The 120,881-nt window shown below is 41.1% G+C and overlaps 3 protein-coding genes across 9 annotated transcripts; 1 reads left to right on the forward strand and 2 right to left on the reverse strand.

Moving 5' to 3' along the window:
* Positions 1-47,843: 47,843 nt before the first annotated feature.
* Positions 47,844-64,948, forward strand: LOC103822960 (uncharacterized). 7 transcript variants are annotated; one of them, XM_018921085.3, is made up of 24 exons: positions 47,844-48,205; positions 48,306-48,376; positions 48,478-48,536; positions 48,673-48,765; positions 50,391-50,518; positions 51,864-52,010; positions 53,005-53,076; positions 54,427-54,594; positions 54,687-54,783; positions 55,628-55,845; positions 56,879-57,032; positions 57,862-58,070; positions 59,285-59,402; positions 60,261-60,466; positions 61,105-61,222; positions 61,301-61,467; positions 61,592-61,692; positions 61,784-61,905; positions 62,023-62,073; positions 62,174-62,357; positions 62,440-62,563; positions 63,634-63,730; positions 63,914-64,015; positions 64,524-64,948. In XM_018921085.3, the coding sequence occupies exons 1-23, from the start codon at positions 47,912-47,914 to the stop codon at positions 63,994-63,996; spliced, it is 3,081 nt and encodes a 1,026-aa protein (XP_018776630.1). In that variant the 5' UTR covers positions 47,844-47,911; the 3' UTR covers positions 63,997-64,015; positions 64,524-64,948. The 7 variants fall into 7 exon arrangements, with proteins under 7 accessions (XP_018776630.1, XP_018776623.1, XP_018776651.1 ...); XM_018921078.3 differs by having other exon boundaries at positions 47,845-48,205; positions 64,544-64,948; XM_018921106.3 differs by having other exon boundaries at positions 48,108-48,205; positions 48,458-48,536; positions 64,544-64,948.
* A 5,051-nt stretch (positions 64,949-69,999) lies between these two features.
* TTC32 (tetratricopeptide repeat domain 32) lies at positions 70,000-72,465 on the reverse strand. Its single transcript, XM_050972485.1, has 3 exons — positions 71,463-72,465; positions 71,228-71,388; positions 70,000-70,436 (listed from the first exon to the last, which is right to left on the reverse strand). The coding sequence occupies exons 1-3, from the start codon at positions 71,573-71,575 to the stop codon at positions 70,309-70,311; spliced, it is 402 nt and encodes a 133-aa protein (XP_050828442.1). The 5' UTR covers positions 71,576-72,465; the 3' UTR covers positions 70,000-70,308.
* A 150-nt stretch (positions 72,466-72,615) lies between these two features.
* WDR35 (WD repeat domain 35) lies at positions 72,616-115,258 on the reverse strand. Its single transcript, XM_009095537.4, has 27 exons — positions 115,148-115,258; positions 114,464-114,581; positions 113,538-113,609; positions 112,156-112,248; positions 110,932-111,060; positions 110,591-110,724; positions 108,821-108,986; positions 108,579-108,724; positions 106,465-106,590; positions 103,876-104,061; positions 101,186-101,246; positions 92,606-92,750; positions 91,261-91,330; positions 90,472-90,525; positions 88,570-88,679; positions 86,842-87,052; positions 86,200-86,280; positions 85,938-86,074; positions 83,510-83,713; positions 80,995-81,141; positions 79,725-79,857; positions 78,960-79,070; positions 77,350-77,514; positions 76,233-76,373; positions 75,304-75,460; positions 74,464-74,704; positions 72,616-73,509 (listed from the first exon to the last, which is right to left on the reverse strand). The coding sequence occupies exons 1-27, from the start codon at positions 115,169-115,171 to the stop codon at positions 73,359-73,361; spliced, it is 3,513 nt and encodes a 1,170-aa protein (XP_009093785.1). The 5' UTR covers positions 115,172-115,258; the 3' UTR covers positions 72,616-73,358.
* Positions 115,259-120,881: the final 5,623 nt, after the last annotated feature.

Raw genomic sequence — 120,881 nt, forward strand, 5'->3', positions numbered from 1 at the left:
ACTGAAAACACTCTTGATGCTAACTTCACTAACTCTTCACAAACATTAACATAAAGCTGATTTCTAAAATGGAACAAAACACTTTTTATAAAATTTCTTCAAATAAAAAAAAAAGTTTGACACAAAAGTTTCTGAAATCCAAAGCAGATAATGTGTGCATGTGTGTGTGTGAGAGAGAGAGAAGGAGACAGTCCATCTGCCTTATCAAAAATTATGCAAGAGATTCAAATCAGGCCCTGACATGTGAGGCAAAACCAGATGTTTCAGCCCACAGAAAGCTTTTCATAAAATGCTTGAGGTTTTGTTTTTGTTCCAATGCAAAAATGAAAATAAATAGTCATATTTTTTTAGGAGGTAAACAGAATCCACCAGAAAGGGTTTTTTTTAGCCTGAACTTTTCTGGTTCTTAGATATTGGAGGCATTTAAATACTCACAATCAAAGGGATGGGGAAAGGCAGAGACAACCAACCATCACTGGAACCAGTGCATTTAATGACATTTTTTGTCTAGGGTTATCCAAGACAAACGGTGAAAGGAGGAAGAGGAAGGGAAAACAGCCTGGCAGAGCCCCTGTCACTCACCCCAGTGAGAATGCAGAACAGCTCCCCTGCCCTCAGAAAAATTCCTCTGGATTTACACTGGAGTAAATTAGAGAAGAATTCACTGCAATAATATAAAACTGTTTACAGTTTTAATAGGAAAAAAGGTTAAAAATACAAAGGGAACAGTGAAGCATCTTTTTCATATTACCATTGTTTTTACAACTTTATCAGACTCAAATTTAGCTTTTAAATGTAGGTCAGAATCAGAACCAGGTTTCAAATTCACCATACTGCCCATGTTTTGTGCTTTCTGCTAAAAAAAGAGGGGTAGGTTTATTAAATCAAAGTTCATGGAACTGGAATCTATAAACCCAAATTTATATATCCTGCTCATTGTTCTGTGTTGATTTGTTTTGTGATGATTTAGAATCACCATAAGGCAAAACAGTGTCTGAAAAGAGAAACTATGGAAAAAAGGGTGAAAAAAAAAAGGAAAGAACTTCTTAGCACACCAAAATGCTTCAAGGAAGAAATGTGTAGAAATTTATCTAACTTAGAGTAAGTTTATTAGTCCTTTGAGAATGCAACACAAGTGCTATATTTCTGTAAAATTTGAAGGTGACTGAATAACCTCATGCTGGACCAAATACAAGCCCATTAAAATCCCTGGGAATCTCTCCATTGACTACAATAGGCTTTACATCAGGTCTCTTCTCCTTTTTTAGGCAAGGAAACACAAGATGGCGTGAAATTCTATCCCTAGTGAAGTCAATGGGAGTTTTGCCACTGACTTCATTTGGACCAGGATTACACTCCTCCTCTATTATCAGAATATGAAGTGTGTTTTCCGGATATAATCTGCTGGTTGTAAAAGAAAACAGGAACAAAAAAACTGCAACAACATCCAAAAGACAACAGATATTGTGAAATTACAATATTACCATGTTTCCAAGTGGCATGTGATAATCTAAAGTAAAAGGCTGATGGAATATGAAGGAGCACAATTGTATAGTAAAGGCTACATTACCCAAATTACTTGTCAATGCTTATTTATATTGCACACTGTAACACAGAAATTTTGTGACAAATAAGAAGTCAGGAGTCACATTTCAAGAAATCCTGCCCTGCTTACGCACCTCTGATGGCATTTCTGTGGTTGGTTATCTTGTCAAAGTTACACAAAAAAAAATCTCAGACACAAAATGTTTGCACCTGATTTTCCATTCTAGTTCTTCAGTCTCCATGCCCAAATGAAATTTTTAAAAATCCTTCAAACCCTTTTTCCTTTAGTTGTCTTAGGTGTGGATACATAAAGAAAAACATTGCATCTTTTTCTGGCCCATTGTACTTTTTAGGGGCAAGAGTGGGGTTGAGCTTCTCTCAGAGCAGCCCTTGCCCTGCTCATCACATGGTCACTGGTCAGGGACAAGGGATGCAGGGAGTGAGGGCACATCTCTCAGAGCTCGCCCCTGGCAGTGCCAAGCTCTGGTTCAAGCACAGCTCCAGGTGGGATGTAGGTGCAATTCCGGACAGATGAGGAGGTGCAGCAGGGCCTGCCCTGGTGGACGCCTCTCCCAGCCTCCCAAATGAGCTTGAGCCCGACCCGCTCACTCTCTCAGAGCCAACCTGGGAAACAAACCAGAAAGCAGAACAGGCACGTTGCAAAGTGAAACATCTGAGAGTTGTGTCGGCCCAGAGGCAGGCACACGAGGAAGCAGCAGAGAATGCTGCGTCTCTCGGCCCAGCCCGCGGATCAGAGCCTGCGGGCTGGGCCCCAGATGAACGCGGCAGGAGGCAGCTGGCGATGTCCTGACTCATGTATCCACTGACAAGTAGCAGTATTAAAACAGGGCCTAAAGATGCCACAACTCTGCGTGAGAGCTTTGTCAGCCAAGGCAGACACAAGCGAGAGCATCAGCAGAGCCAGCGGTTCCCAGCTGGAAAGGATGATCCCGGAGCAGATGCTCGGCTGTGCTCACACCAAGGCCCCATCCATACCAGCAAAATAAACGAGGGCTTTGGCTTCTCCCACCAAACTGAGCCTAGGGAGATGGTCAGCACATGCCAGCGATCCCACTGCCAGTTTCACAGAAGGAATATAGGGTGGTCTCAGCCTCACAAAGTCCTCCCAAATCCTTCCCAGGCCTACCATCCCCCTGCTGCTACTACCAAATGGAATGGCACCACCTGAGGCTAATGGCAAAAGAAACACAACCACAGACAGCAATCCAGGTCCCTGACTTTCTGGGCACAGAATCTCTCTGAAGGGAGAGATGGTGGCACCAAGTCTGGGAAACATGGAACAAAATCAGGAGAAAAGCAGAGCAGGGAGGCCAAAACAAAAGATGAGGCGAGAGAGAAGGAATGTGGAGTCCAAGAGTAGCTGGAGGTCAGGCTACAAGGTGTGCTGGAAACAGAGCCACACTGAAATTATTTTAGGATTCAAGAGCAAACCTGGAGCCATGAGGGCATGGTGGTGACTTCAGCTGGTTTTCTGTGACTAAATGGAATCTTCAGGGCTCACAGCAAAGCCAAACTGAAGAAATCCACAGGGGAAAAACATTAAATAAAGCAATCTGAGATGACAAATGGAAATGGGAAAAGGGAATCTATTTGTCAGAGTTACGTTTTCATAGAAAAATGGCTGTTGGTTTAAATACCAAAAACCAGCTGATAGTGGACACAGTGTTGCAAGTGCTTTTAACTGTTTTAAACTGGTATTTAGGTCTCCATTACTTTATTGTGGGGTCTGGCTGTTTGTCTCTGTCCCCACACACGCTTAGGATGGTTCTGGCAGGCTGTGTCTCAAAAGATGAGTCTGGACTCCAGGGTTTTTCGGTCTTCAGAATTGTTTATTATATCTTATCTTTAAAGTCCCTTCTCTGCCCGACTGGGATCTGACCAGCACGGCAGCCAAAGGCACTCTGGCCACCCCCAAGGCGGGCACATCTTTTATAACAAAAACTACGTATATCACATTTACTTTTTATCCCCAATACCCATCACCCTCGTCACCAGATACACTCTCACCCCAGACCAATCCCCAAGTGCCAACACCACACCAGAAGATGGATGACAAGAAGAAGAAAGAAGAGTCTTGGGACCTGCCTTGTTTCCTCCATCTTGTCTCCATAACCCCCCTGTACCAAACCCCCAAAATCTGTAATTTACCCTATAACTACGTTTTTCCCTTCACCATTCACACCCGGGTAGTTCCCACAGGTTCCATCTCCTCATACATCAGTGGCACATCCCTAGATGGATCAAAATCAAGCCACCAAGTGCTTTTGGCAACATTCCAAGACCCCCGAGCCCCCCCAAGGGTTCTCTCGGTAGCTCTGGACATCAGGAGTGATGTGCTGGGTTCCCACACTTTATTATGATGCCCTGCAGCATCTCAGCTAGGAAAGACCCCAGCTTAGAGCAGACCCCTCTGCAGGGCAGCACAGGGGCTGCTGAGAAAACTGCCAGCAGCTGATGCCTCCCTGCCAGGCAGTAGACACAGTGCAGAGCCCTGGGTTTGCTGTGTCCCTGGAGCAGGGTGAGCAGGACTGTGACACATTTCAGCAGCTCCAAAGCTGGACACAACACTGGCAGTGCAGTGACAGTGCTGGGCTGTGCCTCACACCAGGGCCATGTTCCAGGCTCCAACAGGGGAGATGCAGGTGGATGCAGGAGTATCTGAGGGACTCAGAGGGCAGCACTAGTCCATCTGAGGATGAACCAACATGCTCAGCAGTGTGCCTGTATCACTAATTGTAGATTGACAAATATGCAGGCCAGCTCAAAAGCTTTTTCCCTCCCCACACCTTTTTCCTGGATGTGACTTTGGCGGCTAGTTCCCTGGTAATCACATCTCTTAGTCACTGTCTGTCACTGTGAAGCCAGAGTTCTTTCACACTGTAATTGCATCCCATATGTAAAGTTACTCCTGAGAGCTGCCTTTGATAATTGCTTTTTCTTCTTCACACCGGGTGAACATTAAAGAGCCAGGCACGAGTGAAACAATAGACTGTCAGGATTCCTTTCTGACACACTCCATGGATGTGCTCCAGTTGGCCATTCACAGTATATTTACCCACCCAGCTCAGCTCCAAGGTAAGCACCTCTGCTCACTGCTAGAGTGGTGACAGGCTTTATTTACTTTTGCTGTAATGGAGTGAATTCTGCCACAAAAACGACCTTTGTTAACAGTGGGGGTATGCTTGGGACAAAGATTGACACTGCAGAGGTGGACTGTGGATCACAGGAATCTGCTACAAGAATCATGATACAGCAGTAAAAAGTAGGGAAAATCACTTTAATTGCATGCTAAAAACAGTACTGCCTCCACACAATTTGTTATGAACGTTATGCAATGTGTCCAGCTCTGGAATTTGCATTTTAAAGCAGACCAAAAGTTGGAAAGGTTCTAGAAAATACATCTTCCATCAAGAAATGTAAGGAGTTCAATCAGTTGAGGCCCTCAAAGAAACTGAATTTTGAAAGCTTCTGAAGTGGAGAGTCATATGAGCCACCCTTTAACTGTATCAGAGAAAGGCCCTGGAAGATCGATTGGCTGAAAGTGCAAAGCAGAGAAATGTAAACTGAAAATAGAACACAAATTCCTTACAGTGAGAGAGTAATTAATCACTGGAAAGTACTACCCAAGGAAGTGGTAAATTCATCATCACTTGGAGCCTTTAAATTCAGATTGGATGTTTAAGTGACATGTTCTAGTAGTCCAACAGCACGTTAACAACCACAGCATCATTCATTTGTCCAAGTGTAAAATAATTCCAGTTCCTTACACTGCAAAAATCTTGCCTTCAGTGGTGGCACTTGTCACAGAGAAGGTCAGATACACTGGACAGTGGTCCCTTTCAGCGTCAAATCTCATTAATCCATCAGCATTTAAATTGTTTTTTTGGTCAAACCCCTAACTTGGCTGTAACATATCATGCACTTTTAATATGTTACAGTTATGCAGAAATCAAAATTTGCAGGTAAAGAGAAACTAAAAAAAGGAAAAAGCATATGTACAACCAACAGAGTTAATTTGCAACAACAATGCGAGCTCTGGAATGTTTTACCTTCTCAGCTCCAGCTATTCAGTCTCAGCACTTGAGTAATTAATTATAGGAAGTTTTTGCTTATTTTATTTTTTAAACCTATGAATCATTTGTTGGTGAATTCATAAATCTCACTGCTTCAGAGAACAGAATATAAAGGTTTCTGTACTTTGTTAATCAGAGAGATCCAAAAGGCTTTACAGATTAAATTTAGCTTTCCCTGGTTGACTGAGTGCATTGCCATAAATGGATATTTTCAATCTGTGGAGCTGCAGCCCCTATTGACCACACCAGAAGAAAGTAATTTATAATGGAAGAGATGGTGGGTAGTATTATAAGGTAAATCAGTAATATTATAGGATGAATCAGATTAAGAAGTTAACTCAGATCTCTGACAGCCCATGACTGAGTTTTGGTATGTCAGAAATTCAGGAACCTGAACATCCATGGGTCAAAGCAATGAGCAAAGTCCAAAGGAAGTTTTTGAGGAGAGAGGGCAAAAGGTTGTGAGCCAGCACAAATGTCCAAGGAAAAAAGGGGATGATGAAGCAGCTGCCTATTAAAGAGAAACAAATCCATGAAGTGTTGGTAACCCTTTATATGGATAAAGGTGAATTGAATTCTGAACAATGAAAGAGTGCTGGACTAGGAACTGCAGGTCATGACCAGTTTCTATTTATTTCATGTAGGCAAACACAGTACAGGCCAAAGAGCAAAAATATTCGGGTATTTCCAAACAGTTATATTCTGACACTGGGAAAACACAAGAGAAATGTGGTAATAGGAAAAATGTGGACAAAAAAATTATGGAAGACAGTGGAGAGTTCTTCAAGAACTTATTAGATGGCCAGGCCACCCATAATCAATGGGAAAAGACAGCAGTACCTCAAAGCTTGCCTCAGTTCAGTGATGTACTGAATGCCTGGAATTTCAGAGGTTTTCTTCAAGAAATAAGGCATCAAACACAAACCAAACCATAGAGATTAACTTTTGTAAACAGCAGAAAGTGTGCAAAATGGGCAAAATATCCTAAAGGAAAACATTATGATTGGCAAAACAAGTTGAAATTAAAATAATTAAATATAATGAGATAAAAAAATGGATACAGATTTCTCAGTGACAAGGGCAAAAATCTAAAGAGAAATACTTTTTTAAAATAAAAATAAAATAAGTAAGTTTTCTACTTTACCATTATGTGTCTCAATTTCCCAAATAAGATTAGTCAATTTTTTATTTTAAAGAAGAAAAAAAGGTACAAAATAGGGAATTAGATAATGTTATATAAGGATGTACATTTAAAGCCATCAGCTTGATAACTTGAACTCAGGAGTCATAAAAGACTTGCCTAAAGAAATCACTGCTCACTTGTTGCTTATTTTTACTAAATCCCAGAATACCAAACAAGTCTGAAAGCACAAGATGAATGATCACCTTGTGCAAACATTTGAGAGCAGCAAACTACCTACCAGAGTTACATTACTGAATATCCTGACATCGACCTCAAACAAAAGAATAAAAAAAGCACATATGGAATTTTACTGATAAAGGAGAACAATATAATGAATACCAGACAACATGAAATGGGTTATGGAAAATAGTGTTACTTAAACAAACTTGAGTTCATTCTCTAAGAAGTTTTTTTTGGATAAATTTAACTGTGTAGATGTAATAAAATTTTATGGGGTGTTTAACTTGGTACCACACAATATTCTGATATAAAAATCAGCAGTATATAGTACTAAGGAACTGTATACAAAATATATTGAAAATTAGCTAACTGATATAAACCAAAGTGTTTGTAAATAATGTAGCAATAATGTAAATAATGTAGGGCTGTTTCTAGGAGGGTCACAAAATGCTGGTTATAAACATGAGATCTACACCATACTATCCTCAAGTATTATTTGAAAGGAAATTTAAAATTACAGCTGATATTTTTTATGGATGATTTAAAAACAGTGAATGGCAGACAAAAGTGAGGAGAGGGCAAGCAGAGTGAACTGTAGTGCCCAGTAACCTGGGTCTGCTAAGAAAAGGGCTTTCCAAAAATTCGTACGTGCAAGGAGAAAAAGAATGGGCTGTTCCTATAAAACAGGAAGGTTCTTTGGATAGCAGCAGTTCTGAGAGGGATTTTAAAGCTCTAATGGGCCAGGCTGAGGCCCTGGCATCAAGGAAAAAGTGCTGTTGCAGCCCTGAGAAACCTGCTAAGGTGCTGTTATCTTAGATTAAATTCCTCCTATATCTTTGGTGGGGCAAAAGCCACCACACTGAATAAAATTTTGACATTTTTAAAGAACATTGTTTTGCTCTTTTCCCCACTCCTCACACACCCAGCAGGCACAGGCAGAGACTGAAGAAGTCCACTGCATATAATACCAACACATTTTTAATGATTATTAAAATTTTGGTAATTTGATGGTCATGTACCACAATCTTATGAAAATAAAGTTATGGATTGCACAGAGGATCCTTAACCTATCTGAATACACACAGAAAATTATTGTCAATAGCCAAGAAGCAGATTTTCAGTTAAGTGTTTGAGCAATTTTAGATAGATCTAACAACAAAAGAAACAACACATAAAGAAGGTGAAGAAGGTGAACCACTCTTGAAAGGAAAGTGTAGGAGCTTTGCTCTTCCATCTGTGATTCAGCCAAATGTGACTTCTGAGCTCAGAAAGGGGTTAACTGAGTTACATGTAAGGAGGCCAAAGCAGATGATCTCACGGTCTCTACTGACTTTAAACACCATGGAAAAGGACTTTGTGATTGGAATGAGATGTTCTCAGATGGGCAATCCCAAATTGAGGCATTAAAAACACATCACTGCAGAGGTTCTATTAAGCACATGAAAAGCTGCTGAATTTAAACTTTTGTAACTTCAAAATTACTGATCCAAATTTCTTAGATTTTTGTCAGTTTCTTTTATATTCCCTTTGAGGCAGGATTATTCCTCGCCTATCTATAAAATACCTCATGCTGAAGCTACTTGGAATTTTCTTTTCTCACCGTGGAAAATTCTGACTTTTCACAGGAAAAAGGAAAAATAATAATAAAAAAATCTATTTTCAGCCAAAGTGCTATTTTTCAGGGGAAACTTTTTCCCAAGAGTGATCATTTCTTCACCAAAATAAATTACTCTGTCAAAAAGAAAACCTTAATCCAAAACCAATTTTTATGGAAAATTTTCAACCCACTATATCTACAATAGTGGTGATGCTATAAATAAACAGATCAAAAACACATTCATTCTTATCAGTTACATGCCAGATAAAATAAATGATTCCTTCACTTTACCCTGAAACTTATTAAATTTGACCTTTGTGGGATGGCTTTAAAAAAATAAAGATTATCTCTGGTTTGTATTCTCTAGCTATGAAACTGGACCACCTTTTTATTTCCTGCCTGTCCACAGGATGATCAACATTTGAATATTAGCTTAATTTATAAAAAAACTAAATGCGATTTGTTTTCCACAAGGGGAAAAGCTAAATAATCTAAATGTGCAGATGTCAGGGGTGGTGTCTCACCACTATTGATGGAGCAGTGTGTTTTCTGGGGAGCAGGAAGATTTGATGTGTCCAGTGCCGTGGGGATGACCACACAACTTGGTGCCAGCCATGGGCACTGACTGTAAATGCCTTCATTGGGTCAGGATGTTAAGAAATATACTGCTTGGTGAATGTATCTACAATCATCTGCAGTGTGAGAAAAACTGGACTAAATTCCTCCACACCAGCTTCCTACTTTGATTTCTAATTATCTTGCTTTGGCTAGTTTGTGTTAGAATTCATATTATTTCCTCTGTGGTCAGCCTTCCATTTCAGTCACTGCTAAGGAATAATATTTTTATTCTGCAGATTATCTGGTGACAGTACAGTACATTTCCAGATCAGAGTGTTTATAATAATAATTTTACTCCTGCTAAACAATACAGATTTCCTCACGACCTTTGTTTCTAAGTAACAAAAGCTTTTTTACTGATGAGTGGCAAGAATTTTCCAGGACAGGATCTCCTTAAATTCACATATTTTAGCTGTGCAAGTTAAAGAGAAAAGCACAGAGGTCACATGTAGCACAGTGCAGTGCACACAAGTGTCACCTGTTAGAACTCACTTGGCCATTATCCCTCTAACCCAGTCTGGATCCCACTGGTTTTGTTCCTACAGGACAAAAGTCTTTGCAGTCTAAGAGTCATTGTTCCAGTCTCTAAGACAAAAAGACAAGATAAAATAATGAAAAACACATGCAGACATCTCTAAGAGCACATGCAGGAAGATAAAGTGTGCTTTAAGATCTTCTTAGATAAGCCTATTGCAGCTGGCTGGCACCAAAAAAGAAGAAATTAGGTTTTGCCGCTCCTTTAAGTAAAAGTTACAAGGAGGCTGGTGGATACCCAGCTCTTTTCCAAGATTAATCATATCAGAGCATAATTTGTCTGGAGATTAAAAAGAAACCTCTAAATGTCCAGGAGGAAACAGATCTAGGCCAAGGATTTTTGGGGTCCAGTATGGAGAGGTGGAGGACTTATCTCCATAGGTGATTTCATTCTGCTGATGAAGGTCATGGCTCCTGTGATGGATGAGGGCACGCAAGCTCCAAGGGACTCTGGGACAACTGTGCTCTGTGAGGAGGCGGCCCTGAGCTCTGTCCTCTTCTTCCTTACCCTCCTGCTTTAGTTTTTCATACACTATTTTCACATCTTTCCTATCTTCTAGCTGTCCAGATTGCAGGGTTCCTTAAGCCTACAGATCACTGACATTCCAGACCAGGTTCTTGTTGGCAGCACTGGCTTTAAGCATTAGCTACCCATGGCTGCAGAGATGCATGCAGCATGCCCTGAAGGCACACCCCACATCCCATACACAAAACAATCCATCCCTGAAAGGGAAAAGAAAAAGTTTTGAAGAAGCAGCAGTGAAAAAATGGAGGGAAAAGTACAAGGGGTGAAACCTTGGTCCTCTCATAGTGGAAGCCTGGCTACTAGTTGTAGCTTTTCCTGAGCTAGGCTTTGTCCTTTTGAGGACATGGCTGCTCACAGACAAGTGCTGAAGACCGCAGAAAATCTGATCATATTGCTCATCCCAAATGATTTTCCGGGTGGCAATTCATGAACTTCATGAAGGATGAGATCCTGAGCACACAGACATCAGTATCCAAGAACTCCAAACAGTGCACAGGACAGTGACAAGTGACATGGGAGGGAAAGCAGTGTGGGGCAATAACTGAAGCATTTATGCCATGGAATGGCCAAAAAAGGAGCCACAGTGCAGCAATGCACCTGGCCAACCTCACTCCTTACATGCTGCCTATGGACCCAGCATAGACCCCTGAAATTCACACTGCCATCGTAAATTCAGGGAAGAAAGCAATCCCAACCACCAGCTATGAGTATTTGGCAGCTCGGACAAAAACCTCACTGGTACCACTGATGTCATTCTGAAGGCCTGGAGAGGTGCTTTCAAACCAACCCACATCTGTCCTTCACAAGCAGCTTTCACCAGCAGCCCAGCTCTCTGAAACAACACTTTTCTTGGCTTCTGTCAGAGACTTGTTTGCCTCAAGAAACCTCAAGGTTATCCTCAAGGATAAAGTCAAAATTTTCTCTGCAGTTACTCCCTGCCAGTTTATGCTCAGTACAAATTGCAGACCTCAAAATTCTGGATGAATCCAAAGAGGCAAAGTCAAAGAAAGGGGGGGGGGAGGGGAAATGTTCTGGCAACCATCCAGTCACCAAAGGAACTGGAGGAAACCCTATCATATGAATCATTTAAAAATAAGATCAGTCTGGACACAGCCCTGGAAAATGTACCGTGGGGAACAGGCTTGTATTGGCGGGGGAATGAAGAGGATGAGTAATCCTGCAGGTCTCTTCCATCCCTGGTTTCTGAGGGCCCAGTCCTCAAGGGACCTTGCAGGTTGGGCTCCCGCCATGCCCAATTGCTTCAAAGAGCACCAACAAGCACTAAGATAAAGCTAGGATCACATTATCATAGATTAGCAAGAACCTTTGCAAAGGTCTCCCAGGAAATAAGACCTGATCTAAAAAGTCAGAGTGGTTTCGAAAACATTTGATGAAGGGTAAATGAGAAAGCATCTCTTCTTTGACCAGACAGAGGCTGGAGGCTCAAAATCTCTATCTGATACTGTGCCTGTTTGGGGCTGGGATTTTAGTTCAATGTATCATTAGAGACAAGGCCCAGCTGTGAAGCTTGGAGCTAGACAGAGTCTACTATGGTATCTGTTTACATTCAGAAATTTGGGTTGAGACATTATCTAGTCAGAAAACACTGGCAACTTGCCTCATCCTATTCCAAATAAAAGCTCTGGATATTGCTAAGTCCAAACATCAATAAGACATTTTTTGGGAGGAGGTGATGGAATAGAAAAAGACCCTGAACCTTCTTCCCAGTCACCACTTCAATAAACTGAAGTGTCAAGGGATTGCTGTGATCAATATCAAAACCTTCTCTTGCCTGCTCATTTTCAACTCACTGTGTGTAAATTTGACTGGAGAGGTGAGAACAGGCTTTCATCTACCAAGGCCATGAAATGAGCTACAAGATGTGAGGTTTGTGTCTGGCTCTAGTCATTGCTCACTTTCTCTCCCACCTCCTAAACTTCTCTTTGCAGTGGCTCTACAGGAAGCACTAGTGCCTACTTTTTGCAAAACAGTTTTAAATTCTCAGCTAACTGGTGATTTCTCAGAGTGGAGTGTTAGCACTGCTAATGAGGAGGAAGGAGAGGAACTGTGGAGGGTGGTGCAAGTGGGTAATGAGACAAAACCAGTAAAGGAATATTTTAGGCTGGAAATCAGGAAAAAATTAACTTTGAAGCCCATTAGACTGTGGAATAGGTTCCCAGAGGGAAATGCTGGCAGCCCCACCACTTGAGTCATTTCAAATAAGACTGGACAAAGCTCTAGAAAATACACTGTAGGGAACAGCCCTGGGCTGACCTTCGGGGAGCAGGCGAGAAGGAAGGGGGGGAAGTGGACTGTGTGACCTAACAGGTCTTTTCCATCCCTAATTTCTATTAATCTGTTACTGGCTAGTGAGAAAATGTGATGTAAGGGCAGCCTACAGTGATTGGCAGACTAAATGAAGGTCAAGAGTAATTTTTTGGATGCCTTGAGCACAGTGCGTGTCCCAAGCACTGACCACACTCACTCGGCATGTTTAGCCACCTGGCAGCTCTGCTATAGCCAACCCAAATAGTTCATATAAAATTGAAGCGAAACAGCAAACAACCATCATTCTCAGAAATGTTCACTTTTCCTGGGATTTCTTTTTCTCTCATTTCCTTTTTTTTTTTTTCCAGACAAACCAAAAACAAGTGATTGAGTTGAGGTACTTGCTGAGTGAACTCAGCCTGGTCAAGGCTGACTGGTGTCTGGTAGAACCATTGTTGGAAACAAATGAGTGTTTAGAAGAGGAAAGTCCACCTGCTGTACTTGGATACCAGTTCAGGCCACTCCTGGGGCTGCAGACTGCTTCTCAAACTTGATAGGCCATCATAAACTTGGGCTAGAAACCCTGTTTGTCCCCCCACAGGCAGACGTGCTTCATCCTAGGCTATCCATGTTCCCTTCTCAGTGCCTTTTTTCAGAAATGGAAATAAAGCTGCACCTGGAAAGTCCTGACTAGATGCCATTCCCCTGCACTGCCAAAACCACTGTTTCCCATGATTACCAGTGCTCTCTTGTTCCTGTGCCCAAAGTGATATTCGCTGACCCATATGTGCCAGTTTTGTGTGTTTTGCTGGTGCGTTTGGATTGACATTCCTGGTCTTGCCTTGGCCTCTTCCAGGTTTGTCTGCTGGAAGGAGGCAGAATGAGCCTTGGGCTTAGCTAATGCAAGAGAGCACTCTAACTGGCAAAGGATCTTGGTAAAGCTCTGGAAAGGAAAGATGGGAAGAAAAAACCTGGGCAGGAGGAGGTGGGGAAAGTGGAATCAGCCAATAGAAGGAAAGAAAGCATGACTAACTGGGGTAAGCAGAGAGGAGAGAGGGGATAACTGCCGATGGAAGGAGGTTCTGATGAAGCGGTGAAAAGGTTTGGAGTTAACACACAAGTGGTTGCGCACAACTGAAATGCAGCTTTTCAGCTTGGGAGGATTTTCATGCCTTTCCTCTGGAAGGTTGCCCAATTTTTATGCCAGCTTTTGTTAAGGCACTTTTATGGCCTCCAAGCAGTAAAATCTCGCTGTACTGGAAGCACTCAGGGTGGGACTGAGGGACCTGCATGGTCGCTGTGTGCTGCCAGCCCGCTGGATCCTTGGCCAATGCTGGAGATGCTCCACGAGGAGTCAGATCTGAGGGGGAAGCAGCAGCCCCAAGCTCTTGCCGCTCCAAGGACAGCCAAGAGTTTGTTCTCTGCTCTATTCCCCATCAAAAGCAAACACCACAGCTGGCTCCACATAGTCCCAGGAAGCTGATATCCCTTTCCATGGTCCTCAAGTACAGACAGGGCAATGAAATTGCCCTTTTGACTGTATGCCATAGGATGCTTCCCTCTGCCAGTTTACTTTTCAATCACAAGAAAAGGAAAGCAGGGAACAGGGCAGCTTTACTTTCCTCCTTGCTCTACCTGGCAAAGAATCCACAGGTTTATTTTTCTTACCTGTGGTTTTATTTGTCAGTCCAAGTATATCAAATCAAACATAGGCTTTGGTCTGGATGGATCTTGAAGGCAAAATGATACTTTCTTTCAACATTTTGTAGATCAGAAGAAGTTAAGCAAGGGCTGTAATTACAGTGGTATAAGCAGCAAGTGATGTGGGAAGAGGGATCAGATGATGACCGTCAAAATTAATTATGTGCAACATGACCAATTGACCAGAGGCTGCCATAGGAAAAAATGAGCCAATATGCACTGCAACCTGCACAAAATAGAAAGCATACTCTGCAAATCTGGGGGGAAAAGAAACTGTATTACCTTATCATTGATGCATTCTTCAGAAGGGCACATAAAGGTACAGTATGTCAGAGTCTTGTCCACCCACCTGGTTTTCACTATTTTCTTGTCAGAGAGGAGCCAAAACAACTGACTTCCATATGAAGGCATGACCTAAAGTTCATTTAGTCATTGCTTAAAATTGAAAATGCCAAGTTGTATTCATGCTGCTAATCTGAAAAAAAAAAAAAAAGACCTTTCAGAATCCCTCAAAGGGACAGAGCATGAAGATTACTCTTTTGGTGTGACCTGTCTTTTACATTTATGCCTCTGCAGTACAAATGGAGAAGTCTACAACCACACTACCAGTTTTCATGTTTTTGTGACTAGGAGATCTTTTGCAGCAGAGATCCTGTGGAGCTCATCTAGGAAACACACATTTAATGTGTGACCTCTTGGAATCTGCAGAGAGCAGGCTGAAACCCACATGCTCCACAGTGGGGAAAACCAGGACCTGTCTCTTCATCGAACTACACTTTCAGGGTGACAACATTCCAGTATTTTGGTCAGGTTTTTTGCTATTCCCAAGCTTTATCTTCTTTTTGTCTGACAACATCAACATGTTTAGGCCATAACTCAGAAAGCAGCTAACACCTGCTTGCACATCCAAACTTGGGGCTCCAGGGAGCTCGTTTGGCACCAGCCTTGGCCCTGTTATTACCTTTCCATGTACTTTCAGACAGATCACATCAACTCAATATCCCCCTCCACAGAAGCAAGGATATGATTTCTCCTTTTGCTCATATCTCTGCCACCACAGCTGCTACCAGCACCTCTAATAAACCTCCCTTTACAGAGAGCCTTCCCCTGGACCAGGGCTTCTCAAACAAGGCTTTTACTGGAGAACACATCAGGTCTTCTCACACACCTGCTGTTTGCTGCTCTTGAGCTCAGTTCCCTGGCAAGAATCAAATTATGATTCTGTCAGGCCAAGAGCAGGATATAAGAGCAGACATGAATCTCTGTCTGCCCAAGATGTAACAAGTAATTCAGTTTTAAATTTATTGAATATCAAACAGGTAGAGAAAGAGGACACTGAGTTGTTTCCCGTGGTGTTCTCTCTCTGCCTGAAGACAAGGCTTATGGATATTTTGATAGCAAAACTCCCCTTTTTCCTTTTCAGTCAACAAAATGTGAGTCTCTTGCTCATCAGTGAGCTATGCTGGAGCAGACTGTTTTGCATTTGGTAATGAATTGCATACCATCTTTAGATAGGGATCTTTTGGACTCGTTTTTGGCATCTCTGAGGAAATATGCTCTCCACCTGCTCTCTGTCCAGTGCAAACACCATTCCCATAGCATGTTTCACTGCTGCAGACAGATCCTGCCACCTAGTGCATCCAGATGTGTACTAGCCTCACAGCACACCTGGAACAGCTGCCTAGACCCCCACTCCTCACCAGAAATGACCAGATTTCTCCATAATACCCCTTTCCTTCAGTCACTGAAATAAAAACACTGCCAACAGAAGCAGTTTTCTGAGAGATGGACCTAGGTAAATATTGTCCCAGGATCTGGATCAGTTCTCAAAAAAGCCATTTTGATTTTCATTTCCATTTAGAAAGTGGCATGTCTGTATTTCTCTGTTAGCAACAGGTAGGAGTAAATGAAGAGACCTAATCACAGTCTACATCTTCCTTAGGAGGAGGAGTGGAGGATTAGGCACTGGTCTCTTCTCTGTAGGGGCAGTGACAGGACCTTGGGGAGTGGCCTGAAGTTGTGTCAGGGGAGGTTTAGGTTGAATATTAGGATTAGATTCTTTAGCCAGAGGGTGGTTGGGCACTGGAACAGGGTCCCCATGAAGTGGGCACAGCACCAAGCCTGACAGAGCTCAAGAAGAATTTGGACAACCCTCTCAGGCAACCCTCTCAAGAACGTGGTAGTTCTTTAGGTTGTCCTGTAGAGGCCCAGGAGCTGGACTCAATGATTCTTGTGGGTCTTTTCCAACTCAGAATTTCCTATAATTCTATGATAATAAACTAGGTAAGCAGACTCAAGAGCATCCTATTCTGCCCTACTTCTTAGGTTATATCCCTTTTCTCTGGCTCACTCAGGCCAGCATCCAGTATTGTCTGGTTTTATGGTCTCTTTCTGCCCCCTTATTCTGTGGGGTTTCCTCTATGTCATGAAATGAACAGCCTTTCAGAAAGCCCTCAGTGCACTAACTTTGCTTTCAGCCATAAGTTAAGTAGTGTGACTACTGAAAAAGGAGAGAGTACACAGCCCAAGGCTGGATTAGAAGTTGTCAGGAAAACAAAATGGGACTTAGGCATCCATGTGTAGCCTGATTCCCTTCATAAAACTGAGCTACTCCCTTTGTGTGTGTGCTACACAAAACACACTGTCTCCCTCTGACAAATCAGATCTGGGCACTGTCAGAGAGTGAATACCAAACTGGACACAAAAGATACGGTATTTGACAAATTCTTTTTATTGAAGGAAAATTCTGCTTTCATTTTTCAGGAAGAGTTTATAAATCTTCAGTTCAGGTTTGGAAGTCTTAATTCTTCCACACTTTCCCCCTCACAGAGCCAATGATACTGTATTCTGACATGACAACCACTGGCTTTTTGCACTCTGCACTGAACAAATATCCACTTCTTTCCTCATCTCTCATCTCTGGGAAGAAGGTATTTGTTTTCCTCCACGGTAGCAATATAATGAATTGCTCCAATCCTTCATTAGCTGCCTAATCCAATTCATGTCAGCTTCTTCTCTTTCCTTCTGCCCTGTGTTTCTAACCTTGTTCCTAGAGAAAAGGTGTCTTTGCTATCCTTTTTTCTCAAACTGTTGACCAGCCTGGCAAAATTTGCATTTCTGCTCTGTTTCTTTTTCTCCCATGCTTCTGATGGTAAATAGATTCTAACCAGTAAAGAGGTGTATGGTTTTTGCATCACTCATTGAAATGGCTTATCAAGAGCCTTGGTAGACTCTCCAACACTTGTGTGGCTTTTATATAAGATCAGAGCCAAATCACCACACAGGTGAGAGGAGCTGAGCCCAGAGCAGTGGGAAGGGAGATCCACAAGCTGCCTTCTTGTGCAGTGCCAGGAAAGAGGTGGAGGACCTCTCTGAGCCACAGCACATCTGGATGCCCTCATCCTGCCCCAAGGGAAGGATTTGGAGTAATGGTGGGGCACAGGTGGAGTGGGAAGCAGCTTATGGTGCCTCTTGGTTCTCCTGGCAGGAAAGGACTGTTCCCCAGATGTCCCCCCTCAAGACCCTTGCCTGCATGTAGCCCTCTTCCCATCCATTTGTGTTAGTCCCCTGATGCATGGTAGGACAAATAGGAGCAGCACAAATAGGGGGGTGTTTCTTGCCTCAGGTGTCAGCTGGGGCTCAGGCTGTGGGGCTCACTCTCCTCTGAAGTATAGGAGCTGTAAATCCAGAGGGGAAAGGGTTTGATCAGATGAGAATCCCTTCTTCAAATGACAGTTCCCTCAAACTCCCCATGTCTCTCAAATCCCTCCCACCCTCCACTCATACCTCTCTCAACAGTTTCATCACTTCCATTCCCTTTCTGGAATCCATGGCTTTTCTTCTCCATCTCCAGCCTGTAAAGCTTCAATTTTAAACTGCCTGGCACTGTGACCTCCTCCTGAAGCATGCACCTTCCAAAAAATAAGCTTAATCTCTTCCATATCTTCTCTGCAGTTGTCTGTGATATTTCCTGAGCCTGTTTGACACTCATGGTCTCCGAAAGCTTGCTAATCTCCCACTTGCCTACTGGAGTCCTCCTGACTGATCCCAGCATTCTCATCCCCATCTCCTGAAATCCCCTGGCCCCTTCCAGCCCTTCTACTCTCACAACCCGTCCTGCTGCTGCCCTGAAAAGAAGTTTTTGCCTACACTGCCAAAAAGCCTTCAGCCATCTCTGATTACAATGGAAAACTTTCTTCAAGTACTCTCTCTCCCAGCTGCAGGAAGTCCTGAGGGGGCTATTCAGTGACCTCCATAATGAAATAGGTCAGATTAGATAACCACAATAAGCTTTCCTGGCCCTAAAGGCCTCCTGCAAAACAAATTGCATGATCTAGCATATAAGAACATGGATTAATAAGGACATTCAGGGAGGACAAACCACATGTTCCTAAAGCCTTTTAAACTCCAGATGCCATGAGCAGTCTAAACCTATAGATCTAAAGAAGGGGGAGAACAAGTGTAAGTGCAAAGGAACAATCTATATATCCACGATAATGCCAGCATTACACCGTATCATTTGTTTTGTATTATTAGAAAAGTTATTACACAGACATCCCAAGTTCCCCAGTTTGAACTAGCAAAATGCCAATGGACAAGGAAAAAAACCACAAAAGTTTGTTTTTGTAGGAATAATGTGATGACACATTTTAAGCAATATATACTATATTGTCAAGCCCTCATTAGACAAGCCAAATATTTTTGTGTAATTTCTGCAATAAAATATGAAAGCAGCAACATTCAGACAGAGAGGCTGGCTTTTGTTAGAGTGGGGCTCCAAGAATAACAGCTTGTGAATTACCAACACCATTGTTTGGGGGGAGAAAGTTGCTTGATATTAACAAATTCATTAAGCCCAAACTGACACGCCTGGTAAAGCAGCCATTAGTCTCAATCTTTATGGATTTGTGTCCCAAACATACCAAATAACACCAATCATGGGTACTGTGTTGGGGCACAAATATGTTTTCCAGCAGATGTTAAGGATGATTTATGACTCACATTTCTCCCGTGTACTATGGCACTCGTACAGCTCATTTGTGCTACATGCTCGCAAGAGTCATTTCACCCACCCACAATGCCAGGGAAAGGCAATTGCCTCTAAGGATCAAAGGGAGTGAGGCTTGGAGCAGTTACAGATGCAGCACACAGGTGTCTGGAGCAGAGTGTGAGGAACACACTCGTCTGCTAAGGCCCACCTCACCAAAAGGGCTCCAAGCCTCTCTGGAATTCATTCCCTGATCTCCCATCCTGAGTTATCATCTCAGTGGACAACTGACCTGCAGCACATGTCGGTGTTACCCCTTTCAGATAGGGACCATGCACAGGGACAGGGCATGAGCCCCAACCCAAGTGCGGTCCAGGGCCTCAGCACGTGGCAAACCCTTTTTCTTTCTCCAGTAGAAACTGCCAAAAGGATTTAGGAAGATGGATGACAACTCACTCAGGAGAAATTTGGCCACAACACTGGTGTAAACGTTCCAACCCCTCTGATAAACTTTATATGATATTACAGATTTAGGTGTGCAACAATAGTATCTGACTACACAAAGTTTATTTATTTGCTGCTTGATCTGTTTTTTTTTTCCAATCTGAAGGACAGTTTTTCCTCGTCTCCATCTCATATTTTTGAGAGATCTGATCCAGGATAACGGGAGGAAAAATTGGTTTCCACAGAATTATCAAGACAAATTACAGCAAGGCATGTGAGAATCTGTATTTGAAGTACCCACATTGCTGAACATCTATTTTCCTTGTTATCTCCTCCTTTTCCAAAGGAAATTGTTCCGTCTTCCACCTCAGCTGAAACTCCCATTTGCACAGCAACTTCTCTTTAATATTGTGTGAGGCTATCATGTTAGACATTCAGACTTGGATCTGGAAGGTCACAAACTTCGGCGAACATCAAAGTATGACACCATTGTGGTGGAAATTCTCTTTCCATTCCTTAAAAAAACTATAGGAACACTAACAGGTACAAAGACATTGAAAGATAAAAGTTTTTACAGAAGCAGCAAACCCTTTTAGATTCAGGCCAGCCTAGGTTTAGTCCAGTTCGCCAAGAAATTGTTCCTGAAGCTCACATAAATCAATTTTAGACAAGGATTATGCTAATTTTCAACTTCTTACCTGTCCACACATGTTTCATTTATCTCCAAAATGACACTTCATTGTCAAAAGAGATCTGGTGAGTACTCTAGAGATGTGTAACTCCCATCACAGTTAATTGACATCCTACAACACCATTTATGGAGCAGTATCATCTGGAAAACTTTTCTTCCCTGCAGTAGTTTACAGCCTATAGAGAAGAAAAATGTTAAATTTGGAGTGATGGAGACTTTCAAGCAAGAAAGAAACTCAAGGTTCACTTTAATCCCTAGGTCCCTAGGAAACTCAGCTGCCAAGTATCTGTCCTACCCAACAAAGAAAGCCAAAGTTCTACTCCTATGTGTCACTGTCTTTTACCAGTCAAACAGAGCTAAGCTTTAGCTGGATTAAAGCAAAACTGCACAAACCACCAGAGACGCATTATCAAACAAACCCTTAGACAGCATGGAGACTGCCATGGCAGGATCAGATAGGAAAGACAGATCAGTGTATTAGGCTTTTGTGTAACCAAAGAGTAGTATGAAGTAGCAGCAAATCATCCCTGTTATTCCTCCACCCTCCTCAGGGAATGCCCAGTGAATCCAAATCCACTTCTGCAGATCTTTCAAACAACACATAGAAAGTCTGCTTCCTCCTTACACTGTCACCAGTAACAAAACCTGACCCCAAAGCCCCCAAGCAGCCTATGGTAACCACAGTGGTAACCATAAAGGGCACAAATTTCTGTCATGTTCAGCCTGCCCTGTATCAATACTGATCAATAACCTATCTGATGTGCCTGTCACCTGCATACAGACCCTAGTGCCCACAAAAAGTCAGTGCTGTATTGACAACTTCTGCTGCCACTGTCAAAAGAATTACATGGGACCGAAAACCAAAACAGAGTAGCCACCAATTAAAACCCAATCTATTTTGTCAAGAAATGCTCTGTTTCCATTTAGAATGGAAAGACAAGAAGATAATAAGCCACAGGCCCTTTTTCTGTGAAACATTATGCTGGTAAACACAGGAAAATATTGTAGCTGGAAGGCAAGCACTGCCCCTCTATTGCACTTGTCTGTGTTCATTGGAGCTCGCAGCACACAGGATGCTCGCTCAAGCTCACCTCACCAGCATAAACTCCTGCAAAGTAACAGTTATATTCACAGCAGAAAATGAGCAATTTAGGTGACTTTGTTATTTGAGAGGACTGAAGACAATATTCTAGAACTTCTCAAGGGCATATAAGCTGTAAGCCTGAACTGAAACAGCCCCAAAAAAATGTGGTTATTTGGAAGTGTGGGTAGAGTTCGTGGTTTGTTTTCCACTTTGCTGAATCTCTCCATTTACTCACTTTCTCTTCTTGCAGTCCCATGTGTAGTGGCTGAGTTCTGGCACACTGTCCAAGTCTCCCCATCCTGGGAATACCGATCCCATTGGTTCTGGAATCAAAATGACCACACGGCACTTATAACATTTCCAGACAGACATAAATACACAGATTAGTCTTTTCTGCATTTTTCCTCATAAAAACAACAGCAGCTTCGAAGCTCATTGGCACAAGCACTGAGATTAAGTATTGCAACCTGCTATTGTTGGCAGGCTTGCTCTGGCTTCTTCTGCTTTCCCCACCTCCCTGTAATCCTCTCTCCTCTTGGAGAGTAGTTAAATGCTGTGTCCATTCATGTCACCACGGAGTAGTTTTGGCAGATGCACGCCCCAAGGCTGGGATGTTTTTACGAGAACCGTTTTCATATTTCACTGTTTGCCTGGCTGATCCTTTATCTGTTCTAACAGTTATACAACTAAACACACTGAACCTTCTGTCAGATGATTACATATTCCATGTTGAATTGCAGGATATGGAAATCCTGCCAAACACAGTCCTGATCTAACTCTGTCAACTTCAGTGCACGGCTAAGAATGAATTCAGACCTTAAACTCCTTTACACTGGTCTTTGAGAATAAATAGAAGCAAATCATCAGTAACATGTCTTCTGTTTGTGCATCTATGCCTTTCTAGGCCTAAAGGCTCCTGTGGATTCCCTTTAGCTGTGAGTGATGGGCCTGTATGCACTACCCCTCTGCTCAGAGGTGTGTATTGAGGGGGTCAGTCTTAAACTGAAAGCATTTTGGTCTAGAAGCAGTGGTTGCCAGGCTCCTAATGAAAAAGAAAAGATTGCAGCAGATGGAGCCCTTCCCTTCACTCCTCACTGTTGACCCAGCAGAGCCAGGAGGGAGGAGGAGGTGAGAGAGGAGGGAGCAGAGAGGAGCTCATTTCCCTTCTCTACGTGGCAGCATCTTCCCAGTGCCACCAGCTCTGTCTGCAGAGCTCCCACAGGCTCTGGCTGCACAAACTCTGCTGCTGCTGGTAGAAAAATTCAGGAGGTTTTCCAGGTTGCATTTAAATATCCCAAAGACCATGAGGTGTTTGAATTTTTTATGAGGAAGGCCTCATTCATTTTTGAACTCATGATTCCCTAGAGAATCATGCTTCAGGTGGAAAAAGCTGATCTTATCTATTCCCCTATCCTTCAGCTATTGCTGCTGAATTAAACCATTAATACAGCCTGAGGCTCTGGTGAGCACCTGCTCAGGAATGAAGCAGACCACAGATGATCATAGCAAGAGTTCTGGAAGGGATTTTGTCCACAGGAGAATCCTAAGAGAGAATGGGCACATGGAAAGAAGGAAAAGAAAATGTACTGTTCATGTTTTAAAAATAGTTATCAAAGTGTTCTGTAACTTAGATTTCAAGGTTCTTCAAATAGTCTCTGAGTCCCCCTATTATTATTGCCACCTGGACATCTCCTGGACATTTTAGCCAGCTTTTTCATGTGTTTATCTTATGTTTTCAGTGCTGTTACTCTGATCACAGCTGCCCACACAAAACCAGCATTCTTTTGTAATAAAAGCAGAGAAGTGTTGTTTATTTATTAGTTTTTTTTGTTTTTGTGTTTTGACAAGAGTGGCAACCTCATCCCCTACCAGTGTTAAAACAACATAAATGGGGTTAAAGCAAAGGAAAACTTAGTCATTAAAAGGTTAAAAGGGAAGTTTTCAGCAAAGAAGTTCTTCAAAAGTATCTCAGAGAGCAGCTGAATAATCATCCTCAACACTGAATTTCTGAAAAAAAGTCATGTCCTCTTAATATTAGCATTTCAGTTCCTCAGTCTCCAAAGTTGGGGGACCACAGAGCTGTTCCTCTCCTCAAATCATTTTTTATGCATAACTTCTGTCCAGCCTCTCACTATCCCAGCTTCTCTGGACCTTAACAGCAATTTCTGCTCACAGCAGATTTAATGAGGACTGCATGTTGCTGGCTATTTAGCTGGCTGTAGCTATAATTAGACAGCTGACAAAGACTGGCTGGTTGTGTGCTCTTTATTTCTGTGATTACATATCATAGTTGGTCTATGTGCAAGACAAAAGATGATTTTTCTTCCTTGTCACTCCCCAAACTCCTCAAGGGAGTTGATAAGAGTACTGGCTGCTTTCTGCCACTTACCTCACTACTAGCAAGAGGACACTGTCATCATTTCTAAGCCAGTAAGTGCGTTGAAGTGACATGTTGAGGAATTCAGTCAGTCTCCTGCTTATGCCAGCACTTTTCCCTCGTTTTACAGAAATCCTGGGGGCTTTTTGGTTTTTTTTAGCGGGGGGGGAGGCAGGGGGAAAATATAACCCGATATTTTAATCTTTAAATGCTATGCTTCTAGTTTCTTTAAAATAGTTGGTTGAACTGCATCTCCCAGTGCTCTGTGATGTCCCCACACAGCAAAGGGAAGCAGTGCAAGGTGGCAATTCTGTGACTACATCAGGACAGAGAGATGGGGTCTGTTCATATGAGATATTGTGGATATGAAGATGGTCTGACATAAAACTTTCTAATAATGTTTTTCAGCTGAAATATTTCTTGGTTTTACCCAAACCTTTCTATTTTTCATGCAGAAGACTCAAGCTTCCCATGAAATTAGAGCCTTTTAAGGAAGGATTCAATGAAAATGTTTTTAAAGATGATGTGCTGGTAGAACATTTGTTAGTTTGTTAAAATAAACACATTATCTTCAGTAATCACTCACAGTAAAAGCCTAGACTCAAAGTCAGGCCAGAACATATATTTTGAGTGAGAAGACAGCATTTCCAAGACAGTTACTTTTCTAATCATAGATCAGGACCCTACTAGCAACAATAAAACTATCTGTAAAAGTACATGGAGCCATTCTTCATTTCCAGTTCACTGAGATGAGCAAGCAAAGTATTATTACCAAGATAAATGGGTAAAAAAATTCCTGAAAAATAAAGATGGATCTAAAAAAAAAATCAAGGAAAGACTTTTGATCCCTAGTCTGTGAAATCTCTCAGTGAAGGCAATGGAAATTATACTTGTGTTAGGACAAGGTTTCTACCCTACCAAAAAAGGTCATAAACACAGAAAAGTCAGGTGACAGATACTGGCACTCCTCACAACCTGAATTTGCTGTGCTTAACTCCACTTCTCTCTACCAGAACCTGTCCAGAAAAAGATGGAAGGACTTTGTCTCCCAAGAGAAGCAGAAACTTCCTGTAAGCTTCTCACTCAAAGATATAAAATGGAAATGTAGCTCCTCTGTGGACACTGGCCAGCAATGGCACTGCTGACACTAGGTTTTATTTCTTGTTGTCAGAGGGGCAATGCAGGAGTGGAAGTAAAGCCTACGAGGCTGAAAGAAAAGTTTTATCATAACTATACTGTGACCAGCCCAACTCCAGCTGCTACACATTTTCTTTCAGGTTGCTTCTGGCAAGTGAACAGCAGAAAGCAACTTATTCATTTTAGCAGCTACCACCAATTTCTACCTTTCTTCCTCTGTCAAGAATGCTCTGGCTATTGCTTAGAGAGCACACCAACAGCTTTCCCACAGTCTCTCCTGCTTCCTTCCACTGTTCCATAATTCAGCACAGCACCTTGTAATGCTCAGAAGTTATACCCCAGGGTATCATTCCTAACACCTTCCCAGTCCCCCACAACAGCTGCCCCCACTTGCCTTTTAGGCAGACCCCCTCACAAGTCAAGAGGGTTGGTAAAAATAGTTCTCCCTGTCTGCCCCACTTCTGATTCATGGTCCACTTAGGTAACGTCTCTTTCAGCTCCATGGAATGGCTGGGGCCTCCTGGACCCCAGGGACATTACATCCTCATAAATAAGGAGATTTATTTACAGATATAAATCAAGACACAACGTTTAGAACATGCTACAGGGAAACAGTAAAATGCAAGGAGAAGGAAAGAAGAATAATCAAAAGTCGAGGATTCTGGCCAAATTCTTCTTAAAATAGCTCTTCCAAGACATAGTGAACATTGTATCAAACTCACACAGGATCTTTGCTTCTTCATGACTCATTTCACTTGAGCTGGAGAGTAACAATTTCCTCCCTAGCCACCAATTCACATGGCTAGGACTAGGCAGATAGGGCTCAACCTGCTGTGATTGATCAGGCTCCTCTTTGGGGTAAACGATGCCTCTCATCAAACGCTACCGTGCATCAAGATCAGTATCCAGAAACTCTCCTCTCTGACACACACTGACCCCTCTGCACACCCACACACAGCCCTGCACACCCAGCCCGGTGGTCAGGTCATCACCTGCTAGTGTTAACATGCAGACAAGCAATTACAGAGCAGACATCTGGTCAGGATGTTGCTCACAGGATCAGCATCTTCACACTGAGGTGGCTGCAAGCCTTTGAAGCATTCGTGTTCTGACTCTGTGCTGTCTACTAGTGCAGGATGGTCTGTCTGCAAACGTCCCTTGTGCTGGCACAGCATTCATTGGTGGGAAAGATCCTGGTTCTGGTTCAGAGCTAAAGCACTGATGCTGATGGGGAAAAGCCAGCCTTGTGCAGACAAGATGAAGCCCACTTCTTTCAGCTGTCGCTAGGTGGGAATTATGGAGTCCTGGCTGAAGGTTTTGCAGATTTTCCTATAAACAATAAGCAAGGTGTCAGTATCATTTGTCAGTGTCACTTCTGTTTGACATGATAGGCACCATCTCAAAGAAATCAAATAATGGTTTGGAAATTAAAAACAAAACATAAGTCCGTTACAGGGTCTCATCTCACTTATATTAAAGTTTTAAAGTGTTACTCAGAATGAATGCCAAAGCAAAGTTTGAGTTTTCACTGTGATTTCTGAATACAGACTGATGCAACTGCCTCTGAGGGCATTGGTAATATCTGGAGATTGTCCATGAAGGTAATTAAAAATTAAACTGGGCAGTGGTTGCCAAGAGGTGGTAAATGCCCTTGCCAAGTCCCTGGCCCTCTGTGCAGGCATGTCGGTAGCAGAGGAGAACAGCCCTGGCCACGACACTGCAGAGGTCATCATGCCCCAGCTTCTGTGGCTTTACACCATCACACAAGTGCCAATTCTTTCTGTGTCCAACAGGTATTTAAAAAAAACCAAAAATATATTTGAAATACATGTGAGCTAGACATTACTCTGGACTTCACCACACCTAACCTCAGGTGATCATGAATAACCCATGGGTATCCCAGCGTCTTCATCCATTCAGCTTAATGGCCCCTTCTTTTGTGGGCTGAGAGCCAGGCAGAGCAGTGGGATTTTCAGGATGGGCTAAGGCACATGTTGAACTTGGACCCCTTCTCTGTACCACTGCCCCCAAATGTTGCAAATGAAGGAAGAGAGTATGAGAGAGAGAGAGAGAGAGAGAAAGAGAGAGAACAAGAACTCTTATCTAATAGAGACAAAACAAATTTTAAGCCCGCAGAGTTGTCTAATATTGCCCACACCAGGAGCTGGAGCCCACACACTGGAGCTGGACACAGCAGTAGCTGCCTGTCTTTGCAGCACAGCCCCAGTGCCACAGCCACAGCACTTTAGTGTCAGGCAGGAGAGCAGCCCACACAGCACCCATGGGGGAACCCACTCATCCCCACCCCACCACAGGGACCAGGCTGATCCCAGGTTCTTGGAGGCATTGAGCCCACAATGGACAGTGCCATGAGACTTTTGTTTGCTCCATGCTGAGGTGAAGCGGGAAGCCAGTGCCAGGGCACCTGATCTGGCTGCCACAGGGCACCTGGGCTCTTGCTCACATTCAATGCCTGTGCTACACTCTTATCCTGAGCAGATATTCCATGCCTCCTCTCCCTGGACATGGTGCTATACTCTTATCCTGAGCAGGTATTCCATGCCTCCTCTCCCTGGACATGGTGCAGCAGTGGCTGAGCTCACTGGGCTGCCGTGGAGCTGGGAGCAGGGTGGGAGGAGGGAGGGATGGCCGACACTTCATTCAGTGATTGCAGCCCTCCTCCAAGGCTCAGACTTTGAAACAAGACATTGGCAGGACTGCTTAGAGAAATGATTTCATCCATGTATGAATTAAGCCAAAGAACACAGTACTTGTCCCTTTGGTGTTTATTTTAAAATAATTATTACATGTTCCCTTTTCTTTCAGGAACATTAAACACAATGCTGCACATGATTTTGTTCAGGAGGGCTGCAGATGGCTGCGATGGGGGAAAGTCAGTGGCAAGTACTGACATATGCGCTGTGGCAAGTACTCAAAAATGAACTCCTCATTCCCTTCAGCCTGAGGAATGCTGAATTCTGATACTATTTGGAGGGAAATGAAGATCAATAATAGCTAGCAGATTTATTTAGTTGTTGATTTTTCGATTGCTGGGCCACCAGTCCTGTTGTATTTCTACTCTTTAAATCGAGAGCAGACCTTTGCAACCAAGTGCCAGCATTTGGTAGCAAGAAAGGCTTTCCTCAAGCAGCTGTCCTCTGAAAAACATGCCGTGGTTTGAAATGTGGTTGCAAAATGTGGACAATGTGCACAGGAGTTATTAATGTTTGCAAGAAAATGTGCTGCTTCATCTCCATTATGGTCATTAACCACAGCTGTGGTTTTGCAAGCAAAGAATTCTGCACTCATTCTCAGAACTGAGATTTGGATTTCAGAAGCAGAGACACAGGTAGTTCCTATAATTCCTCTCCCAGCTACAACATAAACATATATGGACACTGGAAAAATACTTCCCTTTATCTTAATGAACCTAGTTCACAGATTGCAGAAGGAATTTAAAACAGAGGTTTAATGTCAGATGTTTCATATGGACCATATTTCTCAAAGTGAAAAGGGAATATATATTTTTTTTAAATTTTTTTTTAATAAAGGGAGACAATACGCTGTCCAGGAAAACAAAGCAAGCCAGCCAGCTGTATGACCATTTGACTGGGAGACAGCTCCAGAGTCATTCCAGTACTGGCAGTACAGCTAAGCCAGAGCTTTCCTATAAGCCAAATGACACACTTGGAAAAATATATTCCAGAGCTTGTTATCCATCCCCTGCACCTGCCAAATTTGCCCATATGGGACCACAGGGGTTGGCTCAACCCAAGGAGGAAATAGATGGGAAAAGGTAGAACAGTATCAATATCTCAAGCAGTGAGTATCATCAAGCCAGTGCTGAAGTTGTTACAAGTCAATTTCTCATGAAAGGACTGTGATCTTTAGAAAGTCCAGTCCAATGCATGAGCAGATATTTAAAAGCCCAACATACAAAATGTAAATCCAGCTTGGGATGCTCCATTTTCACACATATATGGGCACAATAGTTGCAAATACATGTGAGCACAGGTGCTGGAAAGCACAGCTTTGGTGGCACAGGGCCTCTTTTGGGCAATTGACCATTAAGAAGTGATTCCCCAAGCACTGCTAACATAACTCTCCTTACAATGGTGTGAACAGGCCAATGCATTCACCCCAGATTCCAAGCTGCTACTGTCTGGGAGTTGTATCTCTGTGCTAGTGTAGCAGGGTGCCCAAATGAGCAACCACACTGGAAAGCAGAGAGCCCTGCAATATTAGCAATATTAGCAATATTAGCAATATTAGCAATATTGGCATGGCTGTGTGGCTTCTGGAGCCAAGACCAAAGGGGCTGAGGGCTCTCAGAACCATGGAGATGTAACCAGGGAGGAATTTGCTTAGCACCTGCACAGGTCTGATCTTTCTTCCAGGAGAGTGAACTAAAGCAGAGTTGTCCTTGACTAAGTGCAACATACCTGAGTTTCAGTTCCAAACAGCCCCAGGCTGCTGGCTGCAGATGAGTCAAATCCTGAGCAGCATACAGATCAGCACTATATTTGTCATTGGGAAAAAGCATGGGAATTCCAGCATCAAAAGTACAAAAGGCCAGCACTTGAACAGGAACAGCATCTCTTACACTGCCAGCTCAAGCCATCCAAAAGTTGAAGATAGGTTCCCATACTCATGAACTTGTCTTTAGCTAAAAAATCACACCACAATATATGATTTTAATAACACATTAGGGGTTGATTGCATTTGCTGTCTAGGGTTTTTTTTTAACCACTGGGGTCTACTTCCAAACACTTCCACAACAGGAAGGCTCAGAATATGCTATTTTATGTTATTTTTCAAATGAAAGCTGAGGTTCTTATGTAGTCATCTTAACTCCAGGAGCTGTGTTTTTTAAGGCACACACCAAATGTCAAGGGACTCACAATAAAATCTCAAGAATTGGCAAGATTGCCTTTGCTGGCTTTGGGGAATGAGCAGGTTGTTGTTGGAGCCACACATTAGAGGGAGACACACTCACATGTTCTTAAGCAGTGAACTGTGCACCGAGGTATAATGGCAATTCGCCCAGCACTGACATACAGCAACAAGAACAGGATGCACAAAATTCCCAGGCCTCTTAAACTAATGGAGAAGCTTTGTTAGTTTCACTAACAAGGGAACCAATGACATAACCTGTCATAAACATGTTGGGACCATTACATGCACAGACATGAGATATATTTAAACTATAAAAACCCATTTAATAACCAAAAAGACAGCTGCGTAATCTGCACATTACACTCACAAAAAGGAAATAAAAATAAAATGAACTGGAACATGTGTGTCTGGAGAAAAAAGGTTGAGAAAGGCCTGAAGACCACTCAGAGGAATCTAGGACCTGTTTTAGCAGGAAAGCACTGCTATCCTCCATTGTCTCTTGCTTGTACAAACCCTATTTTTACAAGGGTTTCTGGTTGTTTTTTTAATAGAATTGCATATACACTAACAATGGGACAATTTTCACATACGGGGAGCTGAGAGGAGAACTTTGTCTACAGTGTAAAACTAATGTGTACTCATCTCAGGGCTCAAATTATCTGGGTACTAGCACTTGGGATCAAGACAAACAGTGAACTAGTCCTTAATTTTCTTAAGGAAAATTAAGGAGTAGTTCACTGTATTCCTTGCATTGAAGTGCAAACACTGAGGCACAACATGGCAGAAAAAAGGACCTACTCCTTCATCTATCTCTGCCTTGTTTCTTAAAGGCGTTGTAGATTTACGTGCAACAGGAAAACTGACTCAAACGTATTTAACTAGGACTATGCTCACAACCTATTTTGGGTATGGGGGTTTTTATAAATCATATTACTTATGTTTTGTCATCTCTATGAAGGACAGGTTTAGCTCTATAATAACTCACTGAGGTTTTGTCAAGATCAATTTACATTAGTCAGATGCTCTGCAGTCTTCAAACAAAAGCCATAAAAAACAGCACTGCAGCAGTATTTCATCTTTTTAAAGGTTATGATTTATGGCCCATGGAATGGGAAGAAGAGGCAGTGGAGGGGTGTATTTTTCTCCCAGCTGCAAACACTGATCTTCTCCAGAGAGGAACCAATGTACAAAACTCAGCAACATGTATCCCTGATACCAAAATAGAGATCGAAAAACCCCTCAGAGGTGCCTAAATGTCTGTATCTAATTTATGGGTAATTTACAATGGAAATAGATGTTTTAAAAATGTATACAAATTGTATCCTTGCACATCAAGGCAGATAAATAGCTTAACTACAAAATAATGAACATGAAGTGTCTCTTGTGAGCTGCCAGGTAGACAATTTGATTGCCCAGATTTCGTTAAACTCAAACCAGAAAGAGCTTGAAGTCTTCCAAACATTCTTTAACTCTATCAAGTGTGTCGGTGCTCTACAGCTGATGACAATATATTTCACCAGAGTTGCCAAAAAATTGTTTAATTTTAAGCGATGCCTGTATTGCATTACTTTCACAAGTTAAGCCAGTTTGTAGGGCACAATCAGCTCCACAGAAGAATAAAGCCATTACCAATGTTTTCTTTGCATCCATAAAACCAATTTCACACAGGCATTCCTTAACCAAGGAGAAAGACAACAAAAACAACAATAGAACCCCTGTCATGTCCTTGTCTCCTCCAGCCTTACAGTCAGCATTGCTTTTCCCAACTTTGCCAATCAGACTCAAGCGAGTGAAGAGTTACAGAGAATGTCTGTGCTGCCAAGAGCTATTTCCAGTGGACTTTGATCAAATGATGCTGTAATCCCTAATGGGAAGCATACTTCATTTATAAGGTATTCTTTGGTGTCATTCCCAAGGAGCAGGCACAGGGGTTTTGGACCAGCAGAGCTCTTTCCCTACAGAAAGTCTGTGCAAGGGCAGTACTGCCATGTCCAGACCTGCCCAGGCCAGTGGGATTCTGGTGTTAGCCATTGGTACAGTCTGAAAAGATTGAGGGGGTCAGAGGTAAGCCTAGCTCTGGAATTCCCTCAGCCACAGACCTTCACCCAGCAGCAACAACGAGCACACTGCAGCGCGCTCCGATTTTATCTCTCCCAGCAAGGAACACGACAGCAGGCTGCTCTAACATTTGCACTTTCAGGCAACTCTGTTGAACTTAAGAGACTCGAGTTATTCAGAACATTTTATTTTCCCTGAAGACCAAGGACAATTAGCTCACATTTTAACAAGGAAGCTATTAAAGAGCATGATGTTCATGAAAATGATTTATCGTGCTATTAAATTAGGATGAAAATCATCAAAGTTCATAATAGCCAAAGAAAACCAAATATAAATTATCTTCATACTCAGTTTGTACCCCGATGCTTATCAGTCTGAAACACTTGTATTTATTCTCCCGTGCTGCTGTGCAACTTTGTAATTGTATCTCACCGTTTGGAAAACATTCCATTTTCATTCTGTGCTGTGTTGCAGCCCTTTAAATTTTAAGCCCTTATGTGCTTAAAATTTCCTCAAAAAATAGATTAGGCTTACAGAGGTACTGGCACTTTGGACATCCCAGGCAACCCTGCTGGAGTCAGGTGTATCACTGGACACAAGGAGAGCCCCTTTCCACCCAAAGTCCACTCTTTCTTCTTCCATCTATCCATTTGTTCATACATTTACAAAAAAGTCTGCTTTCATAACCAATAAAAATATTATTTTTTATGTGCCTTCACTTTTTTGTTAGGTTTTTTTCACTGTTTTTACATTCAAAGCAAAAAAAATTGAGATGCTTTTACTGAAATGGCAGTTTCAAACCCATACATTTTGCTCCCATTTTCTTCCCTAGCATGTTTGGATATTGCATAGATATCTCTTTATTATGAGATATAAATATGTTAATAACTCCTCAAGAAAAGAAAAAGCAATGAGAATATGCCCCAGAGATAGCAATATAGAACCAGAGAGGAGTCTTTCTATTACTGGCTGCCTCTGTGATCCGAAGTTGTCTGTGCCTTTGTTTTGTTACTGAAATTACAACATATTAACTCTTTCATAGGACTTTCGTTTGAAAAAACATTTGGGCACTTCTATAAAGAAGTATTATGTTTTTTCAGGCAAGGTTTCCCAAGCAATCAGGGTTTCACTTCCATACCAATCTACAGAAGCCCCTTGTAGCAGCTTTCTGCTCTTCACAAGCATCTTTCATAAGACTCCTTTCCTGCACCTCATTGCCAGCCCCTCAGATTCTGACCAGGGAGCAGCTTCAAAATCTGGCAACATCTGCATCCCTGCAAAGATCTGTTTGCACAAAATTCGGGGATCCTGCTGTGCTCTCAGAGTTTGTGAGCCTGCTGGCCCTTCCTGGGGTTACAAGCTGGTGAGAAGACACACCTAAGAATTGCAAATAAGGCCTCCTGAGCAGTAAAATTAGCAGGAAAAGATCTATCCTGCAATAGGTAAGAACCAGTTCAGATAACCTGCTTTCCTACCCTAAATTTGAAGCATGTGGGGAAATTCAACACCTTACTCATTAATTGCTAGAAAGATTCCTGGTTTAGATGTCTAAACTTCACATCAACAAAAAAGTTCCTTACACATTTAATTTAAGGGAATTGTTCATCTACTAGCTACATGTTAAATTGATTTGCTGAATAGGGATCTGTGTTTTAAAGTAATAATTTTCTATTACTGTGGACACTGTATCCCTTACTATAACTTAGTGAACATTTATTTATTAAAACTTGGATTATACAATTTGCAAGTAATTTTTGTAGGTTAAGGCTCCTTCATGACTCGGAAAGCATCGTGCATTATCACATCAATGCAAAGAGAGCTAATAAGAGCTTAAGTACATCTGTTTTCCAGAAAAGTAATTTTTTTTTTTTTTAAGTGTTTCAATTCCCCATTTCCTTAGCAAATCATCCTTACTTTTTTGAAAAAGGGAAGCATTAAATGCTCTGTCTCCATGATGAGTTCTAAATAGATATTTTCAATGAATTATCCTGATTGAGCTGCCTCTCAAGATAATGGTATAAATTGCTCCTTCAATCTACATTTACAAACAGATTTGAACAGCCTCAGTAAAGACTCAGACAAAAGTTAAAGGAATCTGATGTAAATCAACAATGAGATTAGTGTTCAGATCTCCTCTCACAGGCAGGCTGTGCTGCAGCTGAACAGATTCGAGTTACAGTTTCTTTTTCTGTTTTCCTTTAGTTTCCTTATTTCATCTCTGTTTAAATTTTGAAAATATGAGTGGCAGGCTAGAAAGAGTGGTCTGAGATAGATAATGAAATATTTCCAGAACTTCAGGTACTGCATCTTAAAAACTTTCATTCACCATGAAGGACTGAATATTACGTGTAGGAGATACATTCATATGCTGAAGGACACACACAAAAAAAAGGATTTTAAAAACTAGAAGTGTCAGAGTACTTTACATGTGATATGGGCTGAAGAGGCAAAAGTATTGCAGGTCTTATTAATGAACCTCAATCTCATATAGAAAATGTTATTTTTAACTTTTCACTTCCCTGCTATAAAAAAAATACTTTTTTACTGTGTTTAGTTTAATTTAAATAACTTGATCATTACAGTGATTGCCATTTTATTTTGTTTGTAATTCGGAGAATTTAGGTGTTTTAGTAACTTTTAGCAGCATGTTCCAATACTGTCTTACCTTCTCAATTACTTTACAGCCATTTATAGAAGAAAAAGGAGAAATGATAATTGGATATAACTTTTCAGTATTCATGTTCTGAAAAATGATTAGAAGCCTTGAAAAATGTTGACATACCTCACTGTTCTGTTTTGCTCTGGTTTAAATATCAGTGTATTTATTAAAGCTGGTTGGAAAATTTAATCATATATAATATTTTCTTTTTCATCAGATGTGAATTCTTTCCAGGCTTTTCAAGACTCTCATTTTTCTACACATCTCAGAAAGTCTGTATTAAATGAGGTAGGATTTATTCCAAGTTATCCAGTGCATATCTTCAAAGAAGTATGTTATGCATATATCTTTTTAAATAACTTATTATATAAATAGTCATTAATACAGAATAGCTGGGGAAAGATTACTTAAAAAAATGTTGGTCTTTTAAAATTCTGTGTGAGAGAGATTTAGCAAACACAGTGAACATGCTGAGTTATAGTTCTATAGTTATAGTTTGTGCAGTATTTTATATTCATCAGATTTAACCCTTCATCATATTTAACCCTTGAGGTTATTTTCTACAGGATTTTGGGGTTTTTTTGTTTTTTGTTTTGTTTTTGGTTTTTTTGTCATGGATCCATGTTATCTGTTGTTTTCCTTAGCCAGAAAATAATTCCTGAAGGGCAAGATTTTTGTCTTTTTGAACTTGCTGCACGATACATGATTCTCCACTGCAAACAACTCGTCCGTGTAGTGGAGAGCCCTGCAGGTGTGGATGCTCCAACTCTGATCCCACAGGGCTCTGATCCCACAGATCCTGCTCTGGGCACAGAGGATGGGCAGCTGCTGCCACCCACAGCTCCAGCCACAGCAGCAGGACCAGCTCTGTCACCCTCCACAGCCTGCTCCAGGTCAGGGGAGCTCTGGGTACAAGGACTTGTACACTACTCACAGGTGGTTCTTAGACATTTAGAGCTGAGGATATGCCCTCCTTCCCCCAGCTTTAAGGATCTAACTGAGGCTAGTTTGGAGCCCAGTCACTGTAAATTCCCAGTAGGGTCCTGGAAGAAAGGCTGGCTCCATCTCCACTTCCAGAGCAGAGCTAAGGCTGGACACGGCGTCTGGAGAAGCTGACCTTTGTCTCTGGCTGCTGGGGGAGCACGACCTGGAGAGATGCTTACTTAGGCACTTCAAGAAATTTCCTACAGCTAGGCAAAATGGATCCAGGAATAGAAGTACTGCAAGAAAAGTGGCACAGCTGGGTCATGGATTTTGCCAAAGATGCTTATTATAGGAGTGTTTATATAATTTAAGCCTGGAATGAAATCCTGCTAGACATACACTCCATTATTTTTTTTAGCCTCTGAGCAGATTTCTCATCAATCTCTGTGGTGGTAACCCAAGGTAAAACCTTGGTTTGTAAACACACAGAAGTCAAAGTACACGAGCAGTCCTTCTGAAGTCAATGGACTTGGCTTTCTAAAGTGGCATTACTTGGCATGTGTGTAATCAGCAGGACTTCAAAATGGTGATGCCCAAGAAAAGGCCAAAGGCTTTTAAAACAGAGAGGCAGGAGGCAGCAGCAGCTCAGTTCCTCTAGGTGAGAGGAGAGAGAAATTGCAACTGCTTCTTGAAACTGCTCTTGCTACCCAGGAAGCTGCCAACTGCCTGCCATTGCCTGAAGGAGTCCAAACTCAAGGAACAGGGGAACATGGCCAGTCACTTCAGTGATTTCTCCCTTGTCAAGAGAACTACTGAACTAATACAGCTTCATGTGGGCTCACACCAGGAGAGACAATATTCTCAAGCTCCTCAAAAAATTGCTCTGAAATTTTGGGTTATGCTGGTTTTTGTTGGGGTTTGTTTTGTTTTGTTTAAAATTGTGCAAATAGAAAGGAAAACAACCTCAAAAAACAAAAGGTGAACTCCAGAGGTGCAAAGCAGAAAACAAGATTAGCAAGTTCTCAGACTGGCCAACACAGCTGAAAGAGTTTGGATGCAGATCTTAGATTCAGTATCATACTAGGTCCAAGTAAGGACAATCTTGTCTGAGCAAGTGTTAATTCCATATTTAGGCATGGCCGCTTCCACACATTTTTCCCAGGTTGTACCACATCACTGATTTCTAGGGCTCATTCCAGTAAAGCCTGCACCCTTTTTTCCCAGTGTTTACTGCTTAGGTTACAGAATACTAAATAGTCCCCTTAACCTCTATTTATTGGTCTTTTATTGTTCACATATGTCACTTTCAGCCTTTCAGCAGCACAACTGTCTGGGCCACAACAGCAACAAGAAGAGCACTGCTGGCAAATTGCTGCTTTCATCTGTGCTTTAACATCAGTCCTGCACAGGCTCTGGACTGTTCCACACAGCTCAGGAGGCCAATCCCACCTCACTCATCAGCAGGCATACTCCTTGCTCAAGGCAATGGGAGAACACACTTCAGCACACCAAGGGCTGGCTTGACAACACACCAAAGTGTTTCTCTCATTTGCAGCCCAAGGAAAACACCTTTACTGTAACTACATGGATCTGCCTACTAGTTTGGTCAGTCTGAAGTCAGTGGTAAAAATGAAGGCAAAATGAGCTCAGGGACCGGAGGAGCAATGAATAATGTCTACAGAATACAGGGAAAGCCCATAAGCCAAGAAGATAATTTAACCATATTCAAAAGACAGGATGGGGAAATGCCGGGGATGGGGGGCAGTGGGATCAATGCAGAACACACTGGGCAGGAACACGCTGTGGAAGGGGAGCAGACAAAGATCTGGTGAGACCCTGACAAGCTGCTGAGAAGGCACAGGTCAAGGAAGATGTGACCAAGACTAAGAATGAGGTCTAAGGTTCAGGAATGTGTAGCACTAGGAGGCAAGCACAGAAATACATTTACACCTGTAAACTTATACTTTTTCTGGTTGTATTAATCTCATCAAACACTCTTGTCTCTGACTGCCTGCCTGTGCTGACTCTCAGACTGAGCTGCACAAGTTTGCCCATGACAGAAGTGTACAGGTGACCTGTACCCATGCCCTGGATATCCAGATGGTTAAGGTACCAATGTAGATGTGCCCAAAGACTTCAGACAATTTGCAGTGTTACCTGACTGACCGAGCCTGGAGTCCATTTCCCACCTACACAGAAGCCCAGGTCCTCATTCACAGTAAGGAGAGGATAGAGTTACTGTTACATTAATTGGAGTTTCACTTTTCAAATGCAAAAGGTTTTATACCATCTAGAAATTACATTATCACTGCACTTTTCTGGCAGCATGAAGATGTGTTTGTCACTTCATTGCATCTCCTTCATTAAATATGAGTGGGACCACAGGGGTGGAAGGCCATCAAGGGACAGATCCCATCTCAAGGCTACCATCACCTTTTTGCAGTAACAAGAGCTTTTTAAACTCACCTTCCTCTAGCCTGGGGAAGGAAACTCAGCTTGACAAGTATGGTCCTCATCAGGCCATTAAATTGTTAAGTGACAAAACTAAGCAATACTGTTCCATGAGGGCTGTGCTGAAAAGTGGCTTTCCTTTAGAAACTGGGCCCGAGCCTCTCTCAGTCACGTTTGTTTTCTGTGTGTGATCACGGCAGGGGAGGGAGGGCAGGCAAAGTGATTCAGTGCTTGGAGCCTCATCCAAGACTCTGCACTGCTTGGATCACCATCATGTTGGGAGGCAGGAGCATGACAGGAGAATCTGCTAGCAGGATGCCTCAGATTGTTTGTCCTTGCACTTAATCCACTTTATACTTCCTCTCATGCCAACACTAGCAACAACCAGCAGCTTTGAGACACTGGAGGTTTTGTGTAGCTCTTGAACATTGTTTTGCTTCAATTTTTTCCTCTCAGTGTTGGACTTTTTTCTCTTTTGTGATATATGTGGTGGTTATGAAAGGTGTGCCTGTGAAAACAATACTGACAAAGGGTTCTATTCAGTTCACCCAGGAATACAACAGGAATTATACTAAAGGTATCCAGCTATTGTAAAGTCATGGAATAAATGAGGTTGAAAGAGACCTCTGGAGTCATCTGGTCAAAACTTGTACTCAGAACTTCAAAATTAGATCAGATTGCTCTGGGATTTGTTCAGTCATGTTTTGAAAATCTTCAGGGGTGGAGGTTGCACTGCCTCTCTGGGCAATCATGCCAGTGGTTAACCACTGATTGTGAATGTTTTTTCCTTATATTCAGTCAGGATTTCCCTTGCTGCAGATTGTGACTATTAACTTCTGTTCTTTTTCTATGAATATCTGAGAAAGTTCAGTTCTATCTTCTCTGAAACCCTCCTTCAGACAGCAGGACACAAGAGTGAGTAGATGCTCTTCATGCTGAGAGAGCCCAGATCTCTCGGCCTCTCCTCCTATTTCATCATCTGCTGCAGCCCCCAGCCAGCTCAGTGGCCTTGGTTGAACTCATTTGAGGATGTCCATGTCATGTTTGTACCAAGGGGCCCAACTGAGCCCAGAAGCCCAGCACAGTCAGGAAGGAATCATCATTTCCCTCAGCCTCTGGCTGTGCTTCGGCTGATACAGCCAGGGGACAGTAGCCTGCTGGCACAGGCGCCCACTGGGGACTTCTGTCCCATTTGGTGTCCACCAGGACCCCTACCTACATCCTTTGTTGCAAGCAAAGGATGTAGTGTTGCAGCACTCAATCACTCCCCAGCCAGCAGTGGTGCAGGGGTTTGCTCCATCCCAGGTCCAGGACCTTACATTCCTGTTTGTTGAGCTCTCTCAGGTTCCCATAGACCTGTTTCCCCAGCTTGTCAAGTCTCTCTGGATGGCAGTCAAAGCTCCAGCACACTCAGAGCTCCCCCCAGCTGGCATTATCCACAGAGGTGTCTGCCAGGCCATCACCCGGGGCAGTGGTGTTTGACACCATCCAGGCCAGTAACACAGCTGAGAGCTGCCACTCAGCACTGACCACCAGCCAGACTCCAGCTCATTAACCACTCACCTCCAAGCCCAGACAGATTTTCAGCCACCTTGAATTCCACATCTCCCAAGTCTGGCTACAGCACCTCTCTTGCCTGTGGACATTAGTGCTTTTCTGTGGCTGAGGAAGCATTGCAACCATTCGAGTGCAGAGATCAGAAGCAGGAGAGCTGGGCTGTTTCCCAGTCTCTGCTGTGTGACCTTCAGTAAGTGGCCCAAGCCACAGAGACCAGATGCTGCATGTTGTTTAAATAAGTCAGCCTATGCCACAGATTGTAGATGCAGCTGCATCTGGGGCAAAACTCACAAAGTTTGTGAGACAGCTGAACTAACATCACTGCCAACAACAGGAGCTCATGCCCAGAATTAATAAATAAATTAAAACAAAAATAAAATTTTTAAACATACTTCTGTAAAGACATTCCACTCTGGCATTTAAATCTTAGCATAATGTTTTAGGCTCAAGCTTAAGTCGTCCTCTCTACAAAATGGTGACAAGATGAGCTAAACTCATGTGCTGCAGCAGTGTCATTGATTGCATTTCAGTGTTGCATGTGAATAAAGAATAAAATATGCAATCAGCTATAAAACTTTTAGTGCCACAAAAATCCCCTTGCAAGGTGATTTCAGATGAGGAGAAGCCATGGCAGTGACTGGATGATCTCTGTGAAGGCTGCAGCATGCAGGGTGCTGTATTGCTATTGTCCTCACAACCAGCTGTATTTTGAATCCCAAATAACATTGGATCAGCAGAAATTCATGTCCAGTGTCAAGATGCACAAAACTTGAATAATTTTAGACAGCTCCATGGGATGTCACAAGGACTACACAGGAGCCAAACTTATTGGAGCAGAGGTAGGATCAGAAGTCACTACAGAAAGAGAGACAAAAGCCTCCCAGCTACCCCATTGCCAAAAAGGGCCTTTTTCTCACCACACAAAGTCTCCAGAACATCATGGTCATGATTTCATATTAGGATTCAGGGTGAGGGGCAGGCAGGTTTGTGCGTGGCTTGCTATCTTGCATCCTTCTTTGCCTGTGTTTACTTCACACAGAGGTAACACAGGGGAACATCCCAGGTCCCAAACAGGGACAGCAAAAAGTACCTGTGGCTGGCCAGCCCTTCTCTAAGCCTCCCTCCACTTACTGGCCTGCTTTCCTGACACCAGAAAATCTGGGTTCAGCCTGAAACTCCATGAAGCTGCAAAGTTGTATGGATACAACACAGATACAGCTCTGTGTCTGGGGGGGTCTGGTGGACAAAAAGCTGGACAGGGCACAAGAGTGCCCTTGCAGCCCAGAAAGCCAATCATGTCTGGGCTACATCCTGGGCTACATCCAAAGCATTGTGGGCTCAAAGTCCAGGGAGGGGATTCTGCTCCATGATGCTGCTTTCATGAGACCTCACCTGCAGTGCTGCATCCAGCTCTGGGATCCCCAGCACAAGAAGGACATGGATGTACTAGAGAGGGGCCAGAGGGGGCCACATAGGTGATGAGAGAGCTAGAGCATCTGTCCTGTGGAGACAGGCTGAGAGACCTGGAGCAGAGAGGGCTCGGGTGAGATCTCTAAGCAGGAAGATCTCCAAACAGAGACGTCCTAGTAGCCTTCCAGTACTTAAAGGGGAACTTAACTACCTAAACTACTTATAAAATATTGGGAAAGCAAACTTTACACTGGCAGATAGTGATAGGGCAAGGCAGAATGGTTTGAAACTAAAAGAGGAGAGACTCAGATTAGATACTAGGAAGAAATTCTTTTTTCTGAGGATGGGGAGGCACTGGAACAAGTTGCCCAGAGAAGCTGTGGATGCCCTATCTCTGCAGATGCTTTAGGTTTTACAGGGCTTTCAGCAACCTGGTCTAATGGAAGTGGTCCCACCCCATGGCTGGGGATGGAACAAGATGATCTTTAAGGTCCCTTCTAACCCAAACCATTCTGTGATTCTGTGAGGATCAGCGCTGTTTGTCCCTGCCTGCCGGGACACCTGTCCTGATCAGGGATGCTGTCAGCCCCGAACAGACAGGGACCAAGAGCCCAAGGATCACTGTGCGGCCCCGAGAGGCTGGAAAAGGGTGCACACTGCCTGACAGCAGAGCCGGCAGCAGGATGCAGCTCCCTTCCCTTGCCAAGGAAATTTCCTGAGCAAAAATCCCGGCACAGCACCCATCAAGGCGCCCTGAGCAGAACCTGCCGGGGGCGGCTGCGGTGCCGGTGCCGGAGCGCGGTCCCGAGCGGCGCTGAGGGACCATCCATCCATCACTCCATCCCTCCGGCATGGACCGAGGTCGCCATGCGGAGGGGAAGGGAGACACCTAATGGGAACCGGCGGGGACAGCGGGGTCCAGGGGCTCGGGAACGGCTGGGCAACTATCGCTCTGAACGCTGCTTTTGGAAAGACATCCACCCGGCTAGGATTTTGTTCCACACACATACCAAAAAAATATCGTGCCTGCAGGTGATAGCAGCATGGTACACTAGATCAGCCTGGATACCTGGGACAATCAGCATCACAATTGTTTCCCACAAGAGAACAAAAGCACCTTGGTCTCCCCTTCACTGTGGGCCATGAGCCCCAGGTCCTACTGAGAGGTGGGGAAGTCTGACAGGTCCCACAGAACACAAAGGCTCAATTCCTGTAGCGCAGCACTAATTTAATTCACCAATTTCTGGCGGTAGAAAGAGCACATAAGGTACCAGTGATATGAGGCAGTGACCCCATAGATCATCTTCCACTCCCAGGGAGGATGAGCCTGGTGAGTTATAGATATTCTCAAGTTACCCAGCAAACATCCCCTGCTAATCCCTTGCAAGAGTCCCTGGGAGCAAGTATTGTTCTCATTTCACAGGTTTTACATCCTCAAGCATGAGAGGGGCTGCAGCTCATCAGACTGATGGAAACAGCATTCACCCCCTGACAGCAACATGACAAGAAGAATCAGCCAGTGAGGCTGGGCAGTAGATCACCTCTACAGCCACACAGGCAAGCGTGGAGAACTCACAGAGAAGAGAGCAAGCATGAAAGCCACCTAGTGAAATCGGGAAGAAACCTCACAGATCATTCTTAATGACAGCTGCTCAGCAAGGAACAAAGTGCTTCACCCTGGTCATGGGCTGAAGCCCATGGTTGTCCATGCTGGCCATCATCTCAGACAGATGTACAGGGTTTGCCTGCCAGGGATTCCAAGATTTTGTAGTCCTAACCCGTGTTGCGGTAACCCGAGATAGGAAATAAAAGTGACTTCTTGCCAGCATTCCTGGATGTGCTTCAGAGTGAAAGCTGCCTGCTCCTCTCTGGCCAAGCTGTGCCTATAACTGTGTGACTCTGGGGAAGCACATGAGTGTTTTTGTGGTGAAAATGTGACTCAGCAAGTTCTGTGCTCAGTTGGATCCCGGAGGAAGCAGTGGGTATCTGAGATGGAGGTGAAATACCACAAACAGGCTGCTGACAGCTCCTTGGGAGATGGCTGCCCACTGGTGCAGGTACCTGTGGGGGGCAGCATGGGGGATGCCACAGTGCATGGCAGAGAGAGCAGAGATGCTGTAGAAAGACATGGAGATGAATAATACCGGTATTAGGGATAGTCAGGGAAAAGGGTAAGAGAAAGAAAGGAGCACAGAGCTCTTTACAGGAGAACAGGAGCGGGGAAGGACATACTCACATCTGTCCCCCTAGGAAGGAGCCAGGAAACAATGCTGATTATAGAGTAATACCTATTGGGGAACTGACTGCAATAAGCATATCAACAAAATATCTAGTTCTTTAACACAGTCAAGCTTTTTTCTTGGTTCCTGCCAGTGAAAGCCTGTCAACCTTAGCACAGGACACCAGAGGTAGCAGCAAGGTGAGACACAGGGCTGAGCTTGGTATACCCAGGGTCTGGGAAGGGTTTACTTGTGTTTAAGTCTTAACTGAAATAAATGAGATTTAAGCAGGGGCTTAACCACTGCACTCAACAGAGATGTTTTCTTGAATCAGGCCCTTCATCAAGAAATTAGATGTATATCCTTCTGAAGACATCTGTCTGTGAGGACAATTTCATCATCTCTCAGATGCAATAGTAACATTTCTTGTTACAATAGTAACAAGGCTCCACAGTCACCTGGGCAGTGAGAGTGCTGAACCTCTCAGATCCCAGTTCTGCTACTGCAGATCATGACAAACAGTGTTGGGGTTTTTTTATCTCTGAAATAACATCCTAAATAGCTACTTCAGGCCTGCGTAATGCAGGACTACTCCTGATGAGTAAGATGACAGTCCAGTCTTGGGATTCCAACTCCTTCATACCAGAACTTAGGTCAGCTCTGAAGACCACCACAGTGTTGGTGTCACAGGCACCACAGAAACGTGCAGGGCATGGTCCACCTCCTCCACCTGCACAGAAAAAAATCATGTGCCTTCAGCAGAAAATAAACCCATGCAGTCAAATACCAGAGAGAAGTGGGGGAAAAGTCAGGCAAATGAAATAGATGGATCAGATTCCAGCATGCCCCAAAGGTCACTCCATGCAGGGCCTGCCGGAGGGAAGGTGGGAGCAGTGTCGCTCCTCCAGGGAGGATGCCAAGCTACCAGTCTCTTGATGATTAATCCTGGAGAGCAGGAGGCAGTGGAGAACACCCTGCCAATTGAAAATGTGGTGATGGGGCACTGGGGGCATATATATGCATCATTAGTCATCTGCAAGAATTTTGTTTTTGTAACCTCTGCATTTTTATCTGTCACTTCGAGCAATAAATATGCACTCCCGCCAGTGATTTGACATTACACTTGCTTTGGATGGTTGCCTTTCCCAAATATTAATAGTAACTCATTGTGGACACAGCATTGGTATTTAGTTAGATCAGACCAGCTTCTTTTAAAAAACAACTTTTCGTATAAAGAGAACAGATGTTTTTAATTTATACAAAGAACAAAAACAAAGTTCTATTGTTCAGTTATAGTGAGCACAAACATTACAGACACAGAGAAATTAACACCAATTGCATGTTAAAAAAAAAAAAAAATTAAAAGCCCATCAAGGTACAGGTCTGCTTATTTGTGCTTTTTCCACCACTTTAATGGCGTAGTGGCATGCAATGATAGCAACTGTTGTTTTTTGGAATTCATATGCATTTCAGTGTGGTATGTCTTAAAGATAAAAATGGAATAAACACAAAGACAATTTAAAAACACACATTATACAGAAAATAATAATAATAATAATTATAATACTTTAATAATAACAGATGAGGAATGTAAACTCTCATAGTCCAGAGCATAAGCCAACTACTTGCTCATGGGGATAGGAAGAAATTGTCTCTTTCAGCTGATTTTTCTATAGTTGCTCCTTACAGGTATATCTTCCTCTGCACCATCTGCACAGAAGAGTGAGGCCTCAACTCTCTGAAACAAGAATGTGCATATGAAGACAGAGCAGTGACATCAGTCACTGAGGTTGTCTTGTGCCATGGTATGAAGTTCAACCAGAACTATCTTTTTATGCTATTTTACCCTGGGAATTCAAGAGCCTTTTGAATGCATTTACAAGCTCCTGGTGCGTGTGGGTGAGAGCAGAGCTCAGGCTCACGTTCCTGCCAAGGTGACCAAGCTGGTTCCAGAACAGCAATGTTACCCTGCAGATGGAGGCCACTTGCACATCTCTGTCTCACAGACACCCTGAGAAAACACTTCTCAGAGATAAAGCTTTGCACCATTCACATTTCTCACCTTCTGAACTCACGACCTGCTTATCTAATTCTCATCTTACTCCAAGGCATATCTTTTCCCATGGAGAAGTATCTCTTCTAGCATCTCCTTGAAGATTTTCTAGAGGCTGTCTCTAGTTGACAGCCACATCTTCTCTTCTTGGGCAGCCTCTTCTAGGTTTAGAAACACTGACACAAAAATATTTCTATCTCTATTTCATGTTTGCCAGTCCTGCAGTTGGAAGAGGATGAAGAGGGCAGAGACACCTTATATTGGCTTTTCCCAACTCATAAGTATAAGCAAAGATTCTATATTAGCAAAGACTGTTGCTCAGAAAAGTTGTGGATGCCCCATCCCTGGCATTGTTCAAGGCCAAGTTGGGTGGAGCACTGGGCAACCTGATCCAGGGGAAGGTGACCATAGAAGAGGGGTTGGAATTGGATGATCTTTAAGGTCCCTTCTAACGCAAAACATTCTGTGATTTAATGATTCTATGAATCTGCTTCTGATACATTAAAACAAGACTTTGCCCCATTCCCTCTCCCATTGCTCACTAGTATTAGTATTTTTTGTCCAATAATGGGTACCATTTTACTCTATCCCACACTCAGACTAAGTATCAAACGATGAAGCTTACTTCAGATCAACAAACAGGACATAGTGGAAAAAAAAACAAAACAAAGAAAAACCAAACAAACAAAGAAAAAAAAAAACCACCAAAAACAACCTCCTTGCATGTTAACCAATTGTAGAAATAAATTTATCATTAAAAGGCCTGGGACAGAAAAATTTAAAACTCTTTTTCTGTAGTATTCATGTAACCTGGGGATTTCAGTGCCACAGAAAAACAGACACAAACACCATGACTCAAAGGGCTGGAGCCTTTTTCCACCACTGAAAGCAAGCCTCACTGGAAGAGGTGCTGCTCCAAGTGGCTGGTTTTAAACCTTCTAACACATTATATAATACAAAGCCCAGGTCCAGACCCATGCAGGAAAAAAAGAGAAACCAAAACATTGCATTCAAACAGTACCTTTCAGCTCAAAAGAACCCAAGCCATGAATCATTTTATCCACCGCAGAATGCCATCACCTCCAAGCTGAAATGCAGCAGCTGTTTATTACCCTGCAAGAACATTAAGATGGGTGCTCCTTTGCAGCCAAAACAGAGAGGAAAACTGAGTAGACAAATAAAACAACCTGGAACACATAGGCTTATCCTCCCTACCTTTATAATGAGTACCAGAGGAACTTTAGGGACCACAAGCAGCTGATCCTTCCAGACGCCCAGCGCTAACAATGCTTTCCACAGCACTTAAGGGACCCTTGGAAGCCAAAAGCATTTGACCTGGACATGCTTTGCTTTGCTTGGTTGACAGTGAGGCCAAGAGTTGGCTATTACACACTGACCACAATTTCTATGTCACATCCAAAGTCACTTCTGTCACACTTAGAACCAAATTAATGCCAGAAACACAGTAATCATGATGGTCTGAGCTGTCCAAAGATGCAGAAACTTGTCTCACTGCTTGTGGCAGCTAGTTGCAGTTGTGTACCTGCCCTGACAGTTGATTGTTAATTAATAAATTGTGATCATGCTCTGTCAAACATGGCTCCCTCAGACCCTGACTCACAGTATCTCGGGGAGATGCTACACGTCTCTTGGAAGTGCTTATCAAAATTGGAACTGTTTGCTATCCAAATATACTGAAGTTTTCACTCAAAATTCAAATTCTCATTGTTACACCACACTCATCACTGTGGTATCTGAGTACGGCCATTTCCAGCAGGATTCCAGCTCCAGCTGGATCCAATGAAGAGTCACTCGGACACAGAGCTGACAGGGGCCAGGATCATGCAGCCAGTCCTGCCTGGGCTCATGAGAAGTTGTGGCAGAAGTTGTGGCTGGACTTCAGCTCCCACTGACCCTGAGAGAGGGTCTTGTGGCCAAAGGACATTATTTATGAGATTGTTAAAGCCCTGGGGCTCCACTCCAGAGCACTCACACAAGGTGTGTGCCACTGTTCCCTGCTGCTGTGCAAAGTGAGCGTGTCTGGCAGGGCAGTGATGGGGGCACTGCTGTTACTGCACAGGTCCTGTGAGAAAGGGAGAAATCACACTGATTGCACTGTGTCCTGGGATGTGCCCACCGGCTTTTGTTTATCCCACAGTGGTGTGAAGTGCATAGCAAAAACAATCTGTTCTACAGTACAGCTATGCTCATGCCTGTGAAACCAAGTAAGGTAAGAATGTTTGGCCCAAAATGGGGACAAAAAGGAAATTGATCTCTGGGTTGAAATGGCTAAAATGTCAACATAAGTCTCTTGTACTCCTCATCCTGCCCTGGTTCATCCATGCCACACAACCTGTACTTTCAGCTGTCCAAGCCTCTCAGCCTTTCTTTCCTGGGTCACTTGCAGTCCCAGAGAAACAACTCCCATTATGAGCAAAGACTTTCCCAGGCAAGATGCTTGGCCATTTACAGACCTGCACATGGTCTGACTGATCCAGACATATTGCAGCACTTCTGAAAACAAGATGTTTTCACCAAAACACTCTCTGATAATCAAACAAATCAAAGGGCAACCTAACTGGATCCACAAAAGCAAAACGTGCAGCTGCCAAAGTACTGCTGTTATCTCTGGCATGGCTGGGTCACTGAGACATTTCACAGAAACAAAAATGTATTTCCTGTGTAAACCCAATTAAAATACCTCTGGAGAAATGTTTCATGTGTTCTAAAGACCTGAAGCTAGAGCTACCCGACTGGCTTGTAAGGAATGAGAATACTTCCCAGGGGTCGATGGAAAGCACCAAGCACCCTCTGCTGTACTCATTACAGTTAGGCTCAGCAGCAGCCTCTGACCTTGCAAATATCTGGCAGGAGGGTGCTGTGCCCTCCCAGAGAGAGGGAGCTGCCTCCCCTGCTGAGAGCAGCTCTGATAACATTGGAGGGCACTGCAGGATTCCACCCAGGTGTCCTTCCACAACAGAAGCCACTGGCCTCTCCTGGTCCACACACAAGGTTTGGAGAAGACAGCACAGTCTGTGAAAGGTAACCTGTACCCCTGCTCCTGGGTCTGACCAAGTTCCACCTGCACACCTGGGTCTGCTTTACTTCACAGGGAGGAGGACTTTGCTGCCCATGCACAGGTCCCTGGGGACAGATGGAGGTTGTGGGTCACTTGCTACACAGGTAACAAGACTTTGGTTTCCACCTCCTTAATTTTCCATTTTGATATTTTATTTTCTTTCTCTCTGTTCTCCCTATTATTAGTTCATGTGCTTATACTGCAGGATCTGGCTGTTTTTCTTCCTGTTCTGGCTGGGACAAGGGAGGCAGATGGCTCCCCCAGGTTGGTGAAGCATGATAAAAGCAGAGTGGGGAGAGAGGCAAGGATGAGAACTCTGTTATTTTGCTCGTAACACGATGTGCCTCCTCTCTGCCCTCCAGTCCCACTGACTCATCAGCTCTATATGTGCTCCCACTAGGTTTTGTAGAGAGCAGTTGCAGCTCCAGAATTTTTTGGATGAAACTGAATAAACTCTTGCTCCAGGGAAAGTTCTTCCAGCTGGAAATCTATGGTGAGTTACAAGTGGCAGCCCTGAATAACATGAAGGCTGGGGAATCACCTAAGAGATCCCAGAGTCTGTGATCTGGATGCTGCTGCCATCTATTGATAATTGGTAACTCACCCAAGGAACCTGCAGCACATCCTTGTCGCCCTGAGCCAGCCTCTCCCACCTTGGGCACTAACCCTGCAGAGAGGCAAAGCTGGTAACTACAGCCACAGCCCCCTCTGCCCCGTGCTGCTACAGAGCTGGGAAAGGAGAAAGGATGGTCTGAGGAGGAAGGACTGACATTTGGCTTCCATTCTTCCCTCTGCTGAGCCATTACAGGGTCCAGCAAGGAAAACAAAGGCAACATTGCAGATTGGATATGTCCTGACCAGCATAATGACAACAGCAGTGTAGGCTGGGTAGCTCTCAGTGAGGGCTGAGTGAGTGCTGCAGCAATTAAAGGACTTTGGAGGGTATCTTTATTTCCTTTTTATTTAGCACCACAGCAGCATTTAAATACCATGATTCAGATTGGACAAAGGGGTTCCATTTTCTGCGGAAAACAAAAATCTTCAGAACCAAAATGAAAACCAGAAAAAGTTCACATCAGATTGTAAAAAGTATGTGATTTCACCCCGAACCTAATTAATTTCTCTTGAGATCAGTGCACTGTTTTCTGGGTTATGGTTTTTTTTCATTTGATTTGGAGGCAGAACTGAAAAAATCAAGTACGGAAAGGGTGTGGGCAGAAGGGATAGCATTTATGAGAGTAACTGATACTGCTGGAAAAAACAGACCAGCCTTCAGGCACAAAATGCTGTTTGTTTCTTCCAGCTCTATCAGCTGGTCTCATAAAAGCTATTCCTTCTTCTTCCAAAATTATTCCCACTTATCTTCTGAGCCTATCCTGCCTGCAGGCATCCATCAACTGAAACAGCAGTTCTAGAACTGTACAACAGGCATGACAGACAAATCTAGAAATTGCAGTGGCAGCTAGTTAAACCCTATCTATTTGTACAGATTCTTGTGTCTAACCCAAGACTAAAATAGTTCCTTAATCAGAGGGCAGATGATTAACAAAATATGCTGTTATTAATTCTACCATCATCAAGAGCTGAGCGCAGCCAGTCCCTGCCATGTCTCTTGTTGGCTCCCCCATGGGCCTCACAGCACACAGAGAGAAGCAGCAAACCTGATCAATATGTAAAAGTGCCCACCCAAAACAGATCTGTGACCACATCTTTTGAGCAGAGCGAGCAGCAGATTATCCCAACTTGATGATTTTTAGAAACAGATGGGTTTAATAGCCCATAACTCTTTTCTAGAGACCAAAATCAGGAAGGGAGAAATGTAGGTGATGCTTCAGAGAAACTCTCCTAATAGCACTTCAAAGTGGCAATGGCACAAGCTTCTGGACACAAGGAAACAGGCATTGAAGTGAACATTATGTGTGTGAGCTTGAGTCATGCCGAGCTGCCTCATGCAGTCCTACACATGCCAGCACAGTGTCACCAGCTCCTTAGCAGCACATGTCACTGCAGAGCACCCAACGCACACGGAGAAGAGCTGCCTGAAAGGACCTCAGCACCACTCTGCCCCAGGACTTGCCTTGAGCTTCACACCCCACATCTCTTTCCCTTTTTCTGCAGATCCTTATTCTGGCCCTGTTCTGCTGGATGAGCAGCTGGCCTCTCGCTGTGGCTATGTGCTGTCAGAGGACGCGTGGGGCAATCCTGTGCTCCGCGCCTCGGTGCTCGGCTGTCACGTGGCCAACGAGGTAAAGCCCAGACACGGCCTTGGCAGCAGCTCAGGCAGTACATCTTCTCCAAAAACACAAAATTGAGATAGTGTATGGCATTCTAAAGGCATGTTTTGAGAATACTGAACTCAAGGAACTAGTGTTGGGAGTGTAGCCTGGAAATGAATAGGCAATGGCTCTCTGCTGGGAGGTTTGTTCAGTGTGACTGACATGGGATTTCCTCTCTCCATGGAATGACACTTATCCTAATGCTGCTGAGTAGCTGCCAGTTCTCAGGCATATCCTTGTAGCTGCTGATTTGCCAGAGAGTTTCTTGAAAGCCTCTCTGGAAAGAAGTAGGCATCTGCTTGAAAAAGCAATGTTTGCAGTGTGATTCTGGCAGATCATTTCCTGGCTTAATTTGTGTGGTAATGTGCCTGTTAACACATGCCTAGGAACGTAGATCACACACGTCTGTTAGACCCAGATTTGCCTCACGTAACTTTAGCCATCTAAAAGATAATGTCTAGTCTAAACTAGTTGTTTACTCTTCCACAATAGTCAATGGAGAGAAGCAGGCATCTCCAGAAGGTGATTCACCCCTTCCAAAAATACGTGTAAAAGTGTAGCCTGGATTTCTAATTTCTAAATGTTAGTTGAGATGAAATGTACCCAAAACCAGAACAAATCAGAGTAGAAACTTCATTGCTTGTCCATGTTTAGTCTGGTTGGTCCTGGAAGCCCCACAGAAAAAATATGGTAAAACTTTATAGGCAGAGTTAGCTAACAAGAATGGGGGTGTACAGTGTGCTGTGCAATGACCTGGATTTCCAGGCTGGAAATTTCTCTGTAAAGGTTTTGCCTTCTTCTGTAAAAAATACACATCTATGTCAGACAGAAGGACAGTCTATGGCTTTGTGTGTGGCTTCTGGGGAGCTGAAGAACCAAAAGGATTTTTTTTACTGGATTTAGTCTGGTGTTAAACATTAAATAGCATTTGTAGATTAGATCTGAACTACTTAGATCAAAACAAAAGTTCCAGTACTTTCCCTGTGTCACAAAGAGGAGAAACATGAATCTCACAGTAAGATAGGTCAGGTCTGCCCTTGACCAGCTGCTCCTTTACAGAGTGGCAAGAACAGAGCTGAGATGGGGTCTGAGGCAAAGGCTGTGAGTGCTGAGGCAATGTCCCTGGCTCAGTAAGACCCTGCACTCAAACCATTTCAGACAGGGTGGTATGTTGTAGGAGCTGTGACTGCAGTTCTCAAGCTGTTCTCATCACCATAAAACACTCTCAGAAACAGAACACTGGGCTGCCTGGTCCCATGCAGCCACTGCTGGAACCTTCCACACCAGCTGCTGAATTGCCAGTTTTTCTTCCCAGGCAGATGAGCTGTTTTCACTGACTGTGAACATCAAAGTCTCCTCATTTCCAAGCATGAGGGCAGCTGTCACCTACACCTACCCTATGTACTGCTCCTATGCATCCTGGGCTTCAAGAGAAATTGTGTGCGAAGAAAACTACATGGAGGTAAAAACCTTCCCACTGAAGGCAAGGCTACATCCAAGCTCCCTGCCAGGCACAGCAACCTCCACAAATTCCTGTCAAAAGTTGATTGCACCCCATGTACCAGGCATAATAGCAACCTGCTGATATTTAGCAGAGTGTGTAACTGTAGATCTGATTAGTAACACATTTACATGCCATAAATATTTTGTATGCAGTGAAACTCAGTTAACTCTATAGATGAAGTAAGGCAAACCTCTGCAAGCAAATCAATAGAGAGGCTCAAGGCCAAGCTCTTAAGCTCATGAGAGTCCCTCTTGGTCAAAAAGTGCTGCAGCAGTGAGAATGTCATCCTCATATCTGAAATAATAAAACCTACAGTTTGCAGAGCTGCATCTCTGCTGAATCACACAACTCACAGGACATGACTGTGAGACAGGAGCTGACTCCTGCCAGGTGGTGCAATTGGGCTGCTCAGCCTGCTGCCATCACCTACACACCAGTGCAGAAATGAGGCAGCAAACAATCCAAATCTCACTGCCTTCTGTGCATGCTTGCAACAGGCAGGAGAAAGAAAACATACTTCTGTCAGAACTCAAGTCTGTGCAGTCATGTCTGGGTGTTGCAACACAATTAAACTGTGGTACAGGTGTTTTCTGACTGTCCTGTTTCCTTGCCTCACTCTGCAGCACATATGGGAAGGATTTACACCACAGCACCTACCTTAGGTACTGGGGATCCTGCCTTTTCAGGTGTTCAGCCTGCATGGGAAGAGAGAACCAGTCCTGTTAATGCCAATAACCTGCTTTCCTACAACTCCAGTGGAGAGACCCAGGCCAACTAACTTTCATTTTAAGGCCACAAAAATTACTGCAATCAAGGACCTCCATGGAAACACTTTAATTGCCTCCAATGAATGCAAACTGCTAAATCCTGATAGATACCATTCCCCATGCCTGTAATAATACTGAAGATCTGTTTGTTCCCATTGCTCCCAAAGAATCTCCTGTGTCCCCAGGTGTCAGTGAAGACTGATGTCCCAGCAGTTTCTAATGACTACACCGTAGCATGGATGTCAGCACTGCCAGAGGTAGGAAGGGGAGTCTTTCCTAACAGTTCCTAGCCTGCCTCTTCTCTCTGCTCCTATGAGTCATTCTTGGGGCATAGCTCCATCTCTGACAAAAAAAGGGAGATGACAAATTTGCCGTCAAGTACTGAAAACCTCTCAAGTATTTTTAGACCTCTAGACTGCAAAAAGACATTTAGGTGGGAGAACAGAGTCATACACTTGTTCCATTAGTGGAAACTGAGCTCAAGACAAACAAAGGTAGGTGGTTCTTCACACAATGGGTAGTGAAACTGTCAAACTCATCATCAAAAGATGTTGTGGCTGCTAAAACCTTACTTGATCCCAAGGAAAGTCTGGAAAAGTTGACTGAAGAGAAATCCAATAAGACATACAAAATACAAAGAAGGTACAGATAGCTCTGGAGTCACTGAGATGAAAAATATTTGAGGCTGGAAAGAATGAGTGGGAAATGATGACAGAAGCATCTATCTTATGAGGAAAAGCTGAGGGAGTTGGGCCTGTTTGGACTGGGAAAGACTAGGAGAAGATCTTAGCACAAAAGTATCTGAAGGAAGGGCGTCAAGGGGATGGAGACAGGCTCTCCTCAGTGGTGCCCAGCAGTAGGACAAGAGACCAGACAGAAACTGATCCACTGGAAGTTCCACCTGAATGTGAGGAAGAATGAAACAGATTGCCCAGAGAAGGTGTGGAATCTCATCTGGAGAAACTCAAAAGCTGCCTGGATGCAATCCTGAGTACCACACTCATGGGGAACCTACTTAAGCAGGGAGGTTGGACTAGATGGCCTCCAGTGGCTCCTTCCAACCTTAACCATTCTGTCATTCTGTCAAATACATATGCTTGTCCCACGTTTCTCATGTCTTACTTGTTCCTGATGCCCATTTTCCTTTTGACTGTGCTCCATATGGCCATCACTGCAGGGGACTCTGTTCTAGGCCAGTACAGGTATTGCTCTCTTCTTATCTTTGACACAGTATAGCTACCAACTATAAATGGTAGTCTGTCATTTGGCCTCTGGGCTGCACCAGCAATCAATAGACATGGGGACAATCAGTTTCTTAACAGCACAGAGATTTTGTCCACAGTGGATTTGTTCATGGACACCTGTCTACATTTCTTCCAGGACTGTTAGAAGAGTATCTCTAAAGATGCCTTAAAAAGCTCTAGAATTCCTTATCTTTACATACTCATATATATATCTCAGGGGTATTACCTGCCTGAGATGAGCTCCTGGTATCCTTCCAGTTACTCCCACTTCTAACAGGAAAACAGGCACCACAGTATCACTACTCAGCTTTTTAAGACACTTTGGTAAACGTAGAACTGATACAGCTCATCTCTCTCTTGCAGACTCAAAATGTTGCATACCAGCAATGGCAACTGATGTTTGTTTCTCCATCAGGGAGAAAGAGAATAACAGTAAGTGATGCAGTAAAACTGGGCTACAGCTTCAATAACAGCCTGTCCCGAGTGTACCTGCGAGCGCCCTACCACAGCAACGAGTCTGATGTCAGCGTGGTGAGTTGCTGATCCCAGCCAGACACAAAGCTCTGCTGTTCCCACTGCCTCTCCAGAGCATCAGCTCTCTTTTTCTGCCTGGGCTCAAACAGGTCAGTGGTGTAAATATGAACATGATCACTTCCACTTCCATGTACAGGCAGCGGTGGCTGCTTTTGCTGATTGACACAACAGTCTCCTGTCCTGTTGGTAAGGATCTCTTCCTTCTTCACTAAAAATAACCACTGAAGGAGGTAGTAGAAAACAGTCTTCCCATTCTCACTAAGAGAAGAGGTTTACAAGCTTCCCTCAGAGCAACATGAGCTAAGAGTCTGTGGCTTTAGTCCTGGACAAACACAGTCCCTGCTGTGACACTACATTACTTGTGTTCCCAGTGCAGTGTCATGTCTCTGGTTTCTCAAATCCCCACATTAGATGCAGGGAACTGCAAACAAGAAAAACTGCTATAGAAGAGCCAGGGATCCTCCCCTGGGCTAATTCCACAGCCTTGGTTCTTCTTTTTCATACTATTCTATGCAAGGCATGCAGCTCTGCATCCTTGAAACTCACATAATCCTTTTCTCTGGAGAGGCAGGACTAGTCTGGCTTTTTGCAGAGAAGTGGTGGCTGCACCTGGCTCTCACAGCCATTAATAATCTCACAAAGATTATTAATGTGAACAAGTGATGGGAAGCACAAGGTTTTAAGTTGATGAGACCTTGAAGCCAGTATTTCAAGAACGTCCAAACAGGTTACTCTGTGCCCTCTTCCTTTTGCCAGTAAGCCCTGGGACAACAGAGCAGGTAGCTGAGAGCACAGCTGCCAGTTCTTCTGAACAAATTAATGATTCACCTGAAACTGGTGATTCAGGTCTGCTTTGAGTGCCAGGGTCTCTGTGACAAAGCAGCCATCCTTTGGCTAATATCCTACAAGGAGTTGCATCAGTGACAGCTGTGGAGATATCCTGATGAAATGGAATCAGGGAAAGGCAGAGACTCGACAGAGAGGTAATTCCAATTGCCCCCTCTCTGGAACTCTCTATGTCACTCCACAGATGGCATCAGCTTCACGGATACCACGCTGACATGGACTGTGCCAAGAGTTATCCCCACACTAGTGGTCCAGGAATCCACCTTCCTGTCTAAAAGCATTGTGATGGGAGTGGATGATCGAGTCATAGTGAATCCAGAGGAGAGGAACTACTTACTGGAGTACAACGAGACACACATCAGAATAACCATTCCTACTGGAGCAGAAGGGGGCAAGCTAGAGGTTAGTACAAACCTGTCACACACAAATACATTTGAGGGCCTGTACTACAGATGTTTCCAAATCTTGATAAATCCAAACACTGATTGACTGTTGCTTAAAATTTGCAGATTCAACAAATATTTGAAGATCTAGATGCCTTTTTTCTGTGTTTTGAAAGCACTTACTCAGAAACTAGGAATTAATAATGACAAAACATGGTAGAAGCAAGAGGCTGCCTTTTGTTAATAATCTATAATTCATACTAATTCATTAAGAGTGAAGGGATTTCTCGACATTGGAATTTAATTGTCTATGTTGTTCAATAATGAAACTAGTCCTGGTAAACTTCTGGCCTGGCTCAATTTCCTGCCAGTTTCCAAGATAGCATGGTTTTGCAAGGGACAGGTTCTCTGCATGTTGTTAGGGTGCAGTCACCTGCTTTGAACAGTTTATTCCTCATCAATATATAATTTACAGATTCAGAGGCAATGTCAAAAGGAATGTTCAGTAGACCAGAAGAGAATAGTTTGGGCTGGAAGGTACTTTTAAAGACAATTTACTCCAGACTCCACTGCCATGGGCAGAAACATCTTTCACTAGATCAGGCTGCTCAAAACTTCACCAAACTTGAACACCTAGAAAGGAGTTGGCAATATTCCTACAAGATGGCATGGGAGTGATTTTTACCTATCACCTTCAGGAGTTCCCTATTTTTGTAATAGAACAAGAGACATGACTGGTAATCCAGGGATGGTAAAAAAAAAAAAAAAAAAAAAAAAAAAAAAAAAAAAAAAGTGGTGACATGCTAAAGTTAATGAGGACACCTCTGAAAACCTGATACTTCCTTATTAAGGATCTCAGCAGTATCTGAGCCACACATGGACCAGACTAATGAGCCAAGCTACCCAAACAAGCAAAGTCTCCTAGCAAAATCCATCCCAGGCTGTACTAGAATACCATTTGCTCTTCCTAGTGTGAGAATTTTAACCATATTCAGTCATCTCTTCATTAAGCCACTGAAAATTATGACTTAATCACACATTTTACCTCCTAGAGCTCCATATCTGGTGGTGTATATGGAGTCACTTACTGCATTGACCTGTTTCTGGAGCACACGTGGACGGATGCAGACTGGCAAACCACGAAGTATACAGTCATCAAATCCATCACCACACCTTTCATGCCACAAATACCAACTGTTATCAACAGTAAGTCATTCCTCCCGTGGACCCTTACCAATCTTCAGCTGTGCTACACATTGCTCCACCCAACCTGCACCACACATCTGCATTCACCAGAATATTCTCAACTCCCACTTACAATATTCTAGGCAAAGTCAAGATTCAAGTATTGTATTCAAACAAACAAACAAAACAAACAAAATACCAGAAAACCTTTAGTCTTAACCTATAAGTTGCTGATAAAAATGTAAACATTCATTTCATGTTAATGCCTGGGTTTTTCCAGTGAGCACTGGAATAAAGATGTCGTGATGTGCAGTTATCACACTGGGAAGAACTGTCTGAGAACAGCATTCATTGATGGTATTTTCTCCCCCAAGCTGCCTGCATTTGATACCTTGGGACCATACTGAAATCATTGTACCACCCAGTGCTGCAGTCATGGTTTTTTAATGTTATTTTCCAGTGCATTAAGGCACTAATGATACTTGGAATTGTCAGGATAAGTGATATAAAAAGGAGCCTCTTACCATACGTTATGATATTTTTTCAAATTTTCTTCGACTGAACTAGATTCTAGATTTCTCTAAAGGTATCACACATCATAGTGCCCCTCTAGAAAGTCACTGAACCCACTTTCTATAAAGTTCTATGTAATTGTTAATCCCCTGCAGCTTGAAGCAATTCTCATGTACTCAGAGTATTTCAGATCTGACTAGAACACAAACACTCATTAATCAGAGCCATTAAAGAGATGGCTGTTGGCTAAGTTTCCTGGAATTTGAATGGGAGGCCACCCCAACCGTCCTCCTTATTTGATCCACATCAGCAGTAATTTGATGCTCTCTCCCTGCAGACACTGTGCCAGAGGAAAGGCTATTTAATGTTGCATTTGGACACTTTCTTCCTGATGTCTCTCTGGTGGCAATCACAGTAGGAAATGTGCCATTTTCCCTGAGGGAAGCACAGCACCACGGCTTCAAGATTTATGAAACTCCCTTTTCTAATGGAACAAAAGCATTTATCCTGGAAGTTTCTTTTGATGATCCATATGTTCTGAGAGAGGTAGGATACAGCAGGTCACTTCAGCAGCAGAGTGGAGGAGGTGAGGCAGTCCCTTTACAGAGCATGGTCCAGCTTTTATTAACCAACAACAGTTCCTTGCTGGTTAATAAAAGCTCATAAAGCTCATAAAGGTGTCAATGAGTCTGAGATCATCTGAGTTGATATTAGAGGCTTTTATGTCCCCACCTTGCTCTCCATACATCTCTAGGAGATCAGTATCAAGTGTAATTAGATGGGATGAAATGTTACTTCCTGTAGTGCCTGTCAGCAAGGATAATGTCCGAGTGCACACCCAGCAGGAAGAGGTTTGTCAAGTCTGTATTAGATGCTGCCCTTTGAAACAGGAGAGTTTGTAAAAATAAATCAATTATTGCAATGCTGGCAAACACCAGTTTCAAAAATCCAATAACTCCTGAACCCACTGTGTGACTGCTGGCACAGGCCATGACCCATGTGAGAATGCTACGGGCAGGCTCAGGGTACTCTAAATGTAATTTTGTTAAGCTTCAAACCATTTGTAATCTAAATATTTGTAAAAGGTATATACTCACAGAGGGATTTCAACCTCTCATTTCAGTGGGAGGATGTATAACTGCAAGTCCTCTACCACTCTTTCAACCAAACCTCACAGAGCTGTGATGCTGTTACAAGGAACAACATTGTGAACGCGCAGGATTTACACAAATAGTTTTCAGGCTGCATTCAAACCACAGTCAAATTGCATTAAGGATCAAAGGCAGAAAAGAAAAATCCAGAAGTATTTCCTTCAGGTTGAACAGCAGGTTTTGCTTTGGGAGCACTTTCAGTGAAGGAAAAGAGGATATTGAGAGGGATCTCTCACAGCATGTCCTCACACCTTCTGTTCAACCGATTACTTACTCTCCTGGTTTCAGCCCATATTCTGAGTAAAGAAGAATAAGGATTTGGACCTGGATCTCCCTCCCATTGGGCTACAGAGGAACCACCACTGTGTTCACTTCTGTCTTCATTTTCTGAAAAGGCACAACATTCTCCACATTTATGTTTGGCTGAAAGGGCTGTTGAATCCAGGCCAGATTTCTGAATAGCTTTAGGCCAGCTGAAGCGATGCTTTTGGAGCCTGAGCTATTTGCAGGGGAGAGGAGGGTGTTGGAATAATTATTTAGTGTTTTTCAGAATATACATGCCTGCCTATTCTGAAAGCTGCTGCAGCCTCACTCTTCTGTCTCTTTCAGTATGTGAATAGAAATGAAACAAAATACACCCTCCTGGTCAACTACACCCTGAGCGTGGGTCTGGAGGTGACGCTCTACTATCATTCAGCAGAGGTGGAGTGTGTGATTGCTGATATTGGTAAGCTTTCCCCTGACATTAACTGGTTTGCATCAACAGCACGGCTGTCATTGAATTCAGTGAGAGCATCAGAGTGAGGGTGAGTGCTTTGGGGAAAACCCCACCCCTCCACAGCTCGTTGCAGGCTACAGCCAAGTTGCTGCTCCACTGATGGCAGCTCTTCTGCATACTGGCAAGACAGTCTGCCCTCGAGACACTGAGAGCAATAAAACAAGTGTGCAGAAGGAGTTGGCTTGCAAACTCAGTGAACAATATGCCTCAGAACATGAACATACATCTACTGGCAAAACTTTCAGACATTGCTACAAGTTTCAGTTTGTCCTCAAACACAATTCTGCCTCCACATCCAGGGCAGAACTTAACTGACTCAAAAACATTGCACTAATCTCCAAAGACAGAATTTCTACAAGGAGAAATCATCCACTAAGAGCTGTATTTAGCAGGTTACTGAAACAGTCAGGAGATCTGTTTGGTATTTTCTCAAATTTATTAGATTTTTGCATGCCACAAAGATAACAGTCTCCTCACTGTCCTGTTTTATCTCTGAAATAGCTCTTGGCTCAGCTCAAATAAGGGTGATCAAAAATGTATTTACATAAATAGCTCAACTTGCCTTACTGAAACAGGGCACAGTCCTGGAAGGAAGCTGGCAGGCCACTGCTGAAGCAGGACTCCCCATCCCACCAGATGTCAGCTGGTACACCCCCAACAACGCAGCCAAGCCCTGCAGACGATGCCAGCATGCACATAACAGGCTGCTGGGGTTTCTCACCTGGGACAGAAATCCCTGCCTGGGCCAAGCCTCACCACTCAAACCTTCCTTCATTGCTAACTCTTCATCCCACCTTCTTCCCACAGAAATTCCAGAAGCAGTTGGTTCCTGTGATGAAGAAAACCTGTATCTGACCCTGCCCACTTTTGGCTTGCACCAGTACTGGGACCTGTACCTTGGTAACAAGCTCCTGAACCAGCACCTTGCCCTCACCAGTGGGTACCTTGCTGCTACCAACTCCACACACCTGATCTTGCAAATACCTCTGTTTGCTGGGGGACTCATCTATGAGGTACAGGAGCCATTCAGCAGTGCCTTTTCTAAAGCACATGGGATTGTTTGCTCCCACAGAGTCCTACAGTCACAGCCTGTAGTGCTGTGGTATTGCACATATTGGAAAACCTCCAGAGGGAAGGACTCTGAGACAGAACAAGTAGGATAAGAGTCATCAGACATGGATTCTGATGGTGATGCCATGTATTGTGCAATCTGCAGTCCCCACTTGTCTCTAAAAGATATGCACCAAGTCTTCAAAAACAAACTCCTCGGTGTTTTTAGTAAGATGAGGCAAAATGTCCCATCTGCACTGAGCCAGAAATAATATTTTAATATAGCTTTTAAGAAAGAAGCTCTTTTAAAGGAAATTTTGCAGAAATTTTAAGACATGGCAGGGGAAAACTGATGCTGTAATAATTTGAACTATTCTACAATAATCAGCTCAAATTAATCTCTGTGACAGTGACTGATAAATTCATACAAGAAAACTTGTACTTGTAGTTCTGCCCCCATGTTTCTTTAGACTTGAGCCTTCACACTGATTTAACTCTTGTGACTTGTTAATATTCAAGTGGCACAAGCCATGGAGCAGAGCTTGGTACATGTGGGTGATGTACAGGATATAACAGATCTCCTCCATCTCCTCCTTCACAGGAAGTGTCCTTTCAGAAAATTAAAGCAAGGTTTAATGTTGCCCTAAGGAAAGTGAGAACTATGGAGACCTTACAGATGTTCTCCATTAGCTGCAGTTTTAATTCTTCAGCATTTATAAGTAAGTTGTGCAACTGATCATTCAATAAAAAGATGTGATTCTTTCTTGAGCTCACAAGCAGCTCTCTGCCTTTCTCAGTATGCCACCCAGATGGCACCATGATGGTATCTGCCCAAATGAAGACAGTTCCTGCCATTGACATGAGTAAAACCAAGCTAAGGGACAGCTCCTGCAAGCCTAAGGAGTATAATGAAGCCCATGCCTTCTTCAAGTTCCATGTCACCACCTGTGGCACTTCAGTAAGGGTAAGTCCATGGCCAGAGCAGATACACCTGCTGGAACTCTCTGCCTCTCCTGCATTTTCTCCTTTGGTCCCCTGCCCCAGCTCCTGAGAAAAGTCAATTTACAATGAGCTTCCCATATGCACAGTTTGAAGGTGACCACATTATTTATGAGAATGAAATCTCTTATGAGAAAGAGACTCTTCCAGGACAGAGCACACCAACAATCACAAGAGATCCAGACTACAGGTAGGAGCTGCTGCTCACTGACACTGCTCACTTCTGAACAGCTGCTGGGAAATCGATGTGAACACAAAAATTGCTGTTTCTTCTATTCTAGACTAACAGTTTTGTGCTACTACCCAGCAAAAGAGACCCTAGTGCTCGGTGCCTTCTCCAGGGACTTGGCCACATCCCCTCCCTTTGGCTCTGGGACAATGTTCCCACGTTCAAATACTGCAGGTGTGCAATTCTCTTCCTCCATTTTTAAACCTCTCTGACTCTTTCAGTCCTAAGTTCCCTTGTTAAGACATGCTTACGTTCACCTAAAGAAACTCACTAGCATTTCCTTCTCTGCAGCTTTCAGAAGGGTAAGACAAGCTCTGAATGTAGTTTCAAGAGTGTCCAAAGGTAAATCTCCTCCTATGGAAATCAGATAATTTTAATTTCTAAGTATGTTTTAGTTTAAATAATATTAAACAACAACAAATTGCCCTGACATTTTCTCGAGATGAATACTTCATGGAGTTCTATGGGCCCAGCATGGCAATACTCAAACAACCCATGGAGCCTGTGTTTCTTGAGGTGGAGCTGAAAGATGAGAGCCCCAGTGTCGAGTTGTACCTGGAAAACTGCTGGGTTGCCACATCTCCAGACTTCAACAGCACCCCAAGATGGAACATCACTGTGGATGGGCAAGTAGTATTAAATGTCCAATGAACCCATCAGCAAAGCCCTAATTTCTACTTATATCTGTTGATCTTTCCTCTCAAATAGGTGTGGGATTAATGGCAGTGAGTTTGCTGCAGAGTTCTGTCTGGTGCCTGTTAGCCCCAGGGTGAGACATCCTCCTCACTTTAAAAGGCTGGCAGTAAGGAGCCTGGCACAGCAACTGGAACAGGTAGGATTGAGTGAAAGGCTCACCTCCCACACATGGACCCTACCCTGGAAGTCTGGATGATGCTCTTAGTCACGTGGTTTAGCTGCAGGTAGCAAAGAGCTTGAAGTTTGACTCGATGATCCATATGGGTCCCTTCTAACCTGAGATATTCTGTGACTCTGTGCTTCGAGAAATAGATTTAGGCACCTCACAGACTTAATTAGGCACTTCATTCAACTCAAATACTCTGACTGGTATGCAGCTTTAATTCAGTTAACTTCTTAAATCTCCTCTGCCACCTAGCTGACTTGAGATTGGACAGGCTGGAGTAAACAAAAGAATATTGTATGTAAATATGATTTTTATATGGTGGTTCAGGCTTTGAGTAGGATCAGATTCATATCACTTACATTCAAAATATCTAGAGCAGAAAAATCAACTTATATGTCCCAATATCCACATGAAATTCAGTTCTGTTGTCTCCCATCTGTCCTAGCCAGTCATCCATCTCCTCAGGTGTCAGAGAAGCAGAGGCATGTGGGTTTGGTCTGAAAGTTTGGGATCCTGTTCCCCTCTAAGGACTAAAGAGAGCAGAGAAAAACCCAGGGCAGTCACCTGAGGGTATTTTGCTCCAGCTGAGTGAACTGCCTGTCCTGACATGTACTGATACCAGCCGTGGTGTGTTCGCCCTGCCTGGACAGCTCAAGCAACTTCATTGTTATTTACTCAGCCTTTCATAGGCACCTCAACTCTTGAACTTGCTAGAAATGACCTTGATGCTTCTGGCTTGTGCTGCTTCCTAAGTGTGCAGCTGCAGCAGGCACCAGGTTGAGTTTCTGTCTAGTTTTGATACACTGCAGCATGAGAGGTTTTAACTTCTCCTGTCTCAGCCTCTCAGTTACCAAACTGCCAGAGGGCTTCCTTGACACCAGCTTTAAATTCAAGGCAGGTTCAGCTAGAAGGTGCCACATGGAGGTGTTCAGAAAAGCATAAGTCTAATCAGCTGTAGTTTCTACAATAGGCAAAGACAAAATAATGCTCTGCAAAGTGGGATTTGATATGGATCAAGTTGCATTTTTTCTTCTTCTCAGGTGTATGTGCACTGTTTGGTGGCAGCGTGCTCTCCTACCAACACACAACCTGGCAGCACCTGCAGAGGACAGTGCAGCTCAAGCAGGGAGAGGAAGGGTAAGTTGTGGAGGAGGAAAAGAACCATTGCAATGCACCCCTGACCTGATGTTTTTCAGAGATTTAGGAGCTCTGACTTTGGCATCTGAAATGCCGTGAGCATGGACTGTGAACGTTGATGTCACCTTTAAGCATATATATATTCTTTAAAAACTACACAAACACACTGTGTATCGTTCTCAGGCTTTCCAGGTCACCCTTCTGACAGTCTCCAGGGCTATGTACTTGCTGGACCAGTATGGATTGTTGCTTCCCATCGAAGATGACACACATAAACTGAATTGGGTAAGAACACCAGGCCCTGTGTACTCACCCCAAGAGGTCACCGTGCTTTGTGACACAAGCGATGCAGAGCCTGACCTTGAGGACCTCAAAAATAAAAGTTCTGGGACAAGAAGAGGGAATGGACATGGTTTGCAGTCCCATGGTCTCAGCTTGAGCCCATGAGAGAGGGAAGAAGGAGAGCTAGCTCCCTGCCAAGCCAAACACAGCTGGTGTGGCTCTGGAGCAGATGCCAGCAGCAGAGCAGGGCATGCTGGACTCGGGCCATAGCAGGCAGTTTTGGAGCCAGGTATTATTTCAACAGGTTTTCAACAGGACTCCCCCCAGTCTGAGAGAAAACAGATCCAAAATTTTAGAAACAAACACTAGGGCACTAAGGCACTCTGCCATATTCCAAAAGCTTTTGAATGGTTCAAATCCTTCAAAGAGTAGGGTTTCTCCTATAGCTTCATCCACCCTTGGACAACCAGAGCTGCTGAGCTGTCTGCTCCAGCATCACTCCTCACTTCAGCCTCTGTGTGTCTCCAACAGCACCTGAAGGCTCTGCTGTGCTGGCTGTTTTCCAAATGGTGCCACGGGACACAGGAGCTACTGCTTCCAGGAACCACCAGAACTATTTGCATGAAGTTTAAAGACCAGATGGCAGGACAGCACTGGAAAGTTCTTGAGTCTGCTAACAGCATCAGTAAATCTTGCAACCTGTTGCCTCTCTGAAGTGGCTATAGAAGAAAACTTAGCAGAAAATGACCCAAGGCTGCAAAATAACACTTTGTGTCTCTCTAGATGCTCAAATATGGACTTGCAGATCACTAAAATTTTTCCAGCCCTGATTATGGCTGCTTCTTGTAATACTTCATAAAGTGACTGCCAATCCTCCCATCTGAATGTAAAGTGCAAATCTGAAAAGTCAAATAAAAATTCAGCAGAGCAATGTAAGCACAGAACATGTCCTTGCTAATGTGCAACAGCAACCATCTGCTGTACCAACACTGGCTTCAAAGAGCCAAGCAGTCACTGCCAGCATCCCTCCAGCATGCAAGACTAGGGCACATGCTTCTTCCCACTAATTCAGAGCTTTGTATTTGATGTCTGTATGACATCACCCTGACCTTCCTGGAAACCTATCAGTTCCTCAATTTCCTCTCACCTGCCTCTGTATGGAAAAAGCTAACTCTACAAAATGTGAGCAGATGGATACTGTAGTATGAGCAAAAATGACACCTGGTATTTTTTGTTTCTGTGCACACAGAAAGCTTGCTTTTTTTTTTTTTTTTTTTTTTTTTTAATCTTATTATTTTTTAGAGATCAAGTACAAACCTGCCACATGACCGACCCCCTGTAATCACTGTCAGGATGTGCCTACAGTGTACCTGCAGGTGTGGCTGCAGCACATGTAGATGTTCAACAGCAGTGCAAAGGGGGCAGATGGCACACTCATGCTGGCAGCACACTCGTGTGTGCTCTCCAGAGGGTTTCCCAGCTCCTGCAGCCCCTGCCTTCCCAGCCTGGCTGGTCAGCGCACACACATGGGACACTTCCCAAAAGCTGCAGTCCTGCCTGAGATGATTGCTGAATAAATGCCCTCTCCAAACTGTACCTGCTGAAGGAGTAAGATCTGTGAAAAGGAATGAGAGGGTGCTGTGACCCCCAGGACCCCCCAGCAGCTGCCTGGGTGCTGCCTTCCTCTGCTGCATGAGCAGTGCACTCTGCTGTCCACAGCCCACACTGCAGAGCCCGGCAAGTTACTGCATTTGTCAGGAGAGCACATTCCCTGACTTTAACAACAGCAGCAAATGCATACGTTTAGAATAACTTTCTGTTAATATGAAAAGCAGTCCTCTAGAAATTTGTAGACTGGGATGAAGGGAACATAATAATGACCAAATGCTAGCTCCTCTCAGCAGTCTCAGGCCACACAGGTGAGCATCAGGTCTGGTCTGGTGTAACTAAGGCTCACTTTGTCTTGCAGCTTTGTAGAGTGTATTTAGATAAACTTGTCTGCAGTAAGTGGGCCGTCCCAGATCCTCCCCTTTTGTCCTGGAAAACCAGGAAGAGGTCCAGCAGCATTCCATACCCTCCCCCACCACCTGACAGATGAAGAGACTTTTCTCTTCCACAAACATTGGAAGGGAGATGGAAAAGAAGAGACAGATTTTCATTCCCATTTTAACAGGGATTTCAGGTTTCCCCCTTCCCAAAGACAAGCCAGAGCAATTCCAATCCTTGGTCTCTTTCTCCTACTTTGGTTGTAATTCATGGTGTAGATGATGATTTTCAGACCAAATCTCATGGTGTGTTAGGGTTAGGCATTCTCTGTTTACCTTTGATGGTGTCTTTCCCAAGGTATGATTTAGCCACTCTATTGCACAGGTGTACTGCTCTGCACCTCCGTTCTCCTGGGATAATTCCTACCTCTCAGGTGTTGCAGAGGGAACTTCAGCACCTAACTCCTGTTCTAGATGGAAGTTTTCAGGCCTGTGGGCTTAAATGGTTCCTTGGATTAGCTTTCAGAAACCACTCTGGTCATACCACTGTAGTTGAACAAGCCTTCATTATTCATCCAAAGTGGAGAAAAGGAATTGGGAGAGAAGTTATTTTTAATGCACAGACAGAGGCACACCAGAATCCCCATGCTGGGGAGTCCCCAGCCTGGAAAGCACTGATCAGCCTTTTCCATAGCAACAGTTAGGTTGAAACCTACTGCTGTGAACTGGGGCACAGCTGGACCAGCTGTTCCTCTCTGGGAGACAAGGATGTTCTTCAGGCCCATTTCACATGCTCCTTGTACAACACAAACATGAGTGATAAAAGAACTGATCACCATGAGCTGTAGGAAGCAATGCTCTGGACTGCACCCAATCCCTCCTTGCTCATGCACTAAAGGGATCCTACAAGGGGAATCCTGGATATAATCTTGGGAAACAGACCAGTGTTCAGCTCAAATGGTCACAACATGCTGCAAGTAGGGCCTCCAACCTGACCAGAGCTCTCAGCAAACTGTTTTCATACAAAGCAACCAGACCTTCCATTCTGCATGAAAGCCACTGTCTGGGGTCCAATCTGTGATCCAGCCCATGCCTCTGTTAAAAGGATGAGACAGATGAACATCTGCTGATATAAAAGAATTTTGAATATTATCCTCCCACTAGCAATCTTCAGTTCTGAACATTGTTTTTGCTCTTCTGAATCCTTCCCCACCAGACAGGCATCAGAGAGCATGACCTGCATAGCTGAGCTTGACTGAGATAGAGGTGTTCAATCCCCACAAAAGTGGAATAGTGCACCTTTCTCTCCTCAGTCACTTTTAACAAGGTCACCTACTAGATGAGAAGTGCACAGTGCAGCCCTCACTTGTAACAGCCCAAGAGTTTCAGGCTTTCCACGCCAACCAAACCTCCCTTGCTCACCCAGCAGGCAGGCATCTGGAAGAGGGACTTATTCTGGCTAATTGACAACCAAACCCTTTGGCCTCAACATGCCACAGCTTTCTATTTGGAAAGGCTCTCCTTGTTCCCCATGCTGCACTCACACATGCATGAAACTCTTCTCACACTGCTCAGGGCCCTGCTAACCTTGGCATTCTGTCAGCTTTTCCCACCTTTCTGCAAAAGCAAGGGAAATGCCTTGCAATACTGATAGTTGTGTGACAGCTCCTCCTCCTATGTTTCAGTAGGACAAATGGAGTCCTCAGGAAAAGCACAGGATGATGATGTTGTAGAGTATATTTAGATAAATATACTCTACAACATGCCTTCTTCTGTAAGGCAGTGATGTTATTCTTTCAGACTCTGTAATGTGTTATGGAATTCACAGGGTTTTTCCTAAGTTTAGAGGTAAATCATCAGGTGAGAACAGCTACTCATTGCCAAATTAACCCTGCCTACAGCGAACAAGCCAAGCAGAGGGGCTGCCAGTGATGGCTGTGGAAGGAAAGTCAAGGGTTTGGGAGAGGAGGTTTATAGGTAGGAAACCTTGGGAAAGCAGCTGAGAATTATTCACGTCTGAAATATTTCTGGCCAGAGTAAAGAGAGTCACAGTGCATTAGCAGCAGCCATCTGTTTCACTTACTGGTACAACCCCATGACTTTGACAAGGGCAGTGGAACGGGCAAGACTGACCCAGGAGCTCCACAGAGGTGTGGAATTCTCATGCAGAGACAACCCCTAAAGCCCAGTGAAGGTAAAAAGCTACAGCACCTCACATTGCAAAGCATCCAAAGCACCTAACCCTGCTCCTTTTACAGGCTGAGAGGTTGCCTGAATTTCACAAAACATTACATGAAAGAATTTTATTACTCTCCATTAGGCTTTTAATTCTTAAACTTTTATAACAGAAAACTTTGCAGGACAAGGGGAGTTACTAAATACATCCTTCTCTTCAAGTTTTTGGGGTTTTTTAATACACTTCATATACTGAACATTATGCCCTGTGGTGAGGAATATCCCTTTGGTCAGTTTGGATCACCTGTCCAAGCTGTGTCTCCTCCCACACTCCCAGGCATCCCCAGCTTCCTCCCCAACATGGCAGTACAAAAATCAGAAAAGGGCTTGGCTCTGTGTGAGCCCTCCTCAGCAGCAAAAACATTTCTATATTATCAACCTGTGTTCAGCACAAATGCAAAACACAGCCCCATACCAGCCACTGTGAAGAAAACTAACTACCCCAGCTGAAACCAGCAGGTCTATTTAATAATTTCAGGCTGAAAACCTGAAGGCCAGAGAACTAAGTGACTTGTGTGCATGTGAAAGAGGAAAATGTGAAAACCCTACTGGCTAAAATTACCTTGAAAGAATTCCAGATTAAGCTGAAATGCATGATGACAGTTCATCCTTTCACAGGAGAGACAAGGAAATACTGTGGAGAATTGGCAATTGTTCCCCAGCCCTGTGCAGTATTTCTGTGCCAGCAATTGCATGAGAAGTAATTAAGCAACATTCACAAAACAACACAAGCTGGAATATTATCTCTAGCATCTTTGTTTTCTAAATACTTGTTCACTGTTAATAGTTTGATCTATATCCTGTCATTTTAAGTGTTCTGTGCAGAATCACATCTGTGATCTCTCTTCTCACAGTAAAACTTCCAAAGTCACATCCAATTGTTCATTGCTGCTTTTTTAAATGTCTTGGCAAGGTCAGTCAGGAACATGTTTAGTTCTAGCTCACCTTCTCACCATCAGTCAAGAGTTGGTAGGATTTCTCAATTTTTAAGACTGAGGTGGCATGAAGTATATCAAGTCATTGAATTATCTGTGTTGTTTTAGAGACAGAACACCAAGATAAATGGTAGCAAAGCATGTGCTTAATACATCAAGTCCAAAATTAAGACTTCTGAGGGGGAAAAAATGCTCATTGGTTATTTCTCAAACTGTGAATGGTCACATTCACAGTCATTAATGTCATCCTGGTATTACATATCTTATTTCTGTAACTTCAAAAGGCTAGAGTCAAGTGTCAAGAGCATGAGAGGTAAATGCAGCATTTTCTCAGCCCCGTTTCAAATTTGCTCATTGTGGCTGTTGCAGTTTCATCCCCACACTGAAAGTGATCTTGGTGAGGCTGCTGAGAAGGATATCCAGAGGCTCCAGTCTGCTCTCACCACTCACCCCAGTGGTCCCACCATCTTCAGTGAGCCCTGTGCTTCTGCAGACTCCTGGCACATCCACAGGGGAACTCACCCTATGAAGCAGGAATGTCACTGGCATAATTTAAAAAACAAAATCCTAATGCTCATGTCAGCAGAGAGTATTTATTTTATTAGAACTTGTGTTACTATGAACTTGCAAGAGTGTTCCTTGCTGATGATTTACAGATTTCAGTAATGGTCCCTCCTACCATGTGAGAAATGAAGCTGCCTGGGTGTTCACAGCCAGCTCCATCAGATGGATTTCACACTGTATTTTTCAGGGAATTGATCTCCTTAATAAGGAAGAGAAAGCCACAATTCCTCCTGTGAATATTTTCTGTGGTAAACTCTGCAGACAGTCATGAGATAAAAAGTACATGTTCATTTTTATTTTCAACTAATCTGGCCAATACATTTATTATAAAATTACTAAGTATTTCTGTACAAAATCTGTACATGCGTCTCACAGAGATCAACATTACACCTTCCCTCAAGAATAAAAATCCACATCCACGTTACTTTGCAATCATAATCAATTTTTAACTTATTTACCTAAGAATGAAGTTCTTCAGCAGGTCATAACAGAGGTAAATGATCTTGTGTTTCATCCATCAATGACTAAACTCACATGTTTAGCGGAATATTTTCACATCACATCACAACCTGAATTTTCAATAACCCCGCTTCTCTTTTTCTTCTTTGTCAAGAATAGCCTGTTTTAGACTCAATGCAGCATCTTCAAATTGGGGGTTTAACTCTAATACTTTCCTGAAATCTTTCATAGCCTCATCAAAGTCTCCTGTCCCAAAAAAGAAAAAAAAAGAGAAAAGAAAAAAAAAAAAGTAAAATTATCTTTCTGTAACTGCTCACGCTCACAAACCTCTGAAAACTCAAGAACACCTCCAATACTTTCACCCACAAAGCAGCAGCTATTTCCTGAACCCACTGCGTTTGGATTCTCCACAGGCACAACTGGGAGTCAAAGTATTTCTCATCAAGAATGGACTCAAATTCACTTACGGCTCTGTTCAGCCAGTTTATTCCCAAGAGGAAGAGACAAAAGGCCCACACCAATAATGAGGCTGCCTTAAAGCTGGCACACAGGTACAGAGCTTCCAGCTGGTGCCCACGGCCCAGCTCCATTCTCCAGTGCCTCGACCTCTGCAATGGCCAAGCTCTAGCAGAAGGCACAGGGCTGTCATTTTGTGATGGCATCATCAAAAACAGGGGAGGAAATTCCCCAGAGGTGGCCAGCAGCCCGCTGGAAGTCGAGAAAGCTGTGCTACAGGTGCTTGGGAGATGCTTTATCTCAGATTTAATGGCAGTGTTTGGAACTGGCTTGTTTAACCCCAGTGCAAATTTTTGCACAAGTCAACTACACCGTTCCTCCCATTCTCCACGGAACAGCATCGCTTTGAATGACTCAGCAGCACAGCCTGCAAGAGGGGGGCAGGCAGCGGCTGCAGGCGCTGTCCCTGCTGTCACTGCGTGCGGCGCCGGCCCTGCAGCGATGCCCGCCCTCGTCCCGCCCGTGCCAGGCAGGTGCCCCCGCCCGTGACCCGGGGCTGCCCTGCCGCGCCCGGCTCGTACCCAGCCGGTAGCGCACCAGCCCGCGGTTGTAGTAGGGCACCTCGAAGCCGGGCTGGCACTCGATGGCGGCCGTGAAGTCCTGCACGGCGGCGGCGAACTCCACACGCAGGTACCGCACCTGCCCGCGGTCATTGAGCGCCGTGGCGAAGTCGCTGCGAGCACTGCGGGGACAGAGGGAGCGGCGTTAGCGGGGCCCGGCCCGGCGCACCCGCCCCGCTCCCGGCCCCGGCGTTACCCCGCGGGGCTGCGGGCGATGAAGCGGCTGAAGAGCTCCTCAGCCGCCGAGAGCCGCCGCGCCCGCAGCTCCGCCCGCGCCGCCGCCAGCAGCTCCACCGCCTCCCCCGCCATCGCGGTGACGTCACGCTGGGCGGGCGCGCCGTGACGTCAGATGTACGCCGGCGCGCGTGGCAACGTGAGAGACGGTGTCGGGCCGGGGAGAGACGGTGCTGGGCCGCAGAGAGCTGCCCACAGAGCACAGCAATACTGCAGTGGTGACAGTAACAACAGCGGGGCCGCGGAGAGCTGCCCGCAGAGTGCAGTACTGCAATGGTGACAGTAACAACAGCGGGGCCGCGGAGCCCTCTGCTCCTCTGCTCCGCTCTCCCGACAGCCCTCCGGCAGTACAGCGTCCAGCTCGGGGCTGCAGCGCAGGCACGACGTGGAGCTGCTGGAGCGAGGCCAGAGGAGACCAAGACAATCAGAGAGTTGCAGCACCTCTCGGGAGACAGACTGGGAGAGCTGGGGTGGTCCGGCCTGGAGAGGGTTTGGTGGAGACTTCAGAGTACCTTCCAGTATCAAAAGGGGATCTGAAAGAGCTGGAGAGGGACTGCTTACAAGGGCATAAAGGGATAGGAGAAGGGAGAATGGCTTTAAGATGAAGGAGAGAAGGTTTAGGTGAAACATTAGGAAGAAATTCTTTACTGTGAAGGTAGTGAGACCCTGGAACAGGTTGCCCAGAGAAGCTGTAGATGCCCCATCCCTGAAAATACACAAGAACAGGTTGGAAGGGCTTTGTGCTACCTGGTCTAGTGGGAGGTGTTGCAGCGCTTGTCAGCAGGTTTAAAGCAAGATGGTCTTTAAGGTCCCTTCCAACCCAGGCCATTCTACTACTCTGTGATTCTATGGAGATAGGGTTTATCCTTACCTGGCCTAAGCTTAGGTGAGAGACAGCACAGAAGAGCTCCTCTGCTGTCCTCTCAGAAATGTGCCAAGGCACAATGTGAACATCACAGTTCTTGTGAGGCAGCCAGGTGCTGGCCCTGGGCACAGTTCACCCTGTGCATCAAGGCCCTGCAGCACTGTCAGAGCACAAACCAGCAGTAAGGTGGGACAGTGAGACATCATTCCTTGGACCTTTGTGTGTCACAAGGGTGACACTTCAGCTCCTGTAATCTGTTCACCACATCGAGGCTGCTTTCTCAAGCTACATGAAAAGTGCCAGGTTCCAGGTTGCAAATTCATGGAGGTTTCCTTAAGCTGTTGAAGATGACATCACCCAAGCTCAGGAACCCCACTGACACAGTGACTGCTGAGTGTTTTCAAGCCCTTTATTTTATGGTGGGTTTAAATACACTTGGCAAAAGAAACCAGCACTAATGTATGCATATACTGCATACATTAGTGCATATATCATCACTCTAGTAACTTAAAACAGTAGTAAAAAAACACATATGGTAATATTATCAAAATTATTGTGATGTTATTTCAACTCAGGAATCACTTCCCTCAAAAAACGGAATTTTGAGAAAACACAGTAATTTCCTATGGAATTAGACAAAAAAATTGAGCCGTGTTCTGCTCAGTGTAGAACATATTCATATGAGCCTACATTCAACTCACATAGTTTTGAAACTACGCTCAATCTACAATTCAAAAAGAATGCTTTTACCTTCAATCTTTTTTAAAAAGTGTAGCAAAAAATGGAATCTATTTACATGGTAATTTCTTCAGCTAAATGGAAGCAGTAAAGGTTTCTCTTATGGGTTTTCTGTTTTGGTTTTGGGTTTTTTTTTTAATGTTTCTTTAATAGCAGCACTAACTGTTACAATGTACCTGAGTTGTATTTCAAAAGATAGTAACATTTTAGAGGCTGTTGTTAGCAGTCATAAATGCAGATACAGAGTCTTTATCCTCAGCTTACTGTGCTGTGGCACAGAGGACAGGCGTTATAATGGCCTGCTTCTTTGGCTTTCATACAATGCTTACACACACTGCACATCCAGAACTGATACTCCAGGATAGGGGCTCCTGTTGCAACACATACAGGAAGTTTACCATCTCCACTATAAAAAAAAGAAAAGAGTAAAGCTGAAAGAATAAAAATGCGGTGTGCCAGTTGTTATTAGAAGTTATTAGCCCATGTAACACTTCACTCTTCAAGTAACCAAGGATATAAATCTTCACACCAGAGAATGCCCAACCTCAGAACCACACAGTCGAGAAATCAGGACCAGCAGATCCAAAAGATGGGGTGAAAAGAAGCAGTGAAGGCCATATAAAAGTAAGGCCTGATTAGACACCTGCACTGCTATTATATATACTCTGTCCTCTGATTTCTGAAGGGTCAACAGAATCACAGCTGCTACTGAGACTCTGTACAACTGCCCAGAAGGATCAATCAAGACAGGTTAAAATCCTGTTTGCTAAAAGAAAATTGATTCACAATTGCTTTCCATTTTTACAAGTTCCACACTCTCAGCAGAGGAAACATGTCAAACACACTGTTGTGGGTACAGCCACTCCAAGGACTTACCCCTTAAATGTGCACTTCATACTAATTTTAACTTCAGATATTGCTCTTTTCACACCAAGTAGATTTAGGAAATTCACAAAACACTGGAGACCTATTAGTTAATAATGTTTAAACAGTCCCTTGTTGATATACATTCAGCACTCTACCAAGGAGATGCAAAGAGTAACATTCTTACTTTAATGTCACATGACACAGTCTCAAAGGTCCTAAAACTCCCGTGCTTTGCCTACCTGCATTTCAAATTAAGATGAAGTTACATCTTTATGCCGAGATCCTCAAATGCAGTCAGTGTCTATTTTCCCAAACAACATAGTGCTTTCCTCCAAGCTGGCTAACTCCTGCCTCATTCTTGCCCAATATTTGGTTTAAACAGCAAAGCACTTAATTAATTTGGTCACACACAAAACCTGCTAAAACCCAAAACACAGCAAACAGCAGAAAAAAGTGACAGTATTACTATAGTATCATATAAAAATAAACCCACCTCTCAAGAACATCATCCAGATCAGGTGTCTTGTTATGCTTTGGTCTGTATCTTGTGAATATCTCTAGAGCAAGCTCTTCATACTGTTGCCTCTGCTCTGGCTTAAGAGTTTCCAAGGATTCTAATTTAACAAAGGCTTTTGAACAAGTATCAAATGCTCTGTTTGCACATGCACAGAGTGCCAAAAGGGAATAGATTTCAACTGCAGGGATAATGTCTTCATAATCTCGCAAATGAAGAGCTAAAAAATGAAAAAAAGAAATCCAAGGAAATTATTACAGATCTTCTGAGAAGTGCAAGCATCTGTATGAAATACTTACTACTAGACAGTATTAATTCTAAAAATAGGACAAAATGAACCAAGGTCTTTTTATTGATGTGACTGAAGCATTGGTCTGGAAAACAAATTAGCAGATTTCACTTGGAAATTGGTGTCTTCTTGAAACACTTTATTTTGATTGGTTGATTGTAAAAATATTAGAAGGATTTGAAATCTTTATTACTTGGACAGTGTACAAGGTGCTATTTGTTTCTCTAATTCCCACAGATTTTTTGAGAAGCTCTACAAGGAGGTCTAATGTAAATTCAGATATGCGTTATAATTTAGGAAGAGAAACAAAACAGCAGAACATCTACAGAGATTAACCAATTTACCAGGTAATATTTGGAAAGATTTGCATTTTCTTCAGCAAAGTCCTTTCCAGGTATTGTGACCGCAGCCATACCTGATTCATTATATGGTTTTGGTTTAAATTCCATGGATTTATTACGAACTGAAAAATGTGGCAGCTATAAATGAAGATATGTACTGTCTTTACAGGGCTGAAAATTAATTCTTACCTGTTTTAAGTGCTGCTTCTACAGAACCTTTATAGAGCTGTTTTTGTGCAAGTATGAAGAAGTGGTAAGCCTCAGCTCCTCGCCAAGCATTGTCTGCAAAGCGATTTGTTGAAGAAAGAACATCTTCTTCCAGCAAACCAGCCAAAGCTGAAGCACTCTGAAAACAAACCAGTATCACAAGTAATTTTTATATGAAACAGATACAGCAGGAATTGGGGATATATGAAAAGAGCTTTTCTATACTTGGTGATTACACCACTGTCCGTGTTAAGTAGGCAAAATACAAATGGACCTACAGTGAGCACTGTCAGGCATTCTGTAGAGAGCACAGGCACAACATCTGGAGCAGATTTTCAAAGATAAATATCATATACGTGTGTATACAAATATATTTTGTGCATCTGCAGACTAGTTCATAGTTTGGATTAATACTGCATTTCAGCACCAGAGCTCTTAAAAATTTGTTTAAACTATTTCATTTGTACATATGAAGATGAACGTGTAAGCAGAGAAAAAAAAATTCTTCCATTTGCTTCCCCTGTATCTGGAGCCATCTCCCTGCTGAATTACAGGCAACATAGCTTAATCTAATCACAGATCACCCTTTGGGATCAATACATACTCCTAAATTACACAAGAGTCTTGCAGGAAATTTCTTAGTATGGTTTTCATTGTTATAATGAAAATATTAAGAAAACCATGTTACACTTAGGAAGAAAAATATCTACAAATACATACGATTTAAATGTTTTAAAATAATACCTAAAACAATATGTTTTCATGGGGGACTTGCTTGAAAGGAAGCTTTGTTCTTAGCAGGGAAAAGGATTATTAAAAAAACATTACAGGCTTCCATGAAGATGTCTTACTTTATTCTGACTAGCTAGCAGATACCAGAATTCAGAAAGGGGGGAACAAAAAGACATTACCTCTGAACTTTTCTCTTTAACTTTTCCCCTTTGTGCATTTTGCATTTGTTCATGACACTGTTCCATAAGTAAGGCTGATAGCACATAAAGCTTTTTAACTCGCAAAGGCTTCGTCCTTTTCTTTGACTCTTCATCTGCAATCTTAAAAAAAACCAAAGGGATTTAATTCTCTTGGACAATTGCATACTTGTACAAAGCTAGGAAATCATGCCAAAAAATTATTCTGCCTTTAAATGTAATAATTTAGACTGCAAACAGAGCTATAAATGAAAATGTCAAAGTGAAGTATGCACATTATTTTATATTTATTTAGCTAACATGTATATAAAGCCAGATTCTCAGGAAGGGTAAATCAGTGTAACTATGTATAAGTCTAGTGATGTAGTATAAAAATAAACTAAAAAATAGCAATTTTTAAACACATAAATAGCTTTCAATAAGGTCTGATGGTTTTCCCAGAAAAGAAGGATGGCTTTTGAAAGTAACATATATTATATATATACTGCTATAAATATTTGCTGTAAAAATTACATATCACTCCTACAAGACTTTAAGCGATGTAGAGAAGTTTCTGCAGCCAAACCAAATCTAAGCAGTATCTTTATCTTAAAAGCACACCACAGCCATTTCTAATTGAAGGAACTAATTGAAGAAATACCAAAATTTAACTTCTAGTTATTGACATTGCTGGTTTTGGTGTTTTTTTTTAAAAGGAGATAAAAATAACTCTCACGATATCTAAAATAATGTGGACATTGCATCCCAGGCCAGTCTACCATACTCTTTTTACTATGCAATGCAGGGCATCAGAACCTTTTCTGAGGTGCAGTTCATCTCCTACTGAAGTGAAGTCTCAAAATAAATGAATAGATGGCTTGTGTCTCCGAAGTCTCCTCTCCACTAGTCACAGAGGACACCCAGGGTAACTATTAGACATAGAGATACCTGAACTCTTGCAGCTGGGCTCATCTTTGCAGTATCCTGCATGATGACATCTGCTTATTGCCTAGACACTGTTAAAACTAAAATAACCCCAAGGGAATAAAAGTAGCAGAGAAATAGTAAGAGCTAGTCCAAAAACCCCAGTCATTCAACATAAAAATAAAACCTGCCATACCTTGAACATGAGCTTAGCAGCTTCAAAGAAATAATTGGCTTTACGATAGAGTTCTACAGCATCAAGGATTTTGTTCTTTTCCAGTAAATGACTTGCATATCTGGCTAACAAGGACCCGATCTCTTTCATATTGTGATTTTTGGCCAGCTCCACAGCTTTATTCCACTAGAAATTAAAGGAGACAATTATTAATCTCATTTTTTCAAATACACTCTCAGAACAAACCAGTTATCCATGAACAGACTGCAGCATCTGTGTGCAATATTTCATCACCATTTTGAACCAGACTACTATAAAATTAATATAAAAAGCAAGAGAATACAAATGCTTACATCATTGCCAATCATGTGATGCTGCAGTACTGAAAAAAATGCTGGACCGATGTTGGGGTACCCAAAAGAGAGATTACTTTGGATCCTATTAGCATAAGAGATTTGATAACAGGATGCCTTGGCAAGAGCAAACAGAACTTTGAGAATTAAATCAAGATAGCAAGAAGATCGAATCAGATGGATTTACTGGAAAAAAAATTATATCAGACCTCTGCAAGCAAGAGATGTTTAAAGTATAAGTTTGTTTATGTGATCTTTAACCCAATCCTTGTAGTAAAACATTACTAGCCTTTCTAAAACAGTATATAAACATTTGTAGTTCACAATAAAATCAGATTCTTTGACCATCTCAAAGTCTTTCCCATCTCTCTTCATCGCTGATAGACCTCTGTCCAAAACCACATATAAAACAGTTGCTTCTACTTTTATGAAAGCTATGCAAAATCCTTTCATTGTAGCTCATAGCTGGACATGTAGATTTCAACACTTCTGATATTACCTAAACCAGGCTCTCAAAAGCATGTCTGAAAGACAACCTCAGCCCAGAAGCTTAAAGCACACAGTAACACTTTACTTATCCTTCTATACACTTCATTTTGTCTGTGAATTTTCTTGATCTTCAGTGGTTTGGTTACTGTGTTTGCCCCAGATGAAAAGTTTGGCAGGACTGAGATCTTAATTGAATCTCACACCTAATAGCTCTTCAGATTCATAAACTAAGAAAGTGTTCACAAAAAGCCAGCCCTAGGCAGTCCTGCCATTTCCATCCATCAAGGTCCTCATAACCATCCTCAGTTTCTCCCTTATTTGTGTTAACACAGACACTTGCACAGGTTAAGTCACACTAGGAAACAGCTCTAGTTATAAACATGCTGATCAGTTTCCAACTCTGCTTTTTCCAGCTATACCTCATGCAGTCACAAATCCATCTGCATCTATAAAAAGGAGGGGGATGTGGAAAATATCCAGAATGGACATCTATCTCTTCTCCAGTCTTGTCCCATTCCATCAGGAGGCAGCACAGCCTAGCTCCACAAAGGCTGCAAATGTCTGTATGCTGAGCATGCTGCCCACATACCCTGCATATAGCTTTGCATGTAGCCCCTCCAGTGGTTTAATCTTGATCTCAGAGAAATGGTTTAAGCACTGAAGTATGAATTTTCCAGAAATTACGACAAATCATCTGACACTTAACAAGTATTTGCATTCCACTGGGTATTAGGATAGAAATCTCACTGTTAACCTGGTATTATTACAGATTATCTCCTGCTGTTTTACCTGGTTGAGATGCACACAGGTATCCACGGCATCCTTTGGTCGATTACATTTCAGAAAGGCTGACACGGCTTGTTCACACATCCCCACTCTCACAAACATATAAGCTATATCCTGCAAAAAGCATCAGCACTGTATTTAACTCACTTCTGCATTTTTAGTACATTGTACAGCAACAGCAGTGCTCCTGTTTGGTTAAGTCCAAGAGGGTGGGGAATGGGTTGTTTGCTTCATGGACCCTGTGAAGGCACCAGGCATTGCTGTAAATCTTTAGAACAGTGTGCTAGGTTCACACACTGCTTCTAAATTCAAGAAAACTATTACAATGAGGTTAAAAGGAAATGCTATGTCTTGATTTACTGGAAAAGGCATTAAAGGAGCATGTTTTGCATTTTTCAAGCATTTTGGATTAAGTCAACCAGTTTTAAATTAGCTATTGTTTAGTAGGTAATTTCCTGCTACATATACAGACCTATACCCTGTACACCTATATATATTCTACACACCCTATCCCATCTACTTTCCCTTCTTTTAGAGTATTGTCAGTCAGGTCTTTCTGGGGAACTGGGACAATAAGGGAAAGGAAGAGTGATGGAGTATGAAAATGACAGTAATACTAGAGATGAATACCACAGTAACACCATTGCACTTGAGTGAGTAGATCATACACTGCATTCATTCTGTTGCATTCATTCCCTCCCAAGATGGGAAATTTTAAAGAAATAGTTGGGTATAAGACAATGAACAATAAAGATGTTTTTTGCTTACAGGAAGCAATTTATGATTCTCTGGAAGTGAGTTGGCCAAATTCTCCAGTCCTTGGTAGTCTTCTAGCATGTAGTAACATTCAGCTAAACGTTCCTGGTTTCGTCCTTGTACATAGTACTGTACAGCATTTAACCTAATAAGACAAAAAAAAATGTGGTGGCTTCTGATGTGTAAACACAAGAGAAGTTTTTAATTCTGTAAGTCTTTTGCATTTGTAAATTTAAAATTACATTTTTTTAAATAGGTAACTTTGCTTAAAAAAACTCTCATAGCTAGAATTTCCCTGTTTTTCCAAAATGCACTAAAAAAAGTTTAATTTTCACAGATCATTATATTTAAAGTGTAGCAATATGATTCTCTGACTAGCATAAGATTAGGAAGTCAAAGAATTCTTAAAGCTGTATTCTCACGTCTGCAGAGATGAGGGCAGACAATGGACAACCTACAGCTAAACTTCCAGAAAAGGGCTTTAGTGTTGTGCTTCTATATTTTAAAATGCAAACACTGAGACCAAGACCATTCTCAAAAGTTACCTAAATCATCTAAAACTCAACTTTCAAAATCTAATCTAATCTAATCACAAGTTTTCAGCTGCATTGTGACAATACAGTTTGGATAATGGCAATACTGAATGGTGCTGTGGAACTCAAAGAAATGGGCTCAGAAGGCAACAACAAATGTTCATGAAAAAAATTACTTGCAAGTTATTAGCTATGAAGACATTACCTCTGGCTCAGTAAGTGCCTGACTGCAGAATGTGTTCTGGAGAAATACCATTACAGGTGTGCACTGCCCTTAAAATCTTCCTTGGGTGCCCAGTTTGGGCAACAGCTGGAGACAGATCCAGGTTCAGAGAACTCTGGACTTTATTAAATATTTGTGGTTTGAAGCATTTTAGAAAATTCACTGATAGTTAGTAATTATGTACTACTTTTAATCCCTTTTGGGTTTTTTTTTTAATATGTTCTATATCCAGCCTAATATAACTTTATAGGTATTTCTCTTTCCTTCCCTTCCTTTGAAGCAGACAGACTTCTGGCAAAGCAGAGATTTCTATCACCTTCACCCTTCAGGTAGCTGATCAACAGCTCTCTATTTATCATATCATGGAACCATAAAGGTATGAGCTAAATCTCATTATTCCAAAATTATCCAAGGTATTGCATCCTGACTTTCCTCATATCTGTGCCTCCTCATAAATTAAGTTTTGTCATCAGTTTAACAATTTCCTCTGTAAGTTCCTTACTGCAGGTTCCTGCACAGGCCATACCATTTCTGGCGGTCTGCAAAGTAGTCTCCGATGGCGTTGTGTGCCTGCTCCAAGAGGGCATCGTCCGAGTCCCCCGAGCCCGTCTTCAGCAGCTGCAGCACGCGGAACCAATCGCCCAGTTTGATCCGCAGCCCAATGGCAAGATCTCTAAACAGGAAACAGCAGGGAAAAGTCAAACACAGCCAAAAAGGTAACAAACATCTCGAGAAAAGCATCCAAAAGGGTTTTCACTGCAATGCAGGTATCAGAGTGATCCCAGATAATTTATTTACAATTTAAACACTATTCCATTAAAGCAAATACTCAAGAGAGCTCCCAGGTTATATCACACGTATGCGTGTGGCATTCACATTCTCTGAAAAAAATCCCTTCACCCAGGATTTTTCTCCTGGGAAGGTGAGAAAAAAGAGAAAAGGAAAACAATGCTTTTCTCATTTGCTTCTCCCGTGTTCTGCTCACGTGGAATGTGTTTGGAGATTATTTACCCAAAGGAGATTGCCTGATTGGATTCTGGTGTGAGTTGTTTTGACTCATTGGCCAGTTATGAACAAGTGCCTGATTGGATTCTGGTGTGAGGTGTTTTGACTCATTGGCCAATTATGGCCAAGATGTGTCAGGACTCTGGAAAGAGTCACCAGTTTTCATTATTATCTTTTCATTCAGTAATTATCTTTCTATTCAGTAAGTATTTTCTTAGTATAGTATAGTATAGTATAGTATAGTATAGTATAGTATAGTATAGTATAGTATAGTATAGTATAGTATAGTATAGTATAGTATAGTATAGTATAGTATAGTATTCTTTAATAAAATATAGTATAATAAAGTAATAAATTAGCCTTCTGAGAACATGGAGTCAGATACATCATTCCTGCCTTCATCAGGGCATCCCTGCAAATACAGTAGTATGCACTTCCTTATCAGCCACACTCCTGTGTGAGGAGTTAAATGAGTGAGATGGTTGGGCTGAAGTTACTTCAGGCTCCCTCTTACTCTGTTCTGCATCTTTCACTGCTGACCCACTACAAGAGATGGCAGCAAAAGGCTAAAAGCAGAAGGAAGATGATGGGAAAGACCAAGAAGCAACAAATATGAATAATGGAGGCTAAAGCTGAGATTTAATAAAATGGATTTCAGAGACTTATTTTCCAGATTCACGGTGATTTTGGATAAAGGAGAAAGGGCTCAGCAGTAGTTTCTCCTTTTTATTATTCATGCATACATATGACTCACTGTGTGTCTGTCTGGCACGTTTTTTCCACCAAACAGAATAATTCTATATTACCTCATATAAAAGTAATTCTGCAGGTGCATAGAAAATAAATGGGAGAGACCTATGCCCTTCTTTTAAAAATGCCCTCAACCTACAAGTAAATTAAGGAAGGCACGAGAAAGTCAATGCAGTGAGCTAAGTAAAAGCATCTATCTAAAAACATTAAAATTTAATTTGAAAAATGGATTTGTTTTATTGTGATTTATAGTAGATCCTTATCAGGATTTTTCTAGTTGTGAAAGTTGAAACTAGTAAACAAAAAAGTAAGTTTTTGATTTCTGCAATTCTATGTCCAAACTTCTCTTCAGCCATGTGAAAAGGAATATGCCATATCTAAAACTGGGTGTTGCAGTGCTGAGGAGGCAGCCCACATTTCCAAACCACTCAACTGCCAGCAACTAATTAATGACATGCAAGGAAGTTTTTATTACCAGGCACTATTGGGCATCTCTCCCCAGCTCCTGCCTTCTCCCTCTGTCCTGCCACCCTCTCCCCCTTACTTTCATTCTTACAGCATGAAATAATAAGTAATTTTTTTCTCCATCATTCCCTACTGTTTTTCATGGCTCCATTATTCAAAGCTTTAAAATCTCTCATGCGCATAAGTGATTCGTGTTTCTCCATGTTTGACCACCATCTACAGGCTACACTGCACAACTGCTGCTGATGATTTCTCGTTATCCTTTTTTAATAGAGACAGTGCTCTAGCTAATTACTTAATGTTAATTTATATTCCCAGCAATACTAAAATTTTGCTTTGTTTGTTTTCATTCCTGAGCAAAAATTACACTGATTGGTTTCAATGTTTCACAGTTTCATCCAGAGTCTGTCTGTCTCTCCAAAGATTACAGCTCATTAAAAACTCTGTTGTTTGTATATGTAATTGAGAAGAATGTGTACTTGGCTACTAGCACAGAGCAACACCACATAAATTAAACATTATTTAAGATTGTTTGTATTTTTGGAATCCCAGCTGAAATACCGACAAAATACTTGTGAAAAAACCATCTATAAAACACAGCACTACCTAGAGCAGCCAAGGTTTTGTAAACAGTTTGGAATGCACTGGTTTACATACAGAACTGGTTATCTATGGATAAACCAAAATTCTCTCCATCTGATCCTTTTATGTTTTTGCAGAAACTGGTAAAGACTCTCCAGAGAAAACAGCCATTCCTGATTAAGGAATGCTTTTTTTTTTCCCCAGACCTTTCTACTGCTGAGATGTTTACATGCAATTACCTTCTGTCCATATCCAGATACATTCTTTCAGCTTCTTCAAATCTGCTAAAATAGGCTGCCACTTCTGCTTGCTTCATGGACTCACTCTGCAGATTGCCCAGGCGCTTCACAAACTTAATGCCTTGATAATCTTTGCAGCGCACAAAAGCTTGTTCAGCCGTCTGCAGATCCAGCTTCTGAAGAGCAGCTTCAGCCAGGAGTCGCCTGTGTGAAAAACAAACATAGCAGATGGAAGAGCAGCTATAGAGTCAATTAAATGAGGGTACATTTAACTAGTAATTATTTAAAGAAGACATACAAGTTGTTGCAATTTACTGTTTACTAGCTAATCTTAATACTGTTGTGTGTTTGTTCCTAATACATTCTGTGATCTGTCCGGTTCTTGGTCTGGGAGAGATGTTCAAATAATTGCTAATATTCTTTAGTTCAGCTGTTCAGAGGGACACTGGCTCAGGAGGAATGGGCAAGATTTGACTGTCACACTTACGTGAAATGTGTTGCTGATCTCAGTGCAATTCCATTTATTTATTTATTTCTCCCTGTGCATTTGTGGAAACTTTAAGCCTTGATGGCAGCCTCAATCTAAGTGCCTCCAGCTCCACTGGCCACAACAAATAAATTATCCTTCTGATCCATCTGGATGTTCCTGGTCCTGTTAGGACAGCAGCTCGGGACAGCAGGGAAAACCTTTGGGGAGCTTTATGATTGGTACTGCCCTATTGGTTAGTTCTGCAAATAGGGAATTCAGGCCAACATGTGTGCATCAGGTGCTTGAATGAGCTCTAGAATTTTCTGCAAAAGTAAGGCTATTTAAAATTTAGACTGGCTGACTGACATTGTGAAACAAACTCAGTACAGTGAGGCACTGACAAAACTACTAATATTATTGGTGTATTCAGTGACCCAAGCCATGCTTAGGCAGTATCAGCTGTGTATCTCCCAATCAATTTGAGATGGTTGGTATCACCTAAACTCAAGTGCCCATCACTGACATCAAAGAAACCAATTGATCTACACATCACCCTGTTTCTGCATTCTAGAAGCGAGGTCACTGTTTTGTTCTGATCTGGAATATATTTGCTTTATATCCAGCACTTCTACTGAATCTCTTCTTCATAAATATGTGACGTGTTTTCTCTCATAATAAAATAAAATTCGTGGCAATTCCAGAGCAAAGTAAACAGAATTTGACCTATATTTTGTGATTTTATGATATAGAACTTTTACTGAGACACAGACTTGCAAAACTAATAGTAATTTTTTATTAAGTGAACAGACAGTACTAGCAAACACATGAACAATTTCAAAGCTCCAAAAATCTTCAGCTAGTTCAAGACATTTGTAAAAATGAAGACTCGAAACACTAATATTTCACCCTATGCCCTCAAGCTAATAAAATTATAGTATTACAGAAACTTTCAATATATAACTAGCAAATCCTGTTTTTCAAAATTAACATTCTGGAGACAAAGGAACAACTAGATAGAAAAGAATGGTTTTTGGGACAAACTTTTAAAGCAAGGTGTCTTGACCAGTCTTTCAGCAACTCTAAATTCATCTCCAAACCATCACAACTAATAGTAAACTCTCCAACTCTCTAAGCATCCAATGCTGTAAGAGACCATTAGCTTCAAAACAGAGCCAAAATTACTAAAGAAAGGCACAGGTAAGTACAGTCTCCAGAGAGTTAAAGAGAATTGGTCTCCTTCATCAAGGAACTTGTCAATGAAGTTTTAGGTTCTGCACTGCCTCTTCGTTAAATTATCTACTGAGGCCTTTACTCTTCCAGCCCTTACAAGCTGGGATATCAAACAGATCTCCAGCACTCCTTTTTTCAAAGGTTTACTCTCACATGTTTAGTCTGCAGGCTTTTCAACTTTAGTTTAATAGCTGAGCCATGTCTCAGCATGCCACTACCTCCATTTCTCAGATTACTTCTCAGATGCTGCATGGGAACACAGCACACCCAGTCCTTCTCATTTCTGTCCTTTGAGGTCCAAATGCTACAAGGTTATTCAAACTATTCTAACCCTACTATCAATCTGATGTGTTCCCTTTACCAGGTTTTAAGATCTTTAATGTTCAATATATAAATTTTATTTAACCAACTTGGTTATCTTGCTGTTAGCTTTTCATTTCCTTTAAATTCCCTCGAAAACACAAGGAACACTGTTCTTCGGGGCCCATATAGCACAGAGCAAAAAGGTGTCCTGAGCCTACACTCTATACCCACTATCATGATACAGCACATGCCTGACATTCTAGGTACTCCAACATTCACTAAATCTTAAATGATTGTGTGTAAAATGTATACTACTTTGGCTGATTTTAAGTTGAGCTTTTTTATTTTCATACTGGATCTGTCTGAACAGGAAAAGAATAGAAAAGTAGACAAATTTAAACAAATTTGGCTTATAGGAGATTTTACCAAAGTCTGGGATGTGGATTGTCCTCTATGAATTGAGAAGATTCCTCAATGCCAACTTTTTCAATCAATGCTCGACTGTCTCGTAATGACCGAATCTCGAAATTGATGATGTAATCTTTGTTAGGATGTTCAGGATTCTAACATAATGGATAAAGAAACATATTTTTATTCCTGATGACTTTTATTTTCACCCAACAAAACAGACATCTATCATTAAGACAGACACCGGCTTTTCCTACAAAATAAAAGTAGTTATACTGACCTTTAATATTTCATCCAGAAGAACAGACTTGATTTCTAAATCTTCAAAGTTGCAAATATATCCAGATGTTTGTATAGGTTCCTGAAAGTTAAATAGGTTATAAAGGAATGAACTTGTACTCTGTCTGACTAAATCCTAGTCAAATCTGTTAAGTATGCATTTAGATACATTCTTCTCCAAACTAGGATATACTTGCACTTCCAACAAGAAACAAATATTATAATCATGAACATTATTGACAATTCTGTAAGTACAGGCATCATTAAAAATCCTCATGTTTTCTGCAACTAAGTTATGACAAAGAGGTAGAATAACACCTGCCAATATTTAGATTCAACTGAACTGTTTTACAAGTATCTCTACTAAAACTGCATTTATGTATTCCAAAGCATACAAAAAAAATACACCCCTGAAAATCACCCCCATTTTTATGTTTCTAGGACTGACCAATTATTCTACCTTATCAACTCTCTACCCAGAGAGTTGATAAGATTTTGAAGTTTATATAACCTGAAGCAAGTTTATATAAACAAACACTGGCAGAACTCAGTGGTTAGCACAAGAGTAATACTATTCAAGAAAGAGCCATTAACCTAAGAGTGAATTTTTTTAAATGGGTAGTTTATGTATGTTGATATTTACCTCTGGATCCAAGTTTCTGAAGACATACATTCTTGTTTTCTCCATCATTGCAAACAGGTCCGGGTTGTCCTTGGCCCATTTCATGTCCCAGACGTCCTTGCGCTCCAGCCTCAGCTGCCCGCCTGCCTCCGGCTGCCCCGCGCTGTCGGCAGCCCGCGCGTCCAGCTCCACAAAAGTCAGAACCCCTGACAGGTCAATGATAGCCAGGCGACTACAGAAAAGCAAACAGAGAAGAAACAAGGCAACTAAATGACACTGCTCAAGGCTGTGAATCTGAAACAGTTCTCTAACCTGGCACAGTAAAATTCTATAGATTCCATGAGGTGCTGTCATGTGCCAGAACCAGCACAGATCCATATGGTTTTCCTGTATCCGCACAGCAGAGACCAGACACATGGAAAGATGTTCTTCATCTGCACACACAGGATCTGGCCCTGCAAAGGTTCTGAAATATGCCCATTTTTATATCCAGCATTTTGAAGATACATCAGATACCAAGCTGAAAAATTACAGGTCTGTCCCTCGCCAAACTTTTCTTGACAAAGACTCAAATTAACCACTGAACAGAATGGCTTTTCCTTATTTACTAGGAGGCAATGAAGCAGATTATTAAATTAAAAAGTAATTGTGGTGATGCAGACTGTTACTTCTTAAAATGTGATTTTTTGCATTTCTACAAAGGGTATTCTTCACTTTTTTTCTAAGACAATTTTAAGTATAATCCAATTAATCTTTGAAATAGTTTAAATATGGGAAAAATACAATTTCTAAAAGGCTACATTTGAAAATTTACATATGCATAGGGCTTCAGTGAATCATAGTAACCTGATTAGGTTATTACTATAGGGCATTTTAAAAGCATTTCTATATATTGATAGGTAGACAGCCTTAATCCCTATTAAAATTTCAAATGCAATTTAGAAAATTAACCTCAAAATCCTTATGGATCTGAACTGATTTCCCTAGAACAAAGTCATTTAGGAAGAAAACAGCTTGGGTTCAAAACAAAATTAATATGGCTCTGACTAGATCACGCTGCCTTTTAAGCAAAGAAATCTATTTTTTGAGATCTCTACACATGCATTATGAATTTTGTTTGAAATTATAGTTATTTTTAAGTGATTAAAATTGCCTTGCAAATTCTTGTGTATTTTTGCCTTTTCTGCCAACACTCTCATGAACTCTCTTGCAAAAAAAAAAAAAAAAAAAGCTGTTGAGTAGAAAGCAACTTCAGTATTAGCACAGATAAAGCTCAGGAGAACCAAACTTACTAGAAACATCACCACTAGTTATAGCCTGTAACAATGGAAAATTAATGGGATTAACAAAGTTTGCAGGCTTTAGAAGGACATAGAAACAGAAAGAAGTAAAAGATATGAAATTTCAGGTTATGACATAGTTTTATCTATTTGTGTCATGATCAAAGGAAGATTATGTTTGGTTCATCTAATAAAACAAAGGTATTTTCATGTACACAGGGCGTAAAACATAGAAGACCTTTACTAACAGTCTCTCAGAACAATGACTGTCCAGATGGAAATAATTTGTAATAAATAAATGGTTAAGCAGCCATTAAGAACAACTAAAATTAATAAATAGTTTATACTAAATTAAAATTAGTACATAATTATTATAGAGTTACAGATTTCACAGAATTACTATTTTCACAAATTTTAGTGCTTCATTTTGAAATTGGCTATCTGTGTTAGAAACAGGTCTGTAACTTACCTGGAGTTGCAGTTCAAAGACAGCTGATAGGCACGACGGTCCAGGGAATAGCTCTGCACCGCAGCCACACTAGGGAGGCTGTACCTCTGAATAGTGCCAGATTCTCTTCCCTACAGGAAAGCAATGCTGCCTTAGTGAGAGAATTTGTCCATCAGCAAACCCCTTAAAATGGTCTTATTAATATGCTGGTTTAGACAAAAGAGCTTTGGGATAAGTGACAGAGCATGAGTGAAAAGAGGGAATCATCACCTTAAAAGTTCTGAATTCTGGTATTTAAACAAGATACTCTAAGATGCTACAACTGACAAATCTGCTTAAATCAGGGATGTTAAAACAAACAGTTACAGTCCACAACTAGCACACAGAATTTCAGGAGCCATGACCCTCCAGACAGGGTCTACATAATAAAACAGGAGAGGTGTGAAAAGATCCTTTGTCCCACACTGGTAAATCACCTCAAAGAGTTCCATACAGCAGCACCAGCCCAGGTCTGAAAGCAGGATAGCTCTGCTCATGTGGGGCTGTCTGCACACCAACAAGTCTCACCAGTTACTGCAAGACCAGAGCTAGATTTAAAAGGAAATGCTATAAAATATACTGGTTATTCACAGCCTTGAGTAACAGGAAACAGATCTAAGTACCAGTGTGGTTTATCTTTATTTTGTGGGAATGAAACACCAATTCCCTGTGTCAAGATACCATCAAGCCATCAGGGTGAAAGGAGTGACATCCCTGAAATGAAATGATCACTGTCACTATTTTCTCATGGTGTTTCTGTAAAGTAAATAACATATCCAGCTTGGTTTGCCTACTCTTATATTGATCCAACTCTTATATTGGAAATGAGTCAACATTAAATTTTAAAGGAGTGAAAACTTTGTTCTTTGTTTTCCTTCTTTCCTTCAAGCTGTCCCTAACATCCTCAGCATAAATTACCATTTTTGACTTTCTGACATATGTATACCCTATAGACTAAAAAGCAGATTAGTTCAGAAGTGTTAGAAAATTGAACCACTATCATTTGCATTCAGCTTCAGCACATTTATCCAGATCTGGTCTCAAAGGCATTTCCTCTCATTCCTCTCCTTTTAAAAAAATAGTCACAGATACTTATTGTCAGAAGTTCATTTTCATATTCTTCAAGCAGCAACAATCCCAAAGTCATATATTAACCATCACACTTCTTTTGTTCGTGCTTTCTCCCATGACCCTCTGATTTTGTAAAATCCAGTCAAAGGATAAAAAAAAAAAAAAAAAAAAAGAAAATCCACACTAGAATCAGAACATGACAAAACAAGATCTTTCCTGGAAGGTAGATAACAGGAAGAAACATTGTTCTTTCTCTCTCTTTGTTCTGTTCAGTTAACTTGCTTTAAAGCCCACACAAAAGTTTATTCATCTAATGAGATCACTTTCCAGCTTAGAACAAAAAGATGCACCAGCTCTTTGGCATGATTCAATACCTCACACAACTGTATCATCCATAAGTGTATTCATGTGTATATAGTACAGTACCATGCATTATACCATTAATATGTAAATAGACAAACTTTGTAAATCTTTATCTGTCTCAAATACCGTCTCAAAGAGACTTCTCAGAACTCAGATTACAGAATTAAGTCCTGACCTGGACTTTATAAAATCCTGTGGAAGTATTAACTCAGGCAACTAGTCTGTAATTAAATTGCAAGTACTTAGTGAATTAGCCCTCCTAAAGAAAGAACCCAAGTTAACAGAAGAAACCATAAAGTTATCTTTGAGGAAGAGGAAAGAGATTCTGTCTGTGTAAATTCTAAATTCAGAAATGCTTTGAAATTATGACTGCTTATGAACATAGAGAGAAGAATCTTATACCTACAAGCACAAGAGGCAATTAGGAGTTCTGTTAATCATGTAGCTTACCACAAGTAGTATTTTATCAGATGCTGTTATTGCACAAATTGGATCTCTTGTTCCCTGAAAGTAAACAAGTGATATCAGTATCAGTTTTACTACAAAGGTAAGCATGTCCTGCTAAAGAAAGGTTATTTAAATAAACAAGGGTGTTGCTAAGTATCCACATGAAAAGGGGCTATCAAACCTTAGCATAAACTATCCACAGACTGTATGCTGACATCAGCAGCCTTTGCTATGGCAATCACAACAATAATATTAACAGCTTCCTTTCTTTTCCTGCCCCTCCTAGAAAAATAAGAAACCTAAATTGTAAGAGGTGTTTAATAGAAAACACAAGAAAGTACAATCCCTGGCTTGTGAGGGCTGTTAAGTAATTAATTTCAGGTATATTGGTAAGGACAGCCAGGATTTGCACACACATGAAGTGAATATGGCCAAAAATACTAGAAAAGATCATAAAGGTTATTGAGTTTCAACAAAGTTACATTTTGTTGAAGTAAGGGGAGCTGCTTCTGACCAGGAAGACAGCAGGTGTCTATATACAGTACACACTCAGAATATACTTTTTCCATGTTCTCCATAGTTTGCTGTATATTTCCAGTGATACACAATGACATAGTAACAACACCAACCAGAGGGAAGAAACATAACACTTACATAAAAAAAGGTAGAAGTAAAAGAAATTTAGAATACAACCTCTAATGTAAATCTATGAAAATAAATAAATCAACACTAATTACTGCTCTTTCAAGCTACCAGTGACACCACAATAAACTAGTTCATAACATCACTCACTTCAAAAGCTTTGCTGTAATCAAGGTGACCTTCTCCAGACCCTGAAATGTTGTCATCAATATGATAGATCCTGTAGAGAAGAAAAGTTAGAAGAAAAAGTGAGTCCAAAGAAAGGATCAACTTTGATAGCATCAGTATGTTCCATCCTTGGAGAAGAAACCATTGGAATTGAAGAAGAGAATAAGAGCTATGCCTGTTCTTACGTTCAAAAGCATCCCCTTTGATAAACCTGCTTTATATTGATATACAGATATGGCAGTTGCTTTCACTTCCACAGCCCCTGATGGTCCTATGATTTCCCTATGATCTGTAAACTTTCATCCTGTAACATTAAGTTTCTGCTGTTACAGTTGTATCCTGCTGAAAACCATCAACCTCTCAGTTGTTCTTTTCAAACATGCATGTCCATATCTCCCCAGGCTCTTCTCCATAACTATGAAGTGCTTCACCTTCACATCCACAAAAACTTATGTATTACTGTATTATTCAACACATATTCTCTCTTGCCTTAAAAAGTACCATTAGGAAGGATTTTGGAATGCTGAAATCTGCATTAATGTTGAATTACAACTATCTACACTTTTCCATATTTTTATCAATTTATAATCTTGTCCAAGGCTAGGACATCCAGGTCCTACAACAATGTAAGTTATTACATCATGTACAAATAATTACTCATTATTAGGGATATATGGTGACAGGAGATGGTAGGTTTATAGAAAGTTGATATAGTGTAGAGATTATATGGAGGAACACACAAAATAGCTAAAAAGAAAACCATAACAAAGTTGCAAGCTTTGTGGAGGTGACAGAAAAGTTAACGCCACAAATGAGCACCTGGGAAAGAAATATTTTGGAAGCAAAACGATGTTGACTTTGGCTTGTTTAGTTTGAGAGGATAAAAGTCCATACAGGATTAGTTGTCAAAGCCACAACCAGACACAAGTGTATTAGAGAAGAGCCAGCTGGACAGAGTAAGTACTTACAGGGAATGACAGATGAGAAGCAGTTAAAGTTATCAGAGGGAATAGAGCTGCCTGCAAGCTAAGAGCATGGAGGGGAGACAGGAGAGGGGTATAAAGGCATCAAGACACAAAGCTCTGTAAGGAAAACATGCAGCAAGCAAATGAAGACACTGAACAGAAACTAATCCAAAAACGTCTGAGGGATGTGGATAACAAACACACAGTTGTTATATAAAACTAGTACATCATCTTACAAGCCTGAAAGTCAACAAACCTGATTAGAAAAATGAGAGGACAAGGGTTTGCATTTTAGAGATGGCAGAACCCACCTGATCAATGACACTAGAGCAGAAGAAAAATGACAAAGCCTGAAGACAAACCTTTCCCTGCCTTCTTTCCTGGTCCGTGCCAGCTGATTGATTTCCATGGCTGTGAGCTTCTTGGCCACCCGATACTGCCAGACGTAAAACGCTACTTTGGAAGCCGCGATCACATGAGTTCTGGTCATTGTGACAAACAATGGCTCTGTTACAAAACCCCAAGAGTTCCAAAATTAGAGCAGCAAGCATTGGAGTAGATGCTGATTAGTACATTTTTTACAAGATGGATGAAAACATACACCCATATGTTAAATGCAAAAAACAACGACCAAAAAATCTGCCTACATACAATCTAACAGCAGTTTTCATTAGCTGGTTGCAAATTTCACAGGGGCCTTGTGGCCTTGTCCAGAAGAACAGAGAACTTCTTTACAAGTTCTGACTTTACCATTAACACTTTCCTCTCCCTGCTATTTCAGCAAATCTTCATGCGCTGATGCAGAAAACAGCAAATACATATAGACAAACTTTCAGGTTAATGACCAGCTCAGTAACATGTCAAATCTCCTTAACAAGATCTATTAAATACTTCTATATCTGACATATTTAAGGCTATTCAAAAGTTGACAATCTAGAAGAGATTATTTTTCTTAAAAACAATTCATAAATTTAAAGTTAGACAAGACCTAGAAACGCTGTTTGTACCTTAGTTAATAGCTGGGCCAAATATAAGCTCTTTATCTGAATGGCAACAAATTAAATATTTAGCAGACTGTACACTTAGTCTTATTTAAAATACCTAAAAATCACAGTGTAGGAATGCAGGACATTTTCTTTACTTCAGCCCTAAGCCCACTTAGAATACGTGCACAAATTTACTATCTAATTCCTGCTGTCCATGTTCAGTGAAAAAAAAAACCAAAAAAAGAAAAAACCAAAACAGTGAAGGCATAGAAAAATAGTATGCAAATCAGCCAATGTCTTTAAGTTCTACAAGTAAATCATTATGATACCAAAAAAAAAGCTAGATAAATTCAAAAGAATTGTGCAAACCATCCTGGTAGTGGAACACTGAGTCATGCAGATAACACGATGTGAGTAGAAAATACAATTCTTTTACAGTGAATCTCTTTTTTTTTTCCTCCTCTGTATTTTAGCACAGAACAGAACTCTGGAGGGAGCTATAAGCTTGTCACATAGAAGAGCAGTGCTACAAGAGACAGATGGGGAAGATTGGTTGAACAGATTTCATTTCTTTGAAACCAAGAGGATTATATAAGCTATCCAATGACTGCAGAATACTTTTTAGTAAAAATGTCAGTACTGGGCAAGAAGGCTTAGTGATGATGCTTACCATGAGCTGCACAGTTGTTTACATTATATGCAACTCATGTATTTCATGTACTTATAACACATTCATTTCAATAATTAGTCACATCTAAACTGAAGGATACGGTCTCCTGTTTCATCAAAAACATTAACAAATTCTATGTGTTTGCCTTGTTTTTTTATTAACTTCCAGCTGCATGTGCCATAAAAACCAATGCTTTTATCCTTTAAAAATGAAACATGAGAATCTCCAGACCTGTGAGAAAATAAGGTTTGCTCAAATCACAACACTTGTGTTAAGCCTCATATTTGAACTCAACTTAGTCAACATTTGAGTACTTGTGGTCCACGACAATGTTAACATTGCCATGCCAACATCTGAAGCCATGGGCATTCCTCACACTCAAGAGGTGACTCCCCCTTTGACTTACAGCTTCCATGGAGCCAAAACTATTTGTGCACACCTTGAAATACCCAAATCTGGGGAAAACAGTTGTTCACATATGGTCTGATGCAGAAAGAAGATGGCAAAGTATCCATGCTTTATCCATGAGAATACAATCATTTAGGTGTTTTATGAACATGCCTCAGACTAAACTGACAGTTGCTGCCAAAAAGCACATACACAGCAATCCCTAACACATTTTCCTGCCACTTTTCATATCAGCTCTAGCAGCAGCTGGACAACAGAGTAAATTTGATCAGTTCATTCATCTAACTGACCTCAAAATTAAATAAATAAAAGATTACATTAAGTTGGATTAAAGAGAAAATCACATGCTAGAGCAGCAGGAATGAGCAGCTAGCATGGAGGGCAGGGCCTTCCCTTCTTTGCAACAACAGGCTCAGCAATGACTGGATTTAAGCCAAATGTGAAATTGCAGGGCACAGCACAGAGACACAATCATCAGGATCAGATCCATGCAGAGTCACATCTGAGAGAGCAGCATCTCTGTGTGGGAACTGATGCTTTTACAGAATTGCCTGTATAACTCCAACAACTGCATAAAAGTAGGACACATGGCATTTTTTCTAGGACTGTTTTAGCATCTTATATTGGTCAGTCATTGAAGAAAAAAATCACAAACAGAAAAATCTGTGAAAAAAGGAAGTCAAATCCAAGTCTGGACACTATGAAACATTTCTTTACAAGGGGGTAGACACTCATTGGAACAACATCCTGGAGAGGTGGTCAGTGCCCCAAGCCTGTCAGTGTTTAAGAGGCATTTGGACAATGTCTTTAGCAACATGCTTTTGGTCAGCCCTGGAGTGATCCTGGACTGGCTGATCCTTGTCAGTCCCCTCCAACTGAAAGAATTCCATTCCACCTTCTCACCTCAGAGCCTTCCACACTGGACTATGCTGTGTTCCTAAAATGTTTTCCTTCTTGATTGCATGACAGCATAAATTCAACATGAGGGAAGAATGTCCCAGACTCTGCAAGTTTGGGCTGTTGCTGGACAGAGAAGGAAAGACAATATGCTCATTTCAATCCCTTCAGGCTGAGGAAGATCTAGAATTCCTTTCCAGGCAGCTGGTTTAACTACTTAAGTTTCCTTTAGTGTAGGGAAATACCATCTTTTACAGCAGCATTGATTTACCAGCAAGTGCTGCTCACCTGAGCATCAGTGCCCTTCACAGAACCTGTGCTCTGACTATTAAGCAGACAGAAATACCAGCACCTCAAGTCTGAAGGAGGAGAGAGATTTGGATACTCCTCTGCTCAGCATTTCCACTGCACAGAAGCTTTCCATGCTCAATATGTAAACTCCTTACACTGTTGAGTTCTTTCTGCTGATTTTGCCAATATCCAACTTCAGTATTAATGTCTTAATACTTAATTTTCAGACATTGAAAATATGTGAGGAAAACATTTAAACAGGTGCTTCTCTTTTCAGGTGCTGACCAAATACTGAAAAGGGCTAAACAAACCATCCCCATCAAAACAACTCCAATACGTGAAAAAACTGCCCTTTAAATTCTTTCTGGCCCTCTTTCTCTTCTCACCTCATTTCTCTTTACTATTCCTTCATAAAGCCTCCTCCCTGAAGGAAAGAAACTTTCTTTCCTATATACCCAGGAATCTCGAATAACCTTCTACAATGTTTGCATTTCATCCACACACACTCCATCTCACTTCAAAGCTGCTAGAAAACACCTGCTTCAGTGTCTAATCTTCTTGTAAAAATACAGGCAGAAATCAAACTTAATGCATGACTACATTACTTCACCACATGAAAGGCTGAGAGCTTTCTAGTCTATGAGATAGCATACACAAACAAGAAAGACAAGTGATCCCACCTAAATCTGATGGAAAGGAAGCAATCTGACAGACACAATATTAAACTGTTGTTTTCATACAAGTCTGTTACAGGCTGTTCCTGAGAAACTGGAATGAACTTAGTCTAATCAATAAATCTACTTAATTTTAGAGCTTGATTCAAATATCTCTACAAGTGTTGGCTCACAAATGGAAAAAAATGTCAGGCAACAGCAGGGACAACTGAACATGTTGGGACATGTGGGACAACTCATGAACAACTACAGTTTACAGAACATAAATATTCAAAATCAGTTACAATTTATATTAAAAGGCTCAACTAAGTAACAGCAATTCAAGTGCTTTTCACATGTAGTCCAGTCATCCCTGTTATGGCATCCAGGAGGGAGGCAAGACACCTGGGCAGGACTCCAGCTCTGCCTTTAATCCACCTGTATGTTGGTCAAACTGTTGTATTGATTTCACTGGGTGCTAACACACACTTGAAAGGTAACTCAACACTTCACTATGTCAATGCTCCTAAGCACATGTAAGAAGATGATATAATCCAGCCTGAGTGACCTTTTCTTAGCAGATACCATCTGTTCTGTTTCCATTAAAAAGATATTATACAACAAGATATTTAACTTTCTGTAGTTTATATTTAGTTATTCATCAAGGGACTTTGACAGAAAGCCTGTGAGCCTGTAAAACAAGCACAGAAGACACTGTGTTGGTTAATTTTTGTCCCAGAGAAGGATGGAATGCAGTAATGTTAGACAATGAAGAAAAGAGTAATTTATGGGCTAGCTAACACAAGCTATTGTGAAGGACCTCAAACACAAGACACAGGAAGCAGGGGAATCAAAATGCCTTTGGACAAAATAAAAAGCAGTATGAGGAACAGCTGAAAGTGTAACCATCCACCAATGTCTAAAGAAAGCTAAAGCAATGGCCCTTCATCAGATAATGACTGATTAATCCTTTATTGCCATCATTAACAGAGACAAACATTAGAAAGCTAATGACATAATTAAAAAATCAACAGAATAAAGGAAATAAGCTCTTCTTTTTTTGAGCCTTACTTGAGCTACTGGCTTAGAGCCCAACAACACAAGATTGACATCTCCTGAGGGTGAATCAAACATTGCATAATGTCACAATATCTTTGTCATTAGGAGATTAAAAGTGTTTTGTTGAAACAGTATTATAAAATATTATAAATTGACAATTCAGACAAATTGTGTCTTAACACACGTTCTCAGATGCATTATTTAAATGCTCTGTCAGCTACTTAGCATCCCTGCATGAGCAGTCTTTTTTCTCCACTACCCATCTCCTACCAGGACAAAGTCCAAGAGGCTTTGCCCAAGAGGCCTGCAAGGCACCTAAGTCTCAAGGAGGAATAAACCCTTTATGTTCAGAAGAGCTCCAGGCAATTCTTGTTGCAACAAGGGGCAGTCTTCTAGAAACCACAGACAGTGCCTGTTTGATTTGCAGTAATTACAACCAGTCAAAAAATACAGATAAAACTCATGGTACTGAAGAGCACACACTCAAGAAAAAGCAGGAGCACACAGATACCAAGTGGTCTGTTGAGGACATTCTACAACATTCTACAATGAAACCCTTTTTCACCAGCTTTTATGAAAATCTAATAAAGTAACAACCTAAGTGTATTTAAGCCACTCTGAAAGATGGCACTTAGAAGTTCAGGAGTTGAAAACAAAAATTACCTAACTTTTTATGGACAGAACTTCATGCAACAATTTATTAGTTTACTAAAAGTAAATAACCTTAGTTATTTAGAAAGAATAAAGTAGAAAGAAGAGGGGGAAAAAAACAATTTTACAAACAGATAATAGCATTTTTCATAAGTCAGTAACACCCATCCAATTATCTTGAATAAAAGAGAAGTTAAAGTTTAACTGCTTATTTCTTAAACTATTAATAATGACTCCCACCAGATAATTGATTTAATTAATGCCTATTTTCCTCATTTATAAACAGAACAGAAGGACAATGATTTTGTTAGAAATCATGTATCAACAGAATCTTAGAGAACTTTCAGAAAGGTCTTCTGCCCTTAAGGTTTTACAAGGTCTTCTCTCTCTATTGACTTCTGCGAGGACAGACAGCTGCTTAAGTTCAGCATGCTGTCAAACTGTAACAATTACACTTCCTACTGCCAAAAAGCTCCAACTGTGATAAACAGCATGATATACTGTACAATAGGACCTTGACTATGTACAGCTGTCAACATCTCACACCAACTGACCTTATGTTGTAAATATTTCTAGTTCCATAAAGTTGCATTTTCAAACGTTACAAAAAGAGGAAAGTAACTATGATGAAACCAGCACAATGTGTTCCAAAAAAGTTGCATTTATAGGCAACTCTATTTGCTTTTCACTTTTACCTTCAATCCCTTCTCCAAGTTTGGAGAGTAACCTTTAAAGGGGTCTTACAGGATGACTAAAAAAAAAAAAAAAAAGTTGAATCTTTGGCTGTGTTTACCATACAGTAATGAAAGACTCACTTTTAATTGAGGCTACAGAAATTTTTCAGGACTCAAAAATGTAAATATTCTTAACCTCATGTATCTGTCCATCCAAGAAGCTGAACATTATAATGCTCAGCACTTTCACAAGTGAACTCACTCTAGGAAAGAGCAAATCTATGCACTAAACTGGTCCTCCAGTGCTGGAGGGAACAGCAGCAGCCTGCAGAAAGCTAAAGGAAGAAATTGTTTAATCTCTTCAGCACAATTCAAGTACAGTTGGAAAAACAACAGCATTTTTCAATTAAATAGCCTTTCTTTTTAAGTGTTCCCAGTTACAAGAAAAAGATTCTTTTCTTGTGTACAGGCAGCTGTAGGAGATGGGTCCTACTGGCGGAATCATAAAGAAACCTTTGTTTATAATAAAAAAAAAATATTGAACTCTCACAGACTCAGAAAGTTCACATAAACTGAACACTAGAAAAATGCAAAGCAAAGAGTTTAAATGCAGAATTAGACATGTACATGCAAAGCTAATTTTAACAGTGAGTGGGATTCATCTCACCTAATTTTAGACATCTTTGACAGAGATGAGCTGGCTGCCCTGGGCTTCTTCATACCCAGGGGAGAGCAAAAAGACCCCCTTCATCAATGATTCACTCCACTTATTTTAGATGTCAGCTGCAGAAATGAGAAGAACTACTCCCTCTAAGTCCCTGAACCCTCTCCCACCACCCCAATCCTGCCTGCCAAGTAAATACAGGAAACCAGAGGGCACATACAGTGTAGACATCTGATCAGGAGCAGAGACAGGACAGGAACAAAACAGGCACCCAACTCACACCACTATCACCCATCACATCATCTTACTTCATGGGATTCTGTTCTGGGCTTAGGATTTTTTGTTTGGGTTGTCTTGGGGTGTTTTTGGCAGGGGAGGGCATTGTTTGGTTGTCTTATTGATGTTTTTGCTTCCAGTCTTGGTAAACTTTTTGGTATTGAAGCTCTTGGACATATTAATCTTTCAGATTCTGATATGGCCCCCCCATTGCAAAAGGTGGCAAGAGGACATCAAAGGGACAGAAACAGAAATCACAAGACTAAAACTACCACAATATTTCATAAACTTTCCATATGACAAAGCAGTCAAACTCATTCATCAGAGCATACTCTTAATTTTAATTATGATCTACAATATAGGGCACAAATTTCAAAATATGTGTATGACTCACAGCTGATTTCCTCCTGCTATCACTGAAAAACTGAACATTAGAAAATGATACTTACAATTTAATTTATATATAATAAAGAATAAAACTGTTTAGACCAAAGGAAAACAATAATTTATGATCTTGATTATTTCTAGTCCTTGGTAGATTTTTTTTTTACCTATATGCTTCTATGAATTGCTGTTACTTCCTTGTTCAATAGTTCTTCACCTTACTTTCCTCTTCATTTCTATCTTACCAAAATTTTGCTAGACACTTTCCCATCAATTTTGTCAGAGAGAATGGCTGTTTGTCCTTTAATATTAACACCAAGTATTAGCACTAAGAACTAACTTCTCTACTGAGATTAACTTAGCCAGAAGTTTCTTTATGCAAAGAGGATGAAACAACGGCTCTAGAAGGCAATTTACATTAAAAAAAAAAAAAAATGAGGTTTCTTGTCATAATATAGTCTTCCCTCTCATTCAAAAGCAAATAAATATTTTTATAAATTAAAATAAATTATTTAGCCTTGCTACAAAACAGAAGAGTTAATCAAAGAATCAAGGTTCAAAAAGAAAACTGCAAACAAGTTTCACAGTGTCTACTCTGAATCCAAATTCAGATCTATTTGGGTAACAAATAAAAAATAAAGCAAAAAACAGAACAAATAAAAGTGGATTCATTAGTCAAAAAAAATTATTAATTTGTCAGTTTGACTACAATTCCCTCATATGTTTAAAGGGAAAATATCACAGTAAACAGTGGCTTGCAATTACTTGGTTCTGTACCACACCTGCAGCAAACAAACAGTAGGGAAAGTCTGAAATTCAGCACTAGTTAGGATCTGGGGGTGTTTTCATATTTGTGTTACAACCCACTGATTTTTTTTAATTGACTTTTAATTTACAATCTGAAACTACTTAGATAAAACAATTGTGGTGAAGATAAGGAAAATATATTTTCAACACTGAAACACAATAATTTGACGCTTAAGTTATCTGGAAAGCAGCAACAAGTTATTTTAAATGAAAGTCCAAATCTAATTATTTCACTTCCTCTGATACAACTGGACCCTTTTCAAAGTACCTTTTCTTACAAAGAAGTTGAATTACCACTGTTGTGAAGGAAAATCTGAATTGCCAAAAGCCATCCATTAAAAAAAATTAAAAAAAAGAAATGTAGCAATTTGTAAAAGTTATGTTATCCATAGTTTGCATTAAATGGAAGAATTAGTTTAATTTGACAAGGAATGTTACCTGGTTTGATAAGCCATTATCTTTATTAAAAGATAACTAACAGGTCAATTCCAACACAGATTAGGACAATTGTAAATTGCTTACCAATATCAATATATTTTGGGTCCAGGGGTGTGCCAATAGAATTGCAGAGAACCAACACATACTGTATGGAAATAAAAGCAAGTGTCATTACTACCACCCTTTTTATAGAACAGTAAGCTGTACACAGTTTTCTGTGGAGGTTCATCTCATAATCAACACCACACATTTTAATGGTCATCAGAAACAGAAAACACAGAGACCATGACTGTAGCAAATATAAAGCAGCACAAGCATGAGAGCAATTGAGAGTAAATGAGACCTATTTGCCAATTAGCACTATAAACTAAGAACAAGCATAAAACAGGCACAAAACCAGCAGTTTTATGCATGGGAGCAAATCCACCAGGCAAAATCCAAAGACAACACGTGGGCAAGACAGGCAGCGTCTCCCCTGCTGCTGTGAGGCACAGGCTGCACTGAGAGCATTTACAGGCATGATACACCCCTGACTCAGGGATTTAGCTCTCATCAGCTGCTCATGCAAAAGACAATCTCATAAACTCCCAGTAATTAGGATCTTTGTTCTTTCATTTGCAGATCTCCATCTCCTTGAACCTCCAAGAGGGTAACAGTCAGGGGAGAATGGTCAATAAGGCTCTCCCTCTGCCCTGCAGTATCACAGGTACTACAGAAGTGATTTTAACTTTTTCCCTTCTTGTAATCTCACTCAGGAAGGCTTAAATAGCACAGTTACTTCAGAGACTGGGCTGTTAAATTCAGGAAGATGCAAATACATAACAATTCACTCGACAATAATGCTTTATGGTTGTAGTTTATGTATTTATTTCTTCAAGTCTAAATCAAGGATTAAATATCTTAATGGTTATTGCATAGGGAAATGCCTTGAATGAGAAGTGTGGAAGTCAAGGAGCAACTTTTACTGCAAAATTTTTAAACTTAAAATAAAATAAATAAAATATACAGGGCTACCAAAAAGTGAATTACCCATGAGCTGTTACCCTGACTCTCCAGGAAATGAAAAATAATTAGTTTGTCATGGCTCTTTCACCTCCTGAACAATCCAAGTAATTGTGGTAGCAGACTACAGTAACTGTACAGCTACCCTTTTAAACTGATAGACTGACATCTTATTCATCACATGAGAGCAGCTCAATTTAGCTTTTCATCTACTGTATGAACTTCATTCTTCCAAAAAAAAAAAGAGCTGAAAGTGGATTTCTTCCCATTAATTTTTTTTTCTGGTTTGGCCACCAATAAGTACCTCACAAAAATAGTATTTTTATTTCTTTGTTCATGAGTTAAACTTTTCACCAGCATTCTCAGATTTCTGTTAAAAAAAATATATGTTGTGCCTCTGCCTGTGTAGGAAAACACACATGGCTTTTTTAACTCATTATTTCTATCATGTTTACATTAATTCTTCTCTAGTAAATTATCCTCACATTCAGTCTACAATAAATTTCTCTTTTATGCCCTTTCTAGTCATTTCTGAGACTCCAAGTCAGCAGATCAGAGCCTGTCAAGGAGTAATGGAGTAACAGTATCCAAGACAGGTAGACTGTATGCCCCACACAGGGTGGTGCCAGGGCAGGGAGTTTCCATTGGCTGATTTATCCAGCCTTGTTAGGGATATCAACATGAAGTCCTTCTTAATTTACTGACACATCTACTTGCAATATCTTTAAACAGGTGCTGAAATTAAGTCTTTTTTTTCCCATTAGCTATTGCTTAAATTCTTCCATTCTGAAACCACAATTCTAATGACCAAAATCTCTTGTAAACCAAATCAGTTTTTCAGACAACAACTCTAATGAACTGCTACCCATAAACCTATGCACTTCATTTCCTAAAACCTGGCAACTCACAGTGTTAATAATTACACTGGAGCCATTTCAAAACAAATGATAGGTCCTTACTATCTGTAATTTTCAGGTGTGAGAATTAAATCTCTTATTTATGCTCAACAGAGTTACACTAAGTCTCTCAACTGTTTGTTTCCTCCTTTAAAATTACAATTCAGAAAAAAAATATTTTATTGCATTCAACTTCACCAAAAGTTTATGGCCACGATCCCATGTTTTCAATCTATATGACAGTATACCATTTATAGCACAATGAAGCAAAGCAGCACTACAGCACATTTGGGGATTTTTACCATGGCACCAAATGACTCTGTCTCCTGCTCCTCCTTTGTAAGCAATATGTAAGTGATACAGAAAATAATTCTGAAATGATTACACAGGAAAAATCATGTAACATTATCACACTAACAGAACATTCAATAACCATGGAATACATTAATCAATTGTGAGTACACATAAAATTAATTAATAAACAAAGAAGTTTGCAGTAAAATGTAACCTATCATCTAAAAAATTACCCCTTTTTGTCCATTTCTGACTGACAAAATATTCATTACCATTCTGATGCTTTTACCTTGTCTCTGGAGAATATTTCCAAATATTTCTGAAGAAATATTCATCTGGAAGGCTGCAGTTTTTATTAGGTTACTAATGGCTACAAGGAGTTGATCTACAGATGCAGTTACTTTAAATCAGCTACTTTGTTGTTTGTTGGGATTCTATGTTTTTGAACTCTGAGCCCATTCACACCATTCTGTCAAACGACAACTGACACAATTCTATAGCAGATTCAGACTTTTACATTTCATCTTAAAGAGCTGACACATGGAACAGAGCATTCCAAGTGAAAATTAAGACAGATTTTACCTGAGGCTGATTTTCATCTGCTTTAGTTGCTAAAACACAGAAGTCCCCATAAGTTGTTATGGAAATAAGGCTCTTGACATATTTCACATATTTCTCATTGTTTTTTGTGTCCCAAAAGACCACACAGCACTCTGGGCGGTCCGCTCGGGTATAGGCGTAAACAACGGTGTTGGAACAGTAACCCCACTGCCAAGAAACACAATGGTGGTAAAACCAATCAGAAATTACAAGAATTCAATAATGAATTGTTCCAGCCATGAAAGAGTTAATTTCATATACACAATTAATATTCCATATTTTTTACCTGTCAAGTGACAAACTAATTTATTATGAGAACACAGCTCACACAATAAGATATTGAAATAATATTAAACTGGCAAAAGAAGCTTTTCTATCACACTAAGCTTTTTCTATCAACTTCAGAACTGAAGGATCACCCTTAAAATGTGACAAGATCTCACTCTGCCCTGCTTCCTCCTTATTCAGCAGGTGTATAGGTATATTTTTATAGTTCAGCAGGTATTCAGATATACCCAGTGTGATGATGGTTTTTGCCACGTAAGTGCTTGCTTTGTGGCTACTGATTCAGAAACCTGAAGTTCATTTCCCATAGGACATCCAATAAATACCTTAAAGAGTGCAATTCCAGAAGCAGACAAAAATAAGCAATTATACAGGAGTACTGTAATAACTCACATCACCTCTTCCATATTAGTATCATGAGAAAACCCCTCCCTTCCTCCCAGAAGAATGTAATTATTCCTGTAACAAGTAGGAGAAAGGGCAAAAAGGCAAAAGAAGCAGAACATACATGAGGATGCATTTTATTGCATTCAACTGATTTTAAGTACAAAATAAAATAATGAAAATCCTTTCTAATACAACAGAATCAGAAAATAGGAAGGAGGTGAATCTGTCAAATGAGACATAAAGCAAAACACTTAAAGATGATGATGCAATTGTAGAAAACCTAACAGAATGCTCTGTATCAGCATCTATTAGAGAGGGGGAAGAGAAAGCTTATTAGAGTTGGCAAGAGAGGCTCCCACACTCCTCAGGAAATGAAACCAAAGTGATAAACTACGGCATCAACAGAAGAACTTCTAGAATAGACCCACAGACTCTAAACTAGTGTTACAACTCCATGCAAACTATGAAAAGTTTAAAAAAAGATCAGCTCAATTCCTAGTTTTTACTGTCACGTTAATTTAAAGACCCCTTTCTCTTATTATGGCTTATTGAAAAATAGAAGAAAACAGATTATTCAGTAGATTGGTAATGTGATATTAACTCTTCATCTCCAGGTCATTAATTCCAATCCAGCCTAAGATAATTACAGCTTTGAATCACTCCCATTTAATGACTGTCACCTTTTAGAATATGTAGCTCCTAAAAGGGAGTTACTTATATTACCCAAACACAGCAGAAGTATTTATTGAAGGAAAACATTTATCATTCACCATAAAAACATTTAACATTGAAATAGAGTACACTACCAACATATTTGCTGCAGAAATAAATTAATTTGAACATATCTCTTTCCTTTTCAATTGTGCAAAATGGAAAAAAAATGAGCTTACACATGCAGTTCCTAAAACTAAAGTTTCAAAGTATTATTAACTGGCAAACTGTGCCAGATCTTGAACACACATGGTCTCCTAGATACTGAGGAGTTTAAGAAAAAGCAACAGGCCTGTGTTCCAGCTGTTGCACATCTCCCAGAATAAACATTAGGTAGCATTTCCTGCAAGACTAATTTCCAACTCAGATTTCCAAAGTCCTCTCCAGAATATTTACAACAAACTATTTGAAAATGCTTCCTAGCAGATTTGTTTTTACAACTCCCTGACCAAAATACATTTCAATATAGCTGCAGGATGTTCCTCACATTGCACTCTCTCTAATTACAGTGGCTACACACTGATGATTAAAGAACATATCCTGTGCTGTGAAAAGAAGTATATAATACTCTGTACTGGACAGTAAATGCTATTATTTGTTAAATTGTAAATTTAAATTAAATAGTTCCAACTCCTAAAAAGAAAGACCACCAAATGAAAAAACTCAGGTGGTAAACAAGATAAAACATTATTTAGAATTAGATGATACACACTTGTAAGAAGTATATTGGGAACTGAAATGAAAGCAAAAAGTACATCTATCAGGTTGCATTCACTCCTATTGTTTAGGTGTCTACTCAACTTTCCAGGCTCAAATGAATAATTCACCACTAAAAAAAATGGCAGTAAAGTAAGGCTCAAACAATTCCCATTCCTCAAGTCCTACTAAATTTAGAATCGTTCTGTTTCTTTATTGTGACAATGAAACTCCAAATGCATTGTAAAGGCAATGGCTAAGCTACTGCATCACCAAGACAGACCCCCACATTCCACTAAAACTGCAAGTCAGTAGTGTTGATCAAGCTGCAATCATAAGTTAAGCACTAGTTTCATATATATACATATATACACACACATATATGTATGTATGTATGTATATATTAGAGCAAGCTACTTTTTCAACCTGATCAGAAAGAGAATAAGTAACAGGAAACTAATCAGTACAATTAAGTTTCACATTACTACATACCTTGTAATGTGGACGAATGTTTGCAAAATATATGTAATGATCAACAGCCAGTGCAATTTTCAGTCCACCTCCCTCCCAGGACAAGGAAGAGATCTGTTTGCCAGGAACTTTCAGTGTACGCAAGTGCTTGGTTAAAACAAGGAAAGAAAAAGATTTGAATTTATCACAGGAAAGCCACTCTAAAACACATAAATAAGAGTTTTGATTGTTGTTGAAAAAAGCCCTGTAGATATCCCTACAGATATTCTTTACAGTACTCCATAACAATTCTCAAATTTCAATACATATGCAAAGAAAGAGAGATATTTAAGGTGTACACCATAACATGTTCTTTCACCTCAGGTTTGGTTTGTTGTTTTTTCATTTGTGCTTTATTTCTCCAGAGAGAAAGAAACAACAGGACTCAGTGATAGTTCAAGCTTGAAGAAATAAACAGTAGATAGAGAATGACAGTATAAACATTATTCCCTTTGGTTGGTAATTTGAATCACCTTTATGATTCCAGTCACACAGCAGTAGTACTGACCCTGACATGCCTCAGAAGTTTCACTGACACTGGAAGTGTATCAGTCAGTTCATGTACAACACTCTTAACTACAGCTGATAGCTTAAACAAATAAAAACATATCTCTACTCCATGTCAAGAGCACACAATTTATTAGCTGCAAAAGTACACAATTTTCAGTGAGGCAATGGACATTTTCCTCTTCTCTATCCCCTTTCCAAAAGAATCTAAGAAAGGCAGTTGGTACACTTTCCAACTTTTTTCCAATATATTTTGCTGAAGAATTTTAAATTGGATGAAGGAAACAATTAGAAAAAAAATAATGTGTTCAAAAGCTATAACCTTAATCCTACAGAGAACTTCTTTGTAGGTACCTTTTTAGTTGCAAATAATATAGATGCATGTAGTAAAAGATACACTTATCTACTATTTACTGTACATTTTTGAATAATCTTAGGCTTAAAAAAATACATTTTACTGAGTAGAACATTGATGCTCAGGTCTAACTTTCCTATTTCATGCCTTTGATCAGCTGCAAATACCAAGTCAAAATACTGCTCACACATTATTCATGGAAAATACCATCTTCCAAAAAGTCCATATCTGAATATCAGAACGAGTACAAAACAATTCTAAAACCTGAAGAATTTACTTTGAAACACTAAATACAAAATCTGGAACACCAGTTTCAGTTAGTCCAAAGGACATCAGCAACATTACTGCCAAAACCTTTGGTTCCATTAAATCCTTTCAACTAAGGCAACCCCTACAGATGACATTGGATCTTAATGCCTGTCACAGCTCAGCTCAGAGCTGGCCAGTACTTCAGTACAAGGGACAAACTTCATCACACTCTGACACACAACACTAACTTACTGATTTTCAGCTATATTACTAAGAGGGAACAGGATATTATCTGGCAAGGCAAAAATAGCACAACAAAAATATATTGACCAGTTGTCTCTCAACTATCATTTAATCTACTATAAAAAGCCAGGTTGGACAAAAACCATTTACAAAACAATAGCCCCAACAGCCAAATGAAGAAGTTTAGAAAAAAAATAGCTTTTCTGAGGTTTCTGAGCCATTGCTTTTACTGATACAGGATGCCTTTTTGCCAGTTTTACGGATTCCATATAAAAGAGCAAATACCAAGTATTTAATACCAATACTCATTCACTCCTGTATTTTCGGCTTCTAATCTAGAGATGCCCAGGTCTCTTATACAGCCAGTGTAGAAAGACAAGTACTTCTGGATTTGATACACAGATGCTGACATCTGGACTGTTGCCTAAGCTCCAAACTGCTTATCTTCCATAGTCTCATCTCAGGGATCTGGTGTTCAAAGTCAGACACCACACTTATCCTATCACTAGTGTTTTGAGAGGCACTTGGGATTTTCACACTGGCCACTATGCTGCTGTTCTAAAAGGGTACATAGTCCTGTTTCCAGACCCATGTGGATATCCCAGATGGATACCTCAGAGCACTAAACACCTACATTTTGGCATCCAAATTCCACCAGTAATGACCCTGCAGCAAAACATAAAAAAATTTTGAAAGGAAAAAAAAAACCCAAACATTTACACCACTTATCACATATTTTTACCTCACCAAAGGGAGTGTAGAATTGCACAACATTGATATCTTTATCTTGAGAAGCTGCTTTGAGGGAGCCTGCCAGTGCCAGAATGCTTCCATTGGAGTTCCACTGAATGCACACAACATTGATACCAGCATCAATCAAAACAGGATCTAGTTTTTAAGGAATAAACATTACGAATATCAACAGAAGTAGACATTTTGGATCAAGAGAAGCTCAATAACTTGCACCCTACATTTTGTACTTACTGTAGTCATTCTCATCTCTCATAATCTGGCATCTCCCATTGTCATAACAGACAGCAAGGCAAGGGCAGTTGGGTTCAATGTAGCCTTGGGTACCGTGGTACCAGTGTATCCCAGCAATGCTGAAGGCTCCAGTTAAATTCACCAAACAACTCAGCTTCATTTTCACCTGCACAAGAATGGTTAATTCAAGTCATATAAAACATGTTATTTAAGGAATAATTTAAATCTCTACTGATACTTGCAAAAGACAAGACCTCTAAGAAAAAAATGTTTTCCCATCCCAAGAAAAATTTTGAAGTTCTCAGAATTTTATGGGTTTGAAAAACTTCCTTATATATTCAAAGCCAGATCAGACATACAAAACTACACATTTTTAACCACAAAGAAGTACCCTAATGTTGGCATTTTCCTTCTTTAAAAAGTAACTTAAAAACAAAGAAAACCAACAACATAAAAACGCCACCACTGATACATGCACATAAACACAAGAAACCCCCTTGAACACAGCAAAAAATAATCATTATTTCAAACCATTCATAGACACAAAATTTAAAAAACAACAAAAGAAAACCCAACAACATCAACAAAAATAACAAAACAAAAAAACTTTTGTTTTTTTCTTGACTAAAGTTTACTGCATAACATATAAAAATAATTGGAAAAAAGTAGTGTCCAAATTAGAACACTAATTAAGAGAACTTTTGCAGTAACTAGCCCAGAACACCTGGTAACACAAATAAGGGTTTGTCTGAAAGATAAGAGAATTCCTGAATCAATTCCAAGAGGAATGTCAGGTAAGTTATGGGACAGAGGGGGAGAGGGAGAGAGAGCACAACCATGCATGCTGTTGATATGGTGGGGGAAATTACAGCAAACTATTTAAAGAATTTCAGTAATTTGTAGCAGTTGGAAATACCATGACTCACACAGTGGAAAGAAAGATACAGTGGGAGGATAAAGAAAAGAAAATGGGAAGGGTAGCAGATACTTTCTTAGGAAGGTAATGGAAAGGAGAAGAAAATTCACCACATTAAGCATCTAAAAGTTAAGAACATGGTCTCAAATACAGGGGTTTTAAAGTCAGTGTTTTACATAGCATTTTGTTATAGTCATACTCCAATACTTTGAGCAAGTAGATATAAATAAATAAATAAATCTAGGTTGCAGGAATTCAGCAATATACTACAGATATTTCCTTTTATTTTTCTACTCACTACCAGGATTTCTCTAAAGAATAATAGGAGCAATAGGGAAATAAACTATCGCTTTTTCTAAAAGCCTGCTAATACTTTAGGAAGCAAAAGCTGGAAGAAGTCAATATCCTTTAAGCCAAAATTAGTTCCTCCAAATAATGAAAGACGGAAGAAAACAACAGCTAAAAAATATTAAATCTGACCTATCATCACAAACATCTTTGAAAGTAAAGATTTTCAGATGTCCCGAAGAGTTTAACTTAATTTCACCAGTCTGACCATTCCTACTTTTACATTTGCAGTAGCTATTAAAAAGCTGAAAGGCATTAGGTGATGTGATAATCATTTAGCTACCAAAAAAGAAGTAATTATAATAAAAAGCTGCAGAACTCTTGAATAAAAGCTCTGCACAGGAGGTTGTCCAATTCTCAGTACTGATGTCCACCAATTAAATAAACACTAAATAAATTAAAAGGAAGTTTTAGGCCTGTTGAAGTAAATCATAATCCTTATATATAATTAATCTTATACCCTGATGTTAAAATTATAATCCTTAATTATACCACAATGAACTTACAATAAAATTTCCCTGATTGTCATAAATGTGAATCTCTCCATTTGACATTCCAAAGAGTAAAATTTTGCTATTGGAGGACCAGGCCACGTGGCACAGGTGGGTGCCTTTCAAGTCTTTTCCCCAAATGCGATTGCCTGGAACAAAACATTGACTGCACTTAATAAATATACCACAAATCAAAACCAGGATGCAAGCTAGCAATGTAAAAACTAAAACAGCTGAAGTCAAAGCAACAATTAGTAAGTAACAATTAATTATATTTACCTAGAGAAACAGAGCCACTGTGTATGTAACACTACAAACAAATTTGTGTGAGAGCACAACAGGGCTTAAAATCTTACCATCCACTGATCCAACAATCACAGCTCCATCTTCATATACAATACAAATCTTCTGGCCATCAGCATTCCAGCTCATACTTCGAACCACTGATTTATTTCTGTTGTTAATCATTTCTTCATACCAAGAACCTATTAGAAGTGAAAGAAAAACTGAGTTACACTTGTGATTTGATAAACCTCTAGAGGACTCAAGGTACATGCTAATCACTGAACTGCCCTTGCAGTAAAAGCCTAGCAAGACCACAGCACAGTGTCCCCAGAAGACACAGACACAGCTACTGTGAAAGCCAGCGCTCCCATGGGAGCTGCTCATTCCCAAAATCTACAGGGATGAATAAGGACTCGGAAAGGAGAGCCAAAGTCCAAAAGGGGACTATAAAAAGAGCTCTGTGCTCAACTAATTTCAGAACTGACAATAAAATAGGAAATACAAACAGAGGGAACAACTGGCTTTGCTAGGAATAGGTAATAAGTACTTTACTGATTATTTTCCAAAACTAACAGATTATTTATGTGACAGTAGCCACCATGTATCAGCCAGAAAGACTTTTATTCTTTACTCCTGAAATGAGAAGAACAGCTAAGATTTTCTTTGTTTCCATTTTTCATTAAACTAAATTTTCCAAGAGAATAGGAAAACCCTTTATTTTCTTTTTCTTTCCCACATGTGTTGGAAAGTGGTTACCTTGACTGTGAGGTTTTCTGGCTTTTAAATGAATTCCAGTGAGCTACAGTATATGTGTGTGTGAAAGGGTCAAGAGCCATAAAAGATAATTATAGTCATACACTGGTTAGTCATATTGGTTCACTACCTTAAACATTTCTAAAGATAGGTTTTATGAGAGTATTTAATTGATGCTTTATGCAGTGTTGATAAGTTCTTGTAGTCTACTAACATGTTTGTGCCCACTGTACAATATATTTTTCATGTTGTATACCAAGCAACAGAGATAAAAAAATTAGAGCAGTTTATCAAGCACATGGCTAAGCAGTGATATCTTCATCTATGGTAGCTCTGCAGGACAAATGCCTTGTCTCATGTGACTACACTATAAAAAATATAGACAAATATTACAATTTAAAAAGTAATTTTAAAACTATTTGAGCTATACAATCTGCAAAATAAAAACTCTGAAAAACAACAGTAAAAACTGCAAGTGAGGGGAAAAAATATTTCTCATAACACAGAATATTATCCCATCTCAAGTTTATCCTGCAGAATACCTCTGTACATCATCCACACAATGATGAGGCCATTTTGATCGCTGGTAGTCAATTTTTGATACTGTTCATTCCATGTCACAACCTGCACAAAACCTAGAAAGTGATAAAAAGCTTTTTATTGGCATTATTTAAGCAGTTAATAAAAAATATCAAACTTAATCAACCTGGACCTTTTCAGAAATTTACATTGCTGACTTGGATTTAGTTGTAGGCTTCTTTCAGTGTCACTTATTTACTCTTTCAGTATTCTGCCAAGAGCTCCTTTTGCTTCTGTATTCCCTGGAGTAACATTCTCTCCAAATCCTGCTCAGTGTTGATTCCACACCCAAAACCCAAATCATGGTTTTGCAGTTTCTGACCACCTCTGACACTCTGGGACACTGACAAAATTTTACAGCTGTAGGAAGTTTGGGGTTTTTCTTCCTCCTAGTAGTTTGATCCTCACTATTGCTGCACTTTTAAAACATAATCTCCCTGACAATTACCCAGAAGAGCGCTCTACACACAAATCCTTCAGACCCTCAAGCTTCATATGGGATCCCACTCACAAATATTTGAAACATGTTTGAACTTTTATCAGTTTCATATGGCAGATCAAATTGTATCATACTTTTTCCTCCCCTCACTGCTGGGTACCCATTTTCTCTGTATCCTTTCCATTTTTAGTGTTTCAGTCAAGAACATTATCAACAGATGCAATCAAAAATATTCTGATTGTCAGGGATTTTTAAGGTAATAGTAATATATTTCAGAATTGAAGACATCCATTCAAAGTATCCACTAAATCAATTCCTCTCCATTAATTTGTTCCAATCGTATTCAATTAAGCCCTTAAAATAACCTGACTCTTGGCAGATTTCAACTGCAAGTCTTCATAAAAAAGTCCATTTCCTCAACTAATGCAAGGATTTTAGCATCCTCTTTCTCATGTGAGAAATTAAGTCCTCCCTAATTTTGCTGCATTCAATTTTTATTTTCACACATTATACTTCTCCAGCTTGCTTTCTAACCTCTCTAAACTTTGTCTGTACACTGCAGTTTATGCATATACACATTCTGTAACTTGTCAATAAAGGGGAAAATTACCATATATTTAACACAGAAATCAAGTTTACTGAACCAATTTTCATTTCTTCAGAAGAAAATGGAAAGTTACTGTAACACATAAGCTCACAGACATGATTAAAAAGAAAACCCAAGCAGCCTTATCCAAGATATCATGGTAAAAATATACAGCCAAGCTGTTACATATCATGCTGAATACTCACAACCTTTGTTTTGGATTTACAATTAAAAGTTATACCGAAATTACTCTATCAGCTTCACAAAATTTTGTATTTCTATTCTAACTAAAAGTAGACCAAATGCCCAAATACACTTACCACTATGACCTTCCAGAGTTTGAGTCACAGAAATGTTGTTAGGAGCTGCTAGTCCCTTTATCTTTGCCTCATCTAAAAAATAACAGAATTCATTATGAAAATAAACCTAACAAAGCATACCTGTTACCATGTTTCTATGAATACTGAAGCTCTAATCACTATTTACATACATAAACTAAACCACTTAAAAAGAAGCAGTTGGTAACTGCAGGATGAAATTTCCACCCCTCAGTTCCATGTGTTTGCCATTCACATCTGTCATCCAAATCGATACATGCCTTATGGTCTAGCAGTTTTTCAGGGAAAAGAGCCAACAAAATAAACAAAAAAAAAAAAAGAAAAACAACAACCAAAACAAAACAAACCCCAAACCTCACAACATCTATGGTTATCACATTTCGTTACAGTCAGAAAAAAAAGTTTCAAAATTCTTTAAAATGGATTTTACTTTAAAATGGATTTTTTTTTTTCTGGAACATATTTATTTAAAAGAAAATACACAGCCTTCTTCATAAAATAATAACGATAGCAGAAAATAATCAAATAAAATCAAGAAATAACAAAGTTAGTTCCAAAATAAAGAGGAAGCCTACACAAAAATAATTAATTATATGCCCTGGAAAAAAAAAAAAAAAGGAAGTAGCACTGAAGAAAACTTCAGCAGATATAATGGATAGACAAATTATTTGTGTGCCAAATAAGACCAGCTGGAGAAAAACTCTATACATAAGACAGTGATGAAAAAATTTGATGTTAGAAAAAATACATAATAGCTATGTACTGATTTAAAACATATGCAACATTGTCAAGTAACTCAGAGAAGAAGTTATGCCTAAGTGTGGTGGGTTTTGTTCTTAAGATACAAATTAAAAAACAACCCCCCCCCCAAAAAAAAACTAACAAACTAACACACCCCTCCCATTTACCTGTTTGTGTTTCTAATTTTATAACTTTCAGTAATCCATCCTCTCCACCACAGGCTATGAAACCTTGGGTCTTATTCCAGGAAATACATTTTAATCGAATATTACCGGGAATTGCAATCTGAAAAAGAAGTATTTTGTATCTCTACACAGCTGCAATAACCACGTTTTATTTTACATCGTCTATCTGAACACCTCAGAGACACCTACAATAGCACAAGAGATAAATTTATTTCTATTAACAGAACTATACATGCAAAAAAAGAGAGAAGACAGAACTGTAAGCATTAGAGAAACTGTGCCACCCTCAAGCAATTGGACTCATGGAATAAGTAATAATAACAGGACACCTGCAAAGGTGTGCTGAGCAACAAAAACAAGTGACGGGGGTCACACAGTGCTCAGGGCTTCAGTCTCCAGCGGAAAAACCGCGTCCAGAGCCTGTCGGGGGAAAAACTGCGGAGCCCCAAAGCAGGCCGAAGGAACCGGCGGGACAGAGCGGGGCAGCGCTCCGGGAGTGCCGCACCGTGTGCGGCCGCCTCGCAGCGACCGCGGGCGGCGGGAGAGCCCCGAGGCTCCCCTCAGCCCCCCCGGGCTCCGCGCTCCCGATCCCCGGGACTCCCCAGGGCAGCTCCCTCTGCCCGAGAGCAGCCTGCCCTCCGCCGCCCCGCGCCTCCCCAGCAGCACCTTCTTGCAGAGGTAGATGAACATCCCGGCGGAGCGCAGTAGCCGCCCGGGCCGGCCCTCACGGCAGCGCGACCAAGCCGGCCCCGCGTCCCCCTGGCAACCGCCCGCGGAAATGGCGCCGCTTCCGGGGGAGCGGCCGGCGCCATTAGCGGTGTGCCCACTCCGCCCGGGCCGGTAACCTTGCGCTGGGCCCTGCCCTGGGGGCATCGCCGGCCCAGGAGCGCTCAACTCGGTTAGAAAACACTGTCAGTGCGTTAATAAAGGTCCGCTGCTTTTACACGAAGAAAAATCCCAAGTTTGTGAACCGCAGATTGTCTGCGCACGGTGTTCGTAGTGTAACTTACATCGACATAGAATCGTAGAATGGTTTGGGGTGGAAGGGACTTAGAAGGCCATCGAGAACCCTGCCATGTCCTGCCATGGGCCAGGACACCTTCCACTAGACCAGGCTGCTCTGAGCCGCATCCAGCCTGGCCTTGAACACCTCCAGGGATGGAGCATCCACAGCTTCTCTCAGCCAGAGCTTCGCCACCCCCACAGTAACAAATTTCTTCCTAATATATTACCTAAACCTGGCCTATTTCAGTTTAAAGGCATTCCTAACCAAAAAGGAAGGAGACTTAATCATTGAAACAGAGAGCAACTAATGAGCTCTCAGTGATGCTGAGGTATTAGAAAGATAAATTACTTGTCACTAATAACTGCCATGTTAAAATTTACAGCTGGACAAGTTTTGATGATGTCAGACCTAGAGGGAGGTTAATAAAGCTTGGGAAGAAGGATGTCATACTGATAATGGACACAAAGAATGCAGAGTTTATGGGCCACAAGGCCCACATTTGGCAGAACTCCCAAGATAAGAAGGAAACTAGTAAAGTCAACTCAGCATCGAACGGCCATCAGCTCGGACTGGGTAAAGGGTAATTCCAGCAGGGGCAGATTGCAACCATCGGACCCAAGAAACCCACCAGCCCAAAAGAAAAGACTGAGCATGCGAATAATTAACATGAGAAGCAATAGAATCATTAACCATCAGAAGGTAGAACACTAATTAATAAGAGAACTATGTAATTTGCAGCACTATGTAACTCCAGTGCCCACTGGCCTTTTGGTCAGGGACTGTGCAAGTATCTCCTCATCCAGGAACGGGTAAGAGATGCAGAGATGCAACACATGAAAAGAGACTGTATGAAGTAAATAGAGGTGTTGATATAATATTGTGAAATTGGTACTGTGTAGTAGAATTTTGGAAAACTCACACATGCTTGAGAGTGACGAGAGTATGAAGTCATGATTAAAAAACATTCTCTTTTGGGTAGTAGTGTGGAATGGGGCAATCAGTTAAATCTTTTCCTTGTTCTCCATTAGGATGTATTTTGAATCACTGGGACAAGTTTGGTGGAGAACTTCTTACAAAGTGGAAGTTAAAGGAATACTGTACTCAATGGTGGCCAAAATATAAATTGGATGGTGATCCAAAGTGGCCAGAAATGGGAATATTAAATTATAATAACATGCTACACCTCTTGTTCTGCAGAAGTTGGATAAGTGGGATGAAATCGTGTGTGTGGATTTGTTTTTCTCATTGAGAAATGGTCATAAAACAAGAAAGAAATGCAGGTTATTCATGTCTGATTCAAATATATTAATGATGATGGAAGAGAAAAAGAAAGTATCTAGTTGCTGTTCTGCTTCTATAGGGAAAAGGTGTCTGAAAGTGGGTAGCGAAGAAGAAGGTGTACAGCTGTTGGTTTCTCTGAGAAAGAATTAGGATAGTGATAATTTGGACCAGGAAAGTACTGATGGTAAGACTGAATTAAGGGGTGCATTTAGTCCAATTGCAGGTAGAATTTGAGCACACCAAAACCCTGTATATGTAAAAGTTCCCTTTTCAACCACTGATTTGATACATTTGAAGGAGTCTGCCAGGTTGTAAAAAAAAAATTCAAGAAAAAGTTGAAATTCTGTATGGTACACCACATAATGTGAATCTGACGGGAAAAACTGACCAGATGATGTGGTAAGAGAAAAAGCTTTAACAGATTATCTCTTGTGGTTAAAGAAAACCCTGAGACTATTACACAGATACTTGCTCTTTAGAACACCAGTCCCAATCAAGTCACCAATATATTCTTTCACGCATGGATATCAAGTCTACCTGAAAACCTGGAAAGATACTCCACTAGCTGAGAAGAGGAAAGGACCTTTTCAGGTACTGCTAACCACACACAGAGCCACGGAATTGAAATGACTGCACTCATGAATTCATTACACAGACCAAAGGTATTCCTGCAACTTTGTGGTGGTCTTAACAGAAAGACCCCCGAAGCTGAAACTGACTCAGGACTCATGAACTGGACATGGACAAAAATAGAATCTGTACTGCAATTTTATTGTATTCAGGGAGAAATTTTACTGTATTTTTGTGTTTTACTAAGTTTAAGAAGTTTTTATAGGCAATGTGCTTGATTTTTGGAACACCACTGAGCACCCAGACGTGGGTGCACAACTCTGAAATAAACAATCAAGTCTCTTTTGAGTGTGAAATTATTGGCTTGTAACACACTGGATAATAAATCACATTTTTCTTAACAACAATAGGTCCTATTTTAAAGAAATCATTTATAAAATCTTGGAATTTTACTTGGTACTCACAAAGTGAGGCAGGTGATTGCTCAGAGGAATTGAATGTAAATATTATCATTTGAAATGCAAAATGAAGTTATGAATACTAGTGCATGAATTGAAGCCTGCCTAGCTGACAGCTTGCAAGATACATCTGGCCTCCAGGACAATATTCCATTTTCCTATAAAATTTTACATCTCATCTGACAACTGGCCTTAGTGTAAATAGGACTGATGTCATCCCCTCCCAATTGCCAAGAACTTGTAAAGTCTTGCATTAGATTTACAATTTGTTTATCCTTAGCAATTACAGAGGCCAAGGCATACTTCTGGCCCTATAAATGCCTGTATAATACTCATGCCTAAGGAGAGGACATGAAAGTAAGCAAAGTAAAGTGCTGGATATAAAACTCCATGACTTGGAAAAATAAAAAAAAATGCATGCACAGCACTTTGAAGAAGCAAGTGTAGTATAGCCAGGACGTCCCATTCTAACTTTAATAGTACTGCAGCAAATTAATATCAGTACAGGGACACACCACAAAATACCAAGCACAGCCAAATCCAGAATTCTTGGAGGGTTTATAGTCTCATTTTTAGCCCTCACAGCTGAAGCTGTGTCCCATGTTCACTTGTGCTGTTTCGTGTTATATTCCAGCTTAACATAACTGTGCAGGCATACCTGAAGTCACACTCCCATGTGCAGCGAACATAACTGAACGTGCTTGAATGTGGCATGTGCAGGGTGTGAAACAAGTACAGATGTTGTTCCATACATCCTTGGCAAACCACTTACCAGATATAATATTCTGTGTAATTATATTGCAAGGGTCTACAAAATATGTGGGATTTTTCCATTTTAAAAACCTATCGTTTTGGCTCCTAATTTAAATATAACTTCAAAAGTATTTGGATGACTATAAATGCCAAGTGTATAAAATTATTAGATTCTTTTAACAACTAATTCTTTTTAATTCTTAGCTTGAGGGTTTTATCCTAAAAGCCTGATTGACACAAGTAAAGTGTCAGTAAAGTCTGTAATGACAACAGGAACAACTAAGAACATAACTAAATCTTGCAGGATAAAAATATTAAATTGGAGGATGTCTTTCATTCTTCTACATTTTAAACATTATTAATAGCTGAAATTACTGTTCAATTTTTTATCTATATTTACAGTAACATCTAGGTTTTAAAATCAAATACTTTTTCCAAACATGTGACTTGGGACAGTATTCTGTTTATTTCTTCCATGTATGCCTCCTTTATCCTTGAAGTTTTGTTTCCTTGGGTTTTTTAAACCCTTTATTTCATAACACATGTCCTTTAGGTTGAATACAAAATAACTTCCAACATCAATGTGCATATCATATTGTATTTTATTAAAATAAGTTACAGGATCCCAACTTTCTTTCCCATTTTATTGAAAGAAGACATAGGCACATTTTTTCATTCTGCCTTGCCATTTCAAAGTTTTATATAATGTGATATACTGTATCCATTCATTTTTTTTCTGTATTTACTTTGAAGTAAGAGAATAAAAAATGCAGTTACTACAGAAAAGCAGTACCTGCAGTAGAAACTGAAGCACAGCAGGTATGAGTAGCTTCATGGGTATAAAGTGACTGTACATGAAGATCCTTAGGGTCACTATATTTTCAAGACTCTTGTCTCCCTGAAGTCTTCTTGACGTTTGTCCATAATAATAAGCCGCTGCTGTTTTGTAAGCTGTGCAATGAAATAAAGCTTCCTGAAAACAATAAAAAGGCTTGATTCTGAAAGATTATTTTAAAATCAAGCAAAATGATAGCTCAGACAATCTGCTGTCTGTCTTGATATGCCTGCAGCTTCTCAGACACTTCCTCTAGTGGCCAGTTGTTAAGGGCAATAAAATAGATGGCTATAAGGTTTGTTTTATTTACAGTTTTTCTCATTGCTGCATTTTCAAAAGACGGTCTGGTTTCTAGATGAAATCAATAGATGCTTGAAACAGAGATTTCTAAACATATTAGAGCTCTGTCAAGATCTGGCATCTTCCCAAATAATCTCAACAACCCTAATTTCTTAGAAAGAGCTGGATCGGGTGATACCCAGGGACGAGGAGCAGAAGGTGATGGTCTCTGCTGTGTTTCCCAGGTTGTCTAGAAAGGGTGCTGGGGATAGAAATGGCCCATCAAAGAATAACTTTGTAGGAAAGCCTCAGTTCTTTGTATAACCCACAACATCTTCTTGCTAAACATGAGCTCTTGGGGCAGAAAGATTGATCTCTGGAGGACATGCTACTACTCAGATGACATTAAAGGTTTAAATATCTCGGTGTTCAGTTTTAACTAATTAGATTCCCTCGAATTATACATTGTAATCTGGGAAAATCTGAGTTCTTCCCCCTGCTTTTACCAGGCAGATAAACTGAACTCCAAGCACACTGCATGAAGAGGGATGTGCAATTAGATCTCATAAAAATAACTTTGAATTTAATAAAAAACTGGGAAAGTTTTGCGTCCTCAGCAGAAGTGTTTATTTGACTTTCAGAAACTTTGGTAAACTGAAAAATTATTGTATCTATCTAAATGATGTATAAAACCCACTACTTTGCTCTCCTTTTTTATAATCTTAAATAGTCCACTCTTCCTTGATTTTGAAGCCTCAGAGATTGGGATGATAACCACAGACATAATGCTCCTTTAAATCAATTCCTACTTGAATAAGAGCATCTTTGACAAAAAAAAAACCATTCAGTCTCAAAAATTTTCAGCAAAGAAAATCTGTGACCTTCCTTGGTAAATTGTAGCAGTGATCAACCACTCTCACTTGTAAAAATTACACCTTCTGATGTACCACAGCTTGTCCAACTTCAACTTCCAGTTATTAGTTCCTGCCATGTCATCTGAGGGCATTTATTTCAGCATTCAGGCTGACTGTGGTACAACAGAGATCACCACTTGCTCTTTGTTTATTGTTGGGATTTTTTTTTCTCTCCCACATGTTTGTGGAATGTCTGATCCGGGGGCTGACCGCGTTTCCCTTCCCGGCTGCAGAGGCGGCACTGCAGCAAACGCAGCCGGCAAATCCCACCCCAGCCGGCAGCTCGGGTCCCCCACGGGCACTC

This window comes from Serinus canaria, chromosome 3, assembly GCF_022539315.1.
Source record: "Serinus canaria isolate serCan28SL12 chromosome 3, serCan2020, whole genome shotgun sequence".
NCBI classification, from domain to species: domain Eukaryota; kingdom Metazoa; phylum Chordata; class Aves; order Passeriformes; family Fringillidae; genus Serinus; species Serinus canaria.

Bases quoted from the DNA above. Each gene is read 5' to 3' on its own strand.
- LOC103822960 (XM_018921085.3), top strand. From the start codon at position 47,912: ATGTGTTCTAAAGACCTGAAGCTAGAGCTACCCGACTGGCTTGTAAGG. The intron at 54,595-54,686 runs GTGAGTTGCTGA...GGGCTCAAACAG, and splicing joins ACGAGTCTGATGTCAGCGTG to GTCAGTGGTGTAAATATGAA. The intron at 61,906-62,022 runs GTGTGCAATTCT...CCTTCTCTGCAG, and splicing joins CCCACGTTCAAATACTGCAG to CTTTCAGAAGGGTAAGACAA.
- TTC32 (XM_050972485.1), bottom strand. From the start codon at position 71,575: ATGGCGGGGGAGGCGGTGGAGCTGCTGGCGGCGGCGCGGGCGGAGCTG. The intron at 71,389-71,462 runs GTAACGCCGGGG...CTGTCCCCGCAG, and splicing joins ATCGCCCGCAGCCCCGCGGG to TGCTCGCAGCGACTTCGCCA. The intron at 70,437-71,227 runs GTACGAGCCGGG...TTTTTGGGACAG, and splicing joins GCTGGTGCGCTACCGGCTGG to GAGACTTTGATGAGGCTATG.
- WDR35 (XM_009095537.4), bottom strand. From the start codon at position 115,171: ATGTTCATCTACCTCTGCAAGAAG. The intron at 106,591-108,578 runs GTAAAAATATGT...GTTTTAACCAAG, and splicing joins TCTACACTCCCTTTGGTGAG to CACTTGCGTACACTGAAAGT. The intron at 92,751-101,185 runs GTAAGCAATTTA...GTTTTGTAACAG, and splicing joins CCCAAAATATATTGATATTG to AGCCATTGTTTGTCACAATG.